This window comes from Bubalus bubalis, chromosome X, assembly GCF_019923935.1.
Source record: "Bubalus bubalis isolate 160015118507 breed Murrah chromosome X, NDDB_SH_1, whole genome shotgun sequence".
Lineage (NCBI taxonomy): Eukaryota > Metazoa > Chordata > Mammalia > Artiodactyla > Bovidae > Bubalus > Bubalus bubalis.
In genome coordinates this window covers 136,847,603-136,991,781 of record NC_059181.1, presented here as the reverse complement: position 1 = coordinate 136,991,781, position 144,179 = coordinate 136,847,603, and the positions used below count along the sequence as shown (strand labels likewise).

The 144,179-nt window shown below is 38.5% G+C and overlaps 2 protein-coding genes across 9 annotated transcripts in view; one reads left to right on the top strand and one right to left on the bottom strand.

The window, feature by feature from the left end:
• The window catches only part of OCRL (OCRL inositol polyphosphate-5-phosphatase), a 50,510-nt gene extending 4,972 nt beyond the window's left edge, over positions 1–45,538 (bottom strand). Inside the window, exons 1-20 of one of the 3 annotated variants that reach the window (XM_025276898.3) lie at positions 45,290–45,538; positions 44,945–45,024; positions 40,528–40,607; positions 37,445–37,483; positions 29,171–29,281; positions 28,621–28,710; positions 27,791–27,911; positions 27,541–27,702; positions 26,133–26,234; positions 25,504–25,618; positions 24,305–24,421; positions 24,011–24,198; positions 21,940–22,051; positions 20,306–20,415; positions 17,790–17,925; positions 12,299–12,409; positions 11,524–11,689; positions 11,019–11,254; positions 3,145–3,168; positions 263–379 (exon numbers count right to left, since the gene is read on the bottom strand). In XM_025276898.3, coding sequence (XP_025132683.1) covers positions 263–379; positions 3,145–3,168; positions 11,019–11,254; positions 11,524–11,689; positions 12,299–12,409; positions 17,790–17,925; positions 20,306–20,415; positions 21,940–22,051; positions 24,011–24,198; positions 24,305–24,421; positions 25,504–25,618; positions 26,133–26,234; positions 27,541–27,702; positions 27,791–27,911; positions 28,621–28,710; positions 29,171–29,281; positions 37,445–37,483; positions 40,528–40,607; positions 44,945–45,024; positions 45,290–45,328 — 2,256 coding nt within the window. In that variant the 5' untranslated portion in view covers positions 45,329–45,538. The remainder of the gene's footprint in view (positions 1–262; positions 380–3,144; positions 3,169–11,018; positions 11,255–11,523; positions 11,690–12,298; positions 12,410–17,789; positions 17,926–20,305; positions 20,416–21,939; positions 22,052–24,010; positions 24,199–24,304; positions 24,422–25,503; positions 25,619–26,132; positions 26,235–27,540; positions 27,703–27,790; positions 27,912–28,620; positions 28,711–29,170; positions 29,282–37,444; positions 37,484–40,527; positions 40,608–44,944; positions 45,025–45,289) is intronic. The other 2 variants (XM_025276899.3, XM_025276900.3) reach the window with 2 other exon arrangements.
• A 20,173-nt stretch (positions 45,539–65,711) lies between these two features.
• On the top strand, positions 65,712–139,183 carry SMARCA1 (SWI/SNF related, matrix associated, actin dependent regulator of chromatin, subfamily a, member 1). Of its 6 annotated transcripts, none has more exons than XM_006065643.3 (25): positions 65,712–66,053; positions 70,669–70,755; positions 72,702–72,868; positions 73,177–73,277; positions 73,384–73,484; positions 76,371–76,550; positions 85,517–85,672; positions 86,796–86,927; positions 88,263–88,331; positions 91,895–92,004; positions 93,336–93,562; positions 94,680–94,801; positions 97,361–97,396; positions 98,328–98,480; positions 100,649–100,781; positions 101,550–101,698; positions 103,141–103,260; positions 109,190–109,300; positions 109,557–109,670; positions 118,281–118,403; positions 120,644–120,776; positions 123,435–123,553; positions 123,678–123,890; positions 137,238–137,348; positions 138,380–139,183. In XM_006065643.3, exons 1-25 carry the CDS (start codon positions 65,880–65,882, stop codon positions 138,383–138,385), a joined length of 3,147 nt encoding a protein of 1,048 aa, XP_006065705.1. In that variant the 5' UTR covers positions 65,712–65,879; the 3' UTR covers positions 138,386–139,183. The 6 variants fall into 6 exon arrangements, with proteins under 6 accessions (XP_006065705.1, XP_006065704.1, XP_006065703.1 ...); XM_006065642.3 differs by having other exon boundaries at positions 137,238–137,379; positions 138,449–139,183; XM_006065641.3 differs by having other exon boundaries at positions 137,238–137,379.
• The last annotated feature ends 4,996 nt before the right edge of the window (positions 139,184–144,179 follow it).

Genomic DNA, 144,179 nt, shown 5'->3' with positions numbered 1-144,179 from the left:
GGACAGGGGAGCTCAGTTGGGCTCTACTCTGCCACTACACTTATGCCATAGTCTTAGGTAAAGCCCCCAGCCTGCCTGCTTCAGCTCTCACAGCTATACATGGGAATACTTCCACTTGCCCAGGTGCTCTCAGGTGACAGTGCTGTTCTGCAGAAGTGGCTTGGGAAAGTTAAAAGCACTATCTATGCTGATGCGAGGTACTATCATTTCCCAGTAGACTCAGGCGCCTTCCAAAGGTGCCCAGAGGCCTGCCCTCACTCACCTGGTGACAGGCATATCTGAATAAATGGTCTACCAGGAGCCAGATCTCCTTGGGGACCTTAAGAGGTCTCTCACTGGCACCTTCATCCAAGGGAACCATCTGCAGAAGGGATTTCTCCTAATAGATGAAAAACAGTGAGAGTCAAAAGGGTCTCAATAAAAATTCCTGTGTGAAACCATCTTCCCCCCACCCCAGTTCTGCTTATATGGGTATTATCTGATCTTCAGCTCTTAAGACTGTTTTTTTTTTTTTTCCTTCCTGGGACGCTCCTGGTCAGAAGGCACTCAATATGGATTTCCACAGTTAAATGATCTCCTTTTCTAACAAGACGCTTCACTTAACCGTTAAGCATTCCATCTGGGTTTATTATGTTTCTCACATCGATGCACTGTGCCCTGTAAATCCTCTCAAGGGTGACACTGAGAACCGGCAACACAGTCACGGTAGAGTCCACACACTACCAGAGACTCACGGACCATTAAGTTACAATTGTCAACAGAGCACTTGGAGAAAGCGGCAGCTACTGAGGTTTTTGTTGACTTTTAATTTATTCTTCTTTTAGGTCTTACCACAAATATCAGAGCTTGCATTGTTGATTTAAATGGCGTTCTCTGGTCCTCAAGAATGAAAGACAATTCACATTAGACCTACATGCATGAATATTTCAGGCTTGACAGAAGATCTAATCTTAAGGCACTAAAACTCAAAGTCCTAAGATCCAAAAATAGTAAACTGAACACAGCATACCAAGAGCCGGAAATACCACGAAAAGTCTAGGCTCTGAGTCCAGAAGTTATTCTTTATAGTAACAGCTCAGCAAAGAGTTCTCAGGCCTTTGACTCCATTCACCTAACTTTCTACTCTTTCTTAGATTCTCCTGAAGGAATCTCAGAGGAAAACCCAGAAGCGACATAAGTTAGATCAGTAACTAAACCTGAACTGGAAAATGGGGAATAAACTCAATTATTTCATGTTTATATAAGTCAAATATAAAATATATCACAAAGATTTCTGAAATAGGTTAAAAGGCATCTGAAGGCAGCCTTCATACAAAATCTAGTGCAGAAAATGGTGACCAGTTTTTGGCATCTTCCACCTCCTACACCTCTGGCTTAAGGTCACATATTATGTATACGCAAACTTAGAAAGTGCTGTAAATTTGATCCACAACCCTTAGCTGTGTCACTTGAAGGGAAAGAAGAGAAGTATTTCACTACTTTCAGTGAGTGCATACAGTAGAACAGACAGAGGGCTAAGAAGAGTGTTCTGTTCTTCAACATGCACGGGTGACCTTTTAAAGCTGCTGTGCCTTTCTACGGGCATCAGGAAGAGAAGGAAGCGTGACAGTTGGTTAGCATTTAAAATCTATCTTCTTCACATTCATTTTGTTTCTTTTCTTTCCCTGGGAATCCATCACTTTATATTCACGTCTCCTAGAGCTGCCAGACCTTCAATCATGGCTCATCCATTAACTTCTTTCCACTTGCAAGTATTAAATCCAGGCATCCACATGACACCTGAGCCAAAACACTGTCCATAATGCACTCTGCTCACTTTTTGGACCAAATGCAACACATGTACAGATTCTTCAGCAGAATAAATTATTCAGCACTAGTTCATGTACTTTTTAAAAAATCTGACATCCAATTAGCACTTTTCCTGTACTAAGGCATTAAGGCAACACAAGGCACTGTTCAAGATGAAAAGACACATGGCCTGCTATTAACAGGAAAGGGTTGGGAAGCAGAGCCGTCTCAATCCTTAGTGGTTTAAAAAGGTTGATAAAATGCCACCAGGTTACATACACCATCCACTATCCATTTTCAAATTCACGTGTGCTAATACGAAATGTCATGCTTGTTGTCTCTGAAGTCTAGAGAAAGATTACGCCCAAGAAACAAACTTTAAAAAAAGTCCACAAATGATCCTGAACTCTAATTTTTCAAAGAGAAACCAGGCACGCTGTGTCTTCTTTCAATGGGACACATTCAGTGCTTGATAAGTCCATACTCTGTAACCTCCGTGCTATTAACTGAAGCACAAAAACAGTATGCCGTGCCTACCATCAAAACACACTAAACTCCACCAAAGGGGGAGGTCACATTAGATACTGTGTGACAGTGTTTTAAGAATGGTTTTCAAGCCCATGTTTCTCTATTAGATGACCCTGTGTGGAGCTGGGCACCCTCCAGCTTGAGGATGGAGAGGTGGCAAAGCACCACAGAAGGAGTGCTCACTTGGCTCCTGCACTGGGTATGCAGGAGACCCGGGTTCTAGTCCCCTGTGCTCCACACCCTTGATGTCAGGAGCAGGATGACTTTAGTGAGGTTCTCAACCTTCCTGGGTTGTCTGTTAGAATGGAGACGACATCTTATCCTGTCTGAAGGCAGGGAACTCTACCACATGATCCCTATGATCTCATTCAGGTCTAGGATTCTATTCTATGCTCTATTCTTGACCATATCTGTGTATTCTTTCGGTAATTACTCTTATCACTTCCCCCAGATCACTCTTAAAGAACAGAAATTCACTTCTGCTTTTACTATCATTGAAAATGGAGAATGGCTAAGCAGTACCCTCCTCCATCTTATGAGCTTTCATATACATCAAGACAGCTCTTCAGTTACTTCTCATTTCAAAAAATGGTAATCTGGAACTTTGGGTCCTGTTGCTTTTATGTTCTGGGTCTCAATGACTTGGCAGGTGTAGTAAGTATCTTTCCTGTACTTTAGACACATTTAAACACAGCTGGCAGAATTTGGGGGGATTCTCATGGAGTCAGAGGTCTCTGATATGGGAAAGCAGAGGGATAAATTCCAAGGACCATGGTTAAATGTTAACCAAGCACAGGGAAATGCATAATCACCAACGGATTGCATTACCTTTTCTAGGAAGCTGTCTTCTTCCTGAGAGCAGAGCAGGAAAAGAAAGTCATTGACAGACAGAAAATGATTAGAATTAATTTACAGAATTAGAAACAGATCAGTATTATCAGAATGCACTAGCTTACTAGATACATATATTTTAAACAGCTTTAAATTCTGCAAATAAATTCTGTTGAAAATGGAACACATTCTCACATACAAATTTCTCGATTATGCATATTCAATTTTGGGCAGTTTGTTGAGACTATCGCTCAAGAAACATACGTGTTCAGTCCTAGACTTTGGTGTCCATTTGCAGATTTCAGCTGATCAGCCAAACGCCCACTGGGGTTTCCTCTTCCTGCGCTGCTGGGCGGCATCTCGCTCACCCTAGTGCCACTTCAATGGAAGAATGTGGTTGTGAGCCCGAGAGCAGCCATGCAGAAGGAGATGGTGAGCATCTCTCCTCTCCACTGCCATGCCTCTCAGCCTAGCTAGCAGTCTCTCTCACTCCTTTCCCCTGCCTGGTACCCTCTCCCCTCCTCAAGGGCCATTAGAGTCCCCAAATATGAAGTCTCTCTGAAATACAAATTCATTTCATTCCAGACCTTTGTGGACCATAAGATCCATCATTATCCCCTAGTGTGTTTTCCTACAAGGCATAACAGAAAAAAAGAGAAGCAAAGAAGAGGGAAGAAGGTATCTTTTAAATCATCTTTGTGTTTCACCATTATTACCATCTAACAAAGACAACAACAATAACTACTGCCACCACTTAAGGGGTATCTTCCATGTAGGGGTATCTGCCAGCAGTAATTGCAACGGGCTCATATACAGTGTCATTTAGTCTCTGCACAAACGCAAAGTAGATACTATTCCCATTTTACAGATGAGGAAACTGAGGCTCTGGGAGATCAAATTATTTGCCCACAGCCACACTCTTAGGTATTAAGTGGCAGAATCTGGATTACAACCCAAGTCTGACTGACTCCACAGTCATGACCACTATGCTCCCTTAGGTAACTCAGAAAAGGAAAAACTGACTGCTTCCTAGACAGAGAGGTGGAGGAAATCTTCGAGAATGTATTCTATTCTCCGGCAGGCTAAAGACAGTTAAAAGGCAGCAGGGTTAGTGGAAAGAGTACAGGCATGGGTGTCAGGCAGTCCTGCGTATGAATCTTCATTCTACTTCTTATTCATTTTGTACGGACTGCAGGCAAGCTACTGAACTTCACAGAGCCTCGGTTTCTCCATCTCTAACCAGAGACAACAACATTTACCTCACAGGCACATGGAAGTGGCCTAAAACTCGGAGTAGGGGAGGGGGGCGGAGGGTGTGCAGTGGTTTTGCAAAAGGCCAGCAGCAGGCCAGGTCTCTCAAAGCTCCCTGCACCTCCCCAACAATTCCCAACCCTGTCAGGGGCCACCAAGAACCTGAATAGAAATCCCATGTCTCGGTCTGAGAGTGAAAGGAGAAATCCTGATCTCACCATCAGAAATGTGCAGGAGGTTGGAGGTGGGGAAGTACGTGTTCCCTGACACTCCAACTAGTGCTGAGTGCATTGGTCCCACGTGCCTGTTCCATATGATGGGTGGAGTTTTTAGTATTATTAGCTACATTATGAGTTAACCATGTTTTTGTAGCATATACACAATGAAATATCATATATAGAATGAAATAAAAGTAATCAGAATAATAGTGATTTATAAAGGATACAAAATTTATAGTATTGTAATTATAATACTTTGGAAGTTAATTCTGAGGGCCAAACATCTAAGTTAACTCAATTTTGGAGTACAATCTTTTTTAAAATTTAGAACTACTTGTTAACAAACAGAGAATCTTCCTGTCTGACAGACTTCTCTATTTTCCCTCCCGTGAATATGTGCCATATGATGTGAAGAGTAAAACCAGGTAGAGTTTTTATATACTAACCTGCCAAACCATCAAAAAGGTCTTCTTTGAGCACTATCTACCAGTGCAGACACTGCATTAAGTGTCTTTGAGGGGTGGTGGTGGGGGGCAGGTGTGAAAAGTGAGGCTACACAGAGGGGAAAGACATGGTCTTTGACTCGGGTTTGCAACTGAGTTGGGGTAAAGAGGCCCAGAATTGATGGCCTGGCATTATTGATTCACCAATCTGAGTTCTCAATAAATGGTAAAAATTAATAAACAAAAAATCAGGGGTACAAAGGAAGTCCAACTAGCCCTTAAAAGAGTCACAGGATTTTAAAGGGTAGAGACGAGATGGGGACATTACAAGTGGCAGGGAGGCAGAAAGAAACAAAGGTGGCGAGATTAGGAAAAAGTTGGTCATATGGTTCCTGGGGGAGGATAAAGGGGGAATGAAAAAACTATCAGGAAATAAATCTAAAAAGGTATATCGAAGTCAGACTCTGCAGGGCCTTAAATGACAGGTAAAGCAATTTGGATTGTATTCAGCAGATGTGGGGGAGCCAAAGGTCTGCCTTTAAGCAAGGAAACCATAGGCCCCATAGCTGTATTACAAAACAATCAGTCCGACAGCCCTGAAGAGGGCAAATGCAAGGTTAGGGAAATAGAGGCAGAGGGAATCATTAAAAGGCTAAGGAGGTAGATCAAGTGGGAGTATGCACCTCACCTAATAATGGGAACATAACATTTTTTTAAAAAAAATGAATGGATACAAGAGAAAACTCTGAAATCAAAAGGTTTCTGGTACTAGTGGAGGTGCAGCAGACTTACATTGATAGTTTCTTCCTCTGGCTGCAGGCAGAAAGTGGGTGTAACTTATACTTATTTCAACTCTAGGTTCAACTCTGAAAATAGAAACATCACTTGCTGCTGCTGCTGCTAAGTCGCTTCAGTCGTGTCCAACTCTGTGCGACCCCATAGACGGCAGCCCACCAGGCTCCCCATCCCTGGGATTTTCCAGGCAAGAACACTGGAGTGGGTTGCCATTTCCTCCTCCAATGCATGAAAGTGAAAAGTGAAAGGGAAGTCACTCAGTCGTGTCCGACTCTTAGCAACCCCATGGACTACAGCCTACCAGACTCCTCCATCCATGGGATTTTTCAGGCAAGAGTACTGGAGTGGGGTGCCATTGCCTTCTCCGAGAAATATCACTTGCTGCTGCTGCTAAGTCGCTTCAGTCGTGTCCGACTCTGTGCGACCCCATAGATGGCAGCCCACCAGGCACCCCCGTCCCTGGGATTCTCCAGGCAAGAACAATGGAGTGGGTTGCCATTTCCTCCTCCAATGCATGAAAGTGAAAAGTGAAAGTGAAGTCGCTCAGTCGTGTCCGACTCTTATCGACCCCATGGACTGCAGCCTACCAGGCTCCTCCATCCATGGGATTTTCCAGGCAAGAGTACTGGAGTGGGGTGCCATTGCTAGCCCTCACTAAAAAAGAGCATTCTCCTAAGGCAGGCTGCCATTGCTGCTAATCACTTAGTTCAACTGACTTGATTACTGGCTGCAAAAGGTTACATGTTGATCATATTATGATCAACGTTATGTGGCAGCCAAGCCTGGATGGGAGGGGAGTTTGAGGGAGAATGGATACATGCATATGTACAGTTGAGTTCCTTCTCTGTTCAGCTGAAACTATCACAACATTGTCAATGGGCTATACCCCATACAAAATAAAAAGTTCAAAAAAAAAAAAAAAAAAAGGGAAAAGAGCCCAGGAGTCACCAGTGGGAACACTGGCTTATAACAAATACACTGCAAATCATTCTTCACCCCAGCATTCAGCCTTAGAGGAAATTTCCCAGTAATAAATGCAATAAAAATCATGTAAAAAAGTCATTTAGAGGCAGATTCAAATTTAAAAATAAAAAGCAGAAAACTGAACACCTACTGAAGTTCTAGAAAGGATTCATTCATGTGAAATCTAAAAAGAAACACAAACCTTAAACTTCATAGGGTAAGAAATGGGTCATTAGGTCAGAAAGACAAAATAAACGTCTACTAAAGAGATCACTGGGAACAAATTAATCACCAAGTTGTTATTCATGCTATTTCAGATTTTTGATATTGTTCTGTTAATAGACATGTGATGTGCTTAGTCGCTCAGTCGTGTCCGACTCTCTGCGACCTCATGGACTGTAGCCTGTCAGGTTCCTCTGTCCATTGGGATTCCCCAGGCAAGAATACTGGAGTGGGTTGCCATGCCCTCCTCCAGGGGATCTTCCCAACCCAGGGATCAAACCCAGGTCTCCTGCATTGCAGGTGGATTTTTTACCATCTGAGTGGCCAGAAAAGCCCTTAATAGACAGGTCCCCAAGCAAATACAGCTGGTTCCCTCATCCCTCAACTTTTTCCATCTCTGTATTTACAAGCCAAACCTTTAGCTAAATCTGATGGGTTCAAGCCTAGTCTCCTTTCCCATTAGTCCAATCTACATATAAACTAGAATGTCCCTCCAAATGTGTCTATTTATAACCACCTACTAATGTGACCATTTACAACCACATACTACTCATCAAAGACTTCCGATGGGTCTAGATGCCCTCTGGCTCCAGTATAAACTGATCTGTTGACTTCAAGGCTCTCCATCCCCCATTCCCACCCTACTTAGGCAGCTTCACACACCAAAATAGGCCGATTCTGAGACTGATTTTCACAGAAATTAGCTCATCAATCTATAAGCTTTTACAGCATATAAGGGCTTGAGTAAGCAGCACAGGAAAGGAATCTATTTGTTAATATAAATTACAAGTTCCACATTCTAAATGACTCATTTTAAATAACTTTCCAAAATATTGACTTACCCAACACACTGGACATGGGCCAGTAAAGGAAGTTAATGTTTAGATGATCTCTAACCAACTTCCTATTAACCTCGGTTTAGAATTTAGCCATATTGTAAATACAAGTAAACTTTCATCACCACTGAATTATAGGAACCCAATAAACTCTGTAATACTTTGTATTCAATATACAACAAATACATATTGACGAGTATATGCTACTTAATAAACCAGAAAAATCTACCTTAATTCTGGAAAAGAATAATTACAAAGAGATTATCCTGTTTGTCACCTGTGCTAATCCTAACAGTTCTAGTAGCGGCAAAGTCACTATCAGGGAGAATGAAAAGGATTTATACCAGTTACTTTATTCTGCACTTTCGGGGAAGAGCATGTAGCAGAAGAATCTTGGTGAAAACAGCACAGGAGAGTCAACACAGGCACTGAACTCACTTCTAGTTTCACTCAAATTTTAGAGTAAATAATACAAAAAAGGACAATAGGTACCGTCTCATGGGATTTGAAATGTCATCTTGGGTCTTGGAACAAGCAAGAACAAACAAACTGAAGCATTTCAGACGGTCAAAATCAAGCCAAAACAGCATGGGAAGGTATTACAAATGGGGTACAGATAATCTTAGATTCTTGTTTGTTGCCCCACACTAATATGGATAATTTCCTCATCATTGAGATCCAGGAATTTAATAATAATTAAAGGCAACAGGCTGTGAAAGAATCGGGACCCTAAATCCTACAAAATTAAAGCTTTAAACAGAATAAATTGTGACCACACGCATACAATTTAAGAAGAACTCAACAGTTTTGTAAGAAAAAAATGATCAGGGTTCTATTTAAAAAACAAACAAACTCTGAATCATGCATGCACAAAAAGAAGGAAAAAGGCTTCCTACAGAGCCATTAACTCTACTACAGATTTTGGCTACTTCCTATTCATGGTCAAATGTAGCTGAATTATCTGATAATATCTTAAAGAAACTTTCCTTAATGGTGGTTAAGTCTCCTTCCCATCCCTTTAATTAAGATGGGACAATTACAGTAAAAAGTAGTATATAGTGCCTGAGCCAACTTTGAGCAAAAGGTTCCAGTTAGAGGGAGTACAAAAGGATAAGTTTAAAAAATCATTATGAGGAAACAATCAGACAAATATTTAAAATGGCAGGCCCCTGACTGGACAATTGTCCTGGATTTTTAAAAAGCCAACGTCATCAAAAGACAAAAAGGGAAGAACTGTTCTCTAGAAGAGACTGCAGAGGCCTCACCAAATGTACTGCATGAATCTGAATTGGATCTTGGCTTTACAAAGCTATGAGAGGAATTATTGGGACAAGTGGAGAAATCTGAATATTGACTGGCTAGTTTTCTTAGGTGTCATAATGGTATTGTGCTGATATAGAAAGTGTCCTTTTTCTCGAGAAGCAGGTCAAAGTGTATACTGGGAAGTGACACATCACCACTTAGTTTTGAACAACATAGCAAAAAAAAAGGTATATGTCGGTATAAGTGTGTAAAGCATGTGGGTGTTGTTTACTGTACCGTTCTTTCAATTCTTCTGCACATGTGCCAGTTTCATAATAAAAGTTGGGAACAAGAAAGCTGGGAAATGGCGTTTGGGATGGAGGCAAGGTGGTAGGAAAAAGAAAGGGAAACAACTTCATTTAGAATATATTCTAAAAGGTGAAATAATAAATCTAAAACACAGAAATATGATGGTAGAAGAAAAAAATAAGTATCATGAAAAATAATACAGTCATGAGGGCTCTAGGGAAACAAGCATAATTCCAAGAAAGAACACTGTGAATGAGCTCAAGGGTTTTAATCTGCCATCTGAGTCATCGCTACAACAATTCCATGGCAACAGAACGGATCACACTCTGACAAGCCAGCAGCCTGCCCGCCGGTCTAGTCCTCCCTGCCAGATGATACAATCACTGCTCCAGCTAAGCCAAAAGGATCAATGTGAACACTGGTGGTAATGATGACATATGGCTGTCACATCATTTAATTTTCTTTGGTAAAAGACTGAGTGTAAAAAAAAAAAAAAAGACCGAGTGTACTTCCCAGACAGGTCTGCACACAAATACAATATTTTTATTTAGAAGAAAGGTTCTTTTTTTTTTTTTTAGTTCTACCAGTTTATTGCTACCAACCAATCTCCCTCCACCTTCCTCTTGCATGCACGCTCAGTCATGTAACCTCATGGACTACAGCCTGCCAGGCTCCTCTGTCCATAGACTTTTCCAGGCAAGAATACTGGAGTGGGTTACCATTTCCTTCTCCATAGGAGAACAGTTCTAACAGTTGTTACTAAATAATATATGTTCCTGAAGATAATAAGCATTTCCTCCTTAAGGATATAGCTTGGTGTTGGGAAACGGAAATCCTCTTCTTGTTTCTCCAGTTGAGTCACATTAAACTTGTATCAAACTTCAGTGCACATTATAACCATCTGGGATGCTGACAAAAACACAAATCCCCAGACCCTGCACCCTGAGATTCTGATTCCACTGCTGCAGGTGAGGAGGGGGATGGGCCTGCACCTAAGTAAGGACCCCCAGGGGCCCTGAGGCAGGTACCCTGAGCTTCACTATGGTCTCGGCTCCAACAAACAGCTAAGTTTGACTTGGATCAGACATGATGATACAGTGAGAAGCTCGGGACTGGGAGTGAGAAAATCTGGGTGACAGATTCATCACTAACTTATTCCACTTTGGGCAGGTTATTGTTTCTGTGCCTCAGTTTTCTCATAAGTTTGATGAGGATAATATCGCCCTGCCCCTCACTGGACCTCACATACATGTTAATTTATTAAAAAAATGACTTGAAACTATGAAGAGTGTAACAATTAAGCATTGTATCTCTGAAAAGGGAGGCTTTAATCTCACTCAGTGAACTTTGTATTATCTATTATAGCCACGACAAGAGTCAATTACAGATTACTCTCTTCTCTTTCCTTTTAGGCTTAATCCTATGAAAGGCGTGCTAGAGTAAAGTGACATTCTTATTCACCACTTGTGGTCCACCCCCCACCTCCTCCCATCAGCCCTGACCAAAGAGAAAGCACAGAGACAAGGAGGACATCACTGAAGCACTGTTAAATTTCCACCTTAGGGAGATTCACGCCTTACGATGCCTCTTACCAAGTCTATGAGTTTGGTAACAGGAACTTCTCGAATTGGTCTTTTCATTCGGCACAAAGCCTCTAAGGATGTACCAAAACAACTTGGGAGGTAATTTCCACTGATGGTCAAGAAGTAATCTTTGCCTCGATCCAGGTGGAGGACGAGAATATCTTCAATTTTATCTTCCCCTGAGTTCAGGATGGTCACAGAGTCCTTGCTGACATACACATCAAGGGAGATATCCACGGTCTCATCTGAAATGTAAGAGATGATACACAGTAACAGAAACTTCCAGTGGAAAAGCAGAAAGGGGATGAGAACCAACAGAAGAACTGTCTTCTAAAAAAATCATCAAGTGATGAAGGAGAGATGGGACACACAAAAAATGGAGAAACCCCAATATAATGACAGTGAAGGTGAGAGACGTGTGGTTAGAAAACAAGAAGTTAAACAAAGGGAGGGGATGGGAGTCATGAGGGGACAGTACATTGCGAGCAGAGACAATGGTAAAGGGGAAACTCACTTGGCTCCAAGTAGCCCTCACAAGGTTCAGCCCGAAGCCATGGCTTGCAGTACTGGCTGTCATTAAGCTTAGGGATGAAAGAAAAATGGCAGGGAACCTGTCCATTGTTGCTGATCTGGAACTTCTCCTTTTGTAGTTGCCGAAACTTCACATTCTCAAACACAAACTGGGGAATAACAGACAGACACAAACATGCATCACTAGTAGGGGAAGAAAGTCAGTTGGATTATTCCATAGAGAATATGAATAAAGAATAAGGTCATTATTAACCATTATTAACTGCTGATGTGCTCGCCAAGCGAGCCAGCTGTCCACTGTCCCCTCTCACAATGGCAGTGGAGTGAAGCAGGTCTCACTGCTTCTCTAGGTTACTGATTGTTCCTGGGATCCTGAGAGGATAACCTGACCTCAGATCAGGGCATGTATCCTGTGATCACCTTCTGGCTCCTAAGATATGAATTAACCAGCAAATCTGAAATATTAAATAAGAGCAGCTAACATCTGAGGGCTTACTTTGTGCCCAGTGCTGTTTTAAGGGCTTCGCATGTATTAACTCAAGTAATCCTCACAACTGTCCCTTTATCCAGAAAAGGAAATTGTGGCTCAGAGAGGGTAGGACAGGTGCCTGCGGTCATATGTCTACTAGGTTGCAATGCAGGGACAGGAACAGAGGCAGTCTGCCTTCAGCTCACACAGTCTTCACAACTCTGCTAGTTACATGATTTCCCGTGTGCTGACCACTATGGGCAGGAGACAGGTGGCTGGGTATGCTCACCTCCCTCCGGCTGAGTTCTAAGGAAGGAAGGAAATCATTTTCCATTCTGTCCATGATGCGTACAATGTCTTCAAACACTTTCCGGTACCTCCGTTCATCCACAACCTTCACCTGAAAGAAAATGAACCCTCTTTTCAGTCTTGCATGCTCACAGCTCATCTTCCTTCGAGATTACCTAACAGCTTAAAACCAGTCATTACAGCAACCATTTCAAATAAACTGTGGTGCAAACAACTTCCTCAAACACTTTCTGAAATCTTGTTTCATTCACACCTTTTATCTGAAAAAACAAAACAAAACAAAACAAAACAGATCCTTATTTAGTTTTCTGTGCTCTCAACTGATATATCTCGAAGAATCTAACTATCTTTCAAAGGTCAGTAAAACAAACAGAAATTAAATAAGCGTTACAGAATCATACACTGCAAGGTAGAGGTAAGGTTAATTGGTTAACTTCTTGGAAAAGTTACACCTCTGTGCTAAGAAACTTGGCAATAAATATTTAGGAAGAATATTCTCTGCTCCACTGTTAATTTAGTTAATTTAGTGGTGGAGAAAATGTGATGACTGTGCTTAAATATTATTTCCAGCACTATACAAATTGACAGTGTCAAAACATACCTGTTTCCAACAATGATTATGAAGCACTGAAATGGCAGAAAATAATTACTAAAGCATTTAACTCTATTAGCTGTTATGCACAATGCCAAGAATCATAATATTGATGCTCAGATTATATGATGATAAAGGTATGTTAGTAAATAGACCCTACAGTCATTTTAGAAAACAGCCGATACAAAATGTCCCAGAGTAAAAGCATGACAACAGACAAACAAATCATTCTGACTAACAGATCAAAAAACTCCCATCTGACACAGCACTTTCAGCTTCCTGACACAGCTGTGCCTTTTTTTTTTTACTGTTAAAACTTGATACAAGTTGATGCTCCAAATGAACAAAATTAACATAGCCTTTTCACTTATTAAGATCCTGATTTCTTTTTCAGAATAGAAAACTTTACAAATTCAATTTAAAAAAACAGACTGATGCATACAGTAGAGGCTGTAAGGAAATCATGAAAAATAATCAAAGCTGAGCCAAGTATCTCAAATATCTCAAAGGTTTTTATATATCTGAACCATATTTAGAGATCTGAGGGGTAACCCATCGTTAGGGTAAGAGGAATTTAATACTTCTTAAATTCTTCAACATTTTGCAAGTTTCATTTCAAAAAGTATTCTACATATGTCATCTTATTTTCACAACAACCTGTGAGGTGACCAAAGCAAGGATTACTGTTCTCACCGTTGAGAATCTCAAGGTACAAAAAAATCAACTAAGTTGCTCACTACCAGTTAACAGCAGAGGTGTTATCCGAACCTCTAGCATAAGACCCTTTCCAACATACCAGGTATGTGACTTGGGTAGGTCTTAAAAACGCAGATGCCTCAGCCCACAGATCAAAGTCTCCAGAGGACACGGTCCATGCATTTTGAAGCTCTTAGGCAGTTCTGAAATCCACCAAAGTCTGAGAACTAATGCAACAGATCCCATTACCAATTGCAGGGGTCGGAACCCCATCTCAGCTTAATCTCAGCCAGCCCACAGCAAGTCTTAAGTTAATTGGCCCCTGAGCACTTGGTCCCTTTGTTAACAGTCACTGATGCAAATGGTGGTAAGAAACGTAAAGTGGTTCTTAAAGCCTCTAATCATAGCATGCCTAAGAGTCCAAAATATGGGGTGGTTACCCAATAAAACCAAAGCTCTTCTCAGAGCATTATCATGATCAAAACCCTTAATGCACATGAAGGGTAATGAAGGGAAAAATGTCACCACAGAATGTCACCACTTAACACACCCATTTTAGAAAAAGAAATTACCAACAAAATTAGAATTAAGAAATAAGTACAATGAGCTAGATCTTTATAGAAAGACATGGATAGCATTCTAGAATATACCACTGAATTAAAAAATAGTAAGTTGTATACCAACACATATAGTATAAGACCATTTATGATATATACACAGCAACACACAAATAATACCATATTGGGTATAGGTAAACAGAAAAGCAAATGCAAACATTGAGAACTGTGCCGACCAATAAAACAGCCAGTAGCCACATAAGGAAATTTACATTTAAATAATTCCAAATTAAATAAAATCGAAAATTCAGTTCTTTCAATTACACTTCAAGTGGTCAGTAGCCACCTGCAACTAGTAGCTACTGGACTGGACAGGATAGATTTAGAACATTTCCATCATCACAGAAAATCTATTGGAGAGCACTGGTCTAGAAAGAAAAGAAATTCATAAGGGTAGTTGGCCTTGTTAGGGAGTGGGGGTTTGGGCAAAAGTGGGAGTGGAGGCTAGAACGGGTGCTGAAGATCTCAGCTTTACCTGTGAATTTTGCTTATTTTTATTTTAAAGAGAAAACATGTTTGCATCTCTGTGTAATTTAAAAAGTATTAAAAACTAGAAAGGCAGACCTTTATTACAGATATAATATATTTACACAAATATACACAGAAAGCATGGAAAAACTGTAAATATCCTGCTGGGAGCTCTGCATTAACATGTATGTGTTAGTCGCTTAGTTGTGTCTGACTCTTTGTGACCACAATGACCATAGCCTGTCAGGCTCTTCCGTCCATGGGATTCTTCAGGCAAGAATACTGGAGTGAGTAGCCATTCCCTTCTCCAGGGGATCTTCCCAACCCAGGGATCGAACCCACGTCTCCTACCTTGCAGGCGGATTCTTTACCATCTGAGCCACATTTATTAAAGATACACAAAAATACACAGAAAGCATGGAAAACTGTAAATATCCTTCTGGGAGCTTTGCATTAATATGTATGGAGTATTAGAAATATTCTGAGGTTCTGAAAAAAATATACACAGAAAAGCTAAGCATAGCTGATGAAACTAAAAAGGTTAGTGTTTGGGAGGAAGATATCCTTTTAAAAATGGATTGAGAGAACTCAAATGAAGAAAACATGGCAGTCTACAAGTCTAAGCTAGAAATTAAGTGGGTAAAAAGTAGTATCTGAATGTACATGTACTCAGCAAGTTCTTTGGACCTCTGGAGGCCTTGCAGGGGTAGTGGAAAGATCATCTGTAAGTACGGGAATTAGACAGGCTTAAGATTTGAATCTCAGCTCTTCTAGCTAAATGCTTTTTAAGGAAGTTTATTTAAACTCACTGGTTTTTCACTTGCTCATCTGTTTTTTTTATTATTTTTTTTTACTTTACAATATTGTATTGGTTTTGCCATACATCAACATGCATCTGTTAAATGAGAAATATTTAACTCAAAGCATTGTTGTGAGGAGCAAATGAGATGTATATAGATTGCCTAGCATGGTGTCTGCTACATACTGCTACATACTTGAGGAACATATACTATTATTACTTATTATTATTTTAAAATATCAAAATGGAAGAAAGTCAAGTCATGATTGACTCAATAAAATTTAGAATCTAAGACCAAGAATTAAATTTTTACATAAAGGAAATGCTCCAAAGTCATTACCCTCTAAGACAGGAGCTGGATAAGACATATTGCTGAGAACCAATCTCAGAAGTCAAAAAAATTTACTTATGCACAGAGGAAAGAAATCCACCCCACTGTGCTCTTGGCATGTCTGAACTCATTAATTCTCTTGAGGATTTTCCCCATTTTATAGAGGAAGAAGCTGAAGTACAGGGATGTTGCATAGATTTTCCATGGTTACATTTAGAAAGAGTTTGAGCTGGGATGAGAGTTTAAGCAGCCTAGCTATAAGGTCCATTCTATCAAGCACTGCCCTATACAGATTCTGTCAGATTATATGACCTCAGGTCTGGAAAATCTACATGGAATAATCTAAATGTACTAGCTGTACTAAATTAAGTCAACAAGATCCCAGAATATAACCTGTGTACTAATAATACACACCTAGAAAATACAACAGGAAAGCAAAAACTTTACTCACAATGGAGACAAAACAATTCATATATTGGCCATTATTCCAGCCCAGGATGCAACTGCTGCTGCTAAGTCGCTTCAGTCGTGTCCGACTCCGTGCAACCCCATAGACGGTGGCCCACCAGGCTCCCCCGTCCCTGGGATTCTCCAGGCAAGAACAATGGAGTGGGTTGCCATTTCCTTCTCCAATGCATGAAAGGGAAAAGTGAAAGTGAAGTTGCTCAGTTGTGTCCAACTCTTCGCAACCCAATGGTCTGCAGCCTACCAGGCTCCTCCGTCCATGGGATTTTCCAGGCAAGAGTACTGGAGTGGGGTGCCATTGCCTTCTCCAAGGATGCAACAGAGTTAAAGAGAAATTTAAAACCTGTGTTCCTGAGAGGGGAGGAGAGGGTGAGATGTATGGAGAGAGTAACATGGAAACTTACGTTACCATATGTAAAATAGATAGCCAACAGGAATTTGCTGTATGGCTCAGGAAACTCAAACAGGGGCTCTGTATCAACCTAGAGGGGTGGGATGGGGAGGGAGATGGGAGGGAGGTTCAAAAGGGAGGGGATATGTGGTGTTGGAGAAGACTCTTGAGAGTCCCTTGGACTGCAAGGAGATCCAACCAGTCCATTCTGAAGGAGATCAGCCCTGGGATTTCTTTGGAGGGAATGATGCTGAAGCTGAAACTCCAGTACTTTGGCCACCTCATGCGAAGAGTTGACTCACTGGAAAAGACTGTGATGCTGGGAGGGATTGGGGGCAGGAGGAGAAGGGGACGACAGAAGATGAGATAGCTGGATGGCATCACTGACTCGATGGACGTGAGTCTCAGTGAACTCCGGGAGTTGGTGATGGACAGGGAGGCCTGGCGTGCTGTGATTCATGGGGTCACAAAGAGTCGGACACGACTGAGCGACTGATCTGATCTGATATGTATACCTATGGCTGATTCATGTTGAGATTTGACAGAAAACAACAAAATTCTGTAAAGCAATTATCCTTCAATAAAAAAATAAATTTTAAAAACAACAACAATAAAAAAAAAACAACCCCATGCTCCTGGATGGGAAGACTTCAATATCTTAGTTAGCAGGACTGACAGTGTGCCTCTTAGAGTTACATACAGATGATGTATTCTGACCAGTCTGTGCCTCTTTGCTTCTGCTGTCCCCAGCCCTCCACCAGGAACCTCTCTCCCAGTGCTTCCTCTTTTCACTATCTTTCTGATGCAAAGCTATTCATCATCCTTTAAAACCTGGCTTCAAGCTCTTCTTTATGTATAATCACTTTAGGAGGTGAAGGGTGCTACCCAGACATTATGCAGCATGAGAAACATCTGTGTCATTAAAAGGCCATATGGACAGCATTTAGGAGGGTCAAGGGCTCTAACTTCTCAATGTTGCAAACAATTATTTGGCTATGAATTAAAAACATTTATGGTTCACCAAATTACTGATCCATTCTGAGTCTAAATAATGCCCTAAGAATAGATACTTAACACACAAACAAACAACTTGTGAACAAACAAGTGTTTACCCCAATACGGAAGAGGGCGCTAACAGGCTTGTGGTCACTGGTTTTCAGTTCCATGTGACTCCGGTAATGAAGCTGATTAACATTAATGCCTCTCCAGAGAATTCGGTCACACCAGGCTGGCACCCGACATTTCCCACTGCAAAAAAAAAAAAAAAAAAAAAGAAAAAGAAAAAAATAGCAAGGGATTAGAAGGAGAACATACCACACAAGAGTGGAATATCTACCACACTGGTTCAGACCTGAGTTCGGCCCTCTTGTTATCTGCTTCTCCTTTCCTAACGACTTCAACTATTCCTTACTCTATTGCAAGCTCTGTGAAGGGACTGTCTTGTTTGCCACTGAATTCTCAGCCCCAGCACAAGATCTGATGAAAGTAGGTGCTCAGTGAAGTGAAGTGAAGTGAAAGTCACTCAGTCATGTCCGACTCTTTGCAACCCCATGGACTATACAGTCCATGGAATTCTCCAGGCCAGAATACTGGAGTGGGTAGCCTTTCCCTTCTCCAGGGGATCTTCCCAACCCAGGGATCAAACCCAGGTCTCCTGCATTGAAGGCAGATTCTTTACCAGCTGAGCCACAAGGGAAGCCCAAGAATACTGGAGTGGGTAGCCTATCCCGTCTCCAGGGGATCTTCCCGACCCAGGCATTGAACCAGGGTCTCTTTCATTGCAGGTGGATTCTTTACCAACTGAGCTATCAGGGAATGAATAAACAGTAAACAGTGCTCCTAGGGTCAGGATTTACATTTTCAATAATGTTGCCCCAGGGAAAGTAGAATAGCACCTTCTGGACTGAGCGACTTCACTTTCACTTTTCACCTTCATGTATTGGAGAAGGAAATGGCAACCCATTCCAGTATTCTTGCCTGGAGAATCCCAGGGACAGGGGAGCCTGGTGGGCTGCCGTCTATGGGGTCGCAAAGAGTCGGACACGACTGAAGCGACTTAGCAGCAGCAGCAGCAGCAAAATAACCTCAGAAGGGTAGGATTATACTCAGAATACTTCCTCTTTGTTTGTTCTATCAACTGCAATGACACTTCACAACAGATAGACAACAAATGAACTCTAAAAATCCAATCCTATACTTCTAGAGTGGGTTGAATCAATGGAGATGGGTAATAGCAGAGATTTCTTTAAACCTAGACTTTTATGGACAAGTCGAGCTTCTAATAAAGATGAACTAAAAAAATCTAAGCATGCAAGTTTGAACATAACAGCCTATAAGAATACCAAAGGAAGGGAAAAAGCCTATTCATCATTCTATTAAAATAAGAAACACTATACACCTGATCCAGATGGGGACACAACTAAAGTTCATATCAGTAGCTCTTCAGTTGACTCTCAAGTCAGGCGAGTGGAAGAAACAAAGCAACGTGCACAGGATCTGTCAGAGTCACTTTTCACTTGCTGAGCAGCTCCCTCCCTCAGAGGACAGAGAGACAGGCTCCTCCCTCCCCACGCTGGCAGTCCAAGTCTAAAGAAGCTGATGATGCCCGGGAATTCTCTTTCTTTCAAACTTCTGGGTTCAAACAACTAGGAAACCATAGTGAATGAAGAAATAGTAAGAAGACACACAGCCACCAGGCACACACTGACAGAGGCACTTTACTAGGGGTGATCAGGAAATCAATAGCCCCCCACTAGACAGGATTCTCAGTTTCCTCTGGCAGTCATGCAGGCCAGGATCAGGCACTGGTATTTTTAAAAGTCCTCCAAGAGATTCTAGGGTTTCCCTGGTGGCTCAGTGGTAAACAATCTGCCTGTAATGCAGGGGATGCAGAAGATGCAGGTTTGATCCCTGGGTCGGGACGATCCCCTGGAGAAGGGAATGGCAAACCACTCCAGTATTCTTACCTGGAGAATCCCATGGACAGAGGAGCCTGGCGGGCTATAGTCCATGGGGTTGCAAAGAGTCAGACACAGCCGTGCACACACGTGCACACACACACACAGGAGAATCTAATGTACACTCAGGATCAAGAATCACTGTGCTGGAAGAACCTTTCATGCTGCTTTGTTTTCACCTCTGGTATCCTGAGTTAAAGAGCTTAAAAAAGAGTTTGGGCAAAGAAGCAGAATAGGGCACTAGGTAAGGAAATAGGGGCAAGATCAGGAAGGCAAAAATCAAATAAGCAGTCTGCTGAGGTGAGAGAATAAGGCGCTGCAGGCAGCTCATAAAACTTCAGAGCAGTTCACACCCTCTTAAGGTGAGCTCCCTAAAGGAGGAAATGGCAACCTACTCAGTATTCTTTCCTGGGAAACCCCATGGACAGAGGAGCCTGGTGGAGTCGCAAAGAATCCACAGCTGGGCAACTGAGCAGAAGCACAAGCAAGCAAGGTGAGCTCACCTGTGAGTACATAGGAATTAAAAACTCTTCTTTAAGAGCACTGAGCCATTACGTTTTTATCTCTGCTTCTGGCAAGACCCCAAAACTTCCCAGTCCCTCAGCAATTCAGAGGGACAGAAGTAAGATCAGGTTTTAACCTATTCCATAATGAGGTTCTTGTTATTTTACCTGGAATCCCATCGGTCTGTTTTAGAATCATACTTATATGTGGGGATAAACTTGATTTCCCCTTCCATGAAGTCAGCAAAAGCTTTTTTCTGTGTGCGTTGAATATTTAGCTAGAGATAGAAAAATGTATCATATAAGCAAGGTAACACCATCTTAATAGAAGTGATAATCAGGTTGATCAGCTATTTTTCTGTGCATCTAGTTTCTGTATCTTTTGCAATTGTCAGAGTACATAGATAATATTTCTGTGCCTTATGAATTAAATTTTGACATTCCCACAGCATCTAAACTCACCCACAGACAGGATGCTCATATAAGCATGTCACTAATTTTTTATTGCTAATGGTGGTCAGGGTACAATGGAAAAATGAAACCTGAATAATCATAAGTTCCCTGAAGTTAGTATGTTTTTTTTTTAATTTATTGAAGCATAGCTGATTTACAATGTTTTCTTAATTTCTGCTGTATAGCAAAATGACTCAATTATACGTATATTCTTTTTCATATTCTTTTCCATTATGGTTAATAACAGGATATTGAACATAGTTTCCTGTGTTATATACTAGGATCTTGTTTATCCTATATATAATAGTTTGAGTACAGCTTTTTTAAAAAAAGCACACAAATGTTGACTGGATAATTCCAAAAGCCAAATTCAGTAAGAGTTAGAGATCATTTTGAAAATTATCCTCACTCAAGTATTTTACCAGAATTACATAAGATTCCAATTGTACCCCCTTTGGAGGCAGGACAGAGGAAAAAATGCAAAGAAGTTTAGCTAGCCAACTTCAATGTGAAGGTAGACAGGGTGAAGATAGGCTCACTATAAAAACCATTCTACTGCAAAACACCAGAATTCTGACCATATCTGAAGGTTAAAAGCCTCATATTAGGATTTAAAGACATTAAAAAAATAGACATTCAAGTCAATTTGAAACATTTTCTCCCCTCAATAAGAAGCATTCACTTTTAGCAGTAGTATCCATATGCTGAACTAAAAAATTCAAGTCCTGTGCCAGGTTCTGAGGCAAATTGCCAGAAAACTAGGTTCCTCAATATCGTTTTATATAAATGCTACCATATCAATGCTTCCCTGACAAGTTTTAACATCTATAAAGCAGCTAGTCTCAACTCCTCCATCAGTTCCCATTAGACCACAGTTTGTGCTATCTGTCCCAGACAAACTTCTCTCCTATGCTCCCCAATCCCCTCATAGGGCCTCCCTCTTTTACCTCCAAGCTGTTGCTGAGCCTGCCAAGTAATCATAGAGCAGCTTACCCTGTTCCATCTGCCAAACCACATCAACATAGCTGAAGGCCTGTTTCCTCCAGGAAGTGTTTTCCAATTAACCCCACCCATTCTCCAACTCATTTATACAAATCTCTGAAATCTCTTCTTGATAAAGACTTAATGAATAAATGTTACATTGACTATTTATCACTAATATTATCTCCCCTCCTCCCATCCAAGTACTTCATAAAAACCTTGTGTGTATTCACTACTTCACTATCACAATGTTTTCCCAAGACAATGAGACCTTTCCATCTACTTCTAGATAAAGACACACTTCCCATGGGGCTTAACAATTTTATCTGCTATGTAAGAAAGTACCTATAAGATAAAATTTTACTTACCTGGTCAAATTTCAAGAGTCTCTGAAGGTCATTCTTGTTAATAAGACTCTTCACTTCACTGGCATCAGGCATGCAAAGCCTGTAGTTCAAATCTCCCAACCAGATGACGACACTGAGGATCAAGAAATATATGAGTAAGAGTAGCAGTAATTAGCATAAAAGTCAATGAGAGGAGAATGCAGAGAAGGAAAATGGGTAGATTACTGATAAGCATTCATTTATCACTATCTGACAAGGGGTTTGAGCGCTAACTACCCTTTGGGGATGAGTACTATCAACGCCTGAGAGGGACAAGGGGATGAGAAAAGAGGTGGGAGGACAGACACTGCACGCATGAGGAACAAAGATGGAGAAATATGGGGTGTGTGTGGGACTCGGGAGCCAAGGAGTTAACTGCCTCAGAGAAGCATGTAGTTTATTTGCTGGACTAGCTTCAAAATTTCACCTGGCTGCTTGCCAGGTCTCTAGGGGAAGAGAATCTGAACATTTTCTGCCTCTCCAAGCTCTGATGTTCTACTGGCTCTCCACGAGGGTCTGCACAGTCTGAATGACACCTCTCTCAGGCAGGGCCCACTAGCGAACAGAGGTTCAGGGCTTTCTGCTGTCACCAGTCTATCTACCCTTGCCCGGGAACCACAGTCCAAGTCCCAGGAAGAAAGGAGACTGGCAGCCCACAGGCTCCCAATCACAGCAACAGACCCCCAGGTGTGCTTAGAGCCCCACAGGGGAGACCCTGAAATGACTGCACCAAAACGGGCTATTTCAAATTCTAAATGGGTCTCCTTGCCAATCTTTGATGCAACATGAAATTTAAGGAATCCCAGGTAAATAAATTTATGGAATTTCAGGTCAATTTTATGACCACTGATGTCAAGGCCTTGCTTTACCACTGTGAAGCAGAATTCCATACAATCCTAAATGTTGAGACAATATGGAACAGGCCAACATCACTATCTTGCCCTACTCTTTCCTCAATTACCCCACTCTCTATTGATTCTAATAGCCCTCAAATTATCTTTTGTTTTCCTGCTAATTCCTATCTCAAACCACTTATTCCAAGTCTCATCACCCTCTCAGAATTTCAATTACTAGTGTTAATTTCCTTACAGCTATTTTCTACTAACAATCCATTCCTCAACTGATTTTTGTTTCTGTTCTTATTAAGTTCCATTATTCACTAACCTTTCATATTAACCACTGGTGTCTCTAAATCACCATGGCCCCTTTTCTGAATGATTCACAGTCAGTGAAAAGAATCATGTAGATCTATGTTTACTGGCTTGGAAAATAATTCACAAAAAATAGGATAATACAGTCCTATATTATGAGTATGTGTGTGCATGTGCATAGATAAAAGTCTAGAACAGCACTATTCAGAAGAAATAGGATGCACATTACAAATGTAATTTAAAATTTTTTAGTAGCTGAATATAAGAAATAAAAGAAACAAGTGAAAATAACTTTAACAACAAATTCCATTCAACTCAATATATCCAAACTTTTGTCATTTCAACATGTAATCAATATTTAAGAAATGGAGATAGTTTATATTTTCCCCTGTAATTTCAGTGCATAGTCTATGCTCACCACACACCTCAGTTTGGACTAGTTACTTTCAAGTGCCCAATAGCCACCTATGGCTACTAGACTGCCATACTGGACAGCAGAGATCTAGAAGGATACACACTGAATTGTCCACAATGCTTTTCTCTGGAGGGAGGGACTGGCTGGGGAAAGCAGAGATAAGAAATGATGGATTTTTTCCTTTCACCTTTTATTATATTTATAATAAATATTTCTATTTTATAATAAAAAATAATGAAAATTGATTACAACTGACAGATCCCCTCCACCACTACTCAGATGTCCACTGATAGAACTAACCTTTCCTCTGATAGCAAATCTAATTTCTCTGACTCATTGCATCTGCTAGTTCTCAAAACCTTCCTCTTCTTTGTGAATCCAATCCCAAAACAGAATCTCTCACTCTGCACATTTCTATAGTTTCTCATCATGGTTAGTCTCTTCTCAGCTCTGCTACTCAAAGGCTAAAGAAGACTTAACCACTCACTCATGTTTCATGATGTTCAGCTGTGGGAGGGTCTGATTTGGGACCACAAAACTCATTCGTGCGCAGATGTCCTTATAATCTTGATTCCTTCTCTCAAACTCTTCCACGTGGGCAGCCAGGTGGGAATTGACAATGCAAAAGGTAGTGTTGTGAAATACAAACCTCACAGCTACCCCACCTTTGTTTCCCTGTTAGCAAGAGTAATTATTCACAGTTAGTACAAAAGACACAATGAGCACCTGAACTTCATATGGACATGAAATCATAATCAAGCTCAACTCCAAAGTAACTCACCATCTTTCCCATGATTCCAGTTCCAACAGTTTCTGTAGCAACATCACGGATATATCGCAACTGATCCTTTCTGGCAAATATCAGGAGCATCATCCCAACAAGGCGGACTAGTTGAACCTTTAAGTTCCAGGGAATTAGAAGAGGTTTGTGTTAATACCACTCTTTGCACATCTCTAACTTCCCACAAGTAATTTTCCACCAAGAAGATATAATCATGCCTCAATTTGAATCTAAATCCTCTAATTTCCCAATGGACCTCATAAAGAGGAAACAAAATTTTTCCAGGAAAGTGCTAATCTGGCTCTGACCAGTAAAAGTCTTCAGGGACAACGAGTACCCTCAGCTCTATATTCATTATTTTAATCACATTTTAGCCTACCATGAGTAAGCAGTATTAAAAAGTTGAATAATAAAGACAAAGCCTCTATCCCAGCTTGTTCCTTTTGCCTCTCCTTCCTAGTTTCTGATTTACAATTTCCTAATAAAATGTATAACAATCCTATTGACTTCTTTGTGAACTAGAAATATGTCTGAAATATGTATTAGTCTATATGAGAGGAATAACATCTTCAGCAGTCTTATCACCTGCATCAGGTGTAAGAAGGTGCAGATGAAAATTACTCAGACAGATGACTCCTTTTGAAGGGCTTGGTATGGTAGCTGCATAATTAAAATAACTCTTTTGGTAGCCTCTACTATTTGCCTTCTAAAGAACAACAAATTGGGTCACCTTGCTAAAGTCAACTCTACTCTTGACTTACAACCAAGTTTTAAACTCATTTAAATTCCACAACACTCCTGTTTTTACTCCAATTCCAAAGCTTACCCCATGCACCCACATGCTTCAAACTGCTTTTCTGTAAAGCATCCAGTTCTGACCGTGTAAGCAAACAATTTCAATCTTAAAATCTTATTGCAAAAAGTCACTTACATGTCATTTGAGTTAATTATTGCTATCAGTACAGTAAAATTCTTCCTTTCTCTTAAAACTTAGCCAAGCAATGAAACTATAGAATCGAGAAGCTTAAGGAATTTTTTTTCTAGGAAATAGGAATGAAAAGCATTAGTCTGCCCTATCCGGTATTACACATGGGGAAGAATTCAATTAATCCATTCTTTTGGAACAAGCTATAAACAGAGTAACTTCCAGTGAGTGCTATTTAGTCATATACTAAAAAAGATAATTAAATGCGGCTTACTTTCTTATACTTGGCTTTGGAATGCAAACTCCTCTCTACCGCCAAGGACCACTCTTGTTCTTTCACAGATTCAAAGTAGAAAAAGGCTTCTGTGCTCAAGTCCAGCTCTTGGAATCTGAGAAAACAAGAGGATGTGAGATCTACATCCCATAATTATCTCTGACTACCTCCTGTCCCATTTTCTGAGACATTAGGTGAAAAAAGGAATGTGGGAGAGAGGAATTTTAGAGAACTGCTCTACTGATTCAAGTGATCAGTAAGGACAAGTAGTTTTCTTTTCAAAAGACTCCCCCACAAGTATATGCATAGGCCAAGCAAAACACAAAAAACTTCCATAAGGGATAACAGAGCTTTGCTTGTATATCCTAGGAATAGTCACTATTAGAATTAATCTCAGATCTCAGTTTCTATGAAGAATATAGTTTTCTAGGGGTTTTAAGAGGACTAGATGCTTCCTCACAGCATTTTAGATATCTATTCCTTTATGATCTCACAACTTTGACCCACAAGTTAGCTCTCATACATAGTCTACAGCAGGTTTTTACAAACAGTGGGGAAAAAAGGGCAAAATGTCACATAAAGTAACACCAAACATATAGACAAAATGAAATTCCAGACATGTATTTTACCCAATGCAGTAGATATCAGGAGGATTCAGATCACAGTTCAGCCAAGGTTCTAACCCACTATCTGGAGACTGGCCATTCACGTTCCACGTTCCAACAAAAAATCTAATACATAATACCAAAAAATAATTTAGAAACAAAGGTAAAGTGTGAACTAAAGAAAGTTCTCTCATTATTTCTATACAAGTGTATATTCACAAAAAGCCATTGCAATTTCTCAAGCTGCTTTGCCACACATACCAAAAAACCCTTCTTGCCTGTAGAATGCAAAGGCAGTGGGCTTATTCTCTCTAAATTTCACATCAGGTAAACCTACAGAAAGGAATCAAGTTTCTATTTAAAAAACACAAATTTAATGGCTCTACCACATTTCCTTCCTCTTACATTCCATCCAAACATTATTTGAAGGGAGAGCTTCTGGATAGGAAAGAGGTATCTTCACTCTGTAAGGATGTCTAATATGGATAACTGTTCCATAAGGAACCATAGTTAAATCCAAAAACTCACTTCTTGAAGGATTACAAGGACATCTGTGGAGGAAATTCTGTTGAGACAGATATAGTATTAAGGGGGAAAGCATAAGGGAAAACTCATGACTGTCTTAACTGTTTACATACAAATATAAGCATCCTGGGGAATCTGAAGAACTGGAGGCTTCAGCACAGGGATATAGTCATGACTGAATTAGAATAAATGAGGCATAATGGGATAGCAGATGGGTCTGGAATCTTGGACTAAAAGGGTACATGCTGTTCGCAAATAACAAAGAAAAGTGTTGCTGCTCTGCACATCGAGATACACAGCACACTACACCACTCCACACGCCACACACAGTGAATCCAAAAAAGAGGATATCAACAAGTAAAAATGAAATGAAAAATATAATAGAGGAAAGAATTCAAGATAGGCCTCCCAATCAAGAGGATTGGGTGAAACTTCCTTTAGTTAACTTACCAAAGTAGGAAAATGAAAATTAAGGTCTAGCAGTAACAGTGGACTTAATTTGCCGATACTGGCAAGAAGAAATTCAGCAGGTCAGACAGATAAACACACCTGCTTATGGCATGTGCTAGGAGACAATTCTCTAGTACATGTGAGCTTGACTTCGTTCTCTAAGAGTGGATGGTATTAGTAGATGTGGTATCATTTAGTAATACACCACATGATTTATAATCTAAATCATTTGGATTTAGAAAATCCAAGGGAAATTGTAGCATTTGCATTATTGGGGATATGTAGGTTACTGACCGCATAAAGACAGGTGCTTGAATCAGCTCACCATTCTTTTTTATTATGCTTTTATTCTGAAATAAGCTAATTACACTAATATCTTAAATACCAAAAGAACATTTTTTGCTATATCAACTAATGTAACTAATGTTTCACCTCCGTAAGTAGGAGAGAGACTAACCTGAAAGTCTGAATGTTGACATATTCTTTTTCTCGCTTTGTCAGGATGTGTTTGATGAGACCCTCCCGCTGTCCAGACTGGGTGTTTGGTACAAAGAGCTTCCGCATGGTGTTGGTCACTTTGGGGGGTTCCTTATTAGAAGCTTCTTTTTCACGTGAAAGCCTAGCGAATAAATGAGCAATTCAGAAGTGAAACTGCCTTCACCAGGAAAGTCTCACACATGGGAAATCTGTTTCAACACAGGACTTACATTCTATTCACTGAAGGGGGTGGGGGTGGAGGTTCCCGGTGAACCCCTATAGGCTGATTCTGCAAATTGATTTTCTTGTCCAAATTCATAGATGAAAAATTATCCTCAAATCCAAGAAGCCCTGAAGGATGCAAAACCCAGAGTCAAAGCGGGGGAAGATAACATCCAACTTGTTCAGGATAGATAGGACTTTGCTTTGGTCAGCGGTTTTGGTCTGACCCCTATTTGCTCAGCGGCGTTACCAAACAGAAAGGTATACGAACAGTGATAACGTAGATAGGGGAAGAAGCACATCTGTCCCTGAACCACTGACATATTAACTAGAATGATAAACATAACTAGTAAGTTACATTAACTTGGAACATGACTAAAAGAGTGAGTATTTATAGAAGACTTTTAACACAATGCCTGGTTGATAATTAGGGATTATATCACTATCTCACTTTAATCGTCACAAAGACCTCATGAGATAGGTGCTATTAAAAAATCTTCCTAAGTTACAGAAAAAGAAACAGAAGCTCAGAGATGTCAAAGTAACTTGACCAAGGTCATATAACTAGGAAGTCAGAGAGCTGTGATTCAAACCCAGGCAGTCTGCCCCTGGAGTCTGCATTTTTTACACCTCTGCTAAGCTGGCTCCGAAAGAGCTAATGTGCCATAGAAAGTAACAGGACTGAACATGAGGTGGTGAGTACAGACTCCAAAACCGCTTCATAGGAGAAGGTATCTGACATTGACATTACTCCACACTATCTTATCTGCCCAGATAAAATCTACTGACTCTGCAATCATCATAGCGACCAGGGGAAAAAAAACAATCTTTTCAGTACCTGAAAAAACAGAAGAGTTGTCCTTAGTGTCTAATTTCTGGTACCAGCTGGATGACTCCTTTTGGTCTGGAACAAGAAGCTGTGACTGAGCTGGAGAGATAGGGGTCATAGAGTGGAACAACCATTCCATTGAATGGAACTTACCATAACCAAAAGAGGAGCCTGGTAGGCTACAGTCCATGGGGTTGCAAAAGTCGGGCACGACTTAGCAACTAAACCACCACCACCACCAAAGGCCATTCACTTAGCACCATTCCTGAACACAAAGGAAGAGACTAAGAAAATGAGAGCAGCTCTGGGACCATCTGGGGCTGGAGGAGGATTACTGTCTGCAGTAAGCTGGCCATGGCAAGAAACAGAAGATTCTGGAAATTGACTCAGGGTCCTTAAAGCTGAGTAGACTTACCCTAATCTATCCCTGGGGTCATTCCTGAACAACAAAAAAAATCACCTATCAAGGCTCCATGGGCAAGGTACTCTGCTAACGGCCACATGTCTCTGTATGCATGTCCCAGACAAATAGAAAGAAAACTGCTGAGGTTTGAGTTACCTTCCTGAGCAGCAAGGACCTCTGAGACGAACTTCACACAGTGATCCTCATCAGGGATTTCAAAGCGTCTCTCTCTGGTCCAGTCCCCTTGAATCCGAATTTTGCAGCCACCTAAAAAGAACAGAAATCCATATACATATAATGTTTTCTTGGGATCATATTTTCAACTTACCAATTTAATAGAAGAAGATCCAGATAGCAAACATTCCAGACCTCTAATGTATGAAGCATACCTATAAGATCAAGGGATTCGTTGTGGTGGTGGTATTGGGGGTGATGCGGAGAAAAATTTAATGTAGGCTAATGAACTGTGTAAATGAGCAGCCTAATATAGTGACATGATGTATAATAACATCATAGTTTCCTACATTCTAATATGTTGCTCATATGTCACTGTAGGAACCTTCAAGTTCTAGCAAAAGATCAATTCCCCAACCACCCCCCCTCACACCTCCTAGCTGGAAATTCCTACCACTTCAAATCCAAATCACATAATACGAATCTCTGAAGTGTGAAGGGAAAAACGGAAATAGGATGGTTTGTTCCTTAGGTACAGACTGTACTCAGGCAACTGAATTTATAAGCTAAGTAAAAAAGAAAAGCATAATGGGATCGGCTTGAATTATTCTGAAAAGAAGCATCCATACCTCATTTACCTCCAGTAAAAAATCTATGTCTTGAAAAAACTCACAAAAATAATATAATGACCCATGTCCACGAGTGTTTTGGTTCAAGTATAGCCAATTGGAAAACAGTGTAATTAGAAGCAAACTTACCTAGGACTTCAGTTTCTTATGTATATAACATACTGTCTCCCCTTTTCTAAAGCCTTATATTTACCATCTGTATCAACTGTCTGGCTATGGTGATCCAGGAAACCCATGTCCTTGTTTATATTCTTATTTTAACTGATTTATTACACATACTGCTTTCTCATGGCCCTGGAAACTATAAGCTCTTTGAGGGCAAGAGACAGGTTGCACATAAGGGTTACCCAACACAACACTCTCAATGATTTCCCGGGGTTGTCTGGGACAGAGGGGCTTCTTAGGACTCAAGACTTCTAAAGATAAGACCAGGAAAGCCCCAGGAAAACTGGGCTCATCAGTTACTTTACTGATAATAATGACATCAGACTTCACAGACAGAAGGCATTTAATGACTATAGAACTGGACTCTTTCACACTTGTAAATAACAAAGAGATGAGAAAATGAAATGAAAATCATAGTATCTTATGGTAGAAATCCACTTCTGAACCTTTGACTCTCTCTTTCTTTGCATTTCTTTATGTTTCTATCTACACAGATTTAGTGATCAGAAGAAAGAGAAAAACATAGAGGATAAAAATGGGGGAAAAAAGCACGCAAGAGGACCAGCAATAAGAAAATTAATGAGGCTGCCACTGTAAGGAGAAAAAAAAGGGCATGAATAAGGACTGTGAATTAGAACTGCCTTCAAGATACAGGGAAAACCTCCTTCAGGACACAAATAGTCCTCTCTTTCTCTGATAATTTATATTAAAAGTAGAAAAAAAAACTTAAAAGGAGCAGCTTGTATCGGATAGAAACTTAGAACAGGAACATGTGTTCTCTCTGTTCCAGGATCTTGAAAGATACATTTTAGCAAGTATAAAAAAATACACTGACCCATTTAACAGAAGATTCCAGAAACTGCTTACAAAACAAAAAACACTAGATGCTCTCTCACCATGTTGCATGGGAAAGAGAACAAATTACCCCCTCCACCCAACCGTCTATAGACTCTCTTCCCTGCCAGCCCTTCTGGCCTCTGAGATCAGCTAACACTCCTCTTTCCTCAACTTCTCTGAATACTCTCTGAATCTCTCAGTAGTTCTCAACTCAGGGAGCATCAGAATTACCAGAGGCACTTTCAGGAAATACTGACACTTGGGCCCCACCCCAGGCCAAGAAAACAGAATTTCTGGGGGTGAAGCCCACTGGCAGTTTCTAAAAATACTCCCCCAGGTGATCTAGTGCATCCAGAAAACCAGAGTCACCTGCAAACTGGCTGGCCCCTGAGAGTAGCTCCCCCATAGCCCTCCAAAGTAGAGGCTATTTATAGTCTCTCACACACTATGTAATTTAAGACTGGTGTCCTTATTTGTCCTAATGCCATCTCCAGACCATTCCCTCTCCTCCTCCCTCAGGAAAAATCCCTTCTCCTTTGAGGCTCACCCACTGGACTATGCCAGCGCTTTCCCTTCCCTCCTCCATGAGATCATGCACCAACCTCCCAGAAACTTCTGAATCCAGGCCTGATTCATAAGACTTTCTCTCCACTCACACTTTTGCTTTAATTTTGCATCCCTTCAAAATTAGCACCGAAAACTCAGTCAACACCTTCAACTTCCTCATCCAATGACCTTGCCCCTCCACCTCAGCCACCTATTCCCTCAGTCTTACTGGGACTACTCAGTTATACCCTGGATCTTTTGTCACAGAAACACCATCACCTCATAAATCTTTAATTCAAATACCCACTCTGAACTCCTTGCCACTTACCTGCTCTTAGGGGAACCTCTGACACACTGATCCCTTCACTTTCTCAGTATTCATTCACTCTCTCTTGCTTTCACTACCCTCCCCCACCTTTCTTTGTGAGGACATTAACCCTGCAACCGTGCTTAAGGAATTTTCCCAGTAAGAATACTGGAATAGGTTGCCATTTCCTCTTCCAGGGGATTTTCCCAACACCAGGATTGAACTCAGGTCTCCTGAAGCTCCTGTACTGGCAGGCAGATTCTTTACTACTGAGCCACCAGGAAGCCCTTCGCTTTCCTTTTTGTCAAACAGAAGCCATCATTTCACTCTGTTGCAAAAACCCAGAACTGCCTTACCACTCACTCTGTTCTGGCTAATGCCTACCTGGCTAACTCTCAACACTCAGAAATCCAACTAACTGCGTTCTCTGTACTTATATCTGAGGGAATAAAACCAGATACACAAGCACACACACACCCCATTATAAATTGACTGCTAACCTCAACAGGGCCCTGTATGATAGGAATCAGTCTAAGTTTCCATAGTCAACTTGTCTCCCACTATCTGGAAAAACAATTCACAACTTCACATTTATCATCAGTCTTTGAATCCCACTCTTCCCAAGCTCTTTTCTCCCAAGCAGACTGCTTTACCTCATACTTCAAAGGAAATGGAAGCCATCATATCCTACCTGTATCTCTATTCATCTTCTCCTTTCCCTTCTGGTACAAGGAAGAAGATCAGAGGAATTACAACCCCTTGGGTTCTCTCAGGAATCTTACCCTCGCAATCATTCTCTAGACACCTCCCCTCAGTATCTTCAACCTCTCCCTCACATAGTCTCCTTCTTATCAGCATTTAAATAAATCGTGTTCTAAATCCTCCTCATTTAAAACAAAAAACCTTCCTGGACCCCATATCCCACTCCAACTCCAGTTCATCTCTACATTCCCCTCTGCAGTCAAGCTTTGAAAGACACATAGTTAAGTTACTACTTGCTCACCTTTCGTTTCTCTCTTTAATCCATTCCAGTGTGACTTTGGCTCCCACTACCCCTCTGAAATTGCTTTGTTAAGGTCACCAATAATCTCCATATTGCTAAATTCAATGGATATTCTTCAGTCATATTATAAGATCTATCAGCAGAAATCAACAGTTGATCCCTCCTTGAAATAGTCTCTTAAAAAGGCTTCTATGACACCATACTCATCTAGTTTCTCTCTCTCTTTGGTCACTAATTTTTAGTGCCCTTTGAAGTGTCTTCTCCTCTACCCAAACTTTAAAAAGTAGAGTGAGTTCAATCCTAAATCTTTTTCCTCACTCTGTATCAGCACTGTCCAATAGGACTTTCTGTGATGATGGACATGTTGTATAACTACACTGTGCAATATGGTAAACGATGACCCCATGTGGCTAATGAGACTTGAAATGTGACTAGTGCAACTGAGGAATTGATTTTCTAATTTTGTTCTAATTAATTTAAATAGGCACATATGACTAGTGCCTACTATAACTGATAGCACAGGTATACAATGCAATCACATAATCTCTTACGGTTTCAAATACCCTCTTTGTGCTAGTGACCCAGACCTTACTTCTGAGCTTCAGATGCATACATTCAACTGCCAATTTATCATCTACACTCAAATGTCTCAAAGAAATTTCAAAGTAAACATAGCTAAAACCCCAGGAAAACTCATTCCTCTTGCAATGTTCTTATTTCTGCAAATGGTACCACCAACCACATTCATGCCAGAAATCTAGGATTCATCCTTGACAACTTCTCTTCAGCTTACCCCCTACCCCCACACCAGCCTCTGTTGATTTACTCTTCAAAATCATTTATCATATCTGTCTACTTTTCTCCATTCTTACTGCCACCATACTCTCTAGCACTCTAGCTTAAACTGAAAGAGCCTCCTGGCAACCCAACATGGGCATAAAATCCTTCATATTCTTTCAATTTTTAAACTCTAAAAATCCAGATTCCTCATCATGGCTTACAAGATTCTACTGGATCTGGTCCTAGCCTGGCCTACCTTAGTGCCTGAGACTTATTTCAGGCATCCTGGTCTTCTTTCATTTCAAAGAAAGTATCAAGCTACTTCCCAATTTGGGGCCTATACCCATGACGTTCCTTTTACCTGGAATCTTCTCTTGCCCATTTTCACCTCTTACTTATCCCCTCTGGTCTCAACTTAAAAGTCACTTCTTCAAAGAGGCCTTCCCTAAGGACCTTGACTAATTTAGTCTTATCAACTCTCTCTATTTCTCCCTGATAGTATTTATCAAAACTGCAACTATGAGGACTTCCCTGGCGGTCCAGCAGTTAGGACTCCAGGGTTCTGCTGCAAAGGGCCTGGGTTCAATCCCAAGTTGGGGAACTAAGATCCCACAAGCTGTGGGTGATGAAGCCAAAAAAAAAGCCACCAACAACAACCCTGCAACTATGTAACCATACATTATCAGTTTAAAAGCTGTTTCTTAAAAAATAAAAAAATAAAAGCTGTTTCTTGCACTAAGTTTCATGAAGTACCATGCCTATGCTGCTTTTCCCTGTATCCCTAGAGCATAGTGCGTGGCACATAAGAGGTATTCATAAGCTTATGGAAAGGATTAACGGATTATAGCCATCAATGTGACACTAGTACCAAATAGCACAGAAGCAAGAACCAAAGCAGGAGCAGCAACCTTATCTATGTTATTTTCTACCAGTTGTGCAGCACTTAGAATATTGCCTGGTAAATAGAAGGCACTCTACAAATATTTGTTGAAGAATGAATAAAAGAGGGCTCAGTATTAAGGAATTAGTATCATACTATCCATCAATAGGTCAAATAAGGAAGAACAATAGAATCATCTCTATACATACTAAAAAGACATTTGATAAAATTTAATAGTATTCATCATTTTAAAAACACAAAGGACTTCCCTGGTGGTCCAGTTGTTGAGACTCCGTGCTTCCACTGCAGGGGGCGTGGGTTCAATCCCTGGTTGGGGATCTAGGATCCCACATGCCCATATGCCATGGCCAAAAAAATTAAATAAACTCATACAAATGTGAAATATATGCAGTTTCTTAACATTTTAAAAAATAAAACTATAAAATCAATAAGCAATAATGTCCTCAACAGTGAAGCACCACTTGAGGCATTCTCACTGGAATCAGGAGCTAAACATAAAATGTCATCATCATCATCATTTAACGCTGACCTCCAAATTCTTGTTGGTGTAATGAGATAGGAATCAAAACTAATAGCTACTGCTGCTGCTGCTAAGTCGCTTCAGTTGTGTCTGACTCTGTGCGACGCCATAGACGGCAGCCCACCAGGCTCCCCCGTCCCTGGGATTCTCCAGGCAAGAACACTGGAGTGGGTTGCCATTTCCTTCTCCAATGCATGAAAGTGAAAAGTGAAAGTGAATTCTCTTAGTCAGGTCCGACTCTTCGTGACCCCATGGACTAGCCTACCAGGCTCCTCTGTCCATGGGATTTCCCAGGCAAGAGTACTGGAGTGGGTTGCCATTGCCTTCTCCAGGTATAGCTACTAGAAAGACACAAAACTATTATTTGCAGATGACTAGGGCTATCAAAACCAAAAAAGAAAATAAAAGGCTCCCCCAAAATAAAATTCTGTACAGTGGCTGGATAAAAGCTAAATATCTAAAAGTCAACAGCTGCTCTGTATACTAGTAGTAAGCAACAGAAGAGAAAAAGCTTCCCCCCAAAAAAGTTCCACTGACAATAGCAGCAAAAAAATCCATCAAAAAATACTTAACCTACAAATATTTGCTATCTATGAAGAAACCACAATATGTTACTGAGAGATATAAAGAGAACCTCGGTAAGTAAAAAGAGATATACCATGTTCCTTGACAGTGACTTAATTTACAAAGGAGTTAAATTAACAAAATTTGGTGCATATCTATGGTGAAATGTTAGCCATTAAAAATCATGTTTTTAAACTATTTTAAATGATATGGGAAAGGTCACAATATCTGTTAAATGAAAATACAGGATAAAAGCTATATATTAGGATTCCAATTATGTAAAAATATAAGTAAAGGACTGGAAGGAGATACATAAAAATGTTAATTACAGTGGTGATCTCTAGGTCACAGGAGTGTAATTTTAATTTATACTTTAAACTTTCCTGAACTTTACAAATTGTACATAATGAAGGATGTATTATCTCTATAATCAGAAAAAGTATTTTAAAATGTTTAATACCAACATCCAGACAGTGTGAAAACACAAAGTTTCAGTAAAATCAGCCTTGCTTAACAAACCCAAGGTCTTCTCCAGCAACATATTTTATGTTCTAAAGGTTTATATGTGAAGCCTAAGGATCAAGACAAAATCTAGTTTCAGTACAAATGTTAATAAATAGGCAGAAATGAAGCATTTTATTCAAGTGGTTACTTAACTCCTTCCCATATAATCTAGTAACTTGAACTCTGGACACAGCAACACATGGTTAATTTCCATGCAGGAGAGGCCAACTAAACCAACGCCATAAATTAGGTGTTTGTAAGAGAAAAGGCACAGCTCAGTTTAACATTTCAGCTATGGAAATACCTATTTCCATACTAAAACAGGACATTTAGGTATCTACTTTCAGAAGATTTTAGCACCAATGTGAGTCACACTGCTGAACAAATTTTGCTCACATTTTGCTTTATTAGTATTGCTCTTGCCTTCTCCTTTTTAAGTACAGTAAGACATAGATATTAGGTTACTTGCTCTCCTGGATATCTGCAGTAGAAGCTAGAAGTTGGATGTGCTTAGCCTTTTAGGATCAGCCCTTAAGACTTCCAAAATTTATGACCAAAGGAAAGAATAATAAAATCCAAATCAGAAGAAGTACCTAAACTGTGTAATACAAAACAATAGTGCCAAGGACGGGGACTATGTCTAAGCAAAATTATGTATGAACTGATGGCCCCAAGCTAAGGGCCAAGTCCCAGGCATCCAAGGACTCAACCAAGAGATAAAGCACCCCATTTGATTTGGATTCGTGTCGTCACATACTCTTTCCCATGGCAACCACAGAGTAGATACAGTAGCATTCAAGTGCCCATTTTTTCCTCCCCATGCTAACAAAGCACAATTTTAGATGATAAATGGAGAACAGCTTGCACAGAAAGTCTAAGATGATTTGTTTCAAACAGATAAAAAATGCGAGAATGGAAACAGTGAGAAGGAAGACCGTGTTCTCTCTGATAAAGAAATGCCTTGAGAAGACGGTCTTAAATAAAAGACCAAAATTATTTTAAGGAAAAAAAGATTTCCCTGGTACAAAAGGGACTCTGTAGCCTCCCAAATAATATAATAAATTAAGGAAAACATTATGATTTAACATGTAAAAATCAAAAGTAGGTAGGAGAAAAAAGCTTAAAACATATCAGCAGTTAAAAAAACCTCAAAACCTTTTGTGCCTTAAACATTCTATGACCCTTCCTACAATTTCCTACTCCACAGGAATGACTTAACTGATAGCAACAAAAAACTGGTATCTCAAAGAAGTTCAGCATCAGAAAAGCAGATCACGTTTTCAACTTTTTAAAGACTCTTGCCAGCCACCTGCTTTTTCTTAAGCTTAGGCTAAGTGTTTTGGGGAGGCAATACTAATTTGTATGGCTGCATTATGAAAATAGAGAATACAGGATAAAATGGTAAGATAAAAGTTGTGCAAAAAAGGTGTCTTACATACAGTGGGTCTTCAAGTACATATTTGTTGAATGAAAATCAACTCCATTCAGAAAGATACTTACTGTTTGAAGCTATGTCAATTAAAAGAGTTTCTTCCGCTTCTAAAGGAAAAGAAGAATAGGATCAGGGAAGAGAAAACCATTCATTATAACCCACAGAAGTACACACCTAACTACTTCTTTTAATCACCACTCCTAGGTTTTAGAACACATTAAAAAAAAAATCCTTTGCTTTTTTGTTTAGCACTTTTAAAAGGGGATTTTAATAGCACTGTGTCCTAAAGATTATAAGCAATTCAACTAAAACAAAAATGCATTGAACAAGTAATCACATGGAATTCCTCAAAGCAAATCAAGCAATGACAATAGTATGGAATATAACATGTTAATTTAAGTGAAGGTGAGTTTAATTCCCCTCAACTATAACACACTAACTTAATATAATCTAACTGTATCATTTAGATAATTCTTATAAAAAGCCAAGAAAGTGACCCCAAAAGCCTAGAGGTAAATTACTTTCTTAACTCAAATCTAGTCTCTGAAAATTTTCCAATGACCTCATTACCTCCACCCCTGCCCCATACAGGAACAGAGAATACTTGAAGTTATCTTCAGGCTACCATTAACGGTTGTGGGTCCAAGGCTTACCACACCCAACAAGTATAATACGGGTCAAGTTCAAAGTTCTATTTTCTCTCCATGGCTCACCTAGACTTCCTCCCTTACCTCTAGTGTCTAGATCCAACTCATCACTTCCTCTTGGACTTCCCTGGATTTGGCCATTGGCACCTGTCAGGCCCTCCTGGCTGGTTAAACTCTGGGTACTCCCTCTGGGTACTGACTCCTTCCTGGAGGAGGAAATGGCAACCCACGCCAGTATTCTTGCCTGGAAAATTCCATGGACAGAGCCTGGCAGGTTGCAGTCTAGGGTCGTAAAGAGCAACTGAGCACGCAGGCACTGACTCCTTGGGATGAGTCTGGATCCACCTCGCCCAGGAGTAATCTCAACCTTTTCTAGCTCCCTCACTTGCCTGGATTGTAATTTGGCTCCATTATTCAGGCACAACAGAAGAACTGATAATGCCCCTGCTGCTGCTACTGCTGCTAAGTCGCTTCAGTCGTGTCCGACTCTGTGCGACCCCAGAGACGGCAGCCCACCAGGCTCCCCCGTCCCTGAGATTCTCCAGGCAAGAACACTGGAGTGGGTTGCCATTTCCTTCTCCAATGCATGAAAGTGAAAAGTGAAAGTGAAGTCTCTCAGTCGTGTCCGAAGTGAAGTCGCTCAGTCGTGTCCGACTCTTAGCGACCCCATGGACTGCAGCCTACTGGGCTCCTCTGTCCATGGGATTTTCCAGGCAAGTGTGCTGGAGTGGGGTGCTATTGCCTTCTCCGGATGCCCCAAGTTGTCTAATATTAGAGAATAGTCTCAATACTTTTACTAGCATGATGAATGAAGCAAGGGACAACAGTGCTTCAAGACAGAGGTATTAGTTCACAACTGCTCTTTGGTAACTTTAATTCTTTAAAACCCAAGTACTCATAGATTTTTCAAAATAGATGTACAGGTTGGGAAACAGAAAGGATGTGAAAACTCAAGGAGGTATCTGTTCCTTTTGTCATGAGGATTACTATGTGCATGCACACAAATTTTCCTCGATTCCAACCTAGCAATCTGCCATCTATTTCTTATTAAAGACAATACCAAGAGAAACAGGGTAAAAGAGATTCTAGAAGTAGCACAAAGAAGGTATAGAGTCAATAGAATACTAACATCATTGTCTTTGGCTTTTCTCTTCCTTAAAGGTCTGAGTATGTAACAAAAAGCACTATGCTATCAGAAGTGAGGTGACCACAGTAACTTATTTCAGCACGCAGGTACCTCCTTCAATGTCTCTCTTACACAGGGCAGGCTAAATAAAAGACTTCATTCTACTACACAATATGGATTCTATTCACAGTGGGTATTTTTAATTCTTAATACACGCTCTCTTAAAAAGTCATGCCCACTTAGTATTTCTACTTATAGGAATAAATTCTAAGGAAGTAAGAGACATGCAGGAAGATTCATTATTTATACTAACAAAAAATAACTCAAATGTCAAACACAGGGAATAACTACAGTAGAGGTCTCTCACAAAATTGAATAGTATACAACTATTAATAGCATGTAAAAGCACTCAAAACATGAGAGCAAATAGAACGGACAAAAAACACATACATATGAGCTCCACCGACCCTAAAAGTTACATGTGTAGAAAAAAGGAAAATGTTAGGTATTTATCTCTGAAGGACGTGAGTTTACTTCTTTCCTTTATAATTTTCTGTTCTTTCCCAACTTTTTACAGTACATATATTATTTTGTGATCAAAAAAGTTGCATGTAGTTTAAGAAAGAATTTATGCAAGGCAGGATTCAAGTTTTCCAAGAAGCTGTAGCTGACACAGAATGCCTGTCTGATAAACCAATGGAGCCACCGGAAACATAATGCATTTGTTCTCTAATAATCAATTTCCTTTCTAGGGCAATGTGAAATGACAGAAGCAACACCTCCTACACAAACCTCCCAATTTTTGAGTCTCATTGTAGCAGATGAAACAACAGATTTTCTGTTCCCTTTCCCCAAATTTGAAGGCAGGAAGCCAAGTATTTCCTCCCCAGAGTCGATTTTCTTCTGATTCACCAATGTCAAGGTTTGAGAATCAGCACAATTGAATGTAAGGTACTACAATCTGGCAAGACATGTTGCCAAATGTTTTAATTTCAAATAGTGTGGGGAGAAAGTGCTGAACGCATGTGAATCGAAATGACCTTGATAGTTTACAATGAGCAGTTTATCAGTTAAGCCCAAGAATGTGATTAAAATCTACATACAGATTCATCAGCATAAAAGACTACCTACATAGGTAACAGACCACATCTATCTCTAACCCCAGCCAGGGTGGCAGGTGAGAATATATATATTTCAATATAATCCTTCAGTACTCTTAGACAAAGAATTTATTATCTTCTCAATGGTAGATTATTTACAGAGGGTAATGCATGTCATTTTATGTGCAGTGACAAATTTAAGTATGTATGATATTATACAATGATAACGACCAAAGAAAAAAACATTATAAAACTAACTAAGCAATTAAAGCTAGTACCTTGAACACATCTAAAGTGGCTATTTATAGGAATGATATCTTGAACACGCTGTTCCTTCTTGTGCAACTGGATTATTAGCCTAGGAAACAGAAGAATGCATCAACGAATAGATACTAAAAAACTAAAAAAAAAAAAGAAATTAACAACAAAATACATTGCTGTATTGTTATACAAATCTAGTCTGTATTTATTAGACTTGTTGGATCTTGTTACCTGGATCTGAGAATCATGGTAGATATTGCTTTAGGTCTAAAAGGATATTAGTGATGATCAGTACCTGAATACCCACAGTTCAATGCCATGGAGAACACAGTCTATGTCCTAAAAACAGTTTACAATTTTAAGAGCATGAGATATAGTACACACACCTTCAGATTACGCATACCAGAGTGAAGAACTAACAGTTAGGTGTGAAGACCATGAGAGAAGGGACTATGGCTGTCTTTTCACCACAGTATTTCTAGCATCTAGTACAACACCTGGCATGTAGCAGTCCCTCACGTTTGTTGAATAAATGGATTATAAATTTTATCAATTAGCTTTCTGATTTTATTCCCATGGCTTTTATCAAAGAATGATTCTATCTTTTCAAATAAGTATACAGGTTCACGGAGAAGTAAGAGGAGGTGCCCAGCCAGCTGCATCAGTCAAAATAACCCAGTGACCAATGAGGTAGCAGATATCACTAATCCTGTGTCTTCATCATGGTTTACAATTCTGGTAAGCATGACTGAACTTGGCCCCTCGGTATGAAATACAAGACTTCCAAATTCCTATGTATTCCTGAAATATTAATTTTCACTTACTACTTAATCTTAGTGGTCCAGAATCAAGGTGTAACCTACTGGTAAAAGGTCATCCTGAACATCTCCTAACTTCCCCCAAATCACTCTTCAGGTGGTTCTTTGAGCCAGGAGCACTATTCTTTCCTTCCCTGAGACCTAGCTCAAACTATCAACTCCTCTGTGAAACTCCTCCCAAGTAACCTCAGGCAGAACTAGTGGCCTCATGCCTTTGCGTGTCCCTCAAATATAGCACTTAACAGACTCCATTATAGTTACATATATAACTATATACATACATACAAAAAACTACATACGAATCCCTCAGATTTGAACTCCATGAAAGCAAAGACCCTATCATATTCAGTTTTGTCTCTTACCTAATAGATGATCAATAACTTTAGTTGAATAAACATTTAATTAAACTACAAAGAGAGGTGAATTTCTAAACATACGTGGTCAACTTTTGACCTTAGAAGTCATTCTTTAGAAGGGCTTGATTTCTATTTTGTTGTCTTTTGGGGGCTTGTCATTTTAGCTTTTTGAATTTTTTTTCAAATTGGTTAACTTTGAAGGGGTAACTTGAGGGAAAGAAATGCTTAGATAGAACTAAGGGAGATAAAAATATTAGTGCCATTTTTCTGCTCTGATTCTACTTGCCTAACTTTCAGGGATTTATAGTTTAATGTGATTAGAAAGAAGAGTATGGGGGCAGGTCCTTCTCAAACTGCAAAGTTCATGAGTTGAGTACAGTCCTATAAACCCAGATGTAGACCAGAAACTAGATAAGACGGACAAAGCAATGGTCAACGAGAAAGAGCTTACTTTAAGGAAAATGAACACAAACCAACGTAATTCCCAAGTAAAGTAATACAGAAATGATGTTGAACATTAACAGTAAAGTTTCAACTGGATTGTCTTGTTAAAAACCAACACAAAACAGACAACATGGATGGACCTTGAGAGCATTATTATGCTAAGTGAAAGTCAGACAGAGAAAGACAAATACCATATGATCTCATGTGTGAAACAGAAAAACAAAAACCAAAAATACTGAACTCAAAGACATGAAGAACAGATTGGTAGTTGTTAGAGGCAGAGGATGGGGGTGTGTGGGTGAAATGGGTGAAGGAGGTCAATAGGTACAAATGTCCAGTAGAAAATAGTTAAGTCCTGGGGCTGTAATGTATAGCATGATGACTATAGTTAATAATAATGTACTGTATATTTGAAAGTTGTTAAGAAAATATGTCTTAAAAGTTCTCATCAAAAGAAAAAAAATGTTGAAGGAACTTCCCTGGCAATTCAGTGGTTAAGACTCTGTGCCTCCAATACAAGGGGTGCAGGTTCAATCCCTAGCCCCGGAAACAAGATCCCACATACCACGTGGCACAAAGACAGAAACAAAGAAAAAAATTGTTAACTATGTGTGGTGATGAATGTTAATAAGACTTATGGTGGTGATCATTTCATAGTATATACAAATATCAAGTCATTATATTGTACACCTGAAACTAACATAATGTTATAAATATCAATTTAAAAAAGAAATGTGACCCCCCGCAAAAAAAAATCAAAAAACATAAACTGGGAAATCAAGTCAAGTCCACAAATATTTCCCTAGGAAATACTCTGATTTGTTTAAGGAAGGTTAAAGATGAAACAACAGGTTGCATCATAATCTATTTACCTTGAAAAAAAAGAATGTCAGTGTTCGATTCCTTGTGTGCAATACAGTCGTTTTCAATTGTAATTTTAGTCTCTCAAGTAAATTTCTCCTATGGTTAACAGCAGGAACTACAAAACTAAAGAAGGCACCCAAGAGACAAGGATTATATAGACCAATAATGTAGTGTCTCTAATAAATGATTTCAAAAGAAACTTCTCAGATATGATCTAATTCTGAGATGTTACATGCCTTTAAATCTCAGCTATGCTACTTCCTTACTGTGAACAAATGACTTAACCTCTCTAAACCTCCATTTCTACACCAAGAAAAAGGGGATGACGATGATAATATTACAATTTCACAGCAATCCTTACATGAGAGTTAAATGAACTAATTCATGCAAGTGCTTAGAAGAGTACCTGACACACATCAAGCCATTGAGTGTGACTTCTGCTATACTCATAACTTATACAGAACTGTAACACAGAATTTTATTTCTCTTGGGGGGAAGACAAAAATAATCAGGAGAGCTACCACTGCAAGTTTAAAAGTGTTTCCAGTACATGAGACCAGATAGAAAGAGGTGTTTCTCTCAAGGCCAGCTGCTTGTTCCCTTATCAGCCGAACAGTTACAAACCTACAGAACCAAGGGAACAGATCCTGGGATGTGGTCATCTCAACACTGTAGCTATTTTTATTTAATCCTCATAATTTAAAGAAGAGGAAACTGAGGCACAAAAAATTTAATGGTTTGCCCAAGGTTCATATCTTCCCATTCTATTCTTGCTTTTGGAAGTGGTACTGGTGTTCCACTTTTCAATTCACTTTTCTGTTGAATTTACTTTCATTAAACTGGTCTTCCAGTTTGATGAAATCTGGGAAAAATACGAACTTATCACATCAACAGAACTGACCAAGCAGAATCTAGGGAAGAGCTACTTCCATAGAACCAGCCGACATCCAGTTTGAATGGCACCAAGAGTTTCAGAATAGGGCAGGCTAGGCTAATGGAAATTTCTTCTCTGTAAACTAGACAGCATAGACAAAGACTGAATCTGGACAATCTAAACGCAGGGGCTGAGAAAAATTGTTTTTAAGCAGAATCCATTGTTGGGGGATGGCAGGATTTAAGTGATTGACAATTCTTCACTGATGTCAAGAAACCAGCCAACAACCAGGGGCGGTGGCTGGGGCATAAGGGGATAGGGACCTACCTATATAGGATAGTCATCAGAGATACTTTATTTAGATGAAGCATTAGTGGCAAGGAAGTGAGATCAGCAGCTATAGTGATGGCTTATCAAAACCTTTTGATCAAACTGTCCAAGGCAGAGTGGAAGGTAACACACCCTGATGAAAGGCCAAAAGTCGTTTACATTTCTACACATGTCATTACTTTTTCTAACAGTCAAGTCAGTAAGTGAAGCAGTTACTGGCCTACACAAAATCATGACTGAATTAATGAATATGCCTTCAAGCAAATGGAATAAAGGGGTGGGGAGACTGGAGGAACCAGTTGAATGAGATTAAGAGAAGGTTAACAATGAAGCATTTCTACAGCACTTTTACTTCTTTGTAAACCACTTTCGTATTTATTATTCTCCCAGTTATAACTCCAAAGGCTATAAAGTAAGGCAGTTCATGTTTGTATTAAACTGATGAGGACACTAAGGCCCAGAAAGCTTTATTGACCAGCCCAGGATTACACAACCCATGTCAGTTGCAGGGGCAGGAACTAAGAACCCAGGCTTCCTGCTTGCCTGCCCATTGAGCCCTTTGCTGAGCCACAGGCCAGGAGCAAACTTGGGGAGAAAGCCGGGTGGTTAGAGCACTGGCACTTCACACCCGGGCCGAACCTGTTGCCCACGTGGCCTCAGTGGGAGGAGGGTGCGTGGCTTGTCGCGGTTTGGGGTTGGGAGGTAATGGCAGGCTCCCCTCCTTTGTGGGTATCAGGTGGTTACTTACTCATACTGCCCGTTCCTCTGGACTAGGGTCAGCGCGCAGGGCTCCCGGAGAGGACCCTTCATCTCCATACCCTCGATAGTATGCGGGCGCTAGTCAAGGGTCTTCTCTACAAGCGCGGCCCAGGAGGGGACCCGCGGTGCAGGGTGGCGAGAAGCTCCTGCCCCTCTGCCCACCCTTCCTCCCCAGCGTCCGAGGCAGCGCCTCCCGCGCCGGCCCCCCTCTCCCGCTCGGCTGGGCTTCGGAGCCCGATTGCCCCCTAGCCGCCCCTCCGCCGCGATCCGCAGTCCCGAGGACCCCCACCCCCGCCCTGCGCGGCCTCCCCTCCCCCTTCTCTCAGGCGGATACGGTAAGGGGCTGGGCTCCAATCGGGAGCGGCGGCTCCATCCCGGCGGCTTCCAGGCTCGGCGGGACTGCGGACTGCGGGCTGATCCGACGATACTGCCTCCCGCGTCCTCACACCCCTTAGCCTCGGCTGCGCGTCCTTAGAGAAACAGCTCCGTGCTGGGCGCGGGCAGCCCGCAGCCTGGAGCCCAGAGCCGGGAGCCGGGAGCCTGACCCGAGAGAGAGCGGCGCCTCCCACCCCCGCCAGTTTTCCAGGCCGCCGCAGATTCCGCCCCCTGCGGCCAACCTGCGGAACTGCAGGCCAACTCGACGGACTGGGGGCGTCTCCCCCACGTCCAGCAAGGGATAAGCTTTCAAGGCTGTCTGTGACCCCAGACTTGTTTTGGGGATCTTGAAGGTTGCAATAGAAACAAAGTACAGTCATACCCATCAAATAACTCAAAGGTGTTGGGGCCACTAGGACCCATATCCTCTATTCAAAATATCCTTATTATGGTTAACAGAATGGACCGTGCTGGTTATCCTACCACTCATTTGTCCTCCTACCTCACTCCATCCTTCCACCCCCTAAATCGGAAAAATCCCCAGAGATCATACCTTTGCTTTCTCTGTCCCCCTTTAAGCTCACTTGTAAGCAGGCAAACACCAAATATATTATCCCTGGCCCACATCCCTTGCCTAATATAACTCATTGTTAGGAAAGCATTGGATAACAAAAACCCACGGTTATTTCACACCGCGATGCAGGTTTGACATTTCAAAGCCATGTGCTTGCTTGTGTCTCCTGCATTGCCAGGCGGCGCTAGTGGTAACGAACCCACCTGGGAAAGCAGAAGATGTAAGAGACGGGGATTTGATCCCTGGGTCGAGAAGATCCCCTGGAGAACAGCATGGCAACCCAATCCAGTATTCTTGCCTGGAGAATCCCAATGGACAGAGAAGCCTGGAAAGCTAGAGTCCATAGGGTTGCAGAGAGTCGGACGCTACTGAAGCGACTTAGCACGCATGCACTTGGGAAGCCCCATATGCTTGCTTACTCTCTCCTGATTGCTCCGTATCCAATCAGCCAACAAGTCTTATTAATATGTTCTTTGGAATTACTTTTAGATTCTTTGTTTTCTTGCCATTCACACTGCCATCACTGGAGTGTAAGCCCTTGTGATATCTCATTTGACCATTTTACTCTGTTGGCAGTCATAAGAATATTCTTCCTAGAGTAATGTTTCAGTTGTGTTATTCTTTTGTTCAGTGGTCACGTATGGATGTGAGAGTTGGACTGTGAAGAAAGCTGAGTGCCGAAGAATTGAGGGTTTTGAACTGTGGTGTTGGAGAAGACTCTTGAGAGTCTCTTGGACTGCAAGGAGATCAAACCAACCCATTCTAAAGGAGATCAGTCCTGGGCGTTCATTGGAAGGACTGATGCTAAAGCTGAAACTCCAATACTTTGGCCACCTCTTGTGAAGTGTTGACTCATTGGAAAAGACCCTGATGCTGGGAGGGATTAGGGGCAGGAGGAGAAGGGGACGGCAGAGGATGAGATGGCTGGATGGCATCACTGACTCGATGGACATGAGTTTGAGTAAACTCCAGGAGTTGGTGATGGACAGGGAGGCCTGGCGTGCTGTGATTCATGGGGTTGCAAAGAGTCAGACACAACTGAGAGACTGAACTGAACTGAACTGATTCTTTTGTTCAAGACTCTATGCTGCTGCTGGCTGCTGCTAAGTCGCTTCAGTTGTGTCTGACTCTGTGCGAGCCCATAGACGGAAGCCCACCAGGCTCCCCCGTCCCTGGGATTCTCCAGGCAAGAACACTGGAGTAGGTTGCCATTTCCTTCTCCAATGCATGAAAGTGAAAAGTGAAAGTGAAGTTGCTCAGTCATGTCCGACTCTCAGCGACCCCATGGACTGCAGCCTACCAGGCTCCTCCATCCATGGGATTTTCCAGGCAAGAGTACTGGAGTGGGGTGCCATTGCCTTCTCCACAAGACTCTATGATGAACTATATATCAAGACTGACTTTAAACCTGTATTAATTAACACGGTGTGGTATGGAGGTAGAAAGACCAATGGAATCAAATACTGAGCCCCAAAACAGGTCTACACATATATGGAAAGTTGATATGAGGCATATTTGACTTTTCAAATTAATGTGGGAAAAAATGGATTATCCACTAAATGTTGCAGGGAATATTGATAATCCACATGGAGAATTACAAAATTAGATCCCTCTCTCACACCATAGAGAGGAAAAGAGTCAATTCCCCGTGGGTTAAAGATCTAACTGTGAAAAGCAAATCTTTACAACTTTCAGAAGAAAATAGGAGAATATCATTATGACCTAGGGAATGAGAATGATTACTTATAACACTAAAAAGGAGGAAGTAGGGGAATTGATTGACACATTTAACTACATTAGATATCAAAATGTATGCACTTCAAGATAACATGAAAGTATGAAACGCAGCAATATCAGAATATAAAGGACACATATACTTAGTTACAAACAAATTGCACTGCTAGACATTCACTATATGGTTAACATGTAGCTGTTCCCAAAGAAGAATGTACAAGAATGTTCATCTGAGCATTTCTTTTTTAAGAATGTAAAGAAATGCAAATGAACCTGTGGTCCATTCATACTGTGTGAAATACTATGCAGCTGCAAAAATTAAAGTGGTAGGTCTCTAAATATTAGCTGATTCAGAAGGCTGGCCAGTATATATTGTTGGGTGAATAGAATAAATCACAGAACAGGCAAAAAAAAAAAAAGATAACATGAACAAGTTAAAAGACAAGCCACAGGCTGGCAAAACATATTTTCAATAACTATAACTGACAAAGGATAAGCTATGAGGTTCTACACTCTAGGTGTCACGACCTAACTCACTCTCCTACCACTCACTCCAACTCATTCTGCTTAATCACACTGTTCCATGTTATTCCTAGGATTGGCCAGGCACACTCTTGCCTCAGGGCCTTTGCACTGATGGTTCACTTTGCCTGCGCTCTTGGGCTCCTTGGTGTCTCAGATGGTAAAGCACTTGCCTGCAATGTAGGAGACCCAGGTTTGATCCCTGGGTCAGGAAGATCCCCTGGAGAAGGGAATGGCAACCCACTCTAGTATTTTTACCTGGGAAATCCCATGGACAGAGGAGCCTGGCGGGCAACAGTTAATGGCATGGAGTTGCAAAGAGTTGGACACGACTGAACGGCTAACACTTTCAGAGAGATTTGCCTGCACTCTTACCTTCTTCAGGTCTTTACTCAAAAGTCACTTTCTAAGAGAGGTCTTCCTAGACAACTTTACTTGAAACTGCAGTTCAGGGGCTTTCCTGGTGGCTCGATGATGAAGAGTCTGCCTGCCAATGCAGGAGACATGGGTTCGATCCCTGGTCTGGGAAGATTCCACATGCTGAGGAGCAACTAAGCTCATGTGCCACAACTTTCGAGCCTGTGTTCTAGAACCTGGAAGCTGCAACTACAGAGCCTTTGTACTACAACTACTGAAGCCTGCATGCCCTAGAGCCCACGCACTGCAACAGGAGAGTAGCCCCCACTCATCACAACTGGAGAAAAACCCATGCAGCAACGAAGGCCCAGCACAGCCAAAAATACATAAATAAATACATTTAAAAAAAAATAAAAATCATTGTGTGAAATTTTATAAAGGTTTTTTAAAAATTGCAGTTCAACAATTTCCTTTCCCATTTCCACACACACATACTCCCTATCTCTCTTCCCTGTTTATTTTTTCTCCTGAAGATTTTTCACTATTCATTAATTTATTTTACTTATCAATTTCATTTATTGTTTACCTTCCCCTATCAGAATGTGAGTTCTGGAAGGGCAGGAGTTCTTACATTTTTGCATTCCCAGCACCTAGAACCATTCCTAGAACAAAGTAGATGCTAGAAAAATATTGATTAAATGAATAAATGAATTTGTATCTTGAATGTATAAGAACCTCTACAAATCAGTGAGGAAAAAAGAAAGAAACCTTGTAGAAAAACTGACAGGGACTTCCCTGGAGAGCCAGTAGTTGAGACTCCATGCTTTCAGTGCAGGGGGCATGGGTTTGCTCCCTGGCTGGGGAACTAAGATCACAAATGCCTTGCATGGGGCATGCCCTCCCCCAGAAAAACAAGGAAAACTGACAAAATATATGAATAAAGGGGCTTCCCTGGTGGTTCAATGGTAAAGAATCTACTTGCCAATGCCAGAGACTCAGGTTTGATCCTTGGTCAAAGAAGATTCCACATGCTGTGGAGCAACTAAGTCTGTGCCACACCTACTGAGCCTGTGATCTAGAGCCCAGGAGCTGCAACTACTGAAGCCCTTGCGCCCTAAAACCCATGCTCTGAGACAAGAGAAGCCACCTCAGTGAGAAGCCTGCACACTGCCGCTGGAGTGTAGCCCTAACTTGCCACAGCTAGAGAAAAGCTCATGCAGCAATGAAGACCCGACACAGCCCCAAATCAATAAATGAATAAATGACTAAGCAATTCATAGTCAAGGACATCCAAAGGACATGAAAGGACAAAAGGAAATGAAAGGATGATTCACCTCATTACTACTCAGGGAAATTAAAAATTCAAGCCATTACAGCAACATGGATGCACCTAGAGATTCTCATACCAAGTGAAGTGAGTCAGACAGAGAAAGGCAAATATCGTATGATATCGTTTATATGTGGAATCCAGAAGAAAGCTACAAATGAAGTTATCTGCAAAAATAGATAGAGTTACAGGTATATAAAATAGAGTTACAGATATAGAAAATAAACTTATTGTTACGGGGGGGCCAGTAAGGATAAATCGGAAGATTGGGATTGATACATACACACTACTATACATAACACAGCTAACTAATAAGGACCTACTCTATAGCACAGGGAACTCTACTCAATACTCTGTAATGGCCTATATTGGAAAAGAATCTAAAAAAGAGTGGATATATGTATTTGTATAACAGATTCACTTCATTGTACACCTGAAAGTAACACAATATTGTAAATCAATTATAACCCAATATTTTTTTTTATTTTAAGCTATGAGATACTATTACACAATCATTGGTTTGACAAAAATGTAAAAATTCAGACAACACCAAGTGTTGTTGAGAATGTAGAACAGATAGAACTCTGATCACTGCTATAAGGAGTGTAGGCTGATAGAACTGCTATGAAGAGCCATTTGACATTGTATAATACCCTTCAACCCAGAAATTCTATTTCTAGCTATAGACCTGGGCAAAATTCTAACCTTTGTGCATAAGGATACATGTAAAATAATGCTTATTGCAGCATGATTGGCCAATCTCAAAAAAAAAAAGGAAACAAATTAAATGTCCATCAGGAGTTGAATGAAAAAATGAACCCTGGTATTCATGAAACTGAATATTCTTTTGGAATTAAAATGAATAACTCAAGCAACATGTATAAACAGAGTTAAATCTCAAGAATATGATATTGAGCATAAAGAAAAAATTATAAAACATGTACAGTATACCATTTATATAAAGCTTGAAAAGATTATATATTGCTTATGGCTACATACGTGTAATAAGATATAAACATGAAAGAGCATGATCATTGTTAAATTCAAGAAAGGGAGAGGGTTGAAACTGGGGAAGGGCATAAAAGAAATATCAACTATAATCTGAAATACTTATTTTTTCAAACACAATCTGAAAGTTGATCTGGCCAGATTTGATAGAACTAAATGGAGGATACATATGTTGGTTATGTTATTCCATGTACTTTTCTACATTTGAAAATGTATGCAATCAATGAAGATGAAAAATAAAGAAATAATATGGAGTTTAGGGTTATCAGTGTCAAACACTGAAAACAAGACAAAGAAAATGAGAATTGAGAGAGTCTCTTTGGATATGTCAAGGAGTTCACTGGAAACCATGAAATAAGTAATTTCAATAAGTGGTCAATAAGAGGGTAGCAGGCTTCCCTGGTGGCTAAGTGATAAAGAATCTGCCTTCAATGCAGCAGTCACAGGACGCTTCCCTGGGTTGGGAAGATCCCCTGGAGAAGGAAATGGCAAACCACTCCAGTATTCTTGCCTGAAGAATCCCGTGGATCCAGGAGCCCGGCAGGCTACAGTCTATGGTGTTGCCAAGAGTCAAACATGACTAAAGCAACTGAGCATGCAGCACGCATGAGAGGGTAGCAACAAGTTTACAGGAAATTGAGGAGAGACTATATTCAGAGAAAATGGAGGCAAGAAACTATGTATTGAAGGAGTTTGGAAATAAAAAGGAACGAAATATAATTTTAATATAATTAGTTTGAAGGGTTGAACAAAAATTCTTGCCAAAATGTGAAGCCTCCTTAAAGCAAAGGAGGAGTCATCGAAGAGGGGGACACAAGTTCAATCACCGGTAGGGTAACTAGGATCCCAAAAGCCTAGAGGTGGCAAAAAAAAAAAAAACCACCAAGAAAAAGAGGTTGTGAAGAAATGGAAATATACTGAGGTGATGACACTAAAAACTGTGGTCTCTTACAAGGGAGATGATGATTTTTTTTTAAAAAAGTGGATGTTTTAATAGAAATAACAAAATAATAATCCTGGTGGCTTAACACTGAATTCCTATGACAGGCATTCTTTACATGGCTTCACATATATACTTTCATTTAATTCTCAGGAAATTCCTGTAAAGTAGTAACATTATGCTACTTTGCATAATATTATATTATATTATATATTATGCAATTTTGTATAGTATTTTATTATACTATAGTATAATATTATATTACTTTGTATAATATTTTATACTATAGTATAATATTACAGTATACTACTTTGGATAATACTAATACTAAATATTGTTTCCGTCTTCAAGATGAGAAAACTGAGAGAGAGGTTTAGCAACTTGCTCATTAGCTAGTTGATGGCAGAATCAGGATTCAAACTTAGGTTTGTCTGACTCCAAAGTCTGAGCTTTTAATCCAACACATTACAGCATTCATTCGATGTTCACAGTCATAACAGTAAGTGTTTTATTTAGAAACTTCTATGTGCCAGGCTCTATGGTAACTGCTCTGCCTGAATGATCACATTTAATCTGAAGTAATTTCTGATGAAATTGAAGTTGAGAGTAGAGGGTTTAGGAACATGACCAAGGTAGAGGAGGGAACAGTTAGTGGTAGAGAGTGATAGTGAATCCAGAAAAGTTAATGAAGGTTTTAGAGGGACAGAGAGAGCCCAGTTGGAGGCAGATGGCATGGACTACCATAGTGGTCCAAAGCAGCATGAGTCTGTAACTGTCTCTTACAATGCTTGGCAGATGGAAAGCAGGAGTAGGGAAAATATCCCAAGATGGTGCATTAGGCTTGGGGATTAGTATAGTAGGCAGAGGTCATGGGGTGAGGGAGTCTGAAGTGGTGTTTAGGATGTATTCAAAGTTGGGTAAAAATTTTTATCTACTCAGCCTAGGGCCAGCAGAGGGGGATGAAGGCAAGCTGGACTCATGCCAAAGCCTTTGACTGTGTGGATCACAATCAACTGTGGAAAATTCTGAAAGAGATGGGAATACCAGACCACCTGACCTGCCTCTTGAGAAATCTGTATGCAGGTCAGGAAGCAACAGTTAGAACTGGACATGGAACAACAGACTGGTTCCAAATAGGCAAAGGAGTCCGTCAAGGCTGTATATTGTCACCCTGCTTATTTAACTTATATGAAGAGTACATCATGAGAAACACTGGGCTGGAAGGAGCACAAGCTGGAATCAAGATTGCTGGAAGAAATACCAATAACCTCAGATATGCAGATGACACCACCCTTATGGCAGAAAGTGAAGAGGAACTCAAAAGCCTCTTGATGAAAGTGAAAGTGGAGAGTGAAAAAGTTGGCTTGAAGCTCAACATTCAGAAAACTAAGATCATGGCATCCGGTCCCATCACTTCATGGGAAATAGATGGGGCAACAGTGGAAACAGTGTCAGATTTTATTTTTCTGGGGTCCAAAATCACTACAGATGGTGACTGCAGCCATGAAATTAAAAGACGCTTACTCCTTGGAAGGAAAGTTATGACCAACCTAGATAGCATATTCAAAAGCAGAGACATTACTTTGCCAAAAAAGGTTCGTCTAGTCAAGGCTATGGTTTTTCCTGTGGTCATGTATGGATGTGAGAGTTGGACTGTGAAGAAGGCTGAGTGCCGAAGAATTGATGCTTTTGAAATGTGGTGTTGGAGAAGACTCTTGAGAGTCCCTTGGACTGCAAGGAGATCCAACCAGTCCATTCTGAAGGAGATCAGCCCTGGGATTTCTTTGGAAGGAATGATGCTAAAGCTGAAACTCCAGTACTTTGGCCACCTCATGCAAAGAGTTGACTCATTGGAAAAGATTCTGATGCTGGGAGGGATTGGGGGCAAGAGGAGAAGGGGACGACAGAGGATGAGATGGCTGGATGGCATCACTGACTCGATGGACGTGAGTCTCAGTGAACTCTGGGAGTTGGTGATGGACAGGGAGGCCTGGGGTGCTGCGATTCATGGGGTCGCAAAGAGTCGGACACGACTGAGCGCCTGATCTGATCTCTGATCTCTAGGCCTACTACTGTAGCAAAGTATTGTACATCTTTTTTTTAGGATCACTTCAAGTACCTGCTTAGTTATGGGCTTCTGTATATGTTAAGCATTTCTGTAAAATGGCTAAAATCATTATATTATCCATAACTGCCCTCTGACTTACTTATGGTTGTTAATGATACTACTATTTATCTAGTCACCAAGTTTGAAACCAGATTTATCCCTGAACTCTGTATCTCCTTCATCTCTGATAGCTAATAATTCAAATTTTGTCAATTCTGTAGTACATTCCTTAATATGTATAGCTCTGATCAGTCTCATCTATCACCAGATGGCATTTTGTCTAACTGAATAAAAGTCTTATGTCCTATACTTGTATTTACATACAAGAGGCATCCAATGCAAAGAATTAAATGGTCATTAAACAAAATTCAAAGAAATGAAACTCTGGCTTCAAGTCTCACATTCACCATCACCACAACCATCCCCTCAACACACATACACATGAATAAATGTGTGTTCAGTGCCTGCCTTTATCCATCAAACAACTATAACTAAGTGCTTAGGACTTCAGGGCTTTCTCAAAATAAAAAAGTGAGATCTTTAAATAGACTATAAAATACTTTAAAAAAACTCAAAAATAATTTCAATTAAAAGGACACAAAATATAACATTCTATCAAGTTCATTAATTATTTAATTTTACATTTATTAAAAAAGTTTATTGTCTTTGAAAGCAATTTTTAGGTTAGATCTTCTGACTTCCCAAGAATTTCCAAGTATGCACAATGATTATGGAGAAATCACAGCCATTATAAATTAAATTAGTTATGCACAGACACATAATTTCAAGAGCAAAATTACAAAAGCCCTTTCAAAAATTTATAGCAAAAATATAAATTTTTAATGCAGGATGGGGATGCATTTTAATATGTTTAATATGATGCTGGCTGAAGCCTTCACCAGAAAGAGTGTGTAGGCCCTGCAAAGGCAAAAACAAGCCTGCCTAACATAGATGAGGCTGGGGAAGAAGATTCTCGTAGGTGAGTCAGCAGCCAGAGGCTGGAAGACAGACTGAGCAGAGGCATAAATGATTCATTGATTTTTAAATCATCACTACTTGAAATGCCTCGATTTTCAAATACACAAATCCAACATAGATATTGTGCTCCATGCAGAGCAGCATAACAAAGAGCTCATTTTTATTTATGTATCTCCATTTATACTTTCCATTCCTTATAGAATTTGGGGTGAAAAAGACTCATGTGAAGGGAATAGGCACAGCTAGTCTCCTTTGACACACGAGGCCCTGAAAAGGCCTCCTCCTACTCTCTCTGTCTCACCTTCCCTTTGCTACTCTATTCCTGCCCTGTTTGGGCTTCCCTTGTGGCTCAGCTGGTAAAGAATACGCCTGCAATGTGGGAGACGTGGGTTCAATCCCTGGGTTGGGAAGATCCCCTGGAGAAGGGAAAGGCTCAGTTCAGTTCAGTCGCTCAGTCGTGTCTGAATCTTTGCGACCCCAAGGACTGCAGCACACCAGGCCTCCCTGTCCATCACCAACACCTGGAGTTTACCCAAACTCAGCTCCATTGAGTCAGTGATGCCATCCAACCATCTCATCCTTGGTCGTCCCCTTCTCCTCCCATCTTCAATCTTTCCCAGCGTCAGGGTCTTTTCCAATCAGTCAGTTCTTCGCAACACGTAGCCAAAGTATTGAAGTTTCAGCTTCAGCATCAGTCCCTCCAATGAACACTCAGGACTGATCTCCTTTAGGATGGTCTGGTTGAATCTTCTTGCAGTCCGAGGGACTCTCAAAAGTCTTCTCCAACAACACAGTTTAAAAGCATCAATTCTTCAGTGCTCAGCTTTCTTTAGAGTCCAACTCTCACATCCATACATGACCACTGGAAAAACCATAGCCTTGAATAGACGGCTTGGCAAAGTAATGTCTCTGCTTTTTAATATGCTGTCTAGGTTGGTCATAACTTTCCTTCCAAGGAGTAAGCATCTTTTAATTTCATGGCTGCAGTCACCATCTACAGTGATTTTGGAAAGGCTACCCACTCCAGTATTCTGGTCTGGAGAATTCCATGGACTATATAGTCCATGGGGTTGCAAAGAGTTGGACACGACTGAGTGACTTTCACTTCACTTCACTTCACTTCCTGCCCTGTTTAGTTTCTTCTTTCTTTCTTTCTTTCTTTTTTTTTTTTTTTTATCGTGCATCTCAGTTCCTGGACCGTGCATGCAGTTCTCAGTGCATCGGATTTAACCCAGGCCATGGCAGTGAAAGCCTGGAATCCTAACCACTAGGCAACCAGGGATTTCCCATGCCTTAGTTAGCTTCCTAATTCCCTTCACCCTCCTCCCCTATTTCACTTTGCTTGAGTAGGATCTCCTTTCTGCTTCACAAATCCCATAGCCAGGTCTGACATTGCCCAGCCTCCCTTCTCTCAGAAATTGGAGTTAAAAATTATCAGAAAGGATTCTATCCTGAACACATCTTTCCAGAGTTACCTCCCAAATCCACTTTTCACAAATGTTGTGCTCTACCCAATATTTCCCTTAGGAACTGAACAAGTGCAGTGGTTAGTGGCAGTCAGATGGGTGTGTTCATGATTCAGGTGCTCCTTTGATCATCTAGCTGAATACTTCTAACTTGCCATCTTGGTCTTGACCTTTATTTTTTTTTTTACTGGCTATAAGCTGTTTAACACATATCTGCAAAAAATCAAAGGGATGCTGATGTCGAAATACGGACTGTAAAAATGATTAAAATTCTACAAATTCTCAAGATGATACTCATCAGACCCATAGGCTGCATTTATCTGATCAAAATTCTTTCATGGCACCTAAAGATTTCTCTAGTAATTTCAAAACCCTAAAAGAAAAAATAGAGTTATGGCTGAATTCAACTGAGTTTTTTGCTTATCAGAAATAAAAAAAAAATAATAAAATAAAAAAAAGAAATAAAAATATCTACATCTGCCAAGTAGAATCATCTTTCCAATGTCATCATTCAAAGATTAAACACAAAAATTACTAAAGCAATAAGCAAGCTGATATATTTTTTAAAGCACAAAATTCAAGGATTCCAATCAGGTTTTGAAAGTAGTTTTTTTCTATTTGCGGCATTTAATCTACACTTTGATGGATCCAATAGGATGATCTCTAAAGATTACCCAAGCTCTCTTCTAACCTCAACCCTGTGACCTTTTTTTTAAATTAAAAAACACTGTTTATGTATTAGGGTGCACTGGGTCTTAATTGCAGCACACAGGATCTTCAAACTTCATTGTGGCACATGAGATCTAGTTTCCTGATCAGGGATCGAACCTGGGCCTGCTGCATTGGGAGCATAGAGTCTTAGCTACTGGGCCACCAGGGAAGTCCCAACCCTGTGACCTTTTGAGGCAGGAGGTGACACATGAGGATGGTTTCCATTCCAAGGCAGATGTCACAAAAGAAGGGCAGAACATACTCTTGGTTTTTAGATTGTTTTATGTCTCAGTCCAGGATATAAGACATAAAGATTTGGAAAGAATCCTTGCTGGGAAAGACATGTTATGTTACTCATTCCATCCATCCTTCCATCCTAAGACGAGAGCCCCAGAACTGAGAAGAAGGTGAATTGGAAAAGAAAACAGAAGCTGGAGTCTTGTGGTTATGACCAGGGGAAGCAGTGTTGGGTGGTTGTAGGGATGGGGGTCATTAGAAGCCTGATGGGGAGCTGGCTACCTTCAGAGATGGCAGAAGGAATGGATGGCAGGGTGACTGTACATCTCAGGGAAGGCCAGTGCAGAATATGTCAAGAGCCCAAGAAGTGGATGCACCTCCTCACCACTGCTATTTTAGTCTTACATAAACTCTAGAGTCCAAAATCAACTTGAAGGTCCTGAAGGAGGGAGGGAGCTACACCTAAATCTGACTGAGTTTAAACGTGAAGTGACACACACACACAGAGAAACACACACACACAACATTGAATTTACATGGATAAGTCTAGATCGTTTTCTGCTGTCTGGAAGAATAGTGCCTGTAGAAAGAAATTAAGTCCTGATATAGTCAGTGTAAACTCCATGACTGTGTCTATCTTGCTTTGGCTGTATATCTAGCACCTAGCACAGTAGTTATTCAATATAGGTATCTCTTGCAAAAAATAATGTGTGATTTAGAATTTTTTACATTTTGTAACATCTAAGAATATTAAACATCAAAACAAGTTGGGAAATGCTGCTCTCATCAGCCTGACTAATTTCTTAATCACATCTTCCATCTCATGAAAGCTGCCCTTCCCTCTAACCTCCCTTGCAGCTGTACCCGCTGGAATCCTCACTACTCTTCAATGCTCACCTCAAATAGTCCTTCTTTGAGGCTTTCTTCCTGTTATCTCTCAGCTGGAAAAGAATATTGTTTCTCTCTGTGTACCTCTTATAGACCATATTGGAATTTCTCAAGGTCTGCTTTGTATCATATTGTTACAGAACAAACAAGCACACAATGAAGTAACAAAGCATGAGCTCTCATCATCCTTTTTTTTTTTTTTTTCTTTTTAGGTCCTCATTCTTATCTTAACTCTCCGCACCCTCTCTGCAGTGCTTTACAGGCGCTTTGTTGTATTTTTTATTAAAAAATTTGTTTAAATAATATTGTGTTGGTTTCTGCCCTACATCAATGCAAATCATCCATATTATACTTTTAAAAGTAAACGTTTATAAAGCATTCATACTTTCCTATAAAAGCATGTCTATTTTTTCCGCTTTTAATGTGTGTATACAATTTAATAAATTACTACCAAGTGAATGCCCATGTAAACCTCTAGCCAGATCAAGAAACCAAGCACTGCTAGCATTTTGGAAGGTACCTCCAAACCAAGTGCCTCTCTTTCTGACCACCCCTTCTTTCCCCACCTAGAATTAAACCAGTGTTAGTACTGAGCCAGCATACTCTCATGAGATATAAAAGCATCTATCCAATAGGATTTGAATCATAACAATCATTAAAAATTTTGAAGATCATTCCTGGATATATCTACTATCTTTATTTTCATGCTAACCATTTTATTTGCTTTTCTTTTTTTTTTTTTTTTTTTTTTTTTTTTTAATTTTTTTTTTTTTTTTAAATTTTATTTTATTTTTAAACTTAACTATAAACTATAAACTTTTCTTTATAGTTGTCAATTATGAATGTAAACATAAATACTTTCACTTATTTTTGAACTTTATATGCATGGCATCATAGAGTATGCATGCTTTTATAACTTGCTTATTTCACTCAATATTGTGTCATGCATGTAGATGTATATAGCTGCCATTTTCATTAGTATAATATTCCATCAATGAATACATCACATCCATTCCCCTGTTGATGGGCATTTGCATGGTCTCCAATATTTGACTCTCATAAACAAAAGTTGCTATGAATATTCCTGTACACAGATTTTGATGATTACATAAGAATGATATTTTCTAAGATATATTATTGTAGTGGAATTTCTAGGTCCGAGGTGTCATAGGTTGGGCTATCCAGAAGCAAAAGCTGAGATGGAGTGTTGAATGCAAGATGTTTATTAGGACCAACACCTGTGAAAGGAAGGCAGAGGAAGGAGGATTGGGCTGACGGGGAAGGTGACCTGTGACACAAGTCTGACAAAGCTTGAGCCAACCTGGTGTGGAGCTTTGGAACAAGTAGTGCCCATTAGTGTGCTCTGCATCTGGCCTGGCTCATTGACACTCTGACCTTGTTCATTCATCTTAGGAAGAGCATGACCCTGGGGCAAAGCAACTCTTTGCAGCTAAAGTAGACCTTCAAGGAGTTGGCAGCTGGAGGCTATCTGTTGATGGCATTCCTAATATCTGCACAGAATGTCCTTCCTTGAAGGAGAATCTGGGTGGCACATCTCTTTCTCTATCATGCAAGGGTACATGTGCATTCAGGGCTGGTAAATAATGCCAAACTGGTTTCCAAAGTGGTTGCACAAAGTACACACTCAACCCATACTACATGAGGGTTCCCATTGCTTCTCATGCTCACCAACTCTTGGTTTTGTTAATCTTTAAAAATTTTTAGCCATTCTATTGGATGTATAGCAGTATCTCTTTGCTGTTTTAATCTGCATTTCCCTGGTTACTATCAAGGTTAAACACCTCCTTACATGTTTATTGCTTTGTTATGCCTCTTTTTCCCACTTGTCTGCTTGTGTTTGCTTTATCTTCCTTAGACAATGAGTCTTTTTCAGGTAGGGGTCAGCAAACACAGCCAGATGCCCATTTTTATATGACCCTCGACCTAAGGACTGGTAGCTCAGCTGGTAAAGAATCTGTTTGCAATGTAGGAGACCCCGGTTTGATTCCTGGGTTGGGAAGATCCTCTGGAGAAAAGATAGGCTATCCACTCCAGTATTCTTGGGCTTCCCTGGTGGCTCAGTTGGTAAAGAATCCACCTGCAATGTGGGAGACTTGGGTTCGATCCCTGGGTTGGAAAGATCCTCTGGAGAAGGGAAAGGCTACCCACTCCAGTATTCTGGCCTGGAGAATTCCATGGGCTGTATAGTCCATAGGGTCACAAATGAACGACTTTAATTTACTTGACCTAAGAATGGTTTTTATGTTTTTTAATTGTTGATAAAGTATAAAAAGGAATAATATGTCATCACATGAAATTCAAATTTCAGTGTCCACAAGTAAAGATTTTTTGGCCCCTCACCATTATCCTGTTGTCTATGTCGCTTTCATGCTATACCCCAGAGTTTAGTGCTTACAACAAAGACCTTTTGGCCCAGAAAGCCTGAAATATTCATAATCTGGTCCTTCACAGAAAGAGTTGGCTGAGCTCTGTTCTAGGTTGCTGGCTCTAAAGTGTGGTCCTTGGACCAGCAGTATCAGTATCACCTGGGAACCTGCTAGAAAGGCAAATTCCTAGCCACACCCCAAGCCTATCAATTCTGAAAGTCTGGGAGTGGGTCCAGCCATCTGTGTTCAACAAGCCCTCCAAGTAATGCTGGCGTGTTAAATTTTGAAACCACTGGTCTAGGCTCTGGGAAAGGACATAATCCATTTTCTATGCCAGTCATCATAATCCTTGGCATACTGTTCCACACAGAGTGGGTAAGCTGTAAAAAGAGCCTTGAAAAGCATTCTATAAATCCATTATTATGCATATAAAATCTGTCCAAAATGGATATGAAAGACAAAATTAAAAGAAGAAAAGTGGGAGAAATCACAGAGGGCATCATAACACCTGAAGGGTATGTGTGGAGCGGGGAAACCACTGGGGAGCCATTCCCTGGGCCCCCTTCCCTCCACTTCATTTCAAGTAGACTTTTATTATATCCATTTTACAGCTGCAAATTGGAGGCTTAGAGAGGTTAAATTGTTTGGTAGAATTTGAACTACAAGTTTTTTCGACTATAGAGACCAAGCTGGTGATAACTGTGCTATTCTGCCTCTAATATTCACCATTTGTTTTTTAGCAAACCCAATTCAGATTACTTAGCCTGTGTTTCATGTTTTAGGGCATACATGGGTGTGTAGAATTTCAGGTTGGGAAGTATTTTAAAAATTTGGCTATATTTTTTCCTGAGCTAGGTTTTGCGTGATAACTTTTAGAAGTAAAAAAATTCTTTCACTATTTAAAAAATCTGGCTGTATTTTTTCCTGAGCTAGGTTTTGTGTGATAACTTTTAGAAGTAAAACTAATTCTTTTACATGCAACTTAAAATATTGTCAACAAAAACCAGTTCCTTAACCAGGTAGCATTACTGTAAACAGCATAGTAATTTATATTTCTTCTGTTATATTACACATGTAATAACTGCATTGTCTCTTCAGTGTGAAATTGTTCTGTTTTTTTTACTTACCTTGTCTACTATTTCCTACTCCTTCTATTAGGGATGATTTCAACCTGCCCAGGTTTCAGCAATATTTTTTGATTCACCTGAGAAAAATGTTTTTTTTTATTTTCAGTATTTTTTTTTCTGAAGTATAGTTGATTTACAATATTGTGTTAGTTTCAGGTGTACAGTAGAGCGATTTATTCATATGATGTTATTTATTATATAAGTATGAATACATTCATGGAGGAAAGTTAGATTAGAAAAGCAAAAATAAGAAAAAGTCACACTTAATCCCACCATCTTGCTGTAACTACTATTAACATTTAGCGTGGTACCTTTCAGACCTTTCTTTTGTGCAAATCTATTTATGTAAAAATTTCTTTCTCTCTTTTTGCAAAAATGGGTCACTCTGTTTTCTTGCTTGCCTTTTTTCACTCAGCAATACATTAGAAGCACATTCCCACATCATCAGATATATATTTACATAATCATTCAAGATAACCATTTAGTATTCCATTTATGAATATACTATATAATATTTTTCCAAACGCTTCTTCTCAGACATCTAAGTTGTTAGATTTACCCCTGTCCCTGAATTCCAACTGTCCTGAGTCCATTACTGTTCCAAGAATTTAATTTGGATACAAGAAGAATCTGAAATTATTCTTTAACTTCCACCTTACAACAACTTCTATGTGTAGCTAAAGAAATTATCTGGGTTGATATAATACCAAAGCCTTAAAAGTGACAGTTTCTCCTAATAAACAGAGAGTGAATACCATGGAGACAATTGGCAGAAATATTTTTCAGTTATTTTCTCAACATAATATCTACTGTCAGCAAGGAAGCCTTGTAAAAAAAACAGAGAACTTAGTAAAGGTGAAGTGGAAAGATGAGGTTTGGAGCCAGACAGTCTGGCTTTGAATCTGGTTTCTGTCACTCCCTATCTGGGGGAACTCAGAGGAGTTGTTTAGCCTAAGTCTTTGTTTTCTGATATGTAAAATAGGGATAAAATATTTATTTCATAAATTACCAGGAGGATTAGCAGTATCATACGTAAAGAGCCTAACAGTGCCTGATACAAGAGTATAACATAGACATACTAGCTATTTTACTATTTTACCTTTTCCTTAACGTACCAAGGAAACTGCATATTTTCAAAAATGTCACTAGCTTAAATGTCTTTGATAAGAATCGTGAAGTAGCTTGCTGATAAGAACAGAATGATCACTAGAGTGGTAAGCAAGATACTGTTACCAGAAGTGTTTGTTCCAGCTTCTGAAGAACACTGAGCAATGGGATCATAATGTGGTTCTTGGCATACTGTGGTTTCAGTGATGAATTTCAGATATAGGATAGAGAAGGAACACCAAGCCCTTGACCTTGCCTTTATGAACTTTATGAAAGTATTTAAAAGCACCACTGGACACGCATTCTGATAGCTAGTAAACAAGCTTTGGCTATGTGAAAATGACTATTGGATAACTTCTACAATGTTCACACTTGCCCAAAATGGACATATTGTCCTGTCCTATGGACTAGGATTCTTTTTGAGGTTCTCAAAGATGACTCCATGGTTCTCTATAAAATCTTTCCTTGCTCTACAGCCTCAACAGAGAAGAACAATTCAAGACCATTTCAAATGAAAAGACATAATAGGGGAAAGTAGAAACAGACAGGGCAAGGTGCTGAGTAGGATCAGAAACAAGGTGACTCGAGAACAAAGTCTACAGATAATGAATTTTAGGCAGATTTGCAAATAAGGATAGTACATGCTCTGTAAATAGCAGTTGTTGCCACAAGCCAAAGGGCAATATTTACATGAATCCGGTGGCAAGGTCTGTGGACCAAGCCTTGACCTTTCCAGCCAAACTTATACTTGGTAGCACTTTCAGCCACGTCATCTTGCAAAGGAAGGATCACATAATACATACATGGAAAATTGCCAAATACAAATATGCTTTGTTCCCCCAAATTAATTTCTAAATTCTTTTTTCTTGGAACTGGGAACACATGTTCCCACAGAAAAGGTGTTATGAAAGTATGTGAGTTTCCTACATCTCCTCACAAAAGTACATTTAGACCACTACTTTAACTGAAATACCATACACTGGAAATGAGAAAATCAATCGAATAAAGTACCCTTGCAAGCAGGAATACATCAATACACAAGGAATATTTCTTGAGACTTTCTTTGTGGATGCCCCAGGCAATGAGAAGGGGCATTCTATACTCCCATAGCTGCAATTTGGTGATAAAGAACTCTTCCATTGCCCTTTTCTGGAAGGGTCTTTTTCAAGTCAGGTGGATGCATGTACTATAGCATCCTTCTCTTTCAGTGCTTCTTGAACTTTCCCACCAGACAACTCTTAGTGACTAAGGAGACTGAACAGCTAGTGGGGAAGGGGTAGGATATTTAATTAGAAGTTTCAAGCTATCATTTGGAGACACTTCAAACTCTGCAGTTCATTCTTTAATACATTTGCACATTTTAATTTTAAAAAGTCATGTTTAGAATGACCTGTCAAGTAAATTAATTCCATCCCACTTTTGGATTGCAGTTGATGCTTCAGAAATAGGAATGATTTTTAATATTGAGACTCCATATACCTGTTGGATAGTACACATGTGTACTTCAGGGTGAGAAATGTAGGCACTGAGGGCAAAATCTAAAGTAAATGAGAAGAACATAATGAAAGTAAAATCAGAGAAAAGCTAGCACCACCAGCCTCTCCTTTCTTCTCAGTGGCACACTCCTTCCATCTTCTGTGTTTTGCTCTTTCCTTTTCTCTGTTCAAAACCAGTCCCAGGACAGGATCTCACACTCATTCACACTAAGGTGTAAATGATCAATAATAGCCGAAATGTCACATGGTCTTTGGACATTAACGAGTCACAGCTTTAAAACAAAAAATGAATTTAGGGTACTATCCCAAGGAAAAAGGGATGTATTCAGGGGGCAATTGTGTGCTTTCCCTCTTTTTGCGGAAATCACACTTGACTTCAGGTTCATAATTTAGAAAGGTGTGTTGAGGGAAATTAATTGTGACTTCTTTCCACTTTGGAAAACACTTGCTTCTTTTTGGAAATTTTAGGTTTGTGATTGTTGCTTGGTATACTGTGTTCTATATGTTTTGCTATCTTTTTTTCCCCTAATGACTGAATTTTAAGACTAAGATGTAAATCTTCCCGTTATTGATCAAAATAAATGCGTGGGGAGAAACAGAAACAATAATATTTAATAACAATATTTGCATACCCTTTACAAAATTCCTTTGTATCCACAATCATGCATGATTGGTGTTGACTTACTACTAAATAACAACAGGGATATGAATAAAACAAAAAACCCCACAATAACTCAATCTAATTATTAATATTAGGCACCTAACATGAATTGCCCCAGGTTCTGTGTGGACCTTGACTTTGCCCCCCAGGACTTTTAAAATTCAGGGGTGAATGCAAAAGAAGGGCTTCTGTACACTGGCCATCTGAGAGATAGCTGAGTTGAAAACAGATCGAGTCGCGCTTTGCCTTGAAAGTGAACGTCTGCAGCTGCAATCAAGAGATTCAAGGAATGCTTCTTTTGCAGAATTTACGAAGGTGGGAAAGGCACCACCAGTCCCTCTTTGGGGACCTCGGAAAGGGCAGTCCCCTGAGGGGTTCTGGGCTTGCAAATGGTGAGACAGACCTTCTACAGTACAGTTATGGGCAGAGGAAAAGTTCTTTGTGCAAGAAGAGGAGAGCGCCCCGAGGTACAAAGAGCAGATTTAAGGGGAAGAGGATTCCTTCTGCACACATCTGCGAGGGGAGCTCGGGCTGACTGTTGGGGGCGTGTGGGGAGCGAGATTTTCAGGGGGCCGCGGGCTGTGGGTTCCCGCCTCCACCCCTGTCCGCGCCCCACGCTCAGGCAACAGTTGGTCGTGCGGGGCCGCCCGGGCTCCGAGTGGGGAGGGGGAGTCTCGCGATCGTTGGGGGGGGGGGTGGAGGAAGGGGGGAGGGTGACGGGGGGGAGGCCATGACGTAGGGTGGGTGGACGGAAGTGGGGCAGGGTTGAGGGTTATTTAAAGAAGGGGGGCCCGAGCGAAGGGGTTGGAAGCGAGTGATTCCCCACCCCTGCTCCATCCAGCTCGTTCCAGTGCAGACACTGCCGCCGCCCCGGAGCCCTCGTCCCCTTGCTCGTCCCCCTCCTCGTTCCCGCTCCAACGCCATGGAGCCGGACACCGCCGCAGTGGCAGGCACCGTGGCAGCCTCTGATGCTACCGCCGCGATCGTGCTCATAGAGGACGATCAGCCGGGGCCGTCCACCTCTAAGGAGGAGGGAGCGGCCGCCGCGGCCACCGAAGCCACCGTGGCCACGGAGAAGGGCGAGAAGAAGAAGGAGGTAAATAGGAAGGGGGTGTGTATGTGGTGGACAAATCCTGCGCCGGGCCCCTCCGAGGGGCCCAAACCTTGACCTTTGGGCGCCGACAGGTACCCGCAGAGCTCGGCGGGGCTGGGGGCGGCGGGCGTGCGGGGTGGGGGCGGCGGAACAGTCTCGGCTTCGCTCCCCTCCCCCTTCCCTTCTCGCCGCCGGGAGGGCGGGGGCGGGGCGCGGGTGCGGCGCGGGGTGACTGGTTCCCGTTATCCCGGGGCTGGGGGGCTAGGGAGCCCCCCGACAGCCCCCGACCCCCTTCGCGTTCCCGGAACTGGGGTAACGGGGTGGGGGATGGGGCCGTGCAGGAAAAAGCCTCCGCCTCTCCCTCTCCTCTCGCTCTCTCTCCCCCCCTTCCCGTCGGCCTCTGCCTGGGAAATCTGGGCCCTTCAATCCCACACTCGCGCAAAAGGGGGTTTGCTGGAGGCTTATTTTTTTAAAATTTGAATTTCCAGGTGCCGGTGGTGGGGAGGCGGAGGACGAGAGGAGAGACTTTTACATCTTTGATTGGCAGTGTCGGCCCCTTGGGTGGCAGGGGAAAAAGAGAAAAAAAATCATCTCTTGTTCGTTTGGTCCCTGCCTGCTGAGTGAGGCGGGGGTGTCACCCCGAGAAAATGAGCTCTCGGTGTTGTACCCCCGCCCCCTTCCAGTCCAAACCCCAAACTGAGGCACCGTGGACGCTGACTTAGGAAAATTTCCAACGTGTGCACCCTCACCCTCTCCTGCCCCGCCCCCGACGGTATAGTGTTTCACTCCAGGGCCACCCAAATGGTCCCCCAATCCGGCCCCAAGCCTTCCAGGCTTCCGCCTCTCTTTCCTAGTGGGCGCTGCTGGCTCCTGGACACACGCAGGTTTTTTTTTTTTTTTTAATTTTTTTTTAAACCCAGCGTCGCCAGGATGAACTGCTGCTACTGTACATAAGGGGATCGCGCTGACACCTAATAAAGCCAGATCTAGAAAAATATGTATTATCTCCGTAAGGCATATGTCGTATGGACCGAGATGTGCAAATGAAAACTAGGAAACTCGCTGAAAAAATTAAGATAAAGAATAGGATGGGGCATAAGGATTTTTCATGTATAATAAAATTGCTTATGGTTGAATTTTTTTTCCATTTACGAGTAGACATATCGCAATTTTAAAAAAAGGTAGGTAATTAGAATTATGCTTTAGCGATCTCCAGTGGCTTTGTCTGAATCATTATATGATACTATACGACCAAATGAAAAGCTTTTGAGGGAAATTGACACCTTTCACCCTGAATTAGAGTAATTTTAAATTCAGCAGTTGCTTAAGTGACATATTTTACTATTACAAGGTTGACTAAACAGAAAGACAGTTGTAGTGCTAAGTGAAAACCATAGAAAACACACGCATTTAAGATCTGTGTGGTACTTGGATCGGTAAGACAATATCAGTGATTAAAGCTGGGCCAAATACCAAGCATCAATATAAATCAATGTTGGGAAATTCAGCAGTGTGTCTAGGTGCCTTTTATTCCCTAGACTGGACGAATGTAAATGCTCACCCGTCTTTTGTACGGCAATCAAGGTTGTCGAATGTCCAGGGTGTATTAAATTTTTTGGATTGTGAAGAGATTGGGAATCAATAGAAAAGCTGTATAATCTCTGAATTGAGGCATAGATATTGCTATAACTCGGTGGCCTCATCAGAAATTGCCCGAATAGTACCTCATCTGTCCGTTCAGCACAGGGAAATGAGATGCTGCCTGAAACTTACTTCCTGGATATCTGAAGTTTACTACTTTAGTCACTGCTTCTTTTTTATTTTTAATTTTTCCTTGAAAATCTGAATAGCCAAAACATCTGCTTAAGTGCTTTCATTTGTACCATTCCTTCAAATAAAGTAATCTGGTACCTCCCCCCATTCTAAATATTTACATGCTGCCTTGACGCCTTAACTGGTGTCCTGAAAGTGCAGAGTAAATGCCTTTTTCTTATGTGTGTCAGTTGTATTCTGACAGTGATACAAAGGCATTTAAGACCTAGGAGGTTGTTTCCCCTCAATTAAATAACCATCTCCCAGACACTTCAATATTGTGTTGATTTTTTTCATAATTTTTCAGTCTGTTGTTGTTCAGTCGCTCAGTGGTGTCCAACTCTTTGTGACCCCATGGACTGCAGCATGCCAGACTTCCCTGTCTTTCACCATCTCCCCGAGTTTGCTCAAACTCATGTCCATTGAGTTGGTGATGCCGTCCAACCATCTAATCCTCTGTTATGATAAAGGGCACAGATATAACAAAACATTTCAAATAAAACAAATGTAACATACAAAATTAAAAGTGATCCAAAAGGGAGAGGGAAATCACCTGAACACCCAGCAGAAGGGCTATTCCTGCAGTGGAACTGAAGTTTCAGTCCTGGGCTTCGGCCATTCCTCTTGCTGTTGCCAGGGTGTCTTCTTCAAATGGTGGTTCCCAAGTCGTTTGCTGCTGCTTTTACTCTCTGTAGAATAGGAAGCCAGATTATCAATCACGCTGGAATTGTGTATATATTAAATAAAAGAAAATAGGCTCTGAATGAGAGCATTTTCATGATGCATGAAGTAGATGAGAGTGGATTGTCTTCTGACATTTAGCTAAGAAGGGTATTTTTGCTTACCTTCTGGTTCTTTTTTTTTTTTTTTACCTTCTGGTTCTTGAACTTCTTTTTTCTAAGTAGCAGTTGGATAACCCAATGCCATGACAATTGGAGTTGGTATTTTTGGTAATGAAAATGTCAAAAAAAAGGTCATGGTCTTTAAACAGGACATCTTGGTGACCTTGTGCTGCATTCTTATAGCATCTAGACTACCAGATGAGAAAACCCATAAGGAATTCATTAGAATATCTTAGTCACCTTTTATATTTCCTAGGATGAGAGGTATATTTGCAAAAACATACACATACAAAAATGGGAAGGTTTTGAAGGTAGGTATTTTAAAATTTTTTGTGAAAGATAGTGCCAATTAAGTAATTGCCTACTGCTTTAAATGGCAGTGCTCACAATTAGGAATTTTAATTATCATATAATTAAAATTTTATGATATTCTACTACAAGGTAAGGAGAAAAGTAACAAGTGTTTTTCTAATATTAAAGTCTTAGTTTTCTGTAAGTGAAATTTGCATTCCACATTATTAGATATATACTTGTGTATTTGAGAGGTAATTTTTGAAACTTGTAGATTTCATTTAGCTTTTCAAGGAATGATAAAGAATTTTCTTATCCAATTTTTTTTACTTTTTGCTTAGAAAATAAAAGAGAGTTTCTAGCATATGTGACAGTTTGAAAGTGTGTTATTAAGGGCATTTTAGTAGTTTCTATTCTCATCCATCCAGAATTACATTCAAAACATCCCACATATATACATATGAGATGCTGTAAATCAAGACGGCTGTTATTTGGGCTAAGAATAACTGGACAGTATCTAATCAGTGCTCCAAAGGAGAACCCTGATCAGGGTCAAATTCCATAATCTTAGTTTGGATTTCCTCAAAATAGAAATTTTAATAAATGTTGGAAAACATTTATTAACTACCCGAGCCAGATTTTTCTTGTTTAAGATCACATTCTTCTATTGATTTATGACCCAAGCTTTCAGGAACATAGTGTTCCTGAAAAAAAAAAAAAAGTAATGCTCAAATGGACATAATTTCTTTAGTTTTCACAGATTTGTATTTTGAATTTGCAGTCTGTGTTAAAACTCGAATGCCCTCCACTTTGGTACTAATGGGTAGATTTATATTTGTATTATTTTATTTCTTGATTTCTTACAGGGATGGAGGTGTATTCTACATATCTGTTTATAAGTACAAGCTTGTCTTTAAAAAGGATAGGGTACATGACATAACCCCCTAGATAATTTCAGTATTCTAAAGTAGCTGATTTATGTTACTATTCACTAAATTATAGTGTTTTAAATATCAAAGGTTAATAATTAATAGCCCCGAGAAACTGCTTCTACAAGATATTCATGTATATACTTTTAAAAGGTTTTCTGTCCAGTTGGAGAAAATTAACATAAACCAGAAGTTTGAAACTACTGTTTCATTGTTTCAAATATAAATGATCACACTGCAGTACATAAAAGTTTTAATGTTCTAATTAAAATATAAGAACAATATTAAAAAATTACATCTTTTCAGGAGCAGAAACCACAGTCTTTTCTCATGAAAGTTTGGCTTCTTTCCATTACATAAAGAAGTACCTCTGAGAATTAATACTTACTTTCTTTGAATTCTTTGGTTTGTGGTTGAAAATATCCTAGGTTTTGAATCTCCTCTTGAGTGGTTATGCACTTCTTTCGCTTTACACAATAGGTGAAAAGGCTCATTTTCCCACCTTTTGGTTTTTAATTAGTATTATTTCTCTGGCTTTACAATTCTTTGGATTTTTTTTTAATTGGACTCAGGTGCACAGAACTGGATTAATCATAAGCCCTGTTCATGACATGCTCTCATCATTGGTCCATGCATGGCCCATGTGGATTTATTTATTTAGTATTTAATTACTTTTTATTTTCTTCAAATGAGAATGCTGACCTTGCTTTGCAATTTGATGATTTATTTTCTTTGAAATTCTAGAAAAACGTTTCTCCATTTCAACTCAAACTTGCTGTTAAAGCTTCTAAATCTGAAAAGGAAATGGATCCAGAATATGAAGAGAAAATGGTAAATATGTTCTTGGGTAGAAGAGTGAATACAGTAGTTGATTTTTATAGAGGAGATGTGAAAGATTAAAAAATACATGTGTGTATATGATGAATACAGAATCATAGGCCTTAGAATTGAAAAGTAATTTAATATATAATCCATCATAATAGATTTTTGTTGGATAAATGAATTTCCTCATTTTAAGATGAGGAGATAGAGTATCAGAGAAATGATACGGAATAGTTGAGACCAGAAGCCACATCTCTTCATTTTTGTTTAGCCCTCTTTACCCCATAATAGGATGTTTTATGCTAGAAATATTTTATCCACAAAGTGAAAATATAAGTGGCAATATCAGTATGGCTGAGAGAAAGCAGGTCACAAAACCAGCCTGGTATTTCTTTTCCTCTCTCTCTCTTTGCTCTGGATATGTGAATGAATGCTTCATATTATGAAACATGTAATACATGTTTTTGAGGGAAGGCTATTTGCCCAGTGTATGAAAATATTACACATTTAAGCAATATAACCTTAGATACACCTACCTAGCGCTTTGCTGTACATTTCATTATTTAATTTTTACTCACCAAAACTCATATTTCAGCTTTAATTTTAACTGGACTTTTATGCCTTGGGATCTTTCAAAACCAGTGAACTTGGTTAACTGAAAAGAGAAATAAATGGGTAGCTGGAACTAAATATTTTTTTTTTTTTTGTCAAGGGGTTGTTTTTGAAAGTAAGTAGAGATGAAGTACATTTTTCGGTCATTTGTAGTGATTTTACAGAACTCAGTGCCTTAACGCTTAAGGCCACATCTAACATGGACAAGTTAATGTTTTAACAACTCTAGAAACAACATTCCAGTGAGGATAACATAAAAATGGAAAGATTTTGGCCTCCTTCCAGCTACTGGTCTGAATGTATTTGTCTAATTCTTGTATTTATGGTAATGAATTCTTGGAAGATTCTTATGTTATTAATTATGCATCCTTCATTGGTAATCAAATATTGTCTACCCTGTGGTTAGAAAGTGACTGGGAATTAAAAAATCACCTTTGTTTTTTTCTTTATCTAGAATAATAGTCTTTTGATCTTTTAAGATGTTTTTAGTGAAAAAATTTTATTGCGTTTATTTTTATAAGCTATATGACCTTTTAAAATGTATTTAGAATTTATAACATACACTTCTGAATTGCTAATGTGTATTAACTGTTTCACTTATATGTGTGTGTGTGTATTTTTTCTCTAAATCCTCACTTTTGGGAGAAACTTTATATACTCTTAGCATAAACCACAATTCTGCAGATCACTGTACTTGAACAGAGAAATGTATTGTACCAAAGCATTGAAAATATTTTGAGAGAAGATGACACTGTATTCTGAGTTTTAAATTATTTCTAGATGAAAATTCTTGGCTTTCCAAACCATTCAGAATTTGCTTTTTGACCCCAATACTTTAAGCAGAATACTTATTATTGAGGCATTTATTAAGCCTGTCAGATCACTTGGCTTCTATTCAGACAATCTGAAAATACCATTTCCAAATTCTCCTTATTAGCTGTGGGAGCTTGGGCAAGTTACTTACCCTCTGTGTGCCTCAGTTTTATTTTTATTTATTTTAATTGGAGGCTAATTATTTTACAATATTGTATTGGTTTTGCCATACATGAACATGAATCTGCCACAGGTGTACACGTGTTCCCAATCCTGAACCCCCCTCCCACCTCCCTCCCCATACCATCCCTCTGGGTCATCCCAGTGCACCAGCCCCAAGCATCCTGTATCCTGCATCAAACCGGGGATGATACTAGTACCTACCTCATAGATTTATTAAAAGAATTAAATGAGTTAGTATGTTTAAAGTACTTAGAGTGTAGTACAAATTAAGTGCAATGTGTGTATTTGTTAAATTTTGAAAGAACAGAAAAGGAAATCATTACTTTTTCTTTTGTCTTGTAAATTAGAAAGCAGATCGAGCAAAGAGATTTGAATTTTTACTGAAGCAGACAGAGCTTTTTGCACATTTCATTCAACCTTCAGCACAGAAATCTCCAACATCTCCTCTGAACATGAAATTGGGACGCCCTCGAATAAAGAAAGATGACAAGCAGAGCTTAATTTCTGTTGGAGAGTATGTTGGCATCTCTCTAACTTTCTTCCCTCCTTTCCTCCTGCCCTTCATATTTACCTTCCTTCTTCATGTATTTAGTGTGATTTTATGTCTAAAAAACAAGGTTATCGCCTGTGTAAATATGTTTTAGAGACAATACTTTTTTTCTCAATAGAAGTCAACCAATAAAAATGTCAGCTGGTTTTATCAACTTTTATGCAAGACTCTAGATAACTTTTTTTTCGTAAAAGATATTAACAGAATATACTGACTTAATTGACACCTTAGCATTTGAATTGAATATGAAGATATTTCTTTTTCTGTTTCAGCTACCGTCACAGGCGCACAGAACAAGAAGAAGATGAAGAGCTCCTCTCAGAGAGTCGGAAAACATCTAATGTATGTGTTAGATTTGAAGTGTCACCTTCGTGTAAGTACCTCATCATGTTGGTGTTTTTTGTTTTCAGTTTAGTTTTAGAAAAATTTTACTTGGTTGTACTAATGAAAGTATGTGAGCCTTGATTTTTTTTTTTCAGATGTGAAAGGAGGACCACTGAGAGATTATCAGATTCGAGGACTGAACTGGTTGATCTCTTTGTATGAAAATGGAGTCAACGGTATTTTGGCTGATGAAATGGTAAGGCGTTGGTAGCTAAAAATACATTCTCACTTATCAATAATTTTATGTAAATTTGAAATACCTGAGCTGAAATTCCCACCAGCCCTGGAGTTGGGAGGCTAGATGTTTTATTTAGCTGTAACATACAAGGTATTTGTAAAGTCTAGAAATGTTTAACCTCTGGAACATACGCTTTTACAGGCCCCTAAATTTGTTATTGAAATTTCCTCAAATGGTATTAAAAAAAACCCTCCTTGTACTTTTGTCGATATTTGCACTTTGGCTTCCAAGGAGCTCAGAGCTATAGTGAACGCCGAAATGGAACATCTGTGTAACTTTTAATGGTCTGCCCATTGTGTCCTTTGTACCTTTTCCTATTCTTTACCTTTTACTTTCCTTGGCCCTCTTTATTTCTCTTTGACCATTAATTTATGTTCCATGTTTTCATTGTAGGCTACCTGAAATCCTTTTGGGACTGAGGTGGGGCTAAAAGCCAAACGCTAAATGAATGAATGCATGCATGAGTGAATGTAAATGCCTCTGTGTGTGATCAAACCAAGTGTGAATAGATGGAATACAGAACAAAAAAGTGAAGAGCAGTATTGAGTCTTGATAGTAGAGTGCCAGCTGGGTCAGGAAATGAGCTGAGGATTGTTGGGAGGTATAGTCTTCCCTCCATATACAGGGGAGATTGGTTCAGGGACTCCCCGTGGATACCAAAACCTGTGGAAGCTCAAGTCCTCATGTAGAATGGCATAGCACAGTTGGGCCCTCTGCGGATTTTGATCTGCGGTTGGTTGAATACCTGGATGTGAAACCTGTGGATTCTGAGGGCACACTGTGTAAAAAAAAAAAAATGACCAAAGAGAAAAAGTAAGGCCATTTAAGATGCTAATTCAGCAGGTCAGAGGAGTATATGAAGACTTGGTTTGACATTTTAAGACCAAATGTATATGGTGGGGGTTAAGAGAGGGTAGTGATACTCCTATATATGACTCTGGAGCCATATTTGCAATCACTTGTCCATATGGGCCACATGACTATTTATGCTCCATAGCTTGTAGTGTAGTAGTTGGTTCCATAAGTACTCATCCCTGGCTAAGCAACTGGTAGGTGTGTGGCAGGTCCTTGAAAACTGCAGTCAGCTCAGGCAGGAAGGAGCTTAGTTAATTGTTTGCAACTCCATGGATTGTAGCTCCCCAGGCTCCTCTGTCCATGGGATTTCCCAAGCAAGTATACCTGAGGGGGGTGCCATTTCCTTCTCCAGGACAATGGAAAGACTGGGATTATTTGCCCCAAACTCCTCTTGGCTGCAGTCTGTCTAAACAGGAATTAACTAAAGATATTTCATATTGAATTTATGCTGATACCAGTTATGTTTTAATTATTAAAAAGGACAAAGTTTAATGATGCTAGAAAATTTGGGAAAAAATCAGGAAAAAATGTAAAGTAAGTTTTATTTTTATTACCTAGAAACAACAATACGTAACAGTTTGCATATTTCTTTTTAGTCTTTTTCCTCTGGTTTTATTTATTTTTCATATTTGAGGTTGTATTGTATATATGATTTGGTATTCTGATTTCTTCACCTTCATACATATTTTCCACATAATTAAAACATTTTGGTAAAAATAATTGTTAATTACTGCATAATAATTAATTATAGGGAGGTAACATAATTTTATTCATTTCATATGGATTGGTTGATGTATTATATATATATAGTATATATAATATATATGTATATAGTATATATTGGTTGATATATATGTATCTACTTGATGTCTAATAATACTATTATGAAAACCCTTGTAATTCAGTTTTCTGCACCTCTCAGATTATTTCCATAGTATTTCTAGAAGCGGAATTACTTGGTTAAGGAGTATAAACATTAAAAATTTTTTTTTTTCATTTTAAGATTTTAATGCATAACATCCATAAAACCCATCTCATAAGTGAAATGTCAGGCAGGATAAAGCCTATAAAAATAGCTTTTAGCTTAGGTTTATAAAAGAAATATATACCTTGACTAGAGACAAAGTCAGAAAGTGTTTTAAAAGGTCATGTGACATAGGACATAGTTCCTTTTCCCGTAGGTTAGGTAGTGGGTTCATGGGTGTTAGTATATTATTTTTTTCTTTTTAAAGTCACCTGGACTAAGTTATTTCTAGGTTCCTTTCTGGCTGCAAAGTTCTTTTATGTTTTGTTCCCTTATGATTCCTTAGGTCTCAAGGGTATGAGATGCGAGTATAAAGCTATAGACTTCTTGAGATGCAGAGTCTGAATATTTCAAACCTGGGCTGTAATAATGTTGAGGGCAATGGGAAAGAAAGAGTGGTATCTAAGCAGGCTGACTGGGCTTCCCTGGTGGCTTAGTTTGTAAAGAATTAGCCTGCAGGGCAAGAGACCTAGGAGATGCGGGTTTGATCTTTGGGTTGGGAAGATCCCCTGGAGAAGGAAATGGCAACCCATCCCAGTATTCTTGCCTGGAGAATCCCATGGACAGAGGAGCCTGGAGGGCTACGGGTGTCCGACATTTTGTGACTAAACCACCACCACTAACACCAAGCAGGCTGATAAAGGAAATGTGTCTTTGTGAAATACACAAAGTTCCTAATTTTGCAAACTAGTAGAAAAAATGATAGGGGTTGCTCACTCCTTTAGGAGTAAAAGTCTCCTAAATAGAAAATTGCTTTGTTGAGCAACTTTCTAACTGCAAGTTCTTGGCTTCTTTTTGTGCTCAGCCTAAGTATTGAATTGGAATGGTTATTCACTTTAAAAAAAGTCTTTTAACTTTTCCCAATGTGAGATACTTGGCAGATATCTTTTGTAATGTTGCTACTAACAAATGTTTCATTAAATAAAAAATGATTATGGATTTTTTTCTCTGTGATGATAATGCAGGGTCTTGGTAAGACTTTACAGACGATTGCTTTGCTTGGTTATCTGAAACATTATCGAAACATTCCTGGACCTCACATGGTTTTAGTTCCAAAATCGACTTTACACAACTGGATGAACGAGTTTAAGCGATGGGTCCCATCTCTTCGTGTTATTTGTTTCGTTGGAGACAAGGATGCGAGAGTAAGTGAGAAACAGGTTTTAAAAGGCAATCAAGAATAACAACATTTCTGGGGTTAAATTTTGTTGCTATAAAAGATATTTGAGTTGACTACTACTACTGAATAACACTTAAGTTGTGCTTACTCTGTGTTAGATTCTTTTGTAAGTGCTTTTTTTAAATACCACATTTATTCCTTATTATTGACTTTTGTGTGTATCTCTGTCAATGTACTTATACATTTTTAAAAAATTGGAATATAGTTGCTTTACAGTGTTGTGTTTCTGCTGTACAGCAGAGTGAATTAGTTATATGTATACATATATCCCCTCTCTTTGTTTAAAATTTCCTTCCCATTTAGGTCACCACACAGCATTGAGTAGAGTTCCCTGTGCTATAGTAGGTTCTCATTAGTTATCTATTTTGTACATAGGGGTGTATATATGTCAATCCCAATATCCCAACTCATCCCACCCCCGCTTCCCTCCTTGGTATCCATATGTTTGTTCTCTACATTTGTGTCTCAATTTCTGCTTTCAGATAAGTTCATCTGTACCAGGTAAGTGCTTTTAATATATTAATTGAGCTAATTCTCACAACACTCTTCTGAGGTAGATGTATTACCTATTCATAACAGAAAATCTGTTATTATGCTTATTTGCATTTACTTTTTTTTAAATTTTATTTTATTTTTAAACTTTACTTAATTGCATTTACTTTTAACTAGCTCATTAATCTAAGCACTTTTGAGTTGCACTGAGTGACTTTTTGTTTTAAAAAAAAATCTTATTGACCATCAATCTTTTTTTTTTTTACTTTTTTTAAATTTTATTATTTAACTTTACAATATTGTATTGGTTTTGCCAAATATCAACATGAATCTGCCACAGGTATACATGTGTTCCCCATCCTGAACCCTCCTCCCTCCTCCCTCCCCATACCATCCCTCTGGGTCGTCCTACTGCACCAGCCCCAAGCATCCAGTATCGTGCATCAAACCTGGACTGGCAACTCGTTTCATACATGATATTATACATGTTTCAATGCCATTCTCCCAAATCATCCCACCCTCTCCCTCTCCCACAGAGTCCAAAAGACTGTTCTGTACATCAGTGTCTCTTTTGCTGTCTCGTATACAGGGTTATTGTTACCATCATTCTAAATTCCGTATATGTGCGTTAGTATACTGTATTGGTGTTTTTCTTTCTGGCTTACTTCACTCTGTATAATAGGCTCCAGTTTCATCCACCTCATTAGAACTGATTCAAATGTATTCTTTTTAATGGCTGAGTAATAACTCCATTGTGTATATGTACCACAGCTTTCTTATCCATTCATCTGCTGATAGACATCTAGGTTGCTTCCATGTCCTGGCTATTATAAACAGTGCTGCGATGAACATTGGGGTACACGTGTCTCTTTCAATTCTGGTTTCCTCGGTGTGTATGCCCAGCAGTGGGCTTGCTGGGTCATAAGGCAGTTCTATTTCCAGTTTTTTAAGGAATCTTCACACCGTTCTCCATAGTGGCTGTACTAGTTTGCATTCCCACCAACAGTGTAAGAGGGTTCCCTTTTCTCCACACCCTCTCCAGCATTTATTGCTTGTAGACTTTTGGATCGCAGCCATTCTGACTGGCGTGATATGGTACCTCATTGTGGTTTTGATTTGCATTTCTCTGATAATGAGTGATGAGCATCATTTCATGTTTGTTAGCCATCTGTATGTCTTCTTTGGAGAAATGTCTGTTTAGTTCTTTGGCCCATTTTTTGATTGGGTCATTTATTTTTCTGGAATTGAGCTGTAGGAGTTGCTTGTATATTTTTGAGATTAGTTGTTTGTCAGTTGCTTCATTTGCTATGATTTTCTCCCATTCTGAAGGCTGTCTTTTCACCTTGCTAATAGTTTCCTTTGATGTGCAGAAGCTTTTAAGTTTAATTAGGTCCCATTTGTTTATTTTTGCTTTTATTTCCAATATTCTGGGAGGTGGGTCATAGAGGACCCTGCTGTGATTTATGTCAGAAAGTATTTTGCCTATGTTCTCCTCTAGGAGTTTTATAGTTTCTGGTCTTACGTTTAGATCTTTAATCCATTTTGAGTTTATTTTTGTGTATGGTGTTAGAAAGTGTTCTAGTTTCATTCTTTTACAAGTGGTTGACCAGTTTTCCCAGCACCACTTGTTAAATAGATTGTCTTTAATCCATTGTATATTCTTGCCTCCTTTGTCAAAGATAAGGTGTCCATAGGTGCGTGGATTTATCTCTGGGCTTTCTATTTTGTTCCATTGATCTATATTTCTGTCTTTGTGCCAGTACCATACTGTCTTGATGACTGTGGCTTTGTAGTAGAGCCTGAAGTCAGGTAGGTTGATTCCTCCAGTTCCATTCTTCTTTCTCAAGTTTGCTTTGGCTATTCGAGATTTTTTGTATTTCCATACAAATTGTGAAATTATTTGTTCTAGCTCTGTGAAGAATACTTTTGGTAGCTTGATAGGGATTGCATTGAATCTATAAATTGCCTTGGGTAGTATACTCATTTTCACTATATTGATTCTTCCGATCCATGAACATGGTATATTTCTCCATCTATTAGTGTCCTCTTTGATTTCTTTCACCAGTGTTTTATAGTTTTCTATATATAGGTCTTTAGTTTCTTTAGGTAGATATATTCCTAAGTATTTTATTCTTTCCGTTGCAATGGTGAATGGAATTGTTTCCTTAATTTCTCTTTCTATTTTCTCATTATTAGTGTATAGGAATGCAAGGGATTTCTGTGTGTTGATTTTATATCCTGCAACTTTACTATATTCATTGATTGGCTCTAGTAATTTTCTGGTGGAGTCTTTAGGGTTTTCTATGTAGAGGATCATGTCATCTGCAAACAGTGAGAGCTTTACTTCTTCTTTTCCAATTTGGATTCCTTTTATTTCTTTTTCTGCTCTGATTGCTGTGGCCAAAACTTCCAAAACTATGTTGAATAGTAATGGTGAAAGTGGGCACCCTTGTCTTGTTCCTGACTTTAGGGGAAATGCTTTCAATGTTTCACCATTGAGGATAATGTTTGCTGTGGGTTTGTCATATATAGCTTTTATTATGTTGAGGTATGTTCCTTCTATTCCTGCTTTCTAGAGAGTTTTTATCATAAATGGATGTTGAATTTTGTCAAAGGCTTTCTCTGCATCTATTGAGATAATCATATGGTTTTTATTTTTCAATTTGTTAATGTGGTGTATTACATTGATTGATTTGTGGATATTGAAGAATCCTTGCATCCCTGGGATAAAGCCCACTTGGTCATGGTGTATGATCTTTTTAATGTGTTGTTGGATTCTGATTGCTAGAATTTTGTTGAGGATTTTTGCATCTATGTTCATCAGTGATATTGGCCTGTAGTTTTCTTTTTTTGTGGCATCTTTGTCAGGTTTTGGTATTAGGGTGATGGTGGCTTCATAGAATGAGTTTGGAAGTTTACCTTCCTCTGCAATTTTCTGGAAAAGTTTGAGTAGAATAGGTGTTAGCTCTTCTCTAAATTTTTGGTAGAATTCAGTTGTGAAGCCGTCTGGACCTGGGCTTTTGTTTGCTGGAAGATTTCTGATTACAGGTTGAATTTCCGTGCTTGTGATGGGTCTGTTAAGATTCTCTATTTCTTTCTGGTCCAGTTTTGGAAAGTTGTACTTTTCTAGGAATTTGTCCATTTCTTCCATGTTGTCCATTTTATTGGCATATAATTGCTGATAGTAGTCTCTTATGATCCTTTGTATGTCTGTGTTGTCTGTTGTGATCTCTCCATCTTCATTTCTAATTTTATTGATTTGATTTTTCTCCCTTTGTTTCTTGATGAGTCTGGCTAATGGTTTGTCAATTTTATTTATTCTTTCAAAGAACCAGCTTTTGGCTTTGTTGATTTTTGCTATGGTCTCTTTTGTTTCTTTTGCATTTATTTCTGCCCTAATTTTTAAGATTTCTTTCCTTCTACTAACCCTGGGGTTCTTCATTTCTTCCTTTTCTAGTTGTTGACCATCTATCTTATCAGTGATTCTATCATTTGTGCTATTTTGATGCCAAAAGTGTATAAATTTGCTTTTCAGTTTGTTTAATTTTTTTACTTTTGACTTCGACTTGTTTACATGCACACATGCACATGCAGACACACATGAATGGAACCTTTTATCCTTATACAGAGAACCTTGTGTTTTGTGTTTATGCATAGACAGCTTTCAGTTTTGATCTTTGAATAGAAGAATAGGTGTCTGCATACATTCTTAGATAATATTAGAAATTAAGGGTTCTTGTTTAAATTAACTATTTGTCAATCTAGTCCTAGGCTACAATTATTTTAGGACTGTTGAATTAATCTAAAAATAATTAATTATGCAAAAATACCAAAATGAATAATCAGCTTAGAAAGCATATTATTAAACTTGGTCTTTATTTGCCTGCAGAGAACGTAGTTTGGAGTAAAGATTTATTCTATTTTACATATTTAGATAGGTTATCAAAAGATATTCTCAAAAGAGTGGTAACATAATGAATTATGTAATTTTATTCTTATCATTTTGCTTGAAGAAAAATTACTTAAATTTATTTAAATTTAACTTATAAATAATTTAAATATTGAAATACTGGGCTCATAAATTTAGAATTACAGGCTTGATTCTTCCCTATGCCTCATATTTCCCAGTAGCAAATTAGTCACTTAGAACTCTTTCTGATCACTGCCATTATTTAAATGTAATACCATTCCTTATAAAAATTTCGTATTCCCAAATTACTGATTTGTTTTGCTGTAATTTTCTTGAAGATCATAGATATTGAGAAATATCTGGGCTGTGTTTTCATTATGTCTTCAGTCAGTTCTGTCGCTCAGTTGTATCTGACTCTTTGTGACCCCATGGACTGTAGCACACCAGGCTTTCCTGTCCATCACCAACATGTATGCCAGTGGTTTTCGATTTTATTATATGGAATCCATGGGCTCCATGAAGTGTCTCTGGGAGTTTTCAAGAAAGAGTGGATTTAATTGGTTACTGCCCTATCTCTTTTTTTTTTAAATATAAATTTATTTATTTTAATTGGAGGCTAATTACTTTACAATATTGTAGTGGTTTTGCCATACATTGACATGAATCCGCCACAGGTGTACACGTGTTGTTCCCCATCCTGAATCCCCCCTTCCACCTCCCTCCCCATCTCATCCCTCTGGATCATCCCAGTGCACCAGCCCCAAGCACCCTCTCTCATGCATCGAACCTGGACTGGTGATTCGTTTCATATATGATAATATACATGTTTCAATGCCATTCTCCCAAATCATCCCACCTTTGCCCTCTCCCACAGAGTCCAAAAGACTGTTCTATACATCTGTGTCTCTTTTTCTGTCTTGCATACAGGGTTATCGTTACCATCTTTCTAAATTCCGTATATATGTGTTAGTATACAGTATTGATGTTTTTTTTTTTTGGCTTACTTCACTCTGTATAATAGGCTCCAGTTTCATCCACCTCATTAGAACTGATTCAAATGTATTCTTTTTAATGGCTGAGTAATATTCCATTGTGTATATGTACCACAGCTTTCTTATCCATTCATCTGCTGATGGACACCTAGGTTGCTTCCATGTCCTGGCTATTATAAGCAGTGCTATGATAAACATTGGGGCACATGTGTCTCTTTCAATTCTGGTTTCCTTGATGTGTATGCCCAGCAGTGGGATTGCTGGGTCGTATGGCAGTTCTATTTCCAGTTTTTTGAGGAATCTCCACACCGTTCTCCATAGTGGCTGTACTAGTTTGCATTCCCACCAACAGTGTAAGAGGGTTCCCTTTTCTCCACACCCTCTCCAGCATTTATTGCTTGTAGACTTTTGGATCGCAGCCATTCTGACTGGCGTGAAATGGTACCTCATAGTGGTTTTGATTTGCATTTCTCTGATAATGAGTGATGTTGAGCATCTTTTCATGTGTTTGTTAGCCATCTGTATGTCTTCTTTGGAGAAATGTCTGTTTAGTTCTTTGGCCCATTTTTTGATTGGGTCATTTATTTTTCTGGAATTGAGCTGTAGGAGTTGCTGGTATATTCTTGAGATTAATTCTTTGTCGTTGCTTCATTTGCTATGATTTTCTCCCATTCTGAAGGCTGTCTTTTCACCTTGCTTATAGTTTCCTTTGTTGTGCAAAAGCTTTTAAATTTAATTAGGTCCCATTTGTTTATTTTTGCTTTTATTTCCAGTACTCTGGGAGCTGGGTCTTAGAGGATCCTGCTGTGATTTATGTCAGAGAGTGTGCCCTATATCTTTACCACTCCTGGACTTCCCAGGTGGCACTAGTGGTAAAGAATGCAGGATGGTGCAAGAGATTAAGAGACACGAGTTTGATCCCTGGGTTGGGAAGACCCCCTGGAGCAGGGCATGGGAATCTACTCTAGTATTCTTGCCTGGAGAATCCCACAGACAGAGGAGCTTAGCAGGCTACAGCCCATAGGGTTGCATAGAGTCGGACATGACTGAAGAGACTTAGCACGCCCTACCTCTACCCCATGGGAGGTTGAAATTCTTCTAGAGACTTCAAAAACTTCTTAATCATGAAAACTAACCTTCAAAGTTGGTGTTTTGCAAATTACTACTCATTAATGTGTTGGGATTCAGCTTTGTGAGTGGTGACAACAATTTTTTGAAACACTGAGATAGGATAGAATAGAAAACAGGAGTGAGAATATATAATGTGTTTTGTTTCTTTCTAAAAACATGTCCTCAAACACATATGTATACTGAATTGCAACCTAAAACACAATTTTACTGTGGGCCATGGTCAAAGAGTTTGAGAACCAGTAATTGTTAATTACATAAATAATTAATGTGCCATATGCAACACTTAAAGATTGATGTCGTCATGTATAGAGAAAATCTGGAACATTACTTATAGACAGATTTGAACGTTTGTACTGCACAGGATAGATATATTGGGTCTTTTTACTTTCCTGGCCTCCTGTAAACATTTTATGAGGTCAGTTTGGTAACAAAATATTTGATGTAGGCTACAGTAAGTATTTAATTGAGGTAGGGAATTATTTGAGAAAATCATGATCCTATTTGAAGCTAATGTAGTTCTGAAGTATTTAGAGGTATGATTCCTAAATGTAATTCTTTTCTTTAAAAATGTTTTATTTATTTGACTGCACTGGGTCTTAGCTGTGGCAAGCAGGATCTTAGTCGCAGGCATGTGGGATCTTTAGTTGCAGGCATGTGGAATCTAGCTCCTTGACCAGGGATTGAACCCCGGTCCTCTGCGGTGGGAGCTTAGAGTCTTAGCAACTGGACCACCAGGGGAGTCCTCCAAACATAGTTTTTGACACCTTCCTGTCCTACTCTAGAGGCATCAAAGGTCATGGACACGGAAACAGATCTGGTTTTAGTTCTAGTTTTGCTACTGACTGTGATGTTGAATGAATCTCAAAGGGCCTTAATTTTTGTCACCTGTGAGAACTTTTGAATTATGTGATATTGAATATTCTGTCGACATTTAACTCTGAAACTATCAAATAGTTACACAAGTTTCAAAGCAGAGCTAATTTAAATTAAAATGTGTATGTTCTGTGAAACTGTAGGAGGAACCATTAAACTGAGTATTTCACAAACTCTAATAAGGATAAAGTATTTGCAGGACCAGATGGGGTCTGGCGCCCTGGTTCTTCTTATTTTGCCTCTAACTCCCTAATGTCTTAACTTTTTGACTATGACCACTTCCCAGGGTGAGGCTGAGATCTACAGAGGACTTTTTTCCTGTCCTCTCCTTCAGTCCAGGCAGTCCTTTTATACATAGTGGGCACTCGTTGAATATTTGTTAAGAGTGTCCCTGGTGTGTTTGGTGCACGACTGAATTTATGAAATAACGACTTTGAGATGAACAGTCGGTTATGTTTGAGCACTGTCATTTCAGATTTACAGTACTAATCAGCCCCTTCTCAGTGTAGATTTTGCTGCTCCTTGTTAACCTTTTTGGTTTTGTTTTAACCCATAATAGAGATGATCTGGAATTCAGTTAATACACATTAGAAGTGCTTTCAGTCACATTGCACATTGGCCACATGAAGATTTAAAAATAGTTTTAAGCAGTCTCACTTTTTTTTTTTTTAAAATAGATTCCTGTAGTATATAGAGCAAGCCTCTTTTATAAAATCGCATTTGTAGCCTCATAACATCAGGACTTTCACAAAAACACTAATGGGCTTTCATGACCCTTTAACAGAGTTTATGACTCATCCCTGCTAGAAAGTGAAGGAAACATAGGAGAGATCTCAAAAGGTTGGAATCACTCATGTATATTGAGCTTTTTTCATTTATCAAACAGAGAAGGAGATGGCACCCCACTCCAGTACTCTTGCCTGTAAAATCCCATGGATAGAGGAGCCTGGTGGGCTGCAGTCCATGGGGTCGCTAAGAGTCGGACACGACTGAGGGACTTCACTTTCACTTTTCACTCTCATGCATTGGAGAAGGACATGGCAACCCACTCCAGTGTTCTTGCCTAGAGAATCCCAGGGACGGGGGAGCCTGATGGGCTGCCGTCTATGGGGTCACACAGAGTCGGACATGACTGAAGCGACTTAGCAGCAGCAGCATTTATCAAAATGATATCATGTTGGTTAGTGGTTGGATCTTGGTAAGAGTATGGTATTCAGAAACTAGTTCCTTTTGCCCATGTCCTTTTGATCCCTTGTGGTATGAAGAATAATTGTCATCTTTTGGTGATACGAACTTCTCCAGTTTATTGAATATACTGTACTTGTTTAATGGAAACCTCTGCTTCTCTTTCGTTAATGGAAGTATTAGCATGTCATCCAGATAATTGACCATAAAAGTACCTTTGGGCTTTAGCATTCCTATCTCTAAAATGAATGAGACCAAATGATTCTAGAATAGTCTCTTTATGCTTTAATTCTGTGACATCTTGTCAGCATATTCTAATATAAGGAACTTTGTTTTGTTTTGCATCAGGCTGCTTTTATTCGTGATGAAATGATGCCAGGAGAGTGGGATGTTTGTGTTACTTCTTATGAGATGGTAATTAAAGAAAAATCTGTATTCAAAAAGTTTCACTGGCGATACCTTGTCATTGATGAGGCTCACAGAATAAAGAATGAAAAATCTAAGGTAAGCTAGTTCTGAATATCTGTATTAAAGTTTCTTTTAACTACCACATCTATTGGTTTACTCCTCTGTATTCAGAATTTGAAAAGTGATAGACTGTGATTTTATTCACAGAATGTGAATGAAAATCAGTTTTTAAAAATGATTTTGGAGTTTAAATAATTGAATATAAGATAAATGAAAATTGAACTCAGTTTTTAATGTAAAGAAAATTCATTTACTATACCTGTTGCAGTCTAAATAACTCTGTTATGCTACAGTGTTTTAATATTTTTGCAATATTTGGTGTACAAATGTCATTTGCTTTGGTTTATTTTTTATTGAGGAGCTACCTTATGTGTATTCATATGGATTAGAAAAAAAAACTCATTTTCTAGAATTACCTGACTTGTGTGTATTAGAGTGTGGTGTTAACATTGAAAAATACCAATATTTCTTGCCATTACACTTTATCAACAGTAGAAAAAGCATCAGTTATGATGATGAACCTCTCTTTGGGTCATTGGTCTGCTTTGGGAGAACCAGAGACAGAACTGAAGCAAAACACCAGGTGGTGCTTTTTGTAGTTAACACTCGATAAGAGGATACATGTTAGAGAATAATTGTTAATTTAAGAGCAATATAAAACTAGCCTTTTTATTGATAAGATTACTGTGATTTCTACTTTTTGTGCTTTAATTTTTGTGGTTTTATATTTAGAAAGTTAACATAAGATATTCGGGGAAGATGGGCTCAGGTGTGGTGCTTAAAAATTGTGACCAGGCCAAGTTAGAAGTTGGTGAGGTGTGGTGGATGAACATGATTGGCATGGAGAAGGTGATTCTATGCTGTAAAGTGACCAGCCTGGATTCCATAGAGTTCTGACTGTTTCTGTGGACCGAAAATAGAAGAAAATAAATTTTTTAAAGTGGGGGAAGGTTCTCAGATGTGACTGTGATCTGCATTCTTGTAAGTGTAGAAATGCCTGTAATATTTTGTTCAGCTGTGCTTCACTGTGGCAATGTCATGTGAAATAGGATGAATAGTTATTTCAACTTTTATTCAAAAAATGTTTTGGGTTGGATGAAGAACTGAATGTTCAACATTCTAATAAATAAAACAATGTTAACATAACTTATTTTTCTAGCTCTCAGAGATTGTTCGTGACTTCAAGTCAACTAACCGCTTGCTCCTGACTGGAACACCTTTGCAGAATAACCTGCATGAACTCTGGGCACTACTCAACTTTTTATTGCCTGATGTCTTTAATTCTGCAGAAGTAAGTTTAAGTAGTGCATTTGAAGTATACTTTTCTTATGTTCACGACATCTGTTTTCAAAACACAAAATGTGTGCCTGCATGCTAAGTTGCTTCAGTTGTGTCCGACTCTTTGCTGCCTTGTGGACTGTAGCCCACCAGGCTCCTTGGTCCATGGGATTCTCTAGGCAAGAATACTGGAGTGGGTTGCCATGGATGGAAATTGATAGTTCTTTTTTATTTGTGATTCTTTGTGGTTTAGCTCTTGAATAGAAATTTTTTCAAATGGGGATATTTAGAGAAATAAGTTTCTTTGCTTTGAGATTATCCTATTAAGGTTTGCCTGTATCACATTGCTACCACAACTTATGACATGAGGTAGGCTGAGTTCAGAATAATGCTTTCTACATTTTCTTTTAATTAAATTGGAAGGGCTTTCTGCATACTAGTTTAGCAAGTAGAATCATTGAAATAATCTTGAGTTATTGTAGGTATTAACATTTGGTGAGTACTAAAGAGCTTATAATATGTGATTTGAAAAGCAACATATTTTATAAATATGATTTATACTGTTTTTATCATTGACACAAGGTTATGCTAGTGCAGCAAACAGAATTGAATGATTTAAGGACTTTGGAGCTTGATTTTCCTTATTACTGATATTAATTGATAATAAAAAAGTATCAAGTTCATCTACCTATTTGTATACCTTACTTTGCTTTTGTTCATTTTTATTGTTTGATTAACATTTTCATTAGCATGTCTTCCATTTTATATTCTTATTCCTACTCCTCTTAACTGTTTATAATTCTGCTGTGGTATGCTGCTGCTGCTACTGCTAAGTCGCTTCAGTCATGTCCGACTCTGTGCGACCCCATAGAGAGCAGCCCACCAGGCTCCCCTATCCCTGGGATTCTCCAGGCAAGAACACTGGAGTGGGTTGCCATGTCCTTCTCCAATGCACGAAAGTGAAAAGTGACAGTGAAGTCGCTCAGTTGTGTCCGACTCCTAGCGACCCCATGGACTGCAGCCCACCAGGCTCCTTCGTCCATGGGATTTTCCAGGCAAGAGTACTGGAGTGGGTCACCATTGCCTTCTCTGCTATGGTATGGGGAAGCCTAATAAAAGCCTTTTAAAGAAAAACTGCTGATGGAGTACTTGTATAATGGTGTTCAAATTTTGTTAACTGCTCCAGTATTTATTTTCAGAAGTAAATAATATTGGCCATAACAGTTAACATAATTTTGACAGTGCTTTTAAAATGGATTATTGCTATATGAGTTGTGTAAGAATTTATAGAATGTTACATTTATTTAAAAAAACTACGCACTTACTGCAGAATTTTCACCCTCCACAGGACTTTGATTCTTGGTTTGACACTAAAAATTGTCTTGGTGATCAAAAACTTGTGGAAAGACTTCACGCAGTAAGTAATAGCAGATAGGAAAACTTAGTAATTACATATGTGTAACTGAGCTGGAAAACATACTGAATCTGTTGGAACCTGTGGATGTGCCTCTGAGCTCAGTCTCAGTGTTTTTCTCTCTCAACCTTTCTGACAGCCTCTTTGGGAGGTGCGCTCCCACTATATCCTCAGCCTCTCTGTGGAACAGCTCTTTTGCTTTGGCGCTGTCCCATGGACAGTGTTGTCCTTTCCCGTAGAGGCTGTTCACTCTCCCCTACTCCATGGATCCTTGAGATTGCATTCATTAAACATCACTTTTCCCTTCTTGTATCCTTCTTTCACTCATGTTACTCCTTTTGTACTTGTCCTGTTACCTCACAAGGACATCCAGTGCCTGGACCCCTGCTTTACCCCCATCCATCAGCCCATTTCTGTTGTTACATTTTCTGTATCCAGCAAGGAGCAGGTTCTCTATCACTTGAACCACTTTTTTGGGGGCCAATATCTCAAACTCGCTTGCTCTCTTGATCTGCCATTTCTGCCTTAAAAGCCCTAAACCAATTATGTAACTGTGTCTGCTATCCTCTGGGTTTGAATTCAGCTTCTACCACTTACTAGCAGAGTGACCTGCTCTGTACTCAGGCTGCTCAATACTGACAGATAAAGAAGATGACACCCACTGTACAGGTTGGAACCACTACATTTTCATGTTTGCTGACATGATTTGATTTCCTTTAATACCTTTCCCTTAATACCTTCCCCTTCTGGGATTTGATGATGTTGGTGATCCTTCTTCGTAGCCTTCTTTAGCGTTCTCTCTCACTTCCTGTAAGAGCTATTTCAGACTTTCCACAGTCTCCCCGAGACCTCTAACGCATGTGTTCCCTGTCCTCCTTTCTCAGCAAGTAACGTCATTCCTTTCTCAAAGAGGAAATAAAAGTCATTAGGCAGGAACTCTTGAAGGATATCCATCTTCTAAGAATATCTGCATCTGTATTACCTTCTGTTTGAGTGGAAGAGGTTTTCTTTCTCTTTTTGATAGTTGTTCAGTCACTAAGTCGTGTCTAACTCTTTACAACCCCATGGGCTGCTGCACGCCAGACTCCTCTGTCCTCCACCATCTCCCAGAATTTGCTCAAATTCATGAGCAGTGGCTAATTCTTCCAACATGAACTCTGGATCTCATCTTTTCCTGTTTCCTTAGGGACTTTTCTCTTTAATTTTTCCTTTTTATTGGCTGAATTTTCTACCTCTCTCTCCATGTTGGCTCTTCTCCCTCAACATGTAAACATGCTCAAGTATCTCCCTCATTAAATCCTAACCCACACTTAGACTCTCCTCCCTACATCCACAGAACAGTACTCCCTCAACACTCTGTCCCTCTCGAGCTGTGATTCTGGTTTATTCCCTTGATGGCTAAGCTATTTGAAAATTTAGTTTCTCCCCTCTTCATCCACCACCAAATCGTCTATTCACGCTTCTTTTTTATTGGCCGTGACGCCTGTGGCATGTGGGAATCTTAGTTCCCCCACTGACGGGGCATTGAAACTGCGCCCCCTGAATTGGAAGTGTCGAGTCTTAACCACTGGACTATCAGGGAAGTCAGTATTCACTCTTTTTAAAAATGTACAACTAAATTTTAATTGACTCAGTGGAGTTTTGTAAGATGGTATAGATGTGTTTTGTGTTTTTTTTTTTTGTCTGCTGTTTTTAATGAGAATCTCAGTCTTTGCTTATAAAAAAAACAAACAAACATGTATTGCTCATCTCTCCTTCTCTCCCCCTCCCCCAGAAAAATGTAAACTTAATGTGGCAGGGATCCTGTCTGTTTTCCACCACATTGTGCCCCGTGTGCCTGGTCCAGAGTAACTGCTCATTAAATTTATTTATTGACTCTAAGCCCCACCAGTCATCATGTGTTATGTAAATATTTATTTAGAGTTAAACAGAACAAGTCAGAAACCAGTGACCTTATGTAATAGGGAACTTATTGTAAGAATGCAGAGGCGTAGAAGACAAATCTTCGAAGAATCCTGTCATACAAGTTGCAGTACAGCTGGGCCTCTCATAGCAGGAACTCGGTCAGCTCTGAGGAATGGCTACTCTGTCTCTGATGGGTCCTATTCATTTCTGAATCCACTGACCATTAAATACAACTGAAACTTAACCTCACAAGTATTTGTGATTTTTCATTATACCTTTTGGTCAGTGCCCTGAGTTCTCTGTAATACTTAGTACCTCTAACCATGCCTGCTTGAAGTGCTTTCCTGCTTAGTGTCTGGGGATGGGATACATTTTGTCTTATCTCTTTGGCGGTTCTTTTCTGTCTCCATCATGGGCTTTTCTTTCTTTGTCCCTGAAAGTTTAGTGTTGCAGGGCTTTGTCTTTGATTTCCTTTTTCATATGTGCTCTCCTGGAGGATCACTCCCATAGTTTCAGCTATACCTCTATACTTATAACTCCCAAATTTCTCTCTCCTTATCGCTCTCCTAAGCTCAAGACTTACATATCCCACTGCCATCTGCGTGTTCTGCTGAATGTCTCACAGACAGTTTAAACTCTTAAAAATGCAACTTAGACAAATTTAAGAGGCCCAAACAGGAAACCAGAAGTCTTCTTTTATACTTCCCTTTTCCTTACCTCCCATGGATCTCTAGTAATAATAGCTACAGTTTACTGATGTCTGTTGTGGTTAAACTCTACTTATGTACTACCACAGATTGTCACAGCAGCCTTGGAAATAGGTGTCTTTTCCCCAATTTAAAATGCTTAGCATAGATATATACCATAAATCTATATGTTTTGGATAAATGAATGAGGAAACAGGCTTGGAAAAGTTAAAGAACTTGCCCAGTTGACAACCGCTAATCAGGGACTGAGCTAAATGTAAAGCAGCCTGATGTGGGTTTGATTACTGTTTCTACCATTTACTAGCAGAGTGACTTTGGTGATGTTACTAAAATTGAAATAAATGTCTTTCCCTCAAAGACTTATTATAAGGATTTCATACTCTACCTAAAGTTCATGGTACATTGTCTGGCACATTCAGGTGCCCCACAGATGTTTTTTTCTTGTAATAGAATCTGCCTTGCAGGTATACATGGATAATTTCATGTTTTTTTCTTTTTGTTCTGATCTTCTTTTTCATTGAACCATTTTCTTCTCATTCATATATTTAAAGCCGTTTTTAAATGGCTTGAATTTTTATTTCATTTTTAGAGACACTCTGATTCATACTCTGATTTCAGATTTCCTCTCAGGTTTACAAATCTTATATGACAGCAGATTATTTTAAAAAGGTTTTTTTTTTTTGTACTTTTTCAATATTCAGTAATCTTGTTGTCTTAATTTTTATTGTCTTTTGTGCCATCAAATCATGGATGTCTAATTTAGGCCCCCTATTCTGATTTGCTAATGGGCCATTACTTGGTTCTTTTTTCCCAAGAAAATTAGCAACTGGTGTTGGTAGTGTTTTTCAGATTATACAGTGGGAAGTAAATTTCACCTCAGAGTGTTGTCAGTGAAATAAATGGTTTATAATATTGAATGTTTTATAAACGTTTATAAAAACTCTCACTTTTTAGGTTTTAAAACCATTTTTGTTACGTCGAATAAAAACTGATGTGGAGAAGAGTTTGCCTCCTAAAAAGGAAATCAAGATTTACTTGGGACTCAGTAAAATGCAGCGGGAATGGTGAGTTATTTTATTTCTGCTAGAATTTATGTGTAAAGATTTATTAAAAATTAGCTTTGTAGTGTTTCAATTGTGACTTTAGTTCAGAAAGTACATTTTAGGTTCAAGTGCCAAGTTAAGTAGTTCAAATATTTTAATATAAAGTTGATAAGTATTTTATTTAACCTTTAGGAAAGAATATGGGGAGTCTGTAGACCTGTGTTTGAGTCCATGCATTGCCTCTTAATGGCTGTTTAGCTTGGACAAGTTATGTAACCTCAATTTCTCTTCTGTAAAATGGCGATAATAATACTTATAAGAATGATGTCAGAGTTAAAGGGGATAATGTCACTGGCACATTTGTTATTCTTGCTTTTTCCATCAATGAAAATAGTAATAACCATAATAATGAGTGAAAATATCAGTGATTGTAGATATTATAAAAATAGAAGCTTGATTGGTTTGATAAATACAAGCAGAACAGGAAATTGACAAGAGGAGTCACACAGAATCCTAAATTTGATATAAATTGAACATGTTAATAATGTAATAATGCTAGTAAGAGAAGCAAAGTGTTGCTTATATAAATAAAATTAGGTAACATATACTATATAGACACTTCTCTATTATTGAAGCCAGTATAGGGTAGTGATAAAGAGCATATTTCTCTAGACTCAGAAGTAAGATCAAACCCTTGCTTTGTCCCTTTCTGTGGCTCTGAATAAATTGTTTCACTTCTTTTAGCTGCCTGAATTTCCATCAGTAAAGTGGTGGTGACCCTAGTACATATCTCAGAGTTGTGAAGATTTAACAAGATGATCCATATGCCTGGCACTTGCACTCAGTACAAGTTGGCTATTGTTAGAATTAAATATTACTACTCCCCAGGTGCATACATAGATCTGTTTTTTTCCTGGGTGAAAGTCTGGAAAAGTCAATTAAAATGTTTATAGGGTCAGAAAAAAATGACCTATGAAGACAGGTATAAGAAATTGCAACTGTTTTTAGCTCAAACAAGTAAAAGCTGGATGCCAACTTTGAGAAAATATTGTAGTTATTAAATAATTATTGTATGTAGTTGTCTGAATTGTTATCAACTGATGGAAATTTTTAGCAATGGATAAAGCAGGAGGAAATCGGTTTATAGGCAGCACACAAGTTAGAATACTCAAATCCTCGCTAGTTTTTTGGTTTTGCTCATCAGATTTAGTCTCCAATCAGATCTTTTTGTTTTTCTTTAAATAGGAATCTAAGCAGATTATCAAAAGGACATTTTTTTTTCCAAACGGACATTTCTTGATGGTGTTAAGCCTGTATAATAGTTGATGATTAATTATAGTTTAAATTTTTAGGTATACAAAAATCCTGATGAAAGATATTGACGTTTTAAACTCTGCTGGCAAAATGGACAAGATGCGACTCTTAAACATTTTGATGCAGCTTCGAAAGTGTTGTAATCATCCTTACCTGTTTGATGGTGCTGAACCTGGTCCCCCCTACACCACTGATGAGCACATTGTTAGCAACAGTGGTAAAATGGTAGTCCTTGATAAACTATTGGCCAAACTCAAAGAACAGGGTAAGTTACAGATCTTCAAATTAATGTGGAATAACTTAATATTGTATATGAATAACATTTTGCTTAGTTGTTCATCATTCATTCATTCACTTATTCAGCACACATTGTTGAGTACTTACTCTTTGGTTAGGAATTGTCCTGTGGGCTGTGTATGTTGTTGTTTAGTTAAGAAGTTGTGACTGACTCTTTTGCGCTGCTGTGGACTGTAGCCCATCAGGCTTCTTTGTCCATGGGATTTCCCAGGCAGGAAGACTGGAATGGGTTGCCATTTCTTCCTTCAGGGGATCTTCCCAACCCAGGGATAGAACCCGCGTCTCCTGCGGCTCCTGCATTGGCAGGTGAATTCTTTACCACTGTGCCACCTGGGAAGCCCCTATGGGCTGGGTATACAAAGATGCTTAAGACAACAGTCCTTGCCTTGTAGATGCTCACAGTGCAGTGAGGAGGCATAATTGCAAGTCATTGTGATAAGTGCTGTGATATGCTAAGATATTAGGGGTTGAGGGAGTCTTCACAAAGATAACATTTAGGGTGAGCACTGCAGAATGTATAGGAGTAAACAGTGGAAAAAAAGGAGGGCAAGGGTTTTCCATCTCTGCAATGAAGCAGAGGTGTGAAAGAAGGGAATGTGGAGCTTATGGTATTTGGATAGAGTGGCAGTGGATGAGTCCGGGAAGATGAATTGGGGCTATTACAAAAGGCCATTTAAACCATGCTTTATGGGTTTTGGGCTATTTTGAAGGTGGTGTGGGTAATTGCAGAAGGTTTGGCTGTGGAGAATGACACAATCAGACTTGTATGTTAGGAAGAGAAGCTTGAAAGCAATGTGGGGGTGTACCTCCTGAGCCTGAGAGACTAGAAACATCCTCAGGACAAAGTAAAGGCAGACTTTAAATCATCTCAATATGTATGATTTTGAAGACCTTAAAAATGTATAACTCAACAAATACATGCTTCTGTATAGTATCCATTGAAGAGATGTGTGTAGGGGGCTTAGTATTCGTTAGTGGTATGAGTGTTCACGTGTTAAAATATTTATATTGCATATGATGTTTTAACTTTCAAGTTAGTTTTACACAAGTTGAATAACTTGCCTTTTTTTTGTGAAATGTTTTAGGTTCAAGGGTTCTCATTTTTAGCCAGATGACACGCTTGCTGGACATTTTGGAGGATTATTGTATGTGGCGGGGTTACGAGTATTGTCGACTGGATGGACAAACCCCACATGAAGAAAGAGAGGTGAGGAAGAGAAAATAAAACAAGACTTGAAAAATCTGAGTTCAGTTACGCCATGTTTTTCATCATTAGGCAGTTTTGAATTTTGGCCTTTTCTTTAGCTAGGTGCATTGAATTGCTCACTACCATCTTTCGCTCCTTGAGATCGTCAGCTGGACTTTCATTACACTGGCTCTTTACAAATCATTCTTTCCAAGGTTTTCAAAGACATTCTCGCTTATGAAAAGGACACTGCACCATCGCATCCTTACCTCTTCTAACCACTGCTATCCTTGGCCTTTTGACTTGCTGTTTCTCAGCTTCCTCTTTGACCCTTGATTCTATGTCATTTTCTTTTCCTGATTTGCCTCCTACATTAGACCCTCGCCATTCATGGAATTGAACAGTTGAGACTTTTTCAGTTTATGAGCAACTGTAAGGATTCATGAGACAATAATTTGTAAAGGAAATGATCTCAATAGACATTTTGTAAAACTGAAATTGGACGACATAGGTACAGGTGCTTATCATTCAGTTGGATCTTGGAAGACATAAAAGGTTGGTGTGTAGGAATGAGTCAGTTAGCTAATGAGGAATTTAGCACCCAGTATCTTTTAACTTGGAAATTCTTAAAGATTTTAAGATTATTTCTCATGAATATCAGGGGTCTAATGTATATAAAACCCTTTAAAGCACTTTTTCTGAAGGAGGGCTCTGCTAATTTATCTTCTCTTTTCTGTGATCCTTCAGGGCTCTGTCTTTGGCCTCTGTTTTAAGTCTATACTCATGCTGTGGGCAGAGACCGTGATTTCATGGTATAGTGGAAAATGCATTGAACTTGGTTTCCGAAGACTTGAATTTAACATCAACTCCACCATTATGTGTGCAAGCTATTTAATCCTCTGAGCCTCAGTATCTTTAACTGTATATTATAAGGGTACTATTAATGCCTAAGCTTTTGTTTTCCTGCAAGTGTTGTGAGGATCACTGGATAGAATAGGTACAAACATAGTTTTTGTGCCGTGCGGTGCAGTATAGATCACAGGTCATGAAAGTGCACACAGGCCTTTGCACTTCTCAGCTCTTGGACCCCTTCTCAGGCCACAGAGACTCTCAGCCTATGTCCTTGTCCTTCCATAGCTGCAGGGGGCACTCTGTCCCTTGTGTGCCTCCTATAGCAGAAGCACAGGCCCTTTTCACATTAAGGGTTTCCCTGCTACCCACTATGGGGAAATGGTTGTGCTAATATTTATAAATAAGGATGTTTCAAAGCTTACACTGTTCCCTGCTCTATAGTCTGACTCTCTCGGAAATGGTAACTCAAAACTTTATTGGGCTTTTGCTGATTTCTTCCTGAGAATGGATTTCTGCCAATCCACATGAAGCATAGGCCATACAGTACCATTCAAGATGGCCCTTCTTCCTGGAATGAAGATGATATTAAAGCAGAAGAGTAGGTGCTTTCTGATCTCAAATAGCCAATTTGCATTTCTGACTAATCTCTCTGCTCATGAATAATATGGACTTTACCTAATTATGCCCCAATTACCCAGTCTCTTAAAATGCTAAATAATGTTCTCCCTTCAGAGAGTTGGAATCACATGTTTTGACTTCAGATGCAGCACAGTGAGAGCTGTTCATTTTATTTTGGAAACATCCTGCCTCCCCAATTATGTCATCGTTCAGATAAGCATTTCATCTGTTTTCCCAATAAGAAGTGGAAATCCACCTTGGATTCCTTACTCAAATTGTTCACGAGCTGTTCATAAGCAGTTCTTTCTCAATAGCACTCAGATTTGCCATAGATATAGTTAAATTCAGCTAGCTTCTGTAACCTTGACTTACCTTAACTTTAACCTCACTTTTATAGGGAAACGAGCTAACATTTATCAAGCAACAGCTATAAGCTAAGCAACTTTATAGTTCCAGTTGAATTCTCCTAGCAGCCCAGTGAAGTATTGGCATAATTTGCTCCACTTGAAACTGTGTCTCAGAGAGGTTAAATGCTTGCTGAGAACCACATGTGTAATAAATGGTAGAGTTATGACTCATGCCCAGGTTTTTGCTATTTCCTCTACACCAAATTGCCTCTCACTACACCATGCTGCTTTCTGTACTGCCCCTCTACATGCTGTATGGACTGCAGCAGAGTCGCCTTCTCTGCCTGCAGCTTTTGACCATGCCATTCCATTCCTTGAAAATAGAACTTCCTGTATTTCATGATTATAAAAGTGATCTATGATTGCCAAGGAAATTTGGAAAATAAAAGTATTTCTGGCTGATCTTTCTATGCATATATAATATATAAGTAATTAATATTATACTGTATATGCTACATATAAAGTTCAGTATCCTGATACATTTTACTCAACATTATGTTGTATTTCCCCATATTAGTAAAAAAAAAAAATCACCGTAAAAATAATTTCAGTGTACTGTTTCATCCTATGGACATACAGTAAATAATTTATCCCCCTGTTGTTGATCATTTAGGTTGTTTCCAATTTTTCACTATTATAAATAATGCTTAAGTAAAAGTCCTTCTACATAAATCTTTGTGCCCATCTCTGATTATTTCCTTAGGATAAATTCCTAGAAGTGGAATTACTGGGTCAAAGGGTATGAACACATTTAAGACTCTTGATGCATGTTGCCAAATTGCTTTCCAGAAAGGTTGTACCAATTTACACTCCCAGCAGCAATGTATGAGAGTGCCCGTCTCATCGCCCCCTCGTCAACATTGAGTATTATCATTCTTTTAATCTTCAAAAAATGGTATTATGTTTTTTTATTTGCATTTACTTGATGACTAGTGAGACTGAACATTATTCTTGTGTTTATTAGCCATTTGTATTTGTTCTTCTGTGTACTGTCTGTTCTTTTTTTTTTTCCCCTCATTTTTCTACTGGGGTCTTAGTGTGTTTTTTCCTCTAATTAATTGAAATCTTTATATAGTAAGGAATATTAATGTCCTATTAATTTTTAAGACTCTTTACTAAATATCCATGGATTACCTTCCTGATTTTCCTCATTACTTCCCTGTTTGCTCCTTTTCACCATATGGTAGTAAATCTACCTACCTCCCCTTTATCTGTTGCTCTCATTCCCACTTCTAAACTTTTTTTTCTCTCTTGGTTGGTCTTCTAAACTATATCTTCTTTATTAGTCCTTCATAAATTAATGGGAATGAAGTTGAGATATCTGATATTTTGCCCCCTAAATAAATTTTAGCTCTCACTCAATTAAAACATTTTCATTATTTTTATTTTAAAATAATTTATCACTTGCTTAGTTAAATTTGTCTTTGTGATTGTTGTTTGTCTTTACTGGTGTAAGTGTCTAAAGATTAGTTACATTATTTAATATACTTTTTACTGTATACACAGTGCAGTTTATAGATAGATGCTTAAATATTTTTGAAGGTGGAAGAATATTACAAAATGGGGGTTTGAGCATGCATGTTAAAATGTTTGTTTATTTCTTAAGAACTCTGGTAATATAATTTTATTTTTCTCTCTTTTTCTTCCATCTCCTATCAATTAAAAAAAAGGAAGCAATAGAGGCCTTTAATATTCCTAATAGTAGCAAATTCATCTTCATGCTGAGTACCAGGGCTGGAGGTCTCGGAATTAACTTGGCAAGTGCTGATGTGGTTATACTGTATGACTCAGACTGGAATCCACAGGTGGATCTGCAAGCTATGGTTAGTTATCTTTAAAGATATCAGAAATTTATCTTAGTTGAGAAAACTATTGCGATTTATACAGCATGAAGATAATTTATGATGAAAGGGGAACAGCAGTCTTTGGGAGGTTTGGAAAAAAAAGTTGCTATGCTAATTGCAGAAACGAAATGAAAACAGATAGATGCCAAATCCAACTGCAGCATTTCTGTGTTGATTTTGGCTTTTATCATGAAACACAAATGAAAATTTTCCCCATTCCTAAATATTGAAGAGGGTACATTCATGTTTGAATGATAAGGGATTAAAAATTAGTCTCTAAGTATTATTCTGCTCAACAACTAAATATATTAAAATCCTTAGCACTAAAATTGGGAGAGATAGGATTTTAACTTCTGTAATAAAACAACTGGAGCAAGAAGGTGAAAATGTAACAAAGGAATATATTCCAGGAAAACATTTGCTACCTAGAGACACTATCAGAAACTATTCCACCCTAAGAAATTCAAAGAGCTTTTCTTACTTTTAATCATGGTATCATTTATTGAACTAGAGCTACAGCTTCAGTCACTGTGACTCAAATTTTAAGGTGAATTTAATTTCAGAAGTAAAAAGATACAAAATAGCTATGCATTCAAAATCCCCAGAATTTTGGGGACAATTGACTGTCTTTGGAAACAAAATCATATGCCAATGAGGCAGAGCTTAGAAGTCCTCCCTTTTCTTTTGTAATAGAGAATTGAAAATACTTACATTAGGACATTTTAAAATTCACATGCTTTGGCATGCTGCTGCTGGTGCTAAGTTGCTTCAGTTGGACTCCGACTCTGCGACCCTGGACTGTAGCCCACCAGGCTCCTCCGTCCATGGGATTCTCCAGGCAAGAATAATGGAATGGGTTGCTATGCCCTCCTCTAGGGGATCTTCCCCAGAGAGGGCAATGGCACTCCACTCCAGTACTCTTGCCTGGAAAATCCCATGGACGGAGGAGCCTGGTGGGCTGCAGTCCATGGGGTCGCTAAGAGTCGGACACGACTGAGCGACTTCACTTTCACTTTTCACTTTCCTGCATTGGAGAAGGAAATGGCAACCCACTCCAGTATTCTTGCCTGGAGAATCCCAGGGATGGGGGAGCCTGGTGGGCTGCCGTCTATGGGGTCGCACAGAGTCGGACACGACTCAAGCGACTTAGCAGCAACAGCAGCAGCAGGGGATCTTCCCAACCCAGGAATCTTACCTGCATCTCTTATGTCTACTGCATTGGCAGGCAGGTTCTTTACCACTAGCACCAGTTATTACTACTTTAGCGTGTTTGATCTGACTCGGTAGGAGTAAGTCCTGGTAAATTAGTGAACTGGAAAACCTGTTGACAACACTTCATTTCCTTAAAAGTGTTAGAGTATAGCTGATCTTTCACAATTTACTGATTTGAGTTTGCAATGTAAATGTGTGTAGGGGTGTTGCATTCTCTTTCAGAGGGCTATGTTGAAACTGTTACTGGTGCTGGTGTTTTTATATTTAGTACAGGGCTGTTTGAAACTTGTTTCTTTGCTTTTTTGCTCAGCTACCCTTCTCCCTTCACATATTTGCTGAGAACTTCTGGGGTTTTAGAAAATACTCCCCCTAGCTGTTTATCTGTTATCAGAACTTGCCACCTGTCACCTTTACCAACTGTAAACCACAGAACCAAATTCTAGACCATACAGTAAGGGTATTAATCTCCCATTAGTGTTTATGGCCCTTTACTGCAGAACGCTGAATTGCCTCAGTAAGCAGAAAGAACTGCTTGCTGATGAGAGAAGGCTGACTTTTGCCACCATAGCAACCCTTGTTAACTACTTTGCCCCTCACTTAAAAAACTCCTTGCTAGGGTGGAAGATATTTTTATTTAATGGCTTAAAGTTACTCAGTAACTCAGTCCAGAAGCTTTCAGCTCTTTTTAGACCTTATCTTAAAGGGCTTTTGTCTTTTGTCCTTCTGGAAATTTCCATTAATTATACAGCAGAATATTTGTGGATTTCTTTGTTCCCAGGGTTCTCTAGATAATATTTATTATCCTTCTTTCAAAAGTGGCCGGTCTAGAGAGATCAGGAACTAATTTTATTTTCAGAATTTTATAGCATAAGCTAGCTATAGCATACATTTTATCCAGAATACCCAGTGTCTTATATTAGGATTTTTTCTACTAGGATCGGGCACATCGTATTGGTCAGAAGAAGCCAGTACGTGTGTTTCGTCTCATCACTGACAACACTGTTGAAGAAAGGATTGTTGAAAGAGCTGAGATAAAACTGAGACTGGATTCAATTGTCATACAACAAGGTATTTATATGTGTAAACTTACTTAGATGTTTCTTTGGAAAAACACATGCAGTTTTCTTCAAAGGAGATTGCTTTTAATGATAGTTGACCAAAATCTGCAATCTTAGAGAAGAAAGTCAAATTAAAAAAAAAAAAATCCCCATTTTGAAACCTTGTGTTCAGTATATGGGGTAGGTAGTTGAACCTCACTAGCTTATAGTTGAATGTCAATGGCATATCTTTTGAAGTACTTGATATTATGTAGCAGATAAAAGTTTGGCTTAAAGTTTTAAATATGTATTAGAGGGTGCCTTTTCATACAGAGAAATTTGATCTGAGAAATGAAGTTTGAACATGAAAAAATGTTTGTGTCCTCCTGTGTTTTAAGTGAATTTTATAGAAGGAAATTCATTGAAATAGAAAGTATGGTAGGAGAAAAACTTGCAGGGTTATTCATTTAAAAAACTACTTCAAAGTTCACTAATTTTCTGCTGTAAAGCTTTACTTATGGTTAAATGTGTGCTTAGTCACTCAGTCGTGTCCGACTCTTGTGACCCCATAGACTGTAGCCTGCCGGGTTCCACTGTCCATGGGATTCTCCAGGCAAGAATACTGGAGTGGGTTGCCATTTCCTTCTCCAGGAGATCTTCCCGACCCAGGAATTGAACCCAGGTCTCCTGCATTGCAGGAAGACTCATGGTTAAATGTAGTAGTGTCTGATTAGAACTATTATGCTATGCTTTCTCTGAAATATCATTGAATATATACAGTTTTTATTTTTATTATTAGGAAGACTCATTGACCAACAGTCTAACAAGATGGCAAAAGAGGAAATGTTGCAAATGATACGTCATGGAGCCACCCATGTTTTTGCTTCTAAAGAAAGTGAGCTGACAGATGAAGACATTACAACTCTTCTGGAAAGAGGGGAAAAGAAGGTAGGTTAAAATGGCTTTTTGTTTTCCTGATCAATTGCTTTAAAATCAACATGCTTCAGCATAATTATTGTATTGCATTGTTTCAGATGCCTGTTTCAAATAACACATGTTCTCTGTAAAAATCTGTAGATTTATATCTAGGGATAATTTAGTATTTTTTATTTTTTTAGTTTAATTTTTGGTGAGAAAGACTAAGAACCAGAGTTTAAAATCAAATGACCTTATACCTCATACTTATAATATTGGTATTTACTGTACTTAAAAGCCAAGTAAATTTTTTGTTTAATCACTTGTATCAGGACTGCATTTTACGACCTTTCTTTTTGCATGGGATTAGAAATTATCTTGGAGGAGGAAATGGCAACCCACTCCAGTATTGTTGCCTAGAGAATTCCGTGGACAGAGGAGCCTGGTGGACTGCTGTCCATAGGGTTGCACAGAGTCGGAGACGACTGAAACAGCCCACCAGGCTCCTCTGTCCACGGAATTCTCTAGGAAAGAATACTGGAGTGGGTCGCCATGTCCTTCTCCATTCTTTCCCTGACTTATTTCATTTAGCATAATAGCCTCAAGATCCATCCATCCTGTCTCAAAAGGCAGGATTTCCTTCTCTTTAATGGCTGAATAATAGTCCATTGTATCCATATACACCACATTTTCTTTATCCATTCATCCATTGATGGACACTTAAGTTGTATTCCTGTCTTGGCTATTGTAAATAGTGCTGCAACAAACATGGGGGTGAAGGTATCTTTTCGAATTTATGAGTTCATTTCCTTCAAATAAATACCCTGAAGTGGAATTTAGAATTGCTGGATCATATGGTAGTTCTATTTTTAATTTTTAGAGCAACCTTCATACTGTTTTCCATGGTGGCTGTACCAGTACCAATAGTGCACAAGGGTCCCTCTTTTTCCACATCCTCACCAACACTTGCTATTTCTTGTCTTTTTGATAATAGCCATTCTAACAGGTGTGAGATGATATCTCATTGTGGCTTTGACTTGCATTTCCCTGACAATTAGTGATATTGAGCACCTTTTCAGGTATCTGAGGTTATATGTTGGATTTTGAGCAATCTTGTATTACTGTGTTTCATATTAGTGTGCAGATGTGTTGTTTAGTCCAAGTTTGCCTTTGTTTTAGCATTACCATGTGTCCCATTAAAATTATGCAGCAGAAATTATAATAGGGATACATTTTCAATGATGAAAGATTTTAGAGAAAGCCTTAGTCAAAGCACTTAAGAACCATTGAAATATTTAAAATACTTGGGGTAAATTAAATTTATATTCAAGTTTGATGTTATCATTGCATTATTACCTTGTAAATGAACAGATTGTATATTTCATATCAATAATTGCCTTTAAAAGACAGAGAACTCACAGATTTTTATAAGTAATTCAGTGATAATTTTCAAATTTCAATGCATTCAACTTTAGACCGCAGAGATGAATGAACGCTTGCAGAAAATGGGAGAGTCTTCTCTGAGAAATTTTAGAATGGACATTGAACAAAGTTTGTACAAGTTTGAAGGAGAAGATTATAGAGAAAAACAGAAGGTAACTTTTTACTGTCAACCGTTAGATTCTCAGATTAGCATTTCTTCCCATAACAATTAAATATTTAACAAAACACTGGCATTTACCTGTTAACAGTACTCTACTATAGAGTGAAAATGATGTAGGTCAAAATGATCTTATCCACAGGCTACCTTTAATATATTTTGCTGGTTGTTTATTGTTATTATTATTACCACTATCATCATTATCATTTTTGCTGTTGCTGCTATTGCTGTACCACTACTTTGGTTTTTGAGAAGTAGTATAGGATTGTGGTTGAGTTCCTGGATTCTGAAGCTGAAATCACAACTCTATTACTAATTATGTGACTTAAAATTTTTTTTAGCTGAAGTATAGTTGATTTACAGTGTTGTGTTAGTTTCAGGTATACAGCAAAGCAATTCAGTTATATGTACATATATATATTTTTTCACATTCCTTTCCCTTATAGGTCATTACAAAATATTGAGTATAGTTCCCTGTGCTGTACAGTAGGCCCTTGTTGGTTATCTATTTTATATATAGTAGTGTGTATATGTGAATCCAAAACTCCTGATTTATCCCTCCTCCCCTTTCCCCATAATCAAGTGACTTTAGATAATCAGTGTTTTCACCAAATGGATGTTGTCATCATTACATTTTAGAGCAATTAGAACAAAATGTGCAGTATTTAGTATTAATTACATTAGTAATAATATTACCATTGACATATAGTTGGTTAAATGCTGGAAGGACTTTGTTACAGGTGGTCTCATAAAATAATGCCTTGTAATATACTTCATGGGCCACAAAGTTCCCTTGAAAAAAATGGGAAATTTGTTTATTGTTTCTGTTTAAACTGAAATTATGGCTGTAATTTTTAAAACTTTTAATTTTGAAATGGCTTTAGACGTTATTGCAAAAAAATAGTACAGAGTTCACATATATCCTTTACTCAGCTTCCCGTAATGTTAACAATTTACCTAATCATATTACAGTGATCAAGTATAGAAAGTTAACGTTTTCCCCCGGTACCCTAGTATCCTTTCCCTGTTCCAGGGTTTACAATCTAGGATCCCACTTTGCAGTTTCTAAAAACAGTTTTATTTTTAAGAGCAGTTTTAGGTTCATAGCAAAAAGGAGTGGAAAATACAAAGAGTTCCCATATCCTATCTGCCCCCCCCCAACAGCTTCCTACACTATCAACATCTCATATCTGTTGAACCTACGTTGACATATCATTATCATACAAAGGCCATCATTTACATTAGGGTTCACTTTTGGAATTGTACAGTCTATGGGTTTGGATAAATTAATAAATGATTGATATCCACCATCATAATATCATCCAGGATAGTTTCATTGCCCTAAAACCCCTCCGTGTGCTGCCTAGTAATCCCACCCTCCCCTCAGCCGCTTTGTACTATTGCCATAGTTTTTCCCTTTCCAGAATATTATATTGTTGGAATCATACAGTATGTAGCCTTTTCTGCTTGGCTTCTTTCACTTAGTAATATGCATTTAAAGTTCCTTTGTGTTTTTTCATGACTTGATGGCTCATTTCTTTGTAGTGCTAAGATCCATTTCTGATGTACTACAGTTTATTTATGCATTTATCTACTGAAGGACATCTTGATTGCTTCCAAGTTTTGGTATGATGAATAAAAGCTGCCATAAACATTCATGTGCAGGTTTTTGTGGGGATATAGATTTTCAGCTCTTTTGGGTAAATCCCAAGGAGCACGATTATTGGATTGTATGGTTGTAGTGGTGGTCTAGTTGCTAAGTCAAGTCTGACTCTTGCGACCCCATGGACTGTAGCCCTCTATGCTCCTCTGCCCATGGGATTTCCCAGGCAAGAATACTGGAGTGGGTTGCCATTTCCTTTTCCAGGGGATCTTCCCAACCCAGGGATAGAACCCAGGTCTCCTGCATTGCAGGTAGTTTCTTTACCAACTGAGCCACCAGGGAAGCCCTGATTGTATGGTAAGAATGTTTAATTTTGTAAGAAACTGACAACCTGTCTTCCAAAATGGCCATACTGTTTACATTCTCATGGGCAGTGAATGGGGCTTCCCAGGTGGCACAGTGGTAAAGAAACTTCCTGCCAGTGCAGGAGATGTGGGTTTGATACCTGGGACACGACTAAGCAAGCATGCAGTGTAGTAGTATGTCTTTGTTTTAATTTGTATTTTGCTGATGAATGATATGGGGCATATTTTCACTTGGTTATTTGCCATCTGTTTATTTCATTAGGGAGGTGTCTGTTCAGATCTTTTGCCCATTTAAAAATCTGATTGGTTGTTTTCTTATTATTGAGTTTTAAGAGTTCTTTGTATATTTTGGATAACAGTCTTTTATCAGCTTTTTTTTTTTTTTAAATAAGACAAGATTTATTTCTTCTCAGAGTTTACATGAAACATTGGTTGCTAGTCAGATAGGTCTTTTGCAAACACTTTCTCTCAGTCTGTGGCTTGTCTTCTCATTGTCTTCATATTGCATTTCCTTGCTGTGTCTCCTTGGTCTCTTCTAATCGGTGATAGTTCTCAGTCTTTCTTTGTTTTTCATGAGCTTGACACTTTTGAACAGTATTTTTCTGCTGTCTTGTAGTTTGTCTTTCACTTTGGGTTTTTGGTTTTTTTTTTTCATGATTTGATTGAGATTATGCATTTTTGGCAAGAATGCCTTGGAAGGGATGTTATGTCTTTCTCAGTACGTCATACTAGGGAACATGATGTCACTATGTTGTGTTACTGGGGACATTAATCTTAGTCACTTTGTTGACGTGGCGCCTGCTGGATTTTTCCACTGTAGAGTTACCAATTTTCCTTTTGTAAATGATAAATATCTTGGTGGGGGGAGCTACTCCTCAATCTTTTACACACTGATTTTGGCATCTCTTGGTGGAGTTTGCTTACCATAGTTATTGTGGCATTTACCTAACGGTAATTTTGTATTTCCTTCATTCCATCTATATTTATTAATTGGGATTTTTCTGTAAGGAAAAGCTGTCCCTTCTCCCCATTTATTTATATACTCATTTATTTATATCACCATGGACTTAAGAATATTTATTTTTTTAGTTATAATACAATTCTGTCATTTTTATTTTGTTACTCAAATTGCTCTATAAAGCTGTTATATTTTTTAACTGACAATGAATTTTTTAAAATAAAAAAAGCTTATTCTTGGGTATTGATTTTATTGAAAAATGAGGTGAGTCATTTTAATTTACATTGCAACTAGTATTGTGATAACACTTTGTTGCTACCATTATTACTGGTTAGTTTTTAGTATCTTGACCAAAATCTATCTGGTTATTCCATCTCTAACCTTAATTGAGGCCATTTATGGTTTACTCTGATGAGATGGAGGTGATAGCCTGCTTGCATAGTGTAGAAACTGCCTTCCTAATATGCTTTTTAGATCTCATTATGTGACTTTTTAAAAATTAATTTTGCAGTTATTCCTGTGGGCTTATTGGCTTTAAGAGTGTTTTTTAAAGTAGAAAATATTAAACAGTGAAGAGTCTAACCATCATTGGTGCATCTTATCTACATTCTTCGGGGAAAATTAGGCTTAATAAAATATTTGTCATTTCTAATATAACATATTTTCCTGTGCTTCTAAGAAAATAATGATGTGCAGATACAAAAAAATTTAATAACAATTATGATGACATACTTTTATAATTGAATGATTAAATCAGAATTTTTATGAATATTCTGAGTTGAGATTATAATGTGTTTCCTTATTTTTTAGATAGGTTCTTAAAATAGGTTCATACTATCCTTTGAAAAGAATTGAAAACCTGCAAGAATGTTGTTCATACATATCATGGAAATTGCACAGTAAGGGAGATTTTCATGTAAGATTTGTTGAACTAGTTGCATTAGTTCATAGCCATACTTGATGAATTAAGTCACAGTGGCTGACATTGATTCTGAATAAATTGACCTAAATAAGTTTGTATTAATGTACTCTTATCTAAAACTAATTTAGCATATTTGTTCTGTTTTTGAAAGTACAGGAATTGCCCTTTAATACTTGTTTCAAATTTGAGTACCTTAACCTTCACACGAGTATAGGTTAAATGGCCAGATACATTACTTTTAGAAAGTCGTTATTATTGATTTATTTTAACCCCAATTGAGACAAATAAAATATTGGTTATTGAAAAATGTCTTTTCCATTACTGTCATCTCACATTAGCCCATCTGAGGGGAAAGACAAAACACAGCTCATTTCACTGTTGTGAGTATTTCTCATTTTACATAAACTCACATTATACTATCCATCTCTTATGAACTTACAGAGTTAAAAGAGACATTTAGTATAACAAAGAACTGGTTTTTTTCTGTCTCACAGACGTTTCCATATGTGGATACCACCATTTTATTTGACTTTAGCCTTTACTTCTTTAAACACTGAGAATTTGTAGATTTCTAACCATTCTAGTCATCTTAGTTTATTATCCACTCTTAAAATGTACCTTAAAATGTATTATCTTTTATTTTAAAATTATTATTTTTAAGCTAATTTTTAAGCTAAACTAAAAAATTATTATCTTTAAGCTAATAAATGTATTAGCTTAAAAAATACTTAAAATGTATTATCCACTCTTAAAACTCAGCCTGTAGATGTGGTCAAATAGAGTGGGACCATTAATTGTAGATTAGTGGCCAGTTTTATGTAAAGGCACTAGGCTAGGTACTGTGAAATCAAGAAAAATATCTGAGCTAGAAAACCACACCTCAGACTCTAGAACTTCATTTTGTCATGTTTGTATATTGACTTTTAAATAACTTTTTATAGCTGATATCAGAGTAAAGTTTTGTAATGCTACCAAATCATTGTCTACCAAATGCTACTAAATCACCCCACTTTGGATGTTTAATAATAGCTTACATTTAGCTCTTGACAGTCTACCTAATGCTTTCACATATATGGTCACATGTAATCCTCAGGTAGGTATTATTATTATTCCCATTTTACAGATAGGAAAAAATAATTTCTTCAAAGTTACACAGTTGATAAAGTGGCAGAACCTGTTTCAAATTTCAAGTCGTTCTGATTCCACTGGCTTGTCCCACATCTACCTTACCAAGAGGTCTCATTTTAAAATTTCTCTTGATTTGAAGGGATATATGGCTGTCATGTTGATATTCAGTATTTTATGCTTTTCAACTGTTTTCTAATTCATACACTTAACAGAGTTACCAGAACCAATGTTAGTCTTCCTCCAGTATTAAGTCACTATTTATTTTGACATAAAATATTAACCAGATTGTACAAATTCTTCTCAATTACTAATAAGGAAGAGCTAAGCTTCAGAAGGCAATGGCACCCCACTCCAGTACTCTTGCCTGGAAAACCCCATGGACAGAGGAGCCAGGTAGGCTGCAGTCCATGGGGTCGCTAAGAGTCGGACACGACTGAGCAACTTCAGTTTCACTTTTCACTTGCATGCATTGGAGAAGGAAATGGCAACCCACTCCAGTGTTTTTGCCTGGAGAATCCCAGGGACAAGGGAGCCTGGTGGGCTGCTGTCTATGGGGTCACACAGAGTCAGACATGACTGAAGTGACTTAGCAGCAGCAGCAGGCTTCAAACATACTTTAAAAAAAAAACCAAAACCATCTTTGCACCTGAACTTGCTATATAGAATGAGGTTTTGAAATTTGGGATGTATAGCTGTGACTTAAAAACGCTTTGTTTTGAAGTATAGTTGATTTACAATATCGTGTTAGTTTCAAGTGTACAGCATAGTAATTTATTTTTTTCAGATTCTTTTGGGGGTGCATGTATCTCTTCCAGTGAGAGTTTTATAAAGCAAGTTTTGATTCTTCCTAATGCTTTGGTTTTCTCACACTTCTACAGCCTTGATGTACTGGATATTTATAAAACAATTTGGAGTAATTAAACTCTGCATTCTTGTTTTTGTGTACAGCTTGGAATGGTGGAATGGATTGAACCTCCCAAACGAGAACGCAAAGCAAACTATGCTGTGGATGCCTACTTCAGAGAGGCTTTACGTGTTAGTGAGCCGAAGGTTCCAAAGGTAAAGCAGTATGAGGCCAGTTTTCACGTCCTATAGCAGAATTCTCTTGTAGCATGGTCTCTGATTCAGATTTACTTATATTAGTACTAAATCTTAGTCTCTAAAATATAACAGTACAGAAAAGTACTTGATATGCCCCAGCCTTATGAATGGATTCCATTGTATTTATTTTTCTACGTATAAAAGAAATAATAAAAGATAAGTTCACTTCATGAACTGAAACAAATATGTGTGTAATGCATTTTTTCCCCCACAGGCTCCACGACCTCCAAAACAGCCAAATGTTCAGGATTTTCAATTTTTCCCACCACGTTTATTTGAGCTCCTTGAAAAGGAAATCCTTTATTATAGGAAGACAATAGGCTATAAGGTAATTTTTCAGTTTTTTAGATTAGCACAATATAATCTTTTAAGCTAATGTAATGTATTAAGCTAGACTAGAAAGTGTTCCATTTTAATGTGAGAGAACCTAAGAGTAAATAAAAATAGTGGTGTTTTTAAAACCAAAGAGAAGGTTTTTACTAGAAGTAAAGTATCAAACTACCCAGTCACTAGTGAGATCATCACTAAATGAGATTAATGGAGAATTATCTAATATTTTAAAAATATTAAAAATTCATTTTATTTTAATAATGCTAGTGTTCAAGTGCTCGAAGAATATGTAGAATAAGTAATAGGTATGTATTTAGATAGAAGTGAATGTATGGTAGATGATAAGAAATTTTTGATTATTTTCCTCAAAATGACCAAGAAATAATATTTTCATGTTGATTGCTTATAGATTGATAGAAGCCCCGGTGGTGGTTAGTAGATTATGTTCACTTAGGTGTTAAAATAATGATAAATATGATAGTGAATTGTGGAATTTAAAAATGATCTTTTGGAATTCAAATTTCTTATTTATATGGGTAGATAGGAACCTATTTACAGTGAGTGAAATTTAAAGTTTGTGATACTGAAGCTATCACATTGAGAGATTAAGCATTCCAGGCTATTTATGTATGTTGAAATTGGCTTCCTAGTGAATGGAAAGAGATGACCAAAGGTATAATAATCAATAGTATGAACAAAATTATGCAGATATTAACACTAATATAATTTTATGAAGATTTTTGTTTTATGAATTTGAAACTGTTTTAAAATTTATTGTGAATCTTTATCATAAATGGAACTATGACCAATTATTTTGATTAGTAACTGTCATGTGCCTAGAAGAGCTCCATACATATATATAAGATATTTATAAGTTAGTTCATATTTTGGAACTGAATGACTCTCTGGAATGTTTCTACTATTTGTCCAGAGTTAGACCACTGTCTTTTGAAATAGAACAAAAAAGTTTTGCTTGCTGTTTATGTACCAAAGTTTAGATATATTTAAATAGGGATAAGAAACTTAAGGTGAATGTAAGTGGAAATGTATATATAAATAGGAACAAGAAAGTTAGGGTGAATATAAATGTGAACATTTATAAATAAAGTGGCTAGTTATAATCTGGTTAGGGAAATGTGATTAAATTTGAATGTACTTAACCAACAGGACAGGATAAAATCCTTCTTAGGAAGTTGTAGAAGAGTAAAGTACTCTCGGTTGAACATCAGATCAGGTATAAAACCAGCTTCAAAGAAAGTGAAAACAGCGATACGTTTGAAGAAACAGGCAAATTATAGGTTCAAAATGTAAAATAAAAATAGTAAAATTAATAAAGTAGTGAATAAGATTTTATGAGTTAAGCATATATATACATGATCCCACTAGGGATTACTAAACATTTTATTTTATTTTATTTTTTTTTTTATTTTTTTTTTATTTTTTTGTGTTTTTTTTTTTTTTAATTTTATTTTATTTTTAAACTTAACATTATTTTCTGTTACTTTTATTGACTGTTATTAGTGAGACTTGAGAGGAGAATCAAATTGAAATGTTAGACCTCAGTTAGTAATCAACCAAATATCTGTGTAGAACATCTGATAATTGAATAATGCTTTACCACTTCATTTGATTTCTAAGAAATGCTATGAGATAGGTTTTGTTATCACCTCTATATAATAGGTGAGGAAACAAGTTCGGAGAGGTTAAATGACTTGTTTAAGGTCAGGTAGCTAACAGAGTTGCCAAAGGTGCTGGTCTCAAACACAGGTTCTAAGCAGTCAAATGCTATGCTCTTACCACTCAGACATTCGGGGCTATTTCTGCATGTGACATAACTCTGCTTCTTTCTGCAGCCCTAAATAAGGACTGTGTTTACAGTGGTTTGACATGTTGTTTGGGAGGTGAGCCAAGTGGTAGTCAAGTAGCAGCAATAAAAAAAATCACCTCTGTTAATATAGCTGTTTATACTCCTTCTTTGGAGATACTGAAATTCTGTTCCCTGTGATAATATAGTGCCCACCACATTCTCACCACAGCTCTGGTTTTAATGTAAACAGTGCCTGTCGTTACAGGCAATTCTGGTTAGGGGTTGGGGGTCTTACATGAACAGTTGGGCAGTGGCCAGCTGGAAGGAGATGGAGGAGAGAGGAAACTTTAGAAGAGAGAGGAATGAAAGTACAACTTTTAAAGGGTGATAGGGAGGAAGATGCGAGAAGAGAGGGAAGGGATGAGTGATGAGAGGGAAGGGCGTGGAATCCATGCTGTGGCACCTTCCTGTGTTCTGTTCCTCACCTCCTGGAGAGAAGTGACAAGAAAGGGAGTGTGAATGAAAGGAGGGCTGTTTTTCATTTAAGACATATTCATCGAGTGCTCCCCTGTGCCAGATTCTATGCCAAGCTCTGAGGATAAACTGGTGAATAAGACAAGGGGGTTCCTCACACATGGTACTTAACATTTTAATGGGAGACGCAGACATTACGCTGAAAGCACAGAGTAGTAACTTTATTTGGTTTCAGTGCTTATAAAGGGTGCTACGAGGGAGCATAACGTGGGTATCTAATGTGGACTGGGAGGTCAGGGAGGTGGTCTCTAAGGATCAGCATTTAAGCTGAGATCAGAGAGATACATAGGAATTAGCCAAGTGAAGTGTGGAAGAGAAGCGCTAGGTTGGGGAGCCACAGGTACAGAGGTGTTGTAGGAAGGAAGAGTGCCCCTTTAGAAACTGAAAGAAGGCCAATGTTGCTGGGGAGTGGTGAGATGGAGAATGACAGATGAGTGGGTTGAGTTGGATCATGTGGAGCATTAAACATTAATTATAGGTCATATTAATTAGGTGGAATTTTAGAGCAAAAGAAAGCCTTTGAGATGTTTTTTTAAGGCAGAGGGGTAGGTGGGTGATGGAATAATAACAGCAGATGCTTATTTAGTCCTTACTTGTGTTGCTTACTCTCCTTAGTTTAAAATGATTAGTTCATCCTTCTCAGAAGAGCCCTGGAACTACATACCTATTTTACAGATGGGGAAACTGAGGCATAGAGAGGTTGAGTAATTTGCCCTGAGTAATTTGCTCAAGGTCAAACCACTTATAAGAGGTAGAGTATGATCAGCTTTACATTTTTAAAAACCACTCTGGCTGCAACACAGAGAATGGTGAGTTTCTCCAGGGAAACCAGCCAGGAAGCTGCCACAGTGTGAAGATGAAAAGATGGAGGTGGCTGGGAGTGTGGTGGTGGGTTGGAGGTGGAAGGAGAATGATCCCCTGGCACTCCACTCCTAGTCCCAAATTCTCCTCAGCCCCATCCGGGATTATCTTTGTATTGTTTTAAGACTTCCCTTGGTCCTCCATATGCATACTTAGCTGAGGATTTACAAAACAAAGAAGAAAATATTCTGGATGTTGGTTCTTTCTGAACCTTGTCTCTTCCATTCTTTACCAGGGGCTACAGACCTGAGCTAAGGTGGGTGCTTTAATTGGGTGGATCTTGTGTTTGAGTACAGTTGTCCCTCAGTATCTGCGGGGCATCGGTTCCAGAAGCCCCCACAGGTACCACAATCCGTGGATGCTCAAGTCTCTTATATAAAATGGTGTAGAATTTGCATGTAACCTATGCAAATGTGACCATATATTTTACATTATGTCTGTATTACTTACAATACCTAATCCAATGTAATTGCTATGTAAATAGGTATAAATACAATGTGAATGCTATGTAAATAGTTACCTGCATGCAGCCAAAGCCAATTCACATTTTGCTCTTTGGAACTTTCTGGAATTTTTTTTTCCCGAATATTTTTTTAATCTGAGGTTGCTTGAATCCACGGATGCAGAACCCACAGATACAGAGGGCCGACTGTATGGACAGATGAGCATGGCATGTTAATCATCTGCAAAAGCTTCCTGTTAAGGACGATGTGGTATTGATAAGTGTTGGGCATATCTTCTCAAGGATATATAGCATTGATTTTTTTTCCCCTACTAAACCTCCAGAAAACTCAACCCGAGCCACAAAAGTGAATGGAGCAATAGTTTGTTCTCAGATAAACGGGACCGTCGTAATGGAGTTTCCTGATATTCTGTACATAGTTAAGCTCTCAAAAAGGGACTCCTCTCTCCCTTTTTTTTGCTTAAATGATTGTTAGCCCAGGGATTAGAGGTTCTGTGTGAAGCTGGGGGCACTGTGGTGCATGGTTCCATTTTGCCCATTTTGAGTCCCCACAGTCATGTTCTGTAGTGACTTGGGGTGGAGCTAGTGAGGAACTCAGTAGGTTTGAAGCAGTTGGTAAATAGCATTTTTCTCCAAGGCCTGCTTATTTGCATTTTTATTTCCTATTGTGTTTTTTCCGCTCCATACTCAGCATGACCAAGTCACAGCAGTATTGTTGATAATAAGATCTGGAATTGAAGAGTTTTGTTTTATTTGAAGCTGAGAGAAGTTGTTTTACTCTCACCACTTGGTGGAGAGCTGTGTATTATGTGCCCGTTTTCCCTGCTGTCTAAGTTTTGACCTTGTTGCAGGTTAGACGTATTCAGAAGCTTCATTGCTCTTGTGACTTAAAGGAGTTACCCTAATGCTTTTAATTACTTGTTCACTAAAACCTTTCTGTCGGAAGAAGGTGACTGAATTGAAATTTCAATTGCAGAATTTTAAAAATCCAGAGTATCCAGAAGTCCCATGGAGTCTAAAGACCTGCAGTGAAAGAGTTTTGCTGTAGTAGAAGCTGAAGAAGGCTGTAGAACATTCTAACATATATCTTCAGTAAAAAAATTCTTTAGAAGTGGATATAAACATTTGACAAATGCAGGAAGTTCTATGATCTTTGTGAGTTTTGGTAATGTGTCATTGTGGGCCACCTGTTGTGCTGTGGTAGAACTAAAATACGTGAGTTGATTTCAGGTTACTACTTTCATTTTGTGTGTTGTCACATTTAATTCTGTACTCCATATTTCTATGAGATGCTTGCTGAAACTCCTAAGAAAAATGACCCTCCAAAAAGTTTTTCACTTTTCCATGGAACATAGCTCTTAATCACAAATTCCTTACAATCTGACTAGAAATCTAAATAATAATTGAGCTGTTTTCTTGAAAGATAACTTCTTGTATGTTAAGTGTTGCTGGGGACCATCAGTGAGATATATACAATGTGAGGACTTGAGATACTATCTAGGTATCTGTTTAGTCTTTTGGCCTATAATTTGTCTATTTAATTCTTTTATAGCACTTTGAGATCGAGGGAAGCTTAGTGCTCATAAAACCTCATGAGGTGAAAAATGAATACCTTTTAAAAATAATAAATATTAAGAAGTAGATTATTTGTAGGAGATTCAGGAATTTAGGAATTTTGAGTCATTTCTAATTAAAAAATTCTAGCAGCTATTTTTGAGTAACTTTTAGAAATAAAATAGTAAATGTAAAATTAAATGTCATTCTCAAGTTTTGCTATATTAAAAATGTGAGCAGTGGATCCTAAAATTTAATGGGTATAATGTAATATTCTGATTTTGCCTTTATTAAAATTCAAGGGATGAATTTTTAATATTGGGGAATATCTACACAGGAATAAGCAGTTTATTTTGTGTGGGTATATTATCCATTTTCTATCATAAAAATGAGGTATTTGTGAAATTTTTTGTTAAAGTAAGGGTTTTTGCATATGCAAAGTTGAAGCTATTTGGTAGAGCAATATCTTAAGATTAAATAGATTTTCCTCAATTAAAATTAAAATTAAAATTTGAGGCCAAAGTAACTTCATCAGCAATTTAAGGGGTCTGTTAAACTTTTAAAGCTGTGTCTGTAATTTTTTCAACATTTTATTATGAAAAAGTTTCAAATATAGAAAAATGTTGAAATAATTATACAGTGAACACCACATATATTCTCCAATTTACGTCTTACTGTATTTGCTTTATCACCTATTTAACCATTTCTCCAGCTTTCTATCAAATGAATATCCTTATTTTTTAATGCATTTCTAAGTTACAGATATAAAGCACTTCAATATGCATATCATTAGCCAGAGTTCAATATTTATTTGATTTTTAAGATAAAATTTATATACATTGAAATATATAAATCTTGTGTATCATTTGATGAATTTTGACAAATGGTATGCCCACATGACTGAAGTCCCTACAAAAATATAGAACATTACTGTCCCCCAGAAAGTGCATCTTTCCAGTCAATTCCCAAACCCACTCCCCAGACAAACTCACTGTTCTGATATTATTTTCCTCCGTAGATCAGGTTTTTTGTTCTAGAGTTTCACAGAAATGGAATCGTATGATATTTGTAAGGCTTCTTTCACTTAGCATAATGTTTTTGAGATTCATCCATGTTGTCTCATTATCAATGGTTCATTCTTTTTTATTGCTGAGTACTATCCCATTGTAAGGAAATAGCACAGTTTGCTTATCTAGTCTCTTGTTGACGGACATCTGGACTGTTTTCTGGATTTTGGCTCTTGTAAGTAAAACTGTTGTAAGCATTCTCCTAAAAGTCTTTGTAACAGTTCAGAGTGAAATTGCTGGTGTGCCGGTAATCTAACAGTGGGATTTAGCTATTGAAAAAAGTTATGTTAAACCATACGTATCACTGGACTACACTTCATTTTTAATTTACAGCTTCCTTTTCATTTCCATTTGCTATCATCCTAGGCCAGGTGATCATACATTTCTAGATTAGTTTAGCTGGTTCTCTTGCCTCTAGTTGCTTCCCTACTTCAGTCCATCCAGCACAAGGTTTACAGGTGATATAACACTACTCCCTTGTAATCTCCGGTGGCTTGTTGTTGCCTACTGTGTGGTTTGAGAAGGCCTTCTAATTCTGTCTCCACCTGGCCTTGTTTCTTATCCCTTCTCAACATAAACTCCATATATGCTCCTTCTGGTTTTTACCTTCACTGTTTTTGCTTTACTGCTCCAGCCTAGAATATTCTTTCTCTCTTTTCCATCTCCCCAGATCTTTAGAATTCTTAGAGTACAGCTCAGAATTCCACAACTAGGTTGTGAGCTCCTTGCAGGCAAGGACCGTGTTGGCTACTTTTTATATTCCAGTGAACACCTGTCATAGTGCTATGGATAAAATAGACATTTAGTCAGTACTTACTAATTTGATTGTCTCGTACTGATGATTACAAATGAATGTGTTTTTTCAGTATGTCTTAAAAAAATTTTCTTTTGGCCACAGCATGCATGTGGGATCTTGGTTCCCTGACCGGGGATCAAACTTGTGCCCTCTGCATTGGAAGCACAGAGTCTTAACCACTGGACCATCAGGGAGGTCCTTCAGTATTTCTTTTTAATGCCCAGTTAGTAGGTTCCATATTTAAACAACTACTGGATACAGTAGTTTTTAAAAACATTTAAGTTACAACCCTGTGGTTGAAGTGCTATGAAATATGTATAATGATTAGAGAGATATACCCTAATATGCGTTTAAAATTACATCACAGTAAAACCGTGACTATCTGATACCCCTGGAGGATGAGTCATTTATGATAGGTGTGCATTCCAAACAGTGGAAGGCTTACCATCAATCCTGTTCTTGCCATATGTAATGGAATGCTATAAATAATGTACTATATATGTTATATACCTGCCCTCCTAAATCAATGTGCTGCATTGTCACTGCAGATGCACTTAAAAATGATGTGAGGCTTTGCGCTGAGTTACTTAGTTTATCACTCTATACAGTGAATGCTGCTCCATACTGCTGAACTATACGGGTTGTCTGTGTTCATGGGGCCACACTGAGGCCCCTGGGGCTACATTTTTGACATACAGATGACTGGCTGACTGCTTGCTTCCTTGTAGAGCTGAGCTTCTGTCCTCAGTCTTTTGAACTTGAGCTCTCTTCTTCTCAGTTGTCAGTGTATTGCAATTCTCTATACTATGCAGAGATGTATAGTATACACTACACTTTTTGTTGGTCACGGCTGCTGTAGTCTTTTTCCCTTGACTGCAGGTCCCATCGCAGCTGTTTGTGTGCTTTGCTTATCCCTTCCCTCTTATATATATATATATATAGTCTCTTTCTTTCTCTCTCTCTCTTTTTTTTGCTTCTTCTTTATTCTGTCAATTCTTTCAGTCTTTGCATTTTATGTGAAGATGGTCTCTCTTTCCATACCCTGGCAGGCAGTAAAAGCACTCTTTTCTTTTTGCACGCTGAACTGATCAGAGCATTGGATGCAATCTTCAGGTGCATTGCCACTTCTATACCCTGGTCTATATTGCCAGGTGAATATGGACTCTTTCCGTACTACCAAACTTTGTTTCTGGGCTTGAGATTTTATTGTATAATGTTGGTGTTGGGGATAATGATATTATTACCATGTATTAACGATATCATAGGGATTTTTTTCGTTCCACAGTATGATTAAATCTAGAATATAATGTGGCATTTAGCAATGGGTTTTTAACTATAAAATACCACATGGCACATTTAAGAACAATTTTACTTTGGTAATATCATGGTAGTAGAAATGTGGAGAGGATCATGTGTCATGGTATGATAATTTACTGTTGAAATAACTCTACATATTGATACAAGTATGTATACCCTTAATTAATTTTTCTCAACAGTTTACTCATAACACATCTCTCGATCTTTAGGTCCCAAGGAATCCTGATATCCCAAATTCAGCTGTTGCTCAACGAGAGGAACAAAAAAAGATTGATGCAGCTGAACCTCTTACACCAGAAGAGACTGAAGAAAAAGAAAAACTTCTCACACAAGTAAAATATTTTAAATGATTGAAATACTTCTAGTCAACCAGTAGAAGAAAAGAAAATATAGATCACACTTATTTTTTATTGTATGGGCCTGGTACCCTGATCAGACACACCAGCAAAGCACAGGGCCATAGTGTAGACATACATTTAGATCAACAATCCCTATTTTTTAATCTCTTATATAAAACAGTTTTGGAAATACTAAAAGATACATAAATGAAAAATATGTGTCAATTACTAGAAATAAGACATACATTTTATCAATTAAAGTCACTTAACCCGCATATGAATCCTGATAGACAATAATTACTAGCATATGAATCCTGATAGACAATAATTACTAGCATATTCTTAAAATATTTATTTTATTGATTATGAGCTGTCTTCTGAAATTATACTCTACTAATCTTTTATTTATGGAATGACTTCATAATTCTCAAAATGCCTTATATCCTTTCTTGAAAAGAATTTTAATACAATGGTGAGAAATTTCTGAAACTTTTAAAGATACTCATTGTATAGTTAAAAGTTATTAAATATTTAAATAATATTTATATTTAAGTTAAGTTCAATCGCTCAGTCGTGTCTGACTCTTCACGACCCCATGAATCGCAGCACGCCAGGCCTCCCTGTCCGTCACCAACTCCCAGAGTTCACTGAGACTCACATCCATCGAGTCAGTGATGCCATCCAGCCATCTCAACTTCTGTCGTCCCCTTCTCCTCCTGCCCCCAATCCCTCCCAGCATCAGGGTCTTTTCCAATGAGTCAACTCTTTGCATGAGGTGGCCAAAGTACTGGAGTTTCAGCTTTAGCATCATTCCTTCCAAAGAAATCCCAGGGCTGATCTCCTTCAGAATGGACTGGTTGGATCTCCTTGCAGTCCAAGGGACTCTCAAGAGTCTTCCCCAACACCACAGTTCAAAAGCATCAATTCTTCGGCGCTCAGCTTTCTTCACAGTCCAACTCTCACATCCATACATGACCACTGGAAAAACCATAGCCTTGACTAGACAGACCTTTGTTGGCAAAGTAATGTCTCTGCTTTTGAATATGCGATCTAGCTTGGTCATAACTTTCCTTCCAAGGAGTAAGCATCTTTTAATTTCATGGCTGCAGTCACCATCTGCAGTGATTTTGGAGCCCAAAAGAATAAAGTCTGACACTATTTCCACTGTTTCCCCATCATATTAGGACTTACCATAGAATAAAATAAAATATTTAAATATTCATGTTTTATTTTCAAAATTTATTTCCTGAACACAAAAATAAACTTATGGTCTTAGAATGTTCCTTGGCTTGCAGTATATTGTAAATGTACAACATATTGTGAACATAGTCTCAACTGAGAAATTGCTTTTGTTTGTAATTAGAAACAAAATCAATTTTTTGTCCCTTTTAGTACTTGAAGTCATCTTTAGTCATTTTTCTCTACTGCCCTAAATAATTAATCTTTCAAAAAATCACAGGAATACAAAGGAACAAAATGTAGTGGAAAACTTTATCAACTAGAGGTTAAGGATAGAGTTTTGCTCTGTTGAGGGTATCACATTTATGTGGGTTGGGGCATGAGGAATGGAAGACAGAAATTTAGTCTTGTGACTTTAGAGACATGCTAATAAATACCAAAGAGACTGAAAACACTGATTGGTCAAACTGTTCTCTTTTAGGAAAGAAATTGAGTGGGCCCAATAACACCGTTTATAGAAATCCTATTTATGAATATAATTTTGAACAGAAATTATTTATTCATAGTAGTTTGGAATGATGTAAGAGTTATAAAAATTTTTCTTCAGTCTTTTTTTCTTTGTGTATTTTTTTGATTTAAAGCATCCACAATTTTTTTCTTATTTTACATAAGAACATGTCTGTGAAAAAAATGAAGTACTGGAATATCCAGGACTTCAGCATTTATATTAGCATTTTTATTTTATGCATTTGTATTTTAATGTAGTAGGCATCTATAAAATATGGAGTTAAAAACTATATAATATCTTGAAACTATAAATCAGTTTTTAGTACTTAGAGGGAAATATATTCTCTTTATGATAGAAGAGCAGTTATTTTTGCAATAACACTAACTCAACTTTTGATTCCAACATAAAAAAACCTGGGATTTTATAAGAAGAAAAATTTTAAGTCTTTTGAACTGTTTTTAATGTATTGTTGTACAGAACTAAATAGAACAATATTTGGATTTGTTAATTTAACCTCTATTGATGATGCTTGCTTTTTTGTTCACAGGGATTCACAAACTGGACTAAGCGAGATTTCAATCAGTTCATTAAAGCTAATGAGAAATATGGAAGAGATGACATTGATAATATAGCTCGAGAGGTGGAGGGCAAATCCCCTGAGGAGGTCATGGAATATTCAGGTTTGTATATATAACTTCAAAAATGGTGTTTTACTTGTAACCTTATGCATTTCTTTGTGTCAGTTTAATTATACCTTTGTTCAGAGACCTTTAGACTTTTATGAATACACTGTAGGTGAAAGTATAAAATACAATTGCATTTCTATGAAAAGATGATAAGACTTACAAAAACAAATTGCTGTTGTCCCTGCTAGTTAGCTAATAGAGCGAAGTATAGCACTGATAAAACAAGGGTAGCTAGTGGATGATCATCTTCTGGGCAAGTCAAGTCTAAGACTTCAGTTTCAGTGGATGGAATTAGTGTTTTTCTAGGTTGTCCTTGAAGTAGAGAATTCCTATCAGGTTCTTTTAGATCCTCAGACACTCTCAGGGTTTCCGTTTGCTCCAGGGAGGTTATATGAATTCCATTAACTCCAGGCAAGCTGGAGTAGATCTGAAAAGACTGCTTGAATAAATCTGTTGACAGGTCCTAGAGTCAACTCCCTCTCTTACTCAGCTGTGTCTTTGGTCTTGACCAGAACTAAATTATGTGCCAAAGCATATGGAATAAATACTGATTTCCATGTCACGGTGCAGCCAACCTCAGGCTTCTGAAAATAAATCTTATTAAAATAGACAAGTATGTGTAGTAAGTTTTCTTTATGTAGAACATAGGAAGTTTCTAAAGTCCAAATAGGTTGCGCTTTCAAATTTAGCCACTTCACTTTCACTTTTCACTTTCATGCATTGGAGAAGGAAATGGCAACCCACTCCAGTGTTCTTGCCTGGAGAATCCCAGGGACGGAGGAGCCTGGTGGGCTGCCATCTATGGGGTCACAGAGAGTCAGACACGACTGAAGTGACTTAGCAGCAGCAGCAGCAGCAGCAGCTGTATAGAACCTAGAACATTTCTCCCCATAGAAATGTTACAAAGTAGGTTTAGGTTTCCGTGCTAGCCCCTCAAAGCCTACTTAGCCTAACAAGTGAAATTCTATATTTTTGCTGTGAAAAAGAGTAAGGAGGAAACATTGAAATACTAATAAATATGCCAAAGATTAATACAGACTAGGAACAACTTTTAATTTATTTTTAGTGCTAGTGCTTGAATAAGTCTATGTTTAATTAGGGAGCAGATACTTTATTTTTCTTTTGGAAATGTGAAAGAGCCTTCTGGTGATTGCCAGGGACTTTAGAGATGGATTATATTGAGTTGTTATTGTATAACATCAAGTCTATGAATGTTCTTTACTTTGATACCAGCATAATATTACTACTGCTGTTACCATTTGCTGCATAAGTTTAGGACATTTGGAGACTTAGAAAGGGGTAAAATAGAGGAGAGAGTTAAATTTTAGCAGCAAGAGTTGAATGAAAATAGTGTAAAAAGATGTGTGCTGAGAAATTTTCTGAAGTCGAATTTTCTTCAAAAGACAAGAAGGGGAATAAGCATCAATGTGTATGAAGTTGCAAGAAAAAAAAAGTTGATTAAAGAAGATATTATGTCAGATACTCCTTCAAATTGACACCAGGCCAGGTAGAATGACTAACTCAGGACAGCTTAACTGGGGCTGTGCTAGAAGATATAATGTTCAAATAAAAGCATAGCTTAAATCAGTATCTGTAGTATCTTTTGAAATTGTAGTCATCTGAGATGGATAATTAAAAACTTCATAATAGGTACTTCCCTGGTGGTCCAGTGGCTAGGACTCCACCCTCCCAGTGCAGGGGGCCTGGGTTCAATCCCTGGTCAGGGAACTGGATCCCACATGCTGTAACTAAGATAGAATATCCCACTTACCGCAATTAAGACCTGCTGCTGCTGCTGCTAACTCGCTTCAGTTGTGTCCGACTCTGTGCGACCCCATAGACGGCAGCCCACCAGGCTTCCCCGTCCCTGGGATTCTCCAGGCAAGAACACAGGAGTGGGTTGCCATTTCCTTCTCCAATGCATGAAAGTGAAAAGTCAAAGTGAATTCACTCAGTCATGTCCGACTCTAGCGACCCCATGGACTGCAGCCTACCAGGCTCCTCTGTCCATGGGATTTTCTAGGCAAAAGTACTGGAGTGGGGTGCCATTGCCTTCTCCGAACTAAGACCTAGTGCAGCCAAATAAGTAAAAATAAATAAATAAAATAGAAAAAAAGCTTCATAATATTTCATGAAAGGAAAATTGCTAATCTAAAATCTTCTTGTTGAGGTCTTACTTTTAAATGAAAAGAGGTATTTAATACCCCTCATTTATTACACCTTAAGAGTATTTAATAATTGAACATATATATATATGTGCATGTGAAAGTGAAGTCGCTCAGTTGGGTCCAACTCTTTGCAACCCCATATACTGTAGCCTATCAGGTTCCTCCATCCATGGGATTTTCCAGGCAAGAGTACTGGAGTGGGCTACCATTTCCTTCTCCAGGGGATCTTACCAGCCCAGGGTTCAAACCTGGGTCTCCTGCATTGCACACAGACACTTTACTGTCTGAGCCACCAGGGAAGCCCTGTATATATGCATATATATGTATATATATATATGTCTATATATACTGATGAATCTGAATCTTAAGTATAAACAGTATAAGTTCACTGCATCCTTTCCTGCTAATTCTTCATTCTATAGTTCCTTGGATTCATTTATGTAAGATGACAGAATTGTGAAATAATAACTCTTGTTTTTTTCAGCTGTATTTTGGGAGCGTTGCAATGAATTACAGGACATTGAGAAAATTATGGCTCAAATTGAACGTGGAGAAGCAAGAATTCAACGAAGGATCAGTATCAAGAAAGCCCTGGATGCTAAAGTACTATATTTCCTAATTGTCAAATTACCAATAGATTGTTTCAATTGATGATTAAATGGTGATTAGCTTTGACTTATTACTACTGCATATTTAGTTAAAAGCACTATTTTGTTTAAATCTATAGATTGCAAGATACAAGGCTCCATTTCATCAGTTACGTATTCAGTATGGAACTAGCAAAGGAAAGAACTATACTGAGGAAGAAGATAGATTCCTGATATGTATGTTACACAAAATGGGCTTTGATAGAGAAAACGTGTATGAAGAATTGAGACAGTGTGTTCGGAATGCTCCTCAGTTTAGATTTGACTGGTTTATCAAGTCTAGAACCGCCATGGTATGTATTCCTTTCTTGCTTATTTCCTCCTACTTTTTATTTTGAAAAATTTCAAACATCACATATCCTTCACTTAGATTCTGTACCACATTGGCTTTCTCCTCTTACTAGTATATGCATATGTGTATATATATGTATGTGTGTGTGTGTATATATACTTACATATATAGAATCTATCTATACATACAGAATCTATATATTATACTCAGAAATTCAGAAACACAGCTATATTCAGAAATCTAGATCTGTATTTTCTATTAATATACAGATCTATGTTTCTAAACCATTTGAAAGTAGGTCACAGACATCATGTGTTCACCTCTAAATACTTCAGCATTTATCATCTAAAAATAAGTGTTTATCACTTAAATAAAAATATTTTCCTCCATGAGCACAATACCATCATCCTACCTGAAAATATTAACATTGATTCAGTAGTATCATCTCGTATACAGTTCATGTACAAAATTTTCCACTTGTCCCCAAAGCGTCTCTCATAGCTGTTCTTTTTTTAAATTTAATTTTATTTTATTTTTAAACTTTACATAATTGTATTAGTTTTGCCAAATATCAAAATGAATCCGCCACAGGTATGTGTTCCCCATCCTGAACCCTCCTCCCTCCTCCCTCCCCATTCCATCCCTTTGGGTCGTCCCAGTGCACCAGCCCCAAGCATCCAGTATCGTGCATCGAACCTGGACTGGCAACTCGTTTCATACATGATATTTTACATGTTTCAATGCCATTCTCCCAAATCTTCCCACCCTCTCCCTCTCCCACAGAGTCCATAAGACTGTTCTATACATCAGTGTCTCTTTTGCTGTCTCGTACACAGGGTTATTGTTACCATCTTTCTAAATTCCATATATATGTGTTAGTATACTGTATTGGTGTTTTTCTTTCTGGCTTATTTCACTCTGTATAATAGGCTCCAGTTTCATCCACCTCATTAGAACTGATTCAAATGTATTCTTTTTAATGGCTGAGTAATACTCCATTGTGAATATGTACCACAGCTTTCTTATCCATTCATCTGCTGATGGACATCTAGGTTGCTTCCATGTCCTGGCTATTATAAACAGTGCTGCGATGAACATTGGGGTACACGTGTCTCTTTCCCTTCTGGTTTCCTCAGTGTGTATGGCCAGCAGTGGGATTGCTGGATCATAAGGCAGTTCTCTTTCCAGTTTTTTAAGGAATCTCCACACTGTTCTCCATAGTGGCTGTACTAGTTTCCATTCCCACCAACATAGCTGTTCTTTTAAATTGATGAGCCAGTCACAGTTCACATACTGCATTTGGTTGAGTCTCTTTAGTCTCTTCAATCTACAACTTTTGTTTTTCACGACAGTGACTTTTGTAAGGTACCCAGGCTCATTTTGTAGAATGCCCAGCATGTATCTCATTGTTTGCTCACTGTTAGATTTAAGTTAAGCATTTTTGGCAACCGCCCGCCTGTGATGTGTGCTGCATCACATCAGGAGGCTCATTATGTCAGGTTGTCACACTCTTGGTGATGGTGACTTTGATTACAGGGTTAATATGGTGACCATCAGAGCTCTCCACTTTAAAGGTAGTTTCCCCTTTGTAATGAGGCAGGTGATATTTGAGACTGTGTGAATAACTTAATTTACTTTTAATGAGAAGGAATTGTTGCCTGAGTTTTTGTAAGAATATCATGAGACCGAATAATTAAGAAGAGATTTTATTTTAGCTTGATGTAATTTCTTGTTACTTTCTGACATGAATTGTGTTCCTGTTAAATCCTAATGCTGCTTAGTAGTGTTCTTGCTGGTATGGAAATAAATGCTGGTATGGAAAGAGTCGTGTTCGACTCTTTGTGACCCGACCACATGGACTATACAGTCCATGGAATTCTCCAGGCCAGAAGCCTATCCCTTCTCCAGCAGATCTTCCTGACCCAGGAATCGAACTGGGGTCTCCTGCATTGCCGGTGGATTTTTTACCAACTGAGCTATCAGGGAAGCTGGAAATAAATGCAACATGTTTTTAATGTTGGCACGTCAGTCTTGTTAATTGAATCTATTTTGTCTTAATTAACTCATATAGCCTAAAAGAGTTGGACACGACTGAGCGACTGAACAACAACAACAAAACATTAAAAGTAGCCAGAACCAACAATCCAAACCATGGACATTTTTCTTTAGTTTCTATTATAAATGTTTTCTTGGCCAAAAGTTCATAGAGATGTGAAGCTATGCTTGATATTTTGTCTGACCCATTTTATATTCTCAGTTCAAATTGAATAAAAAGAAAAGAAAAGTATGACTTGCTGTATTAAAGGTGCTAATTTTGGTGGATGCTTTATAAATCAGATATTTTGTGTTAAAACTTAACACAAATTTAGAGTGTTCCTGGATTGTTATTAGACTGTGTCTATCAAGTTTATGGAATACCTAATACTGAGAGAGGTAGCAAATATTTTGGATCAAGCTTGGATCAAGCCAGAATACAAAAGGAACTAGAGAAATTGTAATGATGAATCGATTGAATCTCCCTTGCTACATGTCAGTAATAGGGATGAATGTAAAGTGCTGTACTTGTATAAAGGAACAGGAAGAGGTATAAATGTTAGTAATACACAGTAGAAAGAACTGAGGAAAGAATAAAAAAGATGAGGATTAATCTGTAGCATGAAGGACTGATGTTGGAGGGAAGAGTTGTTTGACAGGTTCTTTGGATCATTGAAATAGACTATTGAAGAACAGTGTAGAATAGCTTTTCTATTAGCTTTGAAAATTAGATTCTATTTTGAAGACTTTGGCCGTGAGCTTGTTGGCCTTTTAAGGTGCCTTCTAGCTTGATGCATCTATGACCATGTTTAGCAGAGAACTCCTTTCAAAAGCCAGGCATTTAAAATTTTTAGCCATTTGTCGTTTTATGCATATAGTTATCTAATTTACAGCAGCATTAACAGCTTGTAAAAGATGAATACCCACCTGCATTTGTTAGTGAATCATGTTTTAAATCATACATGCCCTTTTATGTGATGGAACATTTGCAGAGTTTTGTATATTATTTCAGTGATATTTTACTACTTTTTAAAGGTTGAGTTTAATGCTGTTTTCGGTTTCTGGAAACATTAAGCTAAAGCAGTAGGGTGAAACAGATTCAGAAGTGCAGGGGAAATCTTACATTATTTGTAATATGAACATGACTGTAGAACTATGTAGCCTTATTTCATTTTCTAGGGAAAAAACCAAGTGTATTGTTAACGACCACTAGATGTCTCTGAACTCCCTTGTAAAGAATCTTTTCCTCCATCTTTCTACAAAACATTTATGTCTTTCTTTACCAAGAGGTTTAAATCTTTAATGTATGTTTTTCAAAGAGTAGATATTAACTACATACGTGACTGAAAAATGAAACTTTTGTCTTAAAAACGAAGACAATTCTGTCCTTAATTATGTTCTGGAAGGTGGAATTTATGATTTCTAAAGAATCTTTAAAAACATATAGTAGCTTATTTCATAGTAAATATTTTAATCCAGAGTTTTTGTTACGTTTTCCACTATATCATTTCCTTCCTAGTTAATGGGTAATTTTTATGTTTCTGGATTTAGACTATTTAGACCATCTTTTTAGAATATTTCATGATAATATAAATCATTAGGGAATTAAAAAATGGATTATTGTTATTTCTAGATGATCTCTTTTCCCCTCATTTTAAACAATTGGTCTTGTATAGTGGATCATTCACAATCTAGGAAGTGAAACTTCCCCCTTGAAGGAGGCAGTTGTGATTTCCAAAATTAAAATAATTTGCTTCATTAAAAAACCCCAAAATACAGAGGATATAAGTTGATTCATTATGTGAGTGTGTCACTGTGTTCAAATTAACATTTTATTAATGATTAAACCTTAAACTTAGCTTACTAAAGAAGCTGTCTTTAAAAACAGTCTTGCTTAAAGATGACTTTCCCAGAGACACCAATAAATAGTGTGAAATACTTAGAAAAAAATAGAAACTTTGGTAGTTATATTTTATTCAGAGATCTCAAACTACTGAATTCATGGCTTCTGACTTAACTAACAGTCTTAAAATGCTTAAAGGCATGAACCTTCACTTCTGAATATGCCACATTTTGAAAGCCTTCAGCTAAAGGTTGAAAATTTCTTTGAGGCTCTTTTCCATTTAAAAATGCTGGCTATACAAAAGAGAAAATGAGTTTTAGTTCCATTTCTCTGTGCTAAAAAGATTGTGATTTCTTTCTCTGAGAAATTGTGTGGTCTTTAAGTAAGTAATCAGTCTCTATTGAACTACATAAACAAGTAGGAAGGATATGATCAATTTAGATTTTTAAGCTCAGAGCATATGAATTGCCCTACCATTTTCCTTCTAAGAAAAAAATGTATTATAGTGAGGTCTTAGTCTTAGGACATTTAAAACTATCAGAATTAAAAGTATCTTTGCTGGATGACTATAAGAAGAAAAGATAATACTTTGTATAGTACCTTTTATATTATAAGGTTGCCAATCCCTTTATCAACAGTAGCTCATTAATTCCTTTTACTGAATGAATTTCAGGGCACTATCTTCATTCATTTAGTGACAGACTGATATGACTGGGATATTTGAGAAGAATCTGAGAAGTCTAAAAGATCTAGCACATTAGTCAGTTTACTGGAAAGGACATATTGAAAGTATCCAGAGTTTAATCAGTAAGTCCTTGCTCCTTCTTAAGTTCTTAGAAATACTCAAAGGATAAAAAGCAGAATTTGGCTCTCTGAAATAAAGAACATTTCTTGATATAGCGACTATACTTCCTTGGCAAGGTTTCTCTGACTCTTCATTTTAGCCAAAAAATATTCTTAATTTTTAGACTCTAGGGAGTTTTTTCTTTCCTCTCTTAGACTCTCAAGAAGCTCTGTGTGCATATCCTGTGGCCATGGACCTTAGAGTTGAATGAAAGTATTAATAATTCGTGATTACAATTGCCTCGCCTTTTGTGGTAGTTCAAATGAATTTTTTAGGTAGTATTTCAGAGAATTACACACTGTTGTACAATGTAATAAAAATTTCATGTTATTGCTGTTTGTTTTCAAATCACAGCTTTATTATTAATGAAAGTGTTCCTTATTTAAAATTAAGAACATGACATTCCTCATTAGAGTTGTAGGAGAAAAAAGACTTTTTAGACAATATTGCTATAGCTTTTTATGAGCTTGCTTCCCTTTTTGTAGGTTTATCTGTGATAGTAAACATTAATTAAGTTATTAGTTCAGCACAGGATATTTGATAAATTATCTGTCCAGTCAGAGAAGAATTTTCTTTATAGATAATTTAGAAAAACAGAAGTCAAGTTAAAAAATTTCCAAGCTATTCTGTAGTCACAATGACACTTTTGTTTGTTGCTTATGCAGTGTAGCCTAGGAAATTTTATAAGGAAGGCCACTCATGATTTTTCATTTTATGTACTAGTACTTAATTGTGTGATAACAGCTAATATTGGTATCTTAGAGCATTACTTTCTTAATGAAATGTGAGGATGTGAATTAGTACATTATTCAAAAAATTGGTAAAATAAGAAATTATTGATGAGTTCTTGACTATAGAATTGTTAAAATATATTTATGCTTATCAGTTCAGTTTAGTTCAGTCACTCAGTCGTGTCCGACTCTTTGCAACCCCATGAATCGCAGCAGGTGATTCATGTCCAGGCCTCCCTGTCCATCACCAGCTCCCGGAGTTCACTCAGACTCACATCCATCGAGTCGGTGATGCCATCCAGCCATCTCATCCTCTGTCGTCCCCTTCTCCTCCTGCCCCCAATCCCTCCCAGCATCAGGGTCTTTTCCAATGAGTCAACTCTTCACATGAGGTGGCCAAAGTACTGGAGTTTCAGCTTTAGCATCATTCCTTCCAAAGAACACCCAGGGCTGATCTCCTTCAGAATGGACTGGTTGGATCTCCTTGCAGTCCAAGGGACTCTCAAGAGTCTTCTCCAACACCACAGTTCAAAAGCATCAATTCTTCAGCGCTCAGCTTTCTTCACAGTCCAACTCTTTTATGCTTATAGCTCTATATTATTTCTCCATGTGCTTGAAAGACTAAAATGTCCTCTTCAGCCTTAATTTCCCAAAAGATATTATATAGAGGTGTGTACAGGAGGAGTTGTGCTTAACTTTGCCTTAAGGGTTAGGTCAGAGGAATGGCTTCACAGAAGAGGTCCATCTTGGAAATGAGCCTTGAAAGACCAGGAAGGAATTGGCCCTGGGACTATGGAAATGGCATGTGCAAAGGTAGAAACAAGCACAGCATATTCACAAACTGCAAGTAGGTTGGTGTGCTGGGGTGTGAATAGGAAAGTCCCGGAAGATGAGGAAAGAGCTGGCAGCCAAATGACCAGGGGCCCTGTTGAACTTTGATCACTATTCCATAAGAAATGGGGAGTCATTGAAAGATTTTAAGAGGGTGGTGACATGGTCAGATTCACTGTATAGAAATACTGCTCTGTGGAAATGGGCAAATGTCTACCTCAACTCCCATATAGGCTGATAATTCCCAAATTTCTATCTCTGTCTCTTCTCTATTCCTCCTCTTTTCCCCCAACCCCTGCCTTGGCTAATATATCACCATCTGCCCCAGAGTCATTTTTTATTACTGCTGTCTTAACCTTCAAGAGCAAATGGTTACATCTAAAGGTACCAGCATAACACTTCGCACAAAGTGGGCATTCAGTGAATAAATGAGCGTGGAACTTTGGTTCTTCAGTTGGCTTCTGTCTCATAGACCCTATCATTGGATCACATTTGGATAGAATGTGAAGAAATGTAGCAATGGGTTTGAATTCTTTTTTCTCTTCCTTTATTTTCGTCTCCCTTTCTCTAATGATGGACTTTAGTTGGCTATAACCCCTGAAGCTTTGGTTTGAATAGCCAGTTGTAAACATCATGTGTTTTATTAGTAACTGTAGTGTTTAAGACTGAATTGTTCTAACAATCTGAAATATGATACATGCACTAACAGGAGTTTGTTTTACATATTTATGCTTATGTGCTATCCTGGCAACCCACTTCAGTATTCTTGCCTGGGAAATCCCATGGGCAGAGGAGTCTGTCGGGCTACAGTCCATAGGGTTGCAAAGAGTCAGGCCTGACTTAGCGACTAAATAGCAGCATCAGCTATCCTGTGAGGAAGTGACATGACATTGTACAAATAACGATGTTTAAGTAGCAGCAATTAGGTAAAACTGTCATAACATTTGATACTTGCATAAGAAATACATGATATTTTTATACTATTATTATTAGAATATATAACTCCCATCTAATGGCCAGTGTGCTTGGGCCCTGAGATTCTAGCATAGAATGCCATTAGTTTTTGTTAGTATGAGAGGGGTTCCAAGGTGACAAAGAACCTGGGAAATATACCACAATATATAGTTGAAGGTGTTGATTCTGAAGGTAAAGTACAGGGAGTTTACAAAACAGCAAAGGAGAAAAAACCTCCCAGTTTTGTTTTACTAAGAACTATAGAAGAAAATTCTGACTTTATAGAACTACCTACAAATTTTGAGGCACCAATGTGGAGTGCAATTTATTTATTTTTTTTGCTCCTGCTCATTCACCTGCTTTTGACTTTGAACCAATAGCGGGTACCGACCTTCTGTCATTCAGACTTAGGCAGGCTTAGTGTCTAGGATTTTAGTACATAGGAAATGTAATGTGGAGTCTCTTTAATCTCTTTCAATAAGTCACTTCAAGTCTACTGATGCTTTCTGTGCCTTTTGAATTGATGCTTTGAAGCTGAGTATTGGGGCAAAGGATGTTTGAACTTGGTGCCTGGCATGATTGATATTCACCACACAGTACAGGGCAGCGCCACTTACTGAAAACATCCCATCATTTATTAAATAAAGGTAGAGATCCATGTCCTAGTACTCAAAAGTTGGGACTTGGGTGATTTTGCATTGAACAGAATCATAAGCCATTAAAAAGACATGGAAAACCAAGGCAGACAGTTTGCTTAAAGTCAATCTAAAGTCTAGTTTAAACCAGAGGTTGGCGAACTACAGCCCTTTACCTGTTTTTGTACAGCCTGCAAGCCAAGAATGATTTTTACATTTTCAAATGGTTGAAAGAAAATCAAAAGAAGGCTATTTTGTGACATGTGAAAATTATGCAAAGTTCAGATTTTAGTGTCTGTACAGTTTTGTTGGAACCCAGCCACACGCCTTCATGCTGCAGTGGCAAAGCTGAGTAGTTGTGACAGAGACCATGTGGTCTGCGGAGCCGACAGCATTTACTGTTTGGCTCTTCGCAGAAAAGAGGTGCTGACCCCTGATTTAAAGAATATGTAAGAAAACTGGAAGGAAAGAAATAATATAACCAAGGTAGACATAAGCATTATACAGTCCTTCAGGAAACGTGTTAAATGAAGGATGGGTAAAGGGGGAGCCTATTGAGCCTAAAGGAGAGATGTTTGGCAGGTCTGGTGGTGATTGTGATGGAGGCATGAGAGCTGCCTTGGAATATTTGAAAGATTGTCATACAGAAGAGAGAATCAGCTTGTTCAATCTGACTACAAAGGTTAGATCTAGAACCAATTGTTGGAAACGATAAGGTAGCACATTCTAGCTTTGCATAAGGGAATATTTTAAACTTATTCAGAGGTGGGCTAGGCAATCTTGTGAGGTAACGAGTACTCCATCATTGGAAGAATTCAGACAGGCTGGACAGCTAATTAGCAAGGACAGTAGAAGAGATTCAGCATCAACTTGAGTGATTTTTAAAGGTCCTTTTCAATCTTGAGAGTCTGTAATTTTATAAGCTCCCCCTATTGAGACTCTGTATCAGGGGAAGATTTCTAAGTACACAATATACCTTTGATTACATGACTCCTCCTGCTTAAAAATCATCAGTGAGATCCTTTTGTCAACTGAATTAAGTAAAATTGCTTAGTTCTTTGTTTTTAGCTTCTAGGTTCTTTGTATTTTGTTTCAAACTTAGTCTTCTCCATTACTCTTACCCTGCACAGCATTTCCCAAGTTGGTTTCTACCAAGCATTGTTCCAGGATTTGCAAATGTACAATATGCAAAACAAGGTTTTGAAGCCTGCCCTTTCCCCTTGCAATCTACATTAGACTGCTAAGAGCTCTGTGAAATCCTGCCATGACAAAATTTGTTTAACCTTTTAAAAACCTAGCATTTCCTGAGCATGTGTGAACACAAAGTACTTTTTTTTTCCTTCGGCTACAGCTATTAACACTGCACAACAGTTTTCCATTTGTCATTTTCCTATGTTCTTCTGTTGTCTTTCTTGTTTTTGTGTCTCCTGTCTTCATCTTGTGTTGTGTTTTTCTCCCTTCAATTTCATTCCTAAATCCAGCATGGGGAAATTGTGAAAGAAAGAGATAATTAGACCGCAGAACTGTGGAAACAGTTCGAGACCATGTGAACTACTCCCTGTAACCCCAAGGAAAATAGGAAGATAAAAAGGTACAAGAATCTAGGGGGAACATGTATGTGAAATAAGAAATTATATAAGATAAAATTGCTTTAGACATCATAAAATTTCTCAGAATCATTTTGTTGTCATTTAGTTATTCAAAAAGTGAATCACTGTTTTATTGGTAATCTGGCCTCTTTCTTTGTAGAAATTTCTGGTGTTAGCTAGTGTTCTGTTTATGATACCATCTGCTTAGTTAGGCAGTCTTTAAGCATGTGAATAAAAGATGGGGTTGGTATCTTTAGAGGAAGTGGCATTACCTACGCTAGGAAGGTAACATCCAGACTCACTCATTCCTTGATGCCTTTCTCCAGAGAGTTAGATTATTTTTCTGTCTGTAGTTAGTGACAGGTTAAAAGGAATGAAGGTAAGAACTTACTGTAGAGTCTATTTATAATCATCTTGAGATATTCTACTTCCCTGCATATGAAACTGTCTCAAAAGTATTAGTTTTTTCCTGAACCACCCATATGAACCATGAATATGTATCTAAAGATATCTGCAGTCACAGGCAACTATTACTTATTGAAAATAATAATAGCCAGAGGGTATAGCTTAATGATCCAAGAATCAGCTTCACATAAAGACTCTATCTAGTCTCCCTAGAAACCAACAATCAAATCTCATCAGGGTCAACTTAGCCCTTTCTATAATAGATAAATTGAATAACATGCTGTTTAATTTGTATGTGTGGTATTGAATGAAGCTATGAAGAGTGTTTGGTCTGCATATTAAAGATACTGCTATTGTTTTGGTAAGTAAGGAAAATTCCAATGTTATTTTTCCTAAATTATTTAACCTTGAGTAATTGAAGATGGTTATTTTTAATAGTTAAACAATAATTTGTTAATGAAGAATTTTTTTCTGGCTAGACTGTCTTTGGTTTTCTGCCTTCTTTTGGGCTTGAATTTTACAGAGTAGAAAATGCTTGGATAATTGATAATATTTCTGTGTGCCATTTTTCTAGCTTTTATTTGGAAAGATAAAACTGTATTTAAAAAATTTGCCACTTCTTAAAAATGTTACAGACAGCAATATTCATTACAAAAAATTTAGAAAATACATGGTAGTATAAAGAAGAAAATAAAAGTTCCCATTGGTTCTATATTCAGAAATAGCTGCTGTTAACTACCAGTAACTCTGCACATAGTTCTCTCTCAGCTATTTCTATTGTGTATGTGTATATATAGAAAGATGTATTTATATGTATATCATAATTTCCAAATTAGCAAAAATTTAGTTCCCAGTATTTCTCTGCTAAAAAGCTGCTGCTGCTGGTAAGTCGCTTCAGTCATGTCCAACTCTGTGTGACCCCATAGACGGCAGCCCACCAGGCTCCCCCGTCCCTGGGATTCTCCAGGCAAGAACACTGGAGTGGGTTGTCATTTCCTTCTGCAATGCATGAAAGTGAAAAGTGAAAGTGAAGTTGCTCAGTCGTGTCCAACCCTTAGCATGGACTGCAGCCTACCAGGCTCCTCCTTCCATGGGATTTTCCAGGCAAGAGTACTGGAGTGGGGTGCCATTGCCTTCTCCACTGCTAAAAAGCACACTGCTCTAAATATTGTTTTGTAAATCTTTGTGTATATCTATTTCCTTACATTAAGCATCTAGAAGTGGAATTGTTCATTCAAAGAATATGAAATTTTTAGGATACATCATTGATATTCCCAATTTTCTTTCTAGAAAGATAGTATTTTAGTCTGCTTGGGCTGCCATAACACAGTACCCACATGAGGTGACAATTTCTCATGGGTTTGGCTCCAGGCGGGTTGGTTTCTGGTGAGGCCTTTCTCCCTGGCTTGTAGATGGTGTCTTCTTCCTTTGGTTAACCTTAATTACCTCCTTTTAAAGGCCCTCTCTCCAAACGCAATCACGTTGTGAGGGTGTTAAGGCTTCAACTTACAGATTTGGGGAGGACACAGTTTTTTCACAGTGGCATCCCATCATCAGTGAATGAGAACTTCTATTTCAGTATCTTATTGCCAACACTGGATGCACGTATCACACGCACATGAACATGTCTTTGCTAATTTGGTAAATATATATCATTGTTTTACTTTGCATGTCTTTGAGTGAGTGAAAAAAAGTTTTTAATATTTGGACACTTAAAATTATTTTGTTTTCTATTCTTGTACTTTGACCACTTTTTGGTTGGAGTTCTCAATTGTTAGGAGAAAGCAATGGCACCCCACTCCAGTACTCTTGCCTGGAAAATCCCATGGATGGAGGAGCCTGGTGGGCTGCAGTCCATGGGGTCGCGACTGAGCGACTTCCCTTTCACTTTTCACTTTCACGCATTGGAGAAGGAAATGGCAACCCACTTCAGTGTTCTTGCCTGGAGAATCCCAGGGACAGGGGAGCCTGGTGGGCTGCAGTCTATGGGGTCACACAGAATCGGACATGACTGAAGTGACTTAGCAGCTCAATTGTTAATAAATCCACATTTTTATTTGAGCATTTAGCTATTTTATATCTTATCAGATATTTTTGCTTATGCAAAAAGAAACCATTTTAAATGTTATTTATCCTTTGATATTAGGCCATTATTTACCTTTAAAATACAGCAAAATGTACAAGGTTAGTGTATATGAGTGTCCATATTAATGAATCATATATTTAATGCCCACCATACGTTCATAAAAGCTGTTGATAGTTTGGATGCATTGATTTGCTGGCAGTGAAATATAGGTAGTGGCAAGATTAATGTGGAGTCTTTCCAGCTATTGTTTGCTTTGAATTAACAACTGCAGTAGTGTTTCCTCAGAACTCTAATCCCACGAGGTATCCTTTGAGAAGAGACTTCTGCTGGTTGAATGGCTTTGGGAATTGCTTGCTTTCTCCATCTCCTACCCTAGTGGTTGACAGTGCTTATTAGAACTTTAAAGGCTCTGAGCATCCCTGTAGAAAAGAAATCTGACTTTTGTAAGCTGAGTACTTCCAAATCGTACTTTGACAAGAGGACATCCCCTTATTTTTTTAATGTGATTTTTGTTAACTTTTTGTTTTGAAATATTTATAGATTCACAGGAAGCTGTGAAGAAATGTCCAGGGAGGGCCCATGCACCCTTCACCAAGTTTTCCCAGATGGCAACATCTTCCATAAACACAGGACAGTGTCACCATCAGAAAATGGACATTAGTACAATCCAGAGAGCGTATTCAGATTTCATTGGTTATAGATGAACTCATGTTTGTGTGTGGGTGTGTGTGTGCATGGGTGTGTGCGTGCATGAGTGTGTATGTGTGTGCTAAGTTGCTTCAGTCATATCTGACTCTTTGTGACCCCATGGACTGTAGCCTGCCAGGCTCCTCTGTTCATGGGATTCTCCAGGCAAGAATACTGAAGTGGGTTGCCGTGCCCTTCTCACGAGTGTGTAGTTCAATACAATTTGATCACACATAGGTACATGTAACTAGCACCACCAGAAGACTTACTCATGCTGGCTCTTTAAAGTCACACCCCCTCACCCCCTTTTTCTAGTCCCTGGCAACCGTTGACATGTTCTCCATTTCTAAACTTCTGTCATTTAATAATGTTATATAAATGGAACACTGTGCTATGTAACCTTTTGAGATTGGCTTTTTTTCACTCAGATAGGGTTCATTTAGGTTTCTGCATATACCCATAGTTCTTTCCTTTTTACTGCTGAGCAGTATTTCATGATATGGATGTACCACAGTTTACTCATTCTCCCACTGAATGATATTTATCCACTTATCATATATTTAGTGGAATATAGCCTGTATGAATATTGTTCTGAAGAATACCAACTTAGAAAATTCTCTATCACAGAAGTGATAGAATCGAAGAATTACCACTTTTTGAAGGTTGTACCTGGGTTGCAGAAATTAAAAGTCTTCTTTATTTGGTTCAGGAATTCCAGAGACGCTGTAATACTCTGATTTCATTGATTGAGAAAGAAAATATGGAAATTGAGGAAAGAGAGAGAGCAGAAAAGAAGAAACGGGCAACTAAAACTCCAATGGTAAAATTTTCAGCATTTTCCTAACTTTTAGGTAGATCCCATTTTTTTTACATAATTAAAATGCCTATATTATGTTTAATGCTATAGTGATACCTATTATAAAGACTGGTTTTTATGAAATGCTGATTTGTTTTTGACAGAAAAAGAATTACACTACAACCACGTGTTTCCTATTTGTTTGTAGCGTATATGGTTAGGAACTCCCTAGTAACAGGGCTCAGTATTTTTAAAAATTTCTCATGACTTTTAAGCAGAAGTATAATGCAAGTAAAACCCTCTGAACTGAGGCTAGAGTTGTCATGGGGAGTAGAAGAGGGGTGGGGGGGTGGGGCTGAGGTTGAAACTGAGAGTTCTGATTTGATCAAAGAAGTTTTCTGATCTTTGTGGAACTATGAATACAAATAAGAACTTTGCGGAGACAGCAAAGCTTTACTTGATTTACTTGGTAATAAGTTAACTGTTCATAGTAAGATGATTTTAACTCAGTCAGGTTGCCTTGTACAGTTACAATTTCAAGTACTCTTTAACATATTATTTGAGTGTGGTTAAGTAAACTACCATATTTCATCAAGTCTAAGATGCCTTCTATTGTAAGACAAAGCATTATTTTATGTGCTACTAAGAAAAACTGCTGCCAAGTAACTCTGATTTGTCATCAATTCTAGGATGCATCCTGATTTCAGAGATGCTAAAGTGGGAAACAAGTGTGCATCATAGAATATATGAAATATGGTATTTTAGCATCTATCATAACATTTCAAAAGTAATACACTCATAAATAACATTTTTCCCAGAAAATTTTAAGTATTAAGTAGTTCTTTAAGCATACATTTTTGGTACCATGTGTAAGTAGAAACTTGATGACTATTTTTGATGGGTATTTTATGTCTTTTCTTAACAAGAAAACATGTTTGGAGGTTATTTTACATTGGGTTATATAGTTTGTTGGGCTATATAGAACATTAACTGTGAGTATAACATTTAAGTGAATATTCATGTTAAAATTTTTTTTTGATGCATTTACATCCTAGATTTAACATTGTTGGGCCATTTAAAAATGTGCATATTGGAGCAGAACATTAAATCTGTTTCCATTTTAGTCACAGAAAAGAAAAGCAGAGTCAGCTACTGAGAGCTCTGGAAAGAAGGATGTCAAGAAGGTGAAATCCTAAAGCCTAGAAATAAAGTTTTAAATGGGAAACTGCTATTTTCTTGTTCCCATCTTCAAATGCTAATTGCCAGTTCCAGTGTATTCATGGTACTCTAAGAAAAATCAATTTGGTTTTGATTTCTTGCATATTTTATATATTTTACAATGCTTTCTACCTGAAATGTGTAGCTTTATATTTTATGCATTCTAGTATTTTTGTGTACTGTATTTTGTGTATTTCATGTCTTCATCTAAATCCTCTCAGTCCTTGTTCTTTTGAAGCTTGTGCTGAGGTTTTAGCTTTTCTATGTTTTATATGCCGCTGCTTTGAAAGAGAACCTAGATTCTATAGCTGTATTATTGTTGTTTCATACTTTAAATTTATATGGCTGTGGAAAAATGAATTAAAATGATTTGAGGAGAAAGACTTTTTCACTTCTTTGTTGCTTTCTTTTCTATTGATTATGGGCTTGTACGTGTTACTGCATACTGTGATTAGCATAATAATTGTTTCTTTGAGGTCATCTAAATATTTTTTTCCTAAAGGAATAAAGGGTGAGAACAGAAAATTATTAAAAAACTAATATTTGATACTGTGCTTGCTGTCAGTATGCATTACATTTAAATTATTCTCTAAATATTCAAGTGGGAAAGTATAATAAAGAAATGTCTATAAGAAATTTAATTATTTCCTGTGTTTTGTGCAGTAGAAAATAGTTGTGTTTACTGAATTGTATTGTTCACAACTATGTATTTGGTTGAAAGTTAAAGCTTTGCTTGCTGACTTGTGCCTGATCTTTTATCACATAGAGCCAGTTCAGGGGAGTCTGGGTATAACACATAGATTTATTAACAACTCAGTTGCGAGTATGAAATAAGCAGCATGCATGCAAAAGAAAGGGGGAGGTCTTCCATAGGAATGCAAGTATACTCAGTTCACAAGACAGAGTATCCGAGTTTTTATATACCAAGAGCTTCTATCTTTCCCACACCACAGATCCCACACAGGCCAGTGAGATGTGAGATGGGAGGAGATCGGCTCCACACAGTCACTCCAGGCTCCAGTCTGACTGAGGCTCCCTTGTTTCGTATCTGCACCATCTAGGACGTGTGGGTTATTCAGCTGCCACCGTAGGAGAACAGGAGTCTGGAGAATCACATATAGGCTCTTTATTGCCTGAGTCCAGAAGTGACAGACGTCACACCCATTTATATTTCATTGTCCAAAACTAGTCACATGGTCTTGTGTATGTGCCAGAGGACTGGCAAATGTAGGAGAACAAATGGAACGCCTTACATTACTGCCTCCGCCACAGGGGCTGTCACACGAAACTGTTAGTGTGTGATTAATCAGAGTCAAGGTCAGGTTATGAGGGAACAGGGAAAATGGATCAGAACCTAGTGTGAAACGCATAGCAGTTAAGTAAAGCTGGGCATGTGGGATGGTGGTGTTTGTTATTAAAATTTGGACGACGAAAGAGTTGCTCTCTCCCTGACCCAAGATCTTTTTGCATTTCCTCTCCGACTCTGTTTAGTGTACCACTGGCAAAGCTTGGTACAAGTCAGCATCTTTCACATCCTCATTGTCATTGGGGTTCTGCAACATAGGAATAGATCTTCTAGAATGACAACCCATCGTCTGCTGGACTCTTCCAAGTCTTTGTTCATTGTCCAGATTTCATATTTCTTACTGCCGTGCTCCTGATTGGACTCTTTTTACTGTTTCCACTATTAGGAGACTTGTACTCTGTTGGAGGTTTGGATGAAACTGGGTTGCTATTAAGAGATGAGTTTACAATGGTGTTAGGTCAAGGGACCCAGAGATATCCAAATCTATCCTTGGCTTAACCACCCTTACTGTAAGGTTCACAAAAGAGGCAAAGGTAAGCAAAGTCATACTTCACTAGCTGGTGCTTTGCTCCAAACTTCAATCCAGAGCTCTTAGATCCAAAATAAAATCTCAGAATTTTCCACTCCAATGAAATTAAAAGTTCCAGTCATCTGAGATGGAGAAAATTATACATTAGAGGGTCTTATTAATACCCACAAGTTCTGTGCACTGAAAAATATCCCAATTAGGGTCTTGGACTCTGATCGATCAGTTCAGCATTTCTTGCAGAGAAATGAAGGTGGAGGGTGGGAGCAGGTACAATTAGGATCTTTGAACTTCTTTCATGGACATGTAACAATCTCTACTTCTTGTTCTTTTTCTGTTAACCCAAAGGGGTTAATGACTAAGCTGTATGTGGTATCTACTTTAGGAGAGAAAATCTGCAGGTAAGTTCTTCCACGCTTTTTCATGGGACCATTTTCCTGGCCATATGGCTCTTTCTTGGACCCAAGAGATGGGAAATTCAGCTCTCCTAGATTATGTGCAGCATCACTGATGAATGTAGCCTACCAAGGAGGTCCACACAGTGAACAAGCAGATGATAGCATGGTCCAAACCATATGATGTTGGGAATGCAGAATGCCCCAAGTCTCCATAGGAAACCCCTCTGATTGTCAATTTCCCACAGAGAAATTAAACTGTCATAGAAAAGTTAAAAGTCCCAACAAATAAATCCTGTTTCATACCAGAGGCCTGGGCTGATGGGGTAGTAACCCTGGACCTGACTGCCATGTTGGATTGGAAGAACAGGATAGTTAGTTACTGTGTCAGCTGCTCAGAGACCAGAAGCAGTGGAAGAGTGCTGTATCCATGAATGCAGTTTGACAGATGCATAGTGCTCCAGCCCACCAGTAAAAGTGGTCTAATAGATTGGAATCTGACCTAACCTGATTGCTTGTTTAGAGAATGTGCAAGGAGGGAACCAGGGACTCTGGTTTCCCAGTAACCCCCAGGCTTCTGCAGAGGCCTTTGTAAAGCATCTATCTTGATCTATTGGATACTCTAAAATCACAAAAAGATAGAAAGCTCAGCAGTCTCTCATTTGCATCGTAGTCGCTTGTCTCTCAGTCTTTATCACACAATTCCTTCTGGCTCCCCAGCCTACAAGTGCTTATGCTGTCTGGAAAACCCGGGTTCTTGTCAGATTACACATTCTCCCATGAAGTATGCCCCCAAATTAGGTCCATTATGTGAGACCTAGTTAAGAGAAGTTACTGCACTAGAATCTTTGCAGCTTAGTCGCTGGGTGTTTGGCTTGAAAACCTAACTGGTGAAACTGTAATTTCTACTGTCACCCAAATAAAGTGCTATTATTTCCCAGTTATTGGCAAAGCTCTCCACTGTGGTCCATTATGGTGCCGTGCACCTTGTTCAGATTACTGGGCCGGTGTCAGTGATGAGACTAGGGTCTGCATGCTTTTTCTCCAGGTGTTTTTTAGAAATCCTCCAGTTGCCAAATCTCAAACAAAGTTGTTCCCCAGAGTTTACCCATGGCATGAAGCTCCAGTTGGCCACAGTTGTGGCTGTGTTGATAAGAAACTCCATACTGACTGCTTTCATTTCCCTCTCTCACTTCCTCGCTCCTCTCTGTTTCCTGGGGCCAACTCATAAAGAAACTGCTTGTGTTAGAATCTTTGTCTCAGGGTCTGCTTCCGAGGAAACCCAAATTAAAACCCCTTGTATGTGTAGCTCTTCTTCAGTTCAGTCACTCAGTTGTGTCTGACTCTTTGTGACCCCATGGACTTCAGCACGCCAGGCTTCCCTGTCCATCACCAACTCCCAAAGCCTACTCAAACTCATGTCCATCAAGTCGGTGATGCCATCCAACCATCTCATCTTCTGTTGTCCCCTTCTCCTCCCGCCTTTGATCTTCCCCAGCATCAGGATCTTTTCAAATGAGTCAGTTCTTCACATCAGGTGGCCAAAGTATTGGAGTTTCAGCTTCAGCATCAGTCCTTCCAATGAATATTCAAGACTGATTTCCTTTAGGATGGACAGGTTTGATCTCCTTGCAGTCCAAGGGACTCTCAAGAGTCTTCTCCAACACCACAGTTCAAAAGCATCAATTCTTCATTGCTCATATTTCTTTATGGTTCAAATCTCACATCCATACATGACTACTGGAAAAATCATAGCTTTGACTAGATGGACCTTTGTTGGTAAAGTAATGTTTCTGCTTTTTAATATGCTGTCTAAGTTGGTCATAGCTTTTCTTCCCAGGAGCAAGCATCTTTTAATTTCATGGCTGCAGTCACCATCTGCAGTGATTTTGGAGCCCCCCAAAATAAAGTTTCCATTGTTTCCCCATCTATTTGCCATGAAGTGATGGGACCAGATGCCATGATCTTAGTTTTCTGAATGTTGAGGTTTAAGCCAACTTTTTCACTCTCCTCTTTCATTTCATCAAGAGGCTCTTTAGTTCTTCACTTTCTGCCGTAAGAGTGGCGTCATCTGTGTATCTGAGGTTATTGATATTTCTCCCTGTTCTTAACCCTTAGTTATTTCACAAGAAGGTGTTGGGTGTTTAAGAAGAGTAATGATCGATATTATATCATTGATTCCTAGATCTAACCCTTTGTGGACAGTTAGTGTGTGACTTGACTGGCCCAGGATATTTTGCATTGGTACAAAGTATTGGATTCTCATTTCTCTCCATTAATGAATGAGACTTTTTTATCTCACCAGTAGCTATGGTCCTGGGAGTTACCAGGAAGAGGTTAAAAGCTTCCCAAATTTTTGTTACAGCCAGAGCGGGTATCCAGGCTGTTGTCTCTCTCAAGCTTTCTCCATGCTGGTTGGTGCCCCTTCCCTGTGGTTTATTGAGGTAACTGGACTAAGTGTTGGCCTTTCTCACTGTGCTGTTCCATATAGCCGTTACAGAAACTTGGTCATAACAGGCTTTTTTTCCCATCTGTTGGTCTGTCCAGTGACCTGATTATTTTGTTCTTCCCCAATACATTGCTTTCCCACTGGGAGAACTTTCCTTTAGGCCACTCTAAGTCAGGCTCAAGCTATATCTTTCTGTTGACTTTCAACCTTGCCTTCCATATTGACCCCAAGATATGCTTAGTTAATTTCTGATCTTTCTGTGATCTGATACTAGATTTGTCCATGTGTCGGACTATCGAATTGTGTGGCCTATTTTTTAGGGTCTCCATATACCTATGGGAGGGTGATGGTGAGTACTGTTCCTGTCAACTGGCTACCTTCCATCATTAATACAGTTTTGAACTAACATATCTCTTTCAGTGGTAGACACGAAAGCCTATTTGCTATATCAGAGACAGAAAATATCTTTGAATAAGGTGTCATCTTGGCTAAAGTATTTGGTGTGTGACAGTCATCATCAGTTAGGATTGATACCTTATTTGTCTCTGTTGTAGAATCAACTGAAAGTCTTGAAACACCATCTAGTTTTTGTACTGGCCATATAAGAGCATTACCAAAATATAATTTACCCATTTTCTATTAATATTGGCATGGTATTCCATCTACTGTTTCCCAGTATATACTGGATAGGCGGCTTTTGACATTCATGATAGCTGATTACAATTAAGTCTGGTTGTATCCTTGTAGGTGTGTCCTTTTTCCCTTTCATATATATCCATCCTGGTTTCTGAGATCTCAATGTTTCTTCTTTCTCTTAATTTCATCTTTCCTAGTTTGCCTCCCATCACTCCTACAGCTCAAATTATCTCCTGGACAAGAGATTTTAGTTCATTTAAAATATCCTATAATCATGCTACCTGGTAAAGGGCCTTCCACTATGTCCAGGCCACCTCAATTCTCA

What these genes read in the sequence shown, in the direction of transcription:
- SMARCA1 (XM_006065639.3), top strand. Translation starts at nt 65,880, where the DNA reads ATGGAGCCGGACACCGCCGCAGTGGCAGGCACCGTGGCAGCCTCTGAT. An exon ending in TTGGAGACAAGGATGCGAGA is followed by an intron (nt 76,551 to 85,516) that starts GTAAGTGAGAAA and finishes GTTTTGCATCAG; the next exon opens with GCTGCTTTTATTCGTGATGA. An exon ending in TGGAATTACTGGGTCAAAGG is followed by an intron (nt 97,397 to 98,327) that starts GTATGAACACAT and finishes ATTAAAAAAAAG; the next exon opens with GAAGCAATAGAGGCCTTTAA.